This window comes from Callospermophilus lateralis, chromosome 5 (genome assembly GCF_048772815.1).
Source record: "Callospermophilus lateralis isolate mCalLat2 chromosome 5, mCalLat2.hap1, whole genome shotgun sequence".
Classification (NCBI taxonomy): domain Eukaryota; kingdom Metazoa; phylum Chordata; class Mammalia; order Rodentia; family Sciuridae; genus Callospermophilus; species Callospermophilus lateralis.
Genome location: NC_135309.1, coordinates 92,330,266 through 92,474,444, shown reverse-complemented (window position 1 = coordinate 92,474,444; position 144,179 = coordinate 92,330,266).

Here is a 144,179-nt window from a genome sequence, read left to right as displayed (position 1 = left end):
TTCTTTCAAAGGCATTCTTCTTATACAGATAATTTACTTCTAGGACCATTAATTCACTTTCATAATCAGGAAGTAACAAGCAAATCTGACAGATACTTAGTATTTAGATGTTTTCTATTGAAAAATTCCTCTTTATCAAAACTTTCTCCATATTATTCATAATTCATTTTTAATTGAAGTTGATTTTAAAAAGCCTACTAGATGTGGCCTATTAGTAACTAAAGGGAAGCAAGCAAGAATTTCCATACATCTTTGGACATCTCTTCACAAAAAGAGGGTCTGTGAAGATACCTACGTATGAGTGTGAAAGAATGTGAAATGTAGCTTCCACTCCATGCATCCAGGCAAGCTGTTTCCTTTTCTATACTGGATAAAGACAAATGCTCAACAAACTGGATACCTAGAAGGTTGTCTAAGAGTGTTTCTTTTTCTAATTCACATAATGATACATACGGATTATCAGAAGCCTTTGTAGAAAGATCTCCATTTCATTTGTTAAAACAAACCAAAAAATTTACAGCCAGTCTCAAAAGTAAATTTATACTTACTCTGAGACAATGCCTGACCTTTAAATGGCATAAAACTAGGAAATTTTTGAATGTTTTCTATGATACTCAACTTCTGAACGAGTGAGACTCTACTATTTTCCGATTACTGAATGAATTCTCTTAACCAAATTGCTTTATTACTTTGCAACTATTTGGTTTTTTATGACTATTGTAATCCCATTATATTTAAATCCCTTTTCACATTGTCATATATAAATGAATCAACAGCTTACCAAAATCCATAATAGGGCTATTTTTAAAAAGTCACTTACTTTGTTTTTCATGTTAACAAAGATTTAAAAAAATATATTAAGCTAAGGAAATCTCTGTGGGAGAAGAAACTTTCCAGAATGTACCATAATTTTCAAGTGAAGAAGTAAAGAACATAATTTGACCTTATTTCCTTGGTTTATTGATGTGCTAATGCTAATCTTGGACTAGGTCAGGGCTAACCCCAAAGAATAAGCTATTGAGCTTGGTTAATATCTTTGTAGTACTTGTCAATAACAGTGTGTCTGTGGCTCTGGTTTCTAAGTTTTAGTCTCAAATAGTGTTTTCTATAATAAGTACAATTAAACAATAAATATATTCCCAGGCCCCATACAAAATACTTTTTCTTTATTAATTCAATTTCCATTTATTGAACTTCTACGTAAAGGCATTTAAAATTAAAAAAAAAAAGTTTATCGAAAGTTAATTTTACAGATTCACTATTCTCTCCCATCACATGAAGAAATGTTTGCCTCCGTTTAGTAGAAAATACACTTAGTTTCAGCTATATCATTTTGATAATCTCTTACTTTCAATGAGATAGTCAGTCATAGGACATTATTTTTTATATTGAAGACATATTTGATGTTATTAAAACATCTTTTAAAATATGAAAACCTTTTATGTACTTGCTTGCCTCGAGAGTGCAAGTAAGTAAAAAAAAAAAAAAAAAAAATCACAAGAGGTAGATGACGTATGGACTCCAAAGCAGTATTTTACTATAAAAGCATGGAACCCTGCTGGCATATGTAATTTAATGTGCACCATGCCTCCCCTAATTCAATCAGGTCTCTACATCCCTTCTTTTATATTCCAATTGGATTCCATGTGCTAAAGCCATCAAGATTTTCAGGATGAAATGAATGCTTGTATTAATCCTGCAATTTCCATTTAAAACACAGCATCGATTTGATTAATAAGGTTTGATGCTGAATAATTATATGGCGAATATGTAGGCTATAGGAAAACCACAGATGTGACCACCAGCAAAAGCCTTGTGGGAGAAGGGGGTCAAAGGGAAGCAATGGCCATGACTGAGGTGATGAATTCTTAGGCTTTTCTTTTATGCAATTAACAAGCAGGGCTTCTATTAATTTGCCACCCCCAGAGCCTTGACTGGTCAGATGCGTCTTGGTCAAGGGTCACAGGGGCAGAGTCGGGGTCACTATCACAGCAGCCCTGAAACAAAATGGGAAAACTAAAGAAATCCAAATGATATGTCTGAATATACATTCTGTAATATGGAGAGGTTGGGAGGAAGTGCATCTCCCTAATGTTAAGATTGCTGTTTTAGAATAATAAAAATGTTCTCTGCACATTTAATTCAAAGTAATCAATCTAAGGTGCAGTGGTTGAGCATCCAATAAAAGAAAATCAATGTGGTCTCTACAAGGGAAGACAAACAATGCTCACTTTTACTAAAGGGATTATAGGTTAACATTTATTCAGTGTATTGTAATCTGATGTCAAGTGGTATAAAATCAAGCCAACAATCCATTACCACCCCTTACAGGTTAGGTGCTGATCTCATGCAAATTGACTTTTCATAGAACTTATTAAATAATTTCTGTGTTCTAGCTATGAAATATTTTTCTACAGTGGTAAACTTCAGTGAATTTTATTTCATACCTTGAATGAAGGCATATTAAAAAAATATTTGGTTATGATACCAGACCTGAATTTTTTCTTCAAAATTCTTTTATTTCATTATTGCAAATGTTATTATACCAGTTCATGTACTTCTGTAACAGTGATAGATTGTTACGTATTTGGAAATTTTGATAGAATTTATACTTATTTAGAATTTAAGAAAAATAATTCTTGCTCCATCAGTAATATGCATATTCATAATTTTGAGTTTATCTTGAATAGACTCAAGTTTGCATTTTACACTTTAAATATTGTGAAAACTGGATATTTTAAAATGTGATGTCTCATAAATACATTATATGGTTCCACAATCTTGGACTTAATCATTGTTAAAATTATAAATACCATAAGATAAGTAATCTAATTCATTAGTAGCTCCACTATTTGCTTGGGATTTATTGCAATTACCACCACCACTTTACCAAAATGCAGTCATCTTTTGAAGTATTAGAAAAATTTAGTGATCTCTCATTAAACATAATAAAAACAGGCCCATAAAAGCTGTCAAAGTTAGCATTTTTTCTAAAGCAACCATGCTTATTGTTAGAATTGGGGCCACTTTAAAGTGTGAGGAAAATCATTACCACATGTTTGAAAATATTGGTGATATTTTGCAGATTGCATTACTCTACAGCTTGGTGCTACTTCAAAACATTTCAGAATTACTTGGTAGTAGAAAGGGAAATTGAATTTGACACTATTTTTATTATAAAAGCTAAGTTTAGTTTTACCACCCTTGCTTTGATGGGACATTTAGCTTTTATTTGTTCAGTAATAGAAGCTTGCTTATTCTGAATTCAATATAATAAAAATTGTAAAGTTTATTATTTTAAATATTATCAACAAAGTCTAATATATGTATAAAATTGTTTATCATATTATTAAACTACTCAAGTGATAACATTTCTCAAGAATACTGAAATTTATAAAATTTGTAGCTTTCATCATTATCTTTCTTACATATGGTGATTTACCCCCAATATTTAGATCAAAGTAGATGCCTTTACTTATACTGTATAATGAAATAATCAAACAGAAAAAAGTTAAACTGTGTTTGTTATATTATGATAAACATTGCTATGATAAACAATTTCTGTTATTGTTGCTTCATTTTGTATTTGACATAGCAAAAGGAATGTTTCAAAGATTCCAATAATTTATCAGCAAATCCTATGTATTAAACCTGAAATAAAAGTAAAATACTTATAAACCTGGTTCAGGTCAGTAATCCAAAGGTACTTAGATAGGCAGCTATCTTTCCTGTCCGAAAACTGACTTTGATCAAATGTATCTATTTACATGAAGCACTCTGAATTGATCAAAGTGAAAAAACCATCTAAACAATATTAATTTGATATGATCTTGTAACATGGCTTGAACTGGCTAAATGCTTTTGTTCAAATGTAGAATTAGCCCTAAAATATTAAATTCTTGGCATTTATTATTAAGTTGAAAGTCAAATAAAAGACCAGTGAAATTTTTACAAATGTAGGTATTCATATTCAAACTGTGAATCTGAACCTGGATTCTCTCCAAGATGTGGCTCTTATCAGGATTTTTTATGAACCTTTAATTTCTTGTCCCATTTGCATTAATAAAGTAGAAGTGCTTGCTCATTTCTACTATGCATAAACTGCATTTGTGAATCTGCTTCCTTTCTATAGCAAAAATAGGAAAAAAAAATGCTTTAAATAAATAAATAATCAGACACCCCCCACAATGCAAGTGAGCTTTGTGGAATTTTTTTTTAAAGCCTCATTTTTATTTGTAAAAGATTACCTTGCTTTAGGGCATCTAGATAACATGAAATCACTTCTCAACCAGGAACGATGAAGATATGAACTCTAGGCTAACAATAATGGCAAAAATAATTTCAAACTGAAGGCAAAACCACTTCATTTTGTGCACAATGTCTGAATGTCTTCCAATGGACTTTAAGTAAAAAATGGAAAACATTTTAGCAAATATAGGGAAGCACTGAGTATATGGCACTGAGAGGCATTTTTGATGTTTTTGCATTTTTGTGCAGAGAGAGCCATAAAAGGTTGCCAATGGGGTATTGTAAAACCACAGTTAACAGTGAATTTTAGATAGATATAACCAGTTAAAGGTGATTGAATATCAAGGGTTGAGTAGTGCTTATTATACCTGCTGTTGGGAGACTTCAATTCATTATTGTAACAGAATAAAAACAGCATTGCTGCTGTCCAGGACATGCTTGTAGTATTGATTGGGTTTCTCCAAAGTCTTCTCTTAGGATGCAGAGTGCAGTCAAACATGCACAAACATCACTCAGTTCCCCTGATTCTGTCATGTGCTCCTTGTACCTCAAACTAAAGCAGCCTTAAGACACAGGAAAATGCTCCTTTATTTGAAGGCAGACAGGACTCTAAGCCTGACTCCAGGGGCTATGCAGATGTGGTGACCTTTCTTCCAGAGACCAGATTTTACACTCAAATTGTCATTAAAGCTCATTTTTCCCTGGAGGTTCCCAGTCAACTTGTGTGCTCTCTCCATTAGGGTTAAAAGTCAGAGTGGCACCATGCCTACTACGCATACTAAATGAAATGGAACATAAATAAAAAGGGGACATAACCCTCCCTCCTGGATAGATGGCATCATCCACAATCCAGCCAGATGTAGTCAGCCTTGGTCAGAACCACACACATCCAGCATAAAGACTTCAGCCAGAGTTTCATAGGATGCTTTGTCTCAGGAAATGTGACTGTGAAGTAGGATATCACTACTCTCTTAATTTTCATAACCAGTGATAACAACTAACTCATCTGGTGTAAATCTGGAAATCTTACATCTTTTCATACACTCTGTCTATATCTATAAACTTAAGATAATTAGTCTGATAGTGTATGACCAAAAACTAAAAAAAAAAAAAAAAAAAAAAAAAGGAAAACAAAGAGTATATGAAGTACAATGCAAACATGAACTTTTCAGGGCCTTTGAATTATCAGAACTCAGAGTAGCTGTGCACATCATGAGAAGCATCTGATGAAACACTATTTTTCCTTTGCCTACTATGTAGGTTGTCTAGAGGAAAAAATGACCTTAAAGATGCAAGGATTTCTCAACCTCATTTTAATGCTATACCACAAATGAAATTTAAAAAAAATTCTCTATTATTACAAGTGAATCAGCCTAATACTTTAAGAATGGGAGCTGGTTTTTTGACCTATTGATATGCTATGTTTGTCCCATGGTCTTAACCAAAAATTACATTTCCTCAAAGCAGGAGCATTTCTGCTTAATTAAGCACTTCTTGATTTGAAATGCCAATGTAAAGATCTCCATTTTTTCCTTTAAAAGATGAAGGGGCAAGAATAAAAATTGTTCATTAAAATATTTCTTAGGACTTTGAGAAACTTCATTAGAAGGAAACAGAACTAGAGAAGGTATCTAAGTCATATTAGACTTTTGGCTAAACTGCTACAACAGATATAAAACTGAGAGATGCTTCAAGATCTGAATATAAATCTATCCCTAGTGCTTGGATTTGACCTAATCAGTTCAGTATCTATCCACAAATTCCAGGCAATGCTCTTACTTAAATGATATTCTTAGTAAAGATGCTGATCACATTTTATAGTAGTAAGACTTGAATGGCTTATCATAAGACCTGAGTTCTAGTCCTCTCTTTATTACTTATGGTGTGACTTTGAACAACTCACTTGCTTTTTTAAAACTATTTATTTTTCACCTGCAAATTGACAACATATGCTTTGATGGCTTCTCAAAATGTTTTTTGAGTTTAAGATGACCTAATTTTCATGAGTTATTAAAAAACTGTGGAGATAATAGATGATAGATAGATATAGATGGATACATCAATACGTAGAAACTATCTATAGGCCTGATCATTACCTAAAATACAATCTTCCCCACATAAACAAAATTTCTCTTGCTGATTATTAGACTAGTCATGGCTTCCTAAATCCTTTTTGCCTTGTTCTTTGCTCCAAGTTTCCCAGGAGCAGATTATCTTTCATGGTGTCAACAACATCTTTAATTAGATGATTTCCAAGGTTAAGGTCATCCTCTTGGTCCTTTGATCAAAGTCTCACCCTCCATGGGGCTTCTTCTCCACATACCAAGCATGCCACCCTTCACAATTATCTAATGAAGAGATGATCTCATATTATTCCCTTTGAGTAAACATTCTGCTTATCAGGCTTTTGGTTTGTTTTCTTTGTATTAATGATACTATGATCTCTACTCTGCCTCAAACTCTATACTTTTGGCTTGACTTAGGTTTGACCCTTTCCTTTTATTTCACAGTAATAAAACTAAAAATTGCCATTTTTGTAGTAATGTTAATAAAAATTCAGGTATTTAATTTTTTTCACTATATTCCACTAGATTATCAGCCTAAAGCAGAAGGAAAATTTCTTTTTCAAATACTGAGCTTGATATCACAGATGCCACCATGGACTATTCCAACCTTGTTGTCACAGACTATATGCAGTCTTTGTAATTATAGTCAACTTCAAGTTCACTCCAAATTTCCCATGTGCCATCACAAGGTACATGGAAAGGAGCAATTCAGTCCCCTTCTGTTCAAACTATTCTTGTGACTTTTTTCTGCCCTCAGAAAGCAATTGCACAGATTGTTACATGTTCAGTCAACAAATACTACAATTTTATATGTGACTAAGCTTTGTTCACATTCCCGATCTCTCCCACTTTCTCATCTACCCCCCCACCTTTCTACCCTGTATTATTAAAGCAAACTTGTTATCATTCTTAGCCAAAAAAAAAAAAAGAAAAGAAACAACAATTTATTGCCTAAAGTTCTTAGCACACAAATTTCCAATCTTTATCACAAACTAATTTTCCAGATGAGAAAATTTAGACTATAAAAGTTAAATAATTTTATTTATGCTACAAAGCTAGTAAATATCTGAGCTAGAAATTCTTAAATTCTTTACCAGGTCATGCTGACTCTGAAGATCAATATATTACAACTCAGTATGTTGACTTCTTTTACTCCATATTGATTTCCATAACCCCATTTGGGAGGAATTTTTTAAAACTTTGTATTCCATGGATGGCTCTGAAGCTGACCACTGCTTATATTCTTATTCATAATAATCTCTTGTGATCACATTACAGTTTCTAAAAGCACATTTCCATACATAATCACATTTGATGCTCATGAGAAGCCTCAGGGGTGCTGGGCAGGTGCTATAACACACATCTTACCATCATAAAAGCCAAGACCTTAGGTTAAAGGACTCGCTCAAGCTATCACAATTATAAGCAAAAGTAAAACCATGGCTAGACTTCAGGTCTCCTGACTGCACTTCCAGGGCTCCAAAGATGAAAGTATCACATATTATTATGTGCATCCATAATAATAGTTTAAAAGTTATTAGTACAAATTTCATTCCGAAAGTTCAGAAGTTCAAATGTCCAACTTTATTTTGTCATAGCTGAACTGAGTTTCTTCCTGAAAATCCCATTTCTGCTTGAGTATAGAAACCAACCTAGTGCACTTTGAAAAATTCCAAAATTCCTCATGACTCAAACAGCACTCTAGAAGGACAAACCTTCTGATTATTCTTTTTTCTCTGAACTGTTCCCTCAGCTTTTCCCCTTGACCTGGTGTTTGTGTGCTCTCATGACAAGAGATGAGAGCTGTCTTGGGCCCTCTTCTCAACATGAAGCCCCTTGCTGGTGAACACTAACTGAGAGGATACCAACTTCAGGCTTTCTGCTTCCCTAGGCTTCCTCAGGAAAGTAAATCATGGGTTCCTGTTGCTACTGAACCCTAGAAAACTTGTTATTTCTATCAGATAACTTCTTCCAGCAAGATTTGTTCAGTATAAATTGCACTCATTACTTAGTTATTTTAACAAAAGTCAATATAGCATTTATTATTTGTCAGGTGCTAGTCTAAGTACTACTACTATTATTATTATTAAGTCATTTTTAAAGCTGAGGGTATGCACCAATGACAGGCTCAGAAACCTGCCCAGAATCATACAATTAGTAAGTAGCAGAGCTAAAATTTGAACCTCAGCAGTTAATGATAGATGATAAGAGTGAGTTATGTGAAGTATGTTAACCACACCAGAACAATGAGGACCCTAACAAGATGTCATTTATAAAATTTACTCAGATGCTCTTAGACATATAGCCACAAATAGACGCATTGTACTTATCTGAAATATTTGATGTCCATAAAACTAGTCAGTATGGGCATGGCTACATGTACATATCAAGAGATGCAGTTGGTTCTTTCAAAGTTAGAAACCCTGAATTCATCATAATATGTTCTAAAATATAAGAGTGTATTCAAATAATAAATGTTTTCTATTTAGACTCAATATAATCATATAGATGATTATAGTATATATAGGTAGTTCTTAGATGCATTTTACTTATTATTAGAAGCAGAGTTGTTGAAAAGAAGATATAGAATATTTCAGAAAATAGATCCGAAATTTTCATTAAATTAGTTATCTTTAATACCTTAGAAAAATCAGTTTTTATTATTTGTAACATTTTATAAAATTAAGCTTGAAGTTACTGAAGTCATAGATACTCCTCATGATTAAATTCCCCTTCCTGAAACACAAAAAAAATTTTCAAGAAAAAAAGGAAAAGAAAATGCTATGAATATGTTTTTGTTAAGGTCTGTAAACAAGTCAGATTGTCACCTGTTATTTTGCCAGAGAAATGTTAGAGTCTGTAAACAAGTCTGGATGCCGCCTGGCCAAATGCCAGAGGGAGTGGTTTGTGAAGTAACAAAAGCGAGCCATTAAGTGTGAAGATTCCTTATTGGTTGACTGCTGTATCTATTTTATGCTAATTAGATAGGCTGTGTAAAATGTATAAATAGCGCTCTTATTCTACAATAAATGGCTTCCATTCCTGCTGCATCAACGTACACAAGTTATTCATCACCCCCCGCTTATTCTGCTGCAGCCGGACTGCGGCATGTTTTCATAAATAAAATCATCCACCATAATATAATAGGGAATTTCATCCTCTTGCAAAGATAAAGTTATTTCCCACATGAAATAACAAAAGGAAAAAATAGGACAATGGTTTTCAAGATATTGAACATCAGACTAAAATGAGCACTAATTATTGAGAAACAAAAAATAAAAGAAGCAAGCTCTTTGGTTGCACTAGCTCACTACATAGAGAAAGTTTCTGGACAATAGTTCAGGAAGGTGGAGTTTAAGGGAAACTCGACAGCCTCCCTTAGTGAGATGATGGAGTGGAGAATCCAGGGAGATTATGACAGCTAAGGTTCATGGAAAGAGTGGCAGAAAGGAGAGAATTGAATAATAAAAGAATCCTGTAGATCTTCAGGAAGTCCACTTTGAGTATCCACTTGGGTACTGAGCAACACATGCATCAGGTGAAACTACCCAAGACTTTCAGGAGTACAGATAATAATAATGCCAGCACTCTCCCAGGTCTTGCCTGGAAAAACTTCAAAATTCACAGGGCATTGAATAGAGTAGTTCAAAAGGTCTTACCTCAGCAGTTGGGCTCCTTAGACTGAGCATTATTTGATTCCTGCTTAATAAATCATAAAAGCTAGATTCGAAATGATCAAACCATTACAAGTAAATTAACTGCTTTGTAAAATAAGTCATAAGAACGATTTAAAAAATACAAAAATATCCAGTACCCAACAAGTTAAAGTTAATTATGTGTAGCATCTAATCAAAAATACCAGCCATACAAAGAAGCAGGAAAATAAGACACAGGAAGAAGAAAAAAATTCAATCAGTTATAATCCACCCAGATGTTAAAATTAGCAGACAAGGATATTAAAACAATTTATTATAACTGTATCATGTTCACATGTTCAAAAAACCTAAGTATGCTCAAAATCTAAGTAAAAATAAGAAGATTTCAAAAACTAAGTCAAACTTACGGTATTGAAAAAAAATAACAGGAAAAAACAAAGCCTCAGTAATCTATAGGATAACTTCAAGGCACCCAATGTACATATATCTGAAGTTCACAGAGGAACAAATTTTACTAATTGTTGGAAATAATATGTGGGAACTGGAATTTTTATAAACTGTTAGTTAAATCTAAAATCATACAAACATATTCTAAAACAATTTCATAATGTAATGAAAAGTAAAATACATATGTACCATATGATCCAGTCATCCACACCTAAGTATTTTTCTGAGAGAAATGAAAGTATATGTTCACTAAAAGGTTTGCACTCAAATTTTGTAGTTTTATTTGTAACAACCCCATGGAAACAATCCAATGTTCATCGATATACAAATGAAATTATATCAGTGTGAAATACTACTCATACACAAAATGGAATTAAATATTCCTTGATACTACAACATAAATAAACCAAAATAATTATGTAAGTGCAACTAGACAAAAAAAAATACTATATACAATATGATTCCATTTGTAAAAAAATTCTAAGAACTGAGCCAGGTGTGGTGGCCTACACTGGTAATCCCAGCAGCCTGAGGCAGGAGGATTGCAAGTTCAAAACCAGCCTCAGCAAAATCAAGCACTAAGCAACTCAGTGAGATCCTGTCTCTAAATAAAGCACAAAAAAAAAAAAAAAAAAAAAAAAAAGTGGGGGTGGAGTGGCTGGGGATGTGACTCTGTGGTTAAGTGCCCCTGAGTTCAACCCCTGGTTCACCGCCCCACCTCCCAACACTGCCCGCCCAACCCCCAAATATCTAGGACATGTAAACTCATCTACAGCTACAGAAAACAGACCAGCAGTCTTCTGGGGACAGGGTACAGTAGAAGATCAGGAAGGGCTGAGAGGAAGCAATTGCTATGGAAATGTGGAAAAACTTTTAAGGTGATGGAAAGGTTTCTCATCTTGATTATGTGCATAATTATGTCTCATAAGTGTATGCATTCCTGGGAACTCTTTGATTCTTTACCTTAAATGTATTCAGTTTATCATGTATTAATTATCTATTAATAAAGTTTATTTTTAAAACCATGTATATATTTTAAAAACATAAGATAAATTGTTTCAAATAAAAACACTTTTGTAATGATTTTATTGCACACAATGGGACTAATTAAATTTGGTTTTCTCCTTCACCTCTTCTACCTTGTACCTGGGTTTTTCATAATATAAAATCAGATTAATTTAAAGATTTTTTTTTTACAGTGTATACACTTTTTTCCCCATTATATTGGAAGTAAGTTGATTGGAACTTTCACCGTGTTTCTTTTTTAAATGATCAAATATGCCCATGAGTTGCTGACTCTTAATATTTCATGCTTTGAGTTTATATGGCTTAGATATAAAGCTCATGTGTGAGACAATGCAAGAAAGTTTAGAGGTGAAAAGGTTGGGTTATGAAAACCTTAATGTAATCAGTTGATTAATCCACTGATAAGAATTAACTGGGTGATAACCAGGCAGGTAGGGTGTAGCTGGAGGAGGTGGGTCACTGGAGGGCTCTGCCCTTGGGATTTATATTTTGTTCCTGGTGAGTGGAGCTCTCTCTGTTTGTTGGTGCTGTGTTCCCAGCTGTTTTCTTTCCCTTTCATCATTATGTTCTGCCTTACCTGAGGTGATCAATAAACTTGGCCAACTATGGATCGAGAGACCTCTGAAACTATGAGTGCCAAATAAATTTTCCTCCTCTAAAATTCTTCTTTTCAGATCTTTTTGGTCACAGTGGGAAATAAAGACTAACTGAAACAGAGCTTTTCATGAGAAAGAAGTAGCATAAATTTCTATAATTATAATAAATATTAACAGCTGTATCAGAATTTATTAGGAAAATAAATAATTTAATTAACTAATGCTCAAATAAAGAAAAGAAAAAATTCAAAACTTGAATTCAAGTTACAAATTGTGAAATTTCTGAGAGATTTTCGAAGTTTAAATATTCTTTTATGGCAAAATTTTGCTAAAAGGCAGTTTAGAATTTTATGTATCTCAGGACAACAGGTCATGTCAACTGTGAATTCTTAGGTGTGAATTGTCGCAAGGGACTTTCATTCTCTTTACTAGAAGATAATGTTGTTGTTGGCAAATGATCAGTTTCAGAGAACATTTCTAATGGATGACAAAATCATTTCTGTAAAATCAATCACAATCTGTCATATGAGAAGAGACTTCCAATAAGGTTTTTCTTCCTCTCGTCTCTCAAACCAGTTCATTTTTCACATTGCTTCCAGAGTTTCTAAAGGAAAGATCTGATCATCTCATGCTCTATCCTAAAATCCCCATGATTTGCAGTGTCTAAGTTCTTACTTAGAGTACCTATGTCATTATTTTTACTACATTTCCAAGTTTTTGCCACAGTAGACTGGGGTATATAAATGCATATATACTGGCAATGTCCTCTTTTTGTTTTATAAAGATCACTCTTCTGTTGTGTGTGGGCATGGACTGGAGGAGAGTAGGAAGGAATGGGGGAACCCACAGTGTCAATTCTTGTGAGAGACCATGGTGACCTGGTGTTTTATGATGGCACTGTTCTTGCAGGAAACTCTCATGGACAGTTCCCTCTCTTCTATTCCACTTAAAGCCTTCCCAGATGGGATCCAGGGTTCTTCAGCAATGTCACTTTGTACCTTTTTTTCCAATTGCACAAGACAGATTTCTTTTCTCTCCACTATGCTCCTTAAAAATCACTATGTACCTTCTTCTATAATGGTCCATTGTCTCAATTCAGAGTAGTTATTTTTTATTATCCTTTGTTTTCCAGTTTTTCTCAGAATCTCATACAATGATATGTTATGTTGGTCAGGGTTTCCCAAAAACTAAGTAAATAACATATCACAATCAAAAACAGTATTTGAAGAGAGTTTAACCGCAGACTTCTAACAAGGTCTGAACAGTTACAGGAAAAAGGGGTTCTACAACACCCTGGGTTAGACAGCCTTAAGAGGTGGTTACTCACCTAGAACTGAAGGGGTAAGAGAAAGGAGCAACTACTAGGAACTAGCATGAGCTATAGTCACAAGGTCTCATACTAAAGCCTTGGCAGAGGAATTCAGCCTTTGACTGAATTTGACAAGCCATAGCTTCTGGAGGGGAGCATAGGAAAATAAAGACTGGACATCACTTTGTACTGGCCTCTGAAAGAAAGAGACACTGACTGACCTGCACACAGGCATGCCAGAGAAGATGGAGAATGTCTCTGGAGGGCAAATGCAAGGCCTCCAGCAATTAGGTGCATGAAAAAGAACGAGAGATTGACTTCACAGTCGGAAATATGAATGAAAATACATGGAAAGAAAACAAAAAATTGGGAGAGTTTTCATGTGTATGACTATAGCAGGCCAAACTGGTGGCTGAAGATTAACTTCCAAGTCTCTAAAAATCTGTCAGTGCTTCTTAAAGTGTTTTCTTAAGAACACCTGCATCAGAATTGTTTCATGTTGAAACACAGATTTCCAGGCACCATGTCAGGCCTATTGAATCAGAATCTCTGAGGGGGAGGCCCAGAATTTGCGTTATTAACAAGCTCCCTGAGTGATTCTAGCGATATTTTTTTTTATAGAACTACTGATCCAAGAGCCTATTAGAGTCATAAACTTCAGATAGTTGAAGGCAATTTTCTATGATATCATTATGCACTGATTTTAACCTGGATGGTAATTGGTACTCCTTAGTTCAGGTGTTTGTCTTAAAGTGGAGATACATGAGATACACAAAACACTCACTGAAAAAAAGAATCCCCAGGCTGTGAACACCTTGGGGACCAACTGTCACTGAATCAGAAGGAAATCCGCATTGGAGAGGCATATTTCTTTCCTTCTTTTCCTGTGCAGAGAGAATCTCAGGGAGGTCTCAACTCCCCAGCCCTTTGTCATGGACAGGTGGTCTGGAACCAAACTCAGTCATTACTATGCACCCTAATCCCAGAGGTTCCACAGCCCTGAATTAGCCAAGCTAACTCATTTTCAAGAAGCTTAATACTGGTGATACTTCATCAGGTGTTTGCAAATGGCCCTCTAACAAACACATCATCAGAAGCAATGCTGCTGAAAGCAGCACGTGCCAACTTGAGGATGACAGCCCCGTTCCTAACAGAGCAACACCAGGGACTCATTATGAGGTGGTGGGAGATGAGGATGAAAGCATTTCTGGTAGGCCACACGAGGCAGAGCTGGAGCAGTCAGTCTTCCAGCCACAGCTCTGCAAACCAGAATGCTGAGGAAAGATGCAGGCTGGGATTCAGAACGGGTAACTTGGATATCAGAATGTCAGAATCTTTTCCTTCTCCTTTCTGCCATGTAGACAGAAGCAGGAAAAAAAAAAAAAAAAGATAGAGATAGAAATATTTTCTCAATATCAGGAGGAACAGAATCTTGACTATCAAAGAATTAGCTTCATCTGGTGATAACGAAAACCCAGAGAAGAGATATTATAATTCATTAAACATATTTTAGTCAGGGATGACTTGATTTTCTATGTCAGGCAGGTATTCTGAGGAACTGTGAAACTACTGCTTAGAAAAAGTTAAAAACGCTTTGGAAAATAATAGTGTGATTTAATAATATTAATAATAATAATATTATTAATACCATGTACATTTTAAATACTATGTTTCAGGTATGCTAAATGTTTCACATATATTAACTCATATAATTATTTGAACAACAACCCAAAGGCAAGTCAATGGTGTTGTTTTTTATCCAATTTTACTTGTGGACGAATGACAGCTTACCAAAACTGTGACTGAAATTCCAAAGAAACCATAACTTATAAGTGGCCAAGTTGTAATGCTAACTGAATAACTATAAATCTTGTGTTTTGGGTTAAAATAGCCATTCAACACTGTTTGAAATATATTCGCTTTAAGTTTCCAAAGACCACTAAAATTCTAGAAATGTTTACACCATTTTTTAAATAGTATAAATCTTTCAAAGATTTATGTGAAATATTACATATATAAGAGTTAGAGGGTATAATCCAGGTTTGAGAATCTGATTGGGGCTCATATAGTGATTCAGACATTAATTTTCTAGATGACTCTGAATGTCTGAATCATAATTTTTATATCTACAGGAAATACTGTTATAAGGAGTTGACAGAATGTGTATTGAATTTAATGTGTATTGAATTTAATTAATAGAATTCATTAAATGGCAAACACTAGAGTGTACCTATTTGTTAAGTATCTGTGGTATTTATATTCATTAATTGATGACCATTATTATAATGGATAATGTATTATTCCTATGGAATTCAGGAAGCCATTTATTAGAAGTGGACATATTTATTCATATTTACTAATCAGTACACCTGCATATTCTTGTTGGGGGGAAAATGTGGTAGAATTTTAGATGCAAGAAAATCAGTCTTCAATGAATAATTATTTTTCACTTTAAACCCATACTAAATTTTAACACTACATCATACTTTCAATTAAAGAAGGTTTTTATTCCGTAATTATAATTCTTAAACCTGAAGCCACAAATTAAGAGCACAGTGGAGAACTAGTTAAGGAAAAATGACAGTCATGTGAGAGCTGGTGCTTTACAGGCTGCTTAGGTGAAGAGTCAGTGGTAGAGATGAGGGATGTCTGGTACTATGGAAAGTTCTCTTCAGCAGGAACACAGTCCTGCAGAAAAAAACCTGCGTGAAGGTGAATCTCCGGTGAACACTGAAGGCAAGTAAGAAAATTCTTCTTGCCATTCTTTAAAACTTTCTTTTATTCTTTATGCCTCATCATATAACAATGAGAGCTATTATTATCCTCTCATTTATTTACCAAAATGCTTCAATGTGTCAGGTTGTTTTCACCAGATAAACTTTGAAAGTCAGTGAGGTTAACTGAAAGCCGGAGGGTGCCAGTACTCAGGGAGAGGTGGCAATGTTGTTGGACAGATGGCCGGGGACAAACTGGGAGGCACAGAGGATGGGCTGGCAGCTCTGGGTATCCCTTCCTCTTAGCCAAGATTCAGGGAGATCTGGGGGTGTGAAGAGGAGTGATAACCCAGGTGGACAATCTTTCTTAACTAGCACTAATTAGTCTTGGCTGAAACATCCCACTGCCACATAAAAGAACACCACAGATCTCATCGTGTCATTTGTTTGAAGATTTTGGATTAGGTCTGGCCATAACAGAATGCCACAGGCACTTTCCATGCCACTTCTTCATCTCAAAATTTGAAAGATATGAGCATATTATCCATCACCTACGCGTTCATTATTGTCAGCATATTTCTCTCAGCCTAATGTTGATGTTATTGCATTCAAGATAGGTTACATTTCTGCAATTGTAGCTTGGCTATTTAATATTTTTCTTCCTCATTTAAATGTCATCTAAAATAGCAGACTTTGAAGAGTCTTTGGCATACAGTCTGTGAAGCCACAGACGGTCTGGTTTCTCATGCAAACTCTACCACTTACCAGGTATATACCCTGGAGCAGTTCATTTTACTTTCCATGCCTCAGTTTTCTTATATGTGAAATGGGAATAAATAATACCAACTACATAGTACCACTGAGAGAATTAAACAAATTAATATATGGAAAGTGCTGAAATGGTGACTAGCAAATAAATTGAGTCAGTTACTAGCCTGACACATAGTAAATGCTATATAAATGTTAGCTATTGCCGCCTCTAGGAGCTGTCAGAATAAATTCCACATGCTATATTATTACTTCAAAAACAGTACACTGATCTATCGTCCCAGGGAAATTTATTCAAGTTTGCCAGATAAATGTCTAAACACACTTACTCATCAAACCAAACATGAATTTACCCTGTAAGTAGAAGAGAAGCACAGTGAAAACAACCATTTTATTTTTTACAGAAAATTGTTTAAATTTTAGTAACTCCATATAGAATTAAAATTGTTTATAAAAAGCATTTGGCAGACTGATTTTGATCAAGTTCAGAAGTAATGTGAGGACAAAATAAAATGATTATTCAATGAATTATTGGTTCATTAAATAATCAATTACTATGTATCTTGCTCTGCATAGAAATTTGAAGAAGAAAAACAAGACCATTCATACCTTCTTAAAAGTTAAGATCCAGTAAAGAAAAGTCAGATAAATAAATAATTTTTAAATTTATTATTGACTGAGTACCATAATAGAGTCAAGTGTGAAATGATATGGGAACATACAGAAAAAAAAGTGATTTTCATACAGGGAGAGCACTTAGTGACACTTTGAAGCTGGTAATTGTGAGGCAAACATTTATCCCTACCATTAAGTTTGATCACTGATATGTGAGGAGAAAAAAAAATGTCTTGTTCTCATACATAAATGTTTTTTAGGTACACTTGTGCAAAAGGGGGGGGATAATAAAACTGAAAGCTTGTTTCCAAAATATAAAACAGATAAATCCGTTAAATTTTGTATGAGAATATATAAAAAAATATTCACGTATTAATATTAATGCAACATTACAATTAATATTTTGAAAGCTTGGAGAAAAAGTGCTTCAAAACTTGGCCTGCTAACTTTAGGCAGAACTGCGGGTGGGCATATGTGAATGTTTCTTCTTGATTTTCACATCTTCCTGAGCTAGCATGAACCCTCAGGGCTCCAAGTATAATTAGTGCCATGGAAATACACACTTAACAAGAAAGAAAGATAATTCCTGGGAATGATTCCCACAGTTAACAATCACTCAATTTCATTGGTCAAGCAACTCACACCCTTCCTAGTCATGGGCAAATCAAAAGCCAGATAATCTTGTCAGTCTTCTTCAGTATTACCTAGTCATGTTGAAAAACTTGTTTTTCTTTAAACAAAAGTCTGTAAGAATAATAAATTCAAGAACTACAATTCAACTTGGGTAATTATAAGTGATATCTGAGCGGAATAAGGAGAACTGAGAATTGAACCCACAGCCTTGCACAAGCTAGGCAAGCACTCTGCTCCTCAGCTACACCCACCCCAGCCGTTTTTATTTTACTTGACATAGGGTCTTACAATGTTTCTGAGGCTGTCCTTGAACTTGAATCCTCATGCCTCAGCCTCCCTAAGTAGTTGGTATTATAGGTGAGTACCACTGTGCCTGGCTAAGTGAATTTTGATAATACACAAATAAATTTTTTAAAGTTTATTAATCTTGATTATATGCCAAAAATGCAAGTTAAAATTCTTGATAAATGATGAGTTTTACAGTATAATTTTAAGTAATAAACTACCAACAAACATTAATGCTTTTAAAGGCCAAACTATGAGGTCATTGTTTTAGTCAGCTTTTTCACTGCTTTGACTAAAAAACTGACCAGAACAATTGTAGAGGAGGAAAGGTTTAGGAAGAAAGAGAAAACTGATCCATGAACTTGGAAAGTAACTGAATGCAGGTTAGAATTGTTTCATCTCTTCAGCATAAATACTTAGACATCACAGTTGTTTTAGAGCTTACTGATGTCTAAATTCATCTACTGTTAGGTTTCTCTTTTTTGAAAAAGGGCAATCCTTGAACATTCAGAACACAAGAAAAACTCAGAATTTATTCTCAGTGCTGTAAATTTCTCCATATTATTGATACTAGATGAAACTGGAAATTGTTTTAAATGTGTCTTCAGTTACATAATTAAGCCACATTTCCATAAATAGGAAAGTGCTAAGAGCCACAGCCAAGTAATATGATTCATGGCATTTTTGGTTAAGGTGAAGCCAGCTAGCCATTGAGATGATATGATTATGTTAAGATTTATATTCATATGGATATTGAACTCCTGCTGTTCACCTTGGCCTGCTGGGGACTCCTGGAGAGTTCCCATTGGTTGGGGAAGTGCAGTAGGAGGGAATTCCGGGGAGGAGCTTGCTCTGAGGTTCCGGGAGAAGTTGGGGGGGGATGGGGGGGATTGCTGTGTGTGATCTTCCCGGGTATTGGCGGCAGTTTCAAAAAATAAAGTTTGTTCCTGCTTGAATGGCTCGTGATTTTGTGACCAGCCAGACTGCGGCAGGAAAGTTTATGCATCCTTTCAGTTTTAACACCTCATAGGTACTTTGGTCCACCAAATTATGGACTTCTTCCAAATTTCATCATCAATGTCCATTCTTAATTCTGAATTCAGTTTTAATGACAAAGTTCTTTCCATGGTTACTGGTCACTTCCCTCTATATGGCCACACTTGAATCATAGCGGTCTCTGCTAGTCCATCCAAGGAAGCTACTGAGATGAACAACCATATTTTCAGACATTAAACAACTCAATGTTGCACAAACCAGATTAAATTTATAATCACAAGCCATGTGGGAGGGTTCTCACAGACATCAGAAAGTGCAAGGTAAAATAACATGGTCTGTTAATTAAGACTGATAAAGGAAGAATATAAAGGAATCTGAAAAATTTTCTGAGATCTGTGTCTTCATCCAAACAGAACACTATCTATGTAGTTTTATCACATACAGCAGCTCTAAGTTTTCATATTCAGGTGTTTATATTCCAAGATTCTTAATTATTCTTCATATTAGGCATGTTGGAAAGATAGGAACTTAACATTTGTAAAGCAATGCAACATGAAGAATTTTCAAGGGATATAATCAAATAATTTAATACTAAAATCTTGGGTATAAAATGTTTTATCAGTAGAAAATCTTAAAATGGAAAAGATATATAGATGTGTTCAAAATATTTTTCATGCCACCTTATCAATTAATTAAATTTTCCATGAAATTCGTCATTATAATTGCATAGTTAATACCAAAATAGAGTCTTAAAATAAGGTTTAGAATTTATGAAAGAAAATTTATTGAATTATGGAATTGTGGATAGACTCAGTTATGTTAGCATTATCAACACCATAAGTAATAATCAGGAGAAAAAGTGCTGATTATTATTATTAAAGTAAATCACCTTCATATTCTGTCTTCCAATTATAATAGCAATACTTTAATATAATTTGGAAAATTTAGAGAAGTATAAAGAAAGTAATATAACCATTCATCTATACTACAACTACTGATTATAGCCCTTGCTAATATTTTAACATTTTAATCTTTTTTATCTTTATATATTTTGCATGTTCAGAAGTATTTTAAATTGATAATATGGTTCATACATAATGTGGCTTCTTTCTTTTTCACTTAATGTTTATTCTGACCATTTGCCCACATGTTAGTGTCTAAATAATGACAATTTAAATAGTGGTGTAATAGTTCTCCAATAGACTGATTTCCCATTATATATTTAACCATTCTCTCATTATTAGAAGTAGCATAATGAGGTATAGTGCTATCTGAACTTTGATTATTTTCCAGGGGTTCACTCATATAAAGAGAAACCAAAGATCAAAGAATGTGTCTGTTAGATTATTAATGTATGTTGCTAATTTTTTCAACAGAGAGATTGCTGAAGTTGGTTATAGACTCTTCTTTCCAGCACCTCTCTTAGCAGTTTGGTCTCTGCATTGTTCCTTCACCCTACAAGTGATTCCATGACATGTTTCAGTCCCTCAAGAGAACACTCAGTGAAGATTCCCTTCTTTGGGATTGCCTTGAGCCCTCCATACCATATGGAGTTGATTGCTTAGCCTCTCTTCTATCCTTCCCCATTTCTGTACCTTCAAATTCTACAAAGAGCAATGATCTGGACCTATGGCTTTCATATTTCAGACAACTTTAATATTCTCCAAATTCTTCAAATTGCAAAATTCTTAAAGAATGTCACTTCATGAGAAGTAAGACAATATCAGAAAGGGGATGAAAGGGATTATAGGAGTGAATTGTCCTTTCCTGTCCTTGTAACCTAGAGAAAAATGGTAGGCTACAGTTTGCAGATCCAGTTTCACAGCCTTTTAGCAAGTGCTAAGAGGTAGTGCAGCAATGTCTTTACATATATTGAACTGAGGTTTCTCCTTAAATTTTAAGATAATGATAAGGACAACTTTAGGATCACCTTAAATGCACACACAGTATTTATTTATGTATGCATGATACCCCTGTATCTCTACATTTACATATGAATGTATGCAAAATTTGATAGATTTGATTTGATAATTTCAAACTATTTATCATAATATAGAGGAAAGAGAGAAGAAGCCAGAACAGGGAAAGTTACCAAAATTCATATCCATACATTATCCAAAGCAGCATTAAATCTTTAATAGCTGCTAACTTAATTGTGTCTTTCACATATATTAATTAAAATATTCTGAAAATGTATTCCTAGCATCTCTCTGTAACTGCATTCTCACTTCTTGTCTAGGACCTAACTGAACATGTTTTGATTTCTTAGAATCTGTTTCTGATCTCAGTTCTGATGATGTGCGAAACTACCTTGTAAGGATTCTTCTTTGGATGTTGATTAAGATTTTGAAACTGGTATGAGATAAACCATACCAGGAAGCATCATTTACTAAAATTACCTTCAAATTTCAAGTAAATCAGTCCAAATATTTATTTTTAAAATCCCTTCAACTGGGAGAAATATCTCTATGAGGGTCTAATGCCTGTAAGAAAATACCAGTGCAGGGATGTTCTGAAGGTTTGCATCTGACCTTTCTTTGGTTTTAATCACTGAAGTTCTGGACAGCTTAATAAGTTGAAGGTGCTGGGTCACAATCTAACTTAATAAGGCCCACCACAGAGAGTTGGTCACCCCTGATTGCTCCCATAAGTCTTAGGACATCTGGTACTGTCCTTGGGTGAGAAATGTTTTCCATAACTTTCCTCTTGTTCACTACCCTGCATATAAATTGTTTTTATTAACCTGAGGATGATACAGCACTGTATATTTGTAAGAGCCTTTGCCATTTTCAGCTTTATCCTGCAGAAAGGAAGTTGATTGTTTTCTCCAAAATGGAATTAAACACAGTTTATCACCAACGTCGTCTTTTCTATTTTTCTACCCTTATTTAATATGGGTCAAACTAGCCTTCAGTTTGACATGAGATTAAAGAACTAAACATTGTAACAAGACTCTTTGGGACAATTTACAATATGCCATACTTGCAGGACGAAAAGAGCCAGATAAAAACAATAGATCACTTTTAAAGATTCTGACATAGAACAACATATCCAGATGTAAATATCGAGGGTATTCAATTATATATGGAAATATATATAGTTGAATGATTGGCACATTCTTTTTGTTCAAATGATAAACAAATTGATAGAAAATATAGTCTGTTTTATTTCAATAGATTTTACAAAACTAGTGAAAGTCATGTTTCTTCTCTTTGCAATTCCCCAAATGGCAAATAGAGATATGAAAGTTGATCCAAATGGATGAAAATATAGTTTTATAGTATAATGTTAAATCTGTCTCTTCCACCCTAAACTTTGTTATACAGAATGCATATCAGAGCCCATAGGTTAAAGGGAAGAAAATTATGTCTTTATAAAAAAAGCAGACTGAAAGACAACATAACTATTTTTTTTTTAATTAAGAAAAGTATGCAAGGGAAAGTAGCTTATGCTAGAATCCATCTTGTTTTCATAAAAGTCAAAACACTTTCATGTAGAGGTCATCTGCCTTCCCATCATCAACACATCATTTGAACTAAAGCAATGTTTTAACTCTCTGATTCATTGTTGTCTAATCTGAGCTCATACACAAACACTATAGTGTTCAAAAAGTATTACATTTAAAACACCGAAAAGAAAAGGGAAGCATCTGGGTGATACTGGGCAAAGATTAGCTAGTCATTCTATTAGGCACCAGGTGAAGACCAGTTCTGATCAGTCCAGTGGCAGCACAGTTAGAGTGTCAGAAGTTTTGGAAAGAGTAAAAGTAGAATTTCCCTTGTGCCATTCTTAATTTGCATACTGAATATTGAATTAAAAGCTGGCAAATTTTCTTCCTGTTGTATTACATATCACCGATGTAGATCTCTGTATGAAACAATGGCTTTACCATGTCACTTCCACATTACCAAGACTAAACTATTAATCATATGTGTTCTTTCTCTCTTCAATAATACACTCTAAGTCTCTCAATCACTGGTGGCTCTTTGGTTTTTCATTTGGTCTTTTGGTTTAAGTTTTTGCTTTCAGTGCTTAGCCACTGTTTCAGAATTTCCTTCAACTTTACATCGCACCACTTATTTGTAGAGGAAATTTCAAATGACTCCAACTTAATAAACTTAGATTAAGATTTTTAAACGGCTTTTTCTATTCACATCAATCTGACTACTAGATATGTTTACATACAAATCACCAAAATCTACCTCCCGTTCTTCACTTTTTCTCTTATTGACATCCCTCACTAGGCATTACTAAAAAACATTTTACAGTATGTTTATTTTAATATATGTTATTTCTCCTTGATCCTCATGAAGATCCATCTTCTCCATCATATTTTTCCAATCTAATCATTCAACTATCTAATCATTTGCACATCTAACAATTTTATGTTTCATATACATTGTACCTCATATCACCTTAACTATCTTTTGTCAGACTTAACTTTTTGTCAGATTTGAGGATGCCTGGCTTAGATAGTCACAGAATCCCATGGTTTAAATTTGCAACATAATTGTAATGGTTAAGCCTAAAAGAGGCTTGAAGAATTTTTCTTCCATCTCTCACATTTGCAGCTAAGAAAAAAATGCTCAAGGTGACAAAGAAAGAACTAAAACATCTATCACTAGATTTGAAGTTCACAGCTCCAATGGCAACAACTTGCACTTACAATCCATAAGAACTGCTGCAAATTAGTCCTCTGCAAATAGGTAGTCTTAAAAATGTCACTGCTCAGGTCATTACAGAAGATTCCAAACCATGTGGATATTCACACTGCTTCAAGTGTCAGTGTTCACTGTCCTCATCCTTTACCCCTTTATCCTTCCTTTTCCTCAGAAGCTCTTTCTCACTTTTACTACAGGTCTTGATTCTGCTTTTACTGAAAGACCACCTCCTGAGCACATTTTCCCAATCTACTACAATCATTTTAATTCCAATTTCTTCCACTTAAAAGGTTTCTATGATGGGTTTACCTCCCTTAATGTCTCAAAATATTTAACTTTCTCCCTCAGTGCTGAGGCTGACTTTGAACTTCCAATCCTCCTGCCTCAGCCTCCCAAGCTTCTAGGAATGCCCACCATTCCTGGAAAAACCCACAAATATTTCAAGACTCCCTTAGAGTCAGTCACTATAAAAGCACAAAGGATATGCATCAGACACTTCACATGCACCCTCCTTGTTTCTTGTTTCAATGCTCATTGTATGACTGGCTTCATGCTTATGCACCCAAATAGCATTTTCACCATTATTGGGTAGTAGAGGGTAGGGGTGAATCACTACAACCCAATGAGTATAAAGAAATTAATTTTGGTCTTTTCATATATAGTAGTGTTAACAAGAAATGGATTATCAATGTATTAAATATCCACTTAGAGTTTGTTTAAAGCACAGTGTTAGGGCAAATCTTATGAGTAGAGATAACACAGTTGACTTGGTCATTCACTCAAGGTCTCGCTGAGTTAGTACCTCACTAAGCTAATGAGCCTGGCTTTGAACTCACAATTCTCCTGCCTCAGCCTCCTGAGCCACTGGGATTACAGGCATGAACCACTGCACCTGGCTTAAAATAAAATTTTTTTAAATAAACATTAAATTGAAATTTTCACAAAAATTGGAAGTCTGACAAAATAAGTCATAAGCTTGTGTACAAGGGTTAGAAATTGAAGTGTCTTCAGTGGCCAGGTAAATAAGAAAATGAAAAACATGAAATTAGTGGACAACTGGTAGAGTATGATTTAGAAATTTTAGTGAATCTAATTGAGTGTACCTCCCTTAAAAACATTCAAACTCTATTTGTTGTTGCTTTAATTGAGCTCCATGTCTATGAGCCCATTTATGGCTTCTGATACATGGTACCAAGATGTATACAGTTGGTGGTTGATGAAAGTCAGTGATCACCAAACTCACTGAACAGACAACTAAAACGCTCATATTTTCACAATCTATGTCTACCATATGGTTCTTGTTTTTGTGAAATCTGTTTTGTCTCTTTGGCCAGGGAAATCACTGAATTAGGTATGTTCATTCATAAAATGGTTTAATGCATAGTACCTGTCAGGTATTTTCCAGGTGCTGTAATTATGGTAGTGATTAAGCCAATTTTCCTAATGTCATAAAGCTTACATTCTAAGTAACATAATACAGATGAGCATATCTCTATTGTTAAAGGCAACCTGATGAACTAGGTACTGCTTATCCATATTAGCCAAGGGCAAGTCATTTAAAGGGAAGCTAGTCAGTCACAGATAAGACAAAGCGTACATAAACTTGATCATATTCCAATCTTTTATTACTTTTGGAATAGTAATTCTATTCTATTATTCTTTTGTATTTTTATATTTGCTATTAATTCAATAGTATTCTTAAGTCCCTTTTATAAATCCAGTTTTATAAAATTATGAAGAATGAATAGCTTGCAAAAAGTTTAATTAATATGAAATGATTTGTTGCATTTTAATACCATTCAGAGAAAGATGTGAAATCAAAAACTTAAAACAGTTGAGAGGAGAGTTACCTGTTCTCTTTAACATGTGAATTTGACATAATTTTAATACATATTTCCCCTTTCCTTCAGCACTTCTCTGTGCTAGCCTTCTATTTCGTTTCAGTACTTGAAATCTGCTCACAAGGTATAGGTTTAAAATCTCAAGTACAAAATAAAGACAGGTTGTTTAAGATAAGTATTTCATGGCCCCCTGCCATGACAGAATTTTCCTCAAGAAACTGGCAATTTTTCTTTTGAGTCACATCAAACAGTTTCTTCCACTTCTACCCATCCCAGTCTTATCCACTGGGTGGTCAGCATACTCTCTGCTTAAAAACAGCTGGGAGTGGAAAAACCACCCTGTATAACTTTCATTTTGATATAAAAATTACAACTCTCAAGAGACTGAAGGCATTGTAGTCCTGACTTACTGACCTTGACCAACTGTTTTGACTACTCACCCAAATGGACCTACCAATAAGGAATTCAGAAAAGTTCTGGAATGTGTTTTGTGTCCAGGATAAACTCAATCTACAGGGAAGGAACAAGACTGTCCATTTTATTTCCCAAGGTAATGCCTACCACATGGAATGCCTAATGAACACACAACCACAACACAGGTTTTCACTTTTTTCTCTTTCTCATTTTTGGCTGATTTCAGGTGGTCACTCCTTCACCCAAGGTTCTTTGTGGGCAAGCGCTGCACTGCAGAATATTCTGGTAATTAAACAAAGTTAAAATAATTTTCCTTTTGAAGTTGTTAAAACAAGATTACTCAAATTTCAAGGATGAAACCATATAGCTTTGGTTAAAATTGTGCCCCTATTCTTAGACCCAGTTCATTCTTCTCATGCATTTTTGTTTGTTAAAACATTTTATATAGTACTTAGTATCTGAAATATACTAGGTAAAGCACTTCATTTGTTTGTTTGATGTAAAGAATCAAATCCTTTGCTGCCTAGGTCATTCCAAACAACCATATTATCATCATGCTTCTTCCAGGAGATTACTACATTTTTATTTAGGGAAGACAACTTGGATAAATTCAAATGCATAATCTACTTAAAACAGGGTACTATAATCATATATAGGAAAAAAAAAATGCTTGAGTGTTGCCAGAGTTAATAACTCATGTATTTTGTAGGAGCAAGTTTGTTTTTTAGTTTGCTAGAGCAGAACAATTCCTAATGATTTTTCTCTCAAATCCTTCCTGTATATATTCATCTGTTCCTTTTGGGATTTAATTGTAGAGACTGCCTATATTGGCCAAAAAGAAAAATATCTGTGTTCTCTTCAAACCACCTTTCATTTTGCATTTAATCAAAGACCTGACTCCATTTTATCTCAGTTCCACATTACTATTCCTCACACTTCAACTTAAAGGCAACATGCTTACCAAGTAGAAGTATTAAGTGTGCGGGGTGATGGTAAAGGGCGAATTTCATCACAACATCAAGCATAGTATTGGGCAATGCCAAGCACTGTGCCGGGCTGGTGTGCTTGTCTTCCTTATTGAATTGCTTGCCAAGGAAATCCAATCCATGATAAACAGACAAATGTCTGAGATCACTGTGGCTCAGACTCTGATGAAGCAGCTGCCTCCATGCTGTGTTTGTTGTCCTGAGATATTGTAAATACTAATATTTTATAAGCTCTGCTGCAGTTTAGAAATGAATCTCATAAACATAATTCTCTATTTCCAAGTTTTTGGTAACACACAGCCTGAAAGAATCCCATGCTTGGTCACCTTGTGGGTTTGACTCTCAGCTTCAGGAGCTGTGATGAGCAGAGAAAATTTAGGATGTGCAAAGAATCAACTACCCTGTCTTTCAGGAGAACAGAGAAATTTGTGCATAACCAAATATGATCCCAAGTGACTGAACACTACAGAATAGAAAAGAATATGAATATGTAAAAGGTATTATAAATTAAGAGAACCAGGGTGAAAGATAGGTTAAACACACAAACACACACACAGTGTTGATTATTAAAAAGTCACCAGGATTATTTACTTTTTCTCTAGCAGAAACAAAAGAATACTTTTTTTTTTCTTAAAAAGTACCAACTGAGATTTTTCTGCTAAAATACTAAACAAGTGAAGGTGTTCCATACTAATATTCCTTTTATAAATTCTCATCCTTTGTCAAGTTTTGGGATCTGATCTTTATCTATAGCCTCTTTCTCCCTTATGTGTTTATTTCTTTATCCACAGAACAAAACCCCCCTTGCTTTTTCTCCATTCTACATTCTCTTTCTTAACTAATCAAGTCCTTTTGAAGGTGATAACTTTTCTTGCCCAGTCACTGCTTAGGCTTGCTTTGCTAATCAGTATCTATCCACACAATATATTTATCAATCTGCTCATTTTCTAGTAGCATGACAAAAAATAAAGACATTAATTCCCTTTCAGATACCAGTGATGGACCTGGTTAATTTCATGGAATAGCTTAGTGTAAATGCAGACAAATGAACTAAAGACTGAAATAAAATCTATATCTTTAATCACAGCAATCTCAATTAACACAAGACTAAAATAGACACTATGCAAAAGTAATAAAATAAGTGAAAATATTTTGTAAATTCTGTAGCAGTGAACACACATCACTGCGATTGTTTTTCCTTTAGGACACCTCGCTGAGAGTGAGTTAAATAAGATGCCAATTGCCTATTAGAAATGTAGCCCTAATTAGAGTTGAGAAACCCCCCTTTTGTATTAAAGGGCAATAATGATGGAAAGACCTGCTACATGTGGGATCTTTCTTTTCTTTATTCTAAGTCGGTGATGCTATTTGGGTAATAACTGATGAAAGGACTAGGGTGCCAACCAATTTGCAGTTAAGTGGCTAATTAAGACCCAAAGCAAAGCTGCCAGGAGGTTGGGTCTCTTTGCCTTAAAGTGACACATAAAAGCAATTAGACTAGGACTAGATTTGCTAGGACATATTTAAATCTGGACAAAAGTTTGGGCCAGTTATTATTTTATGTTAATATATTCCTCTGTACGACAGCATCAGAGAGAAAGGGGAATCATTTAGGACATAAGAAATAAATTAGAATATTACTTGAATTCACTGAACTTCAGATATGAATAAAAAGCACAACTATAAAATCATTTCTGTGTTTGCAGTCATAATGGGGCTACTATATGTAATTAGATTTCCTGGTCTCGGAGGAAAAAAGGATAGAAGTTCACAAGGCACACTTTCATTCAAGAGGAAAAAATCCTCTTAATTCTTGGGTATGTTGTCACCTGCCTGTCATATCACCTGAGTGTGACACCTATCCCAGAATGCCAAGATTTTCAGAATTGTTAGATTTCAACTTGGGACAATTGAGTGTTACATTTAAATATAGTTTCTCTAATAAAACAGGGGAGAAATCAATTATTTGGAGGTTTTAAAACCTCTGAAGTTGATGAGGAAAAGCAAGAAAATAGAAAATGGAAATTATAACACAAATTATCCATGTACAGTAGAATGGTGGTAGAGAGAGTAGATGACTTTTAAAATCATGGCTCTAGTAGCATCTTAGAGTTGTGGGGAAGCACAGTTCATTTATACCTTGCTCTTGTGATTTATGATGTCACCATTAAACCCCTCGATGGCATTATATCCTTGTAATTTGCAGTTGCCTAGCATTTTTGCCATATACAACTCAATAACTCATTGTGTAGCTATTTCACACACATATAAACACACACATTAGTGTGAATATGTGTGTGCTGAATCTGTATTCAGTGGAAACCATGATTTTTGATGTAATAATAAGTTGGGTTAATAAAAAGCAAGAAATCATGAGCTGGATATGCAGTTACTGTGTCACTAGCTTTGTTATGAAGTGTCATGAGACTCAGCACTGCGTGCTACCGTAAACTAATTTTACAAAGGTTTTGCATATATTCTTTTTAAGAATTTAAGAAGCAAAACTCTTTATAAGGTCCACCAAAAAGCCATTATTACAGGAAACTCATGAGACTGCACAGAGACAAGGAAGGAAAGGTATTCAATTTATCTAAACATTATAGTAATAGGATTATAAAATAATAGGATTAGAACTACTACACCTTCCTGAGGTAAATATATGGATCTCCTTACTGTTCAGGGAATCTGTTTCCTTCCAGGGATTCTGGTCATGGACAGTAATTGTGAGGCCCTAAGTCCAAGAATGAGAAGGTTTGGAACCTTTACTTTGACTATAATACAAGTAGTCATTAGCTAGGGGGTGTGAGGTGATGTTTCAACATGTCTTGTGCTAGCTTTTAAACCAACTTCTGTAATTATTCTCCAAAGGAAATATGAATGCCAGCGACTTTCTGGGGAGTTATTTTTATTTCTATTTGAATATTTTAGCTACAATGCTGGATATGCACTGCTGGATCTCTGAGAGTGCTGTTCTAAAATGCTATATTTATAAAATGACCAAAGAGCACATGCTGCCTGATTAAATTTATCCCAAAATGAGAGGTTTTCTCTCTAATCATCTGCTTGTTGACTAATCTGGGCACATCTCAGGCAGGTTTGGCGGCTGAGATGTAACAGGCAACAGTGATCCAGATCCTACAGGGGTATCCCTTTGTCTTTGCCTTCCTTTGAAACATGGAGATCATGAATGTGGTTGCTCTGAATTTACCATGGCTTAAAGTAGCATTCTCATTGTATGAGACTACTAGTTTGATACGAAAAAAAAGTGGGGTTCTATTTTTAAAGTGGCACAATATATTAGATCACAGAATTGCATAGGTTCCTAGGAAGATATTTTTAAAAATATAGAAAACTTTTTTTCTAAAATGTATTTATAGTGTGCATCAAATGCAATTCTCAAAAATAACTTTTCCTGTGGAGTTTCCCTGCATACCATAGCTCATGTCACATTATAATGTTTTTAGTATCACATGAGTGTCATAGATTAGACTAGACTGTGAGCACCTTGAAAAACAGAATCCTTCACTTGCCTTTTTTTACTCCTGCCAACATTCCACACAACACCAAGCACACTGTAAGTATCCATCAAGTACAGCATAAGAAAGATCAAATGCTACTCTGTGTTTAAGACACTCAATGATAATATATATTTATAACCCTGTTAATTTGCAACAACTTCTGCCATGGGTCTACCTTTCTTTGCATTAGGGTTTTCTTATAAAAATCTAAATTAGGATTTAAGAAAATGTATTGCAAATCTTTCATGAAGTCAGGAAATCAGTAAGAAATATATCCCCAACAGAATAGGTATCTCAAAATTTCTCTTTGGAAGACTTTAATGCCAGCAATTAAAAATTAAATAATAAAAAGCTCAATAAGTAGAGTTTGGTAGTGGGCAGAGAATCATTTGCCTTTGTACAACGTTAGGGCCCATCAAAAACTCTAAGAAGCTTTATTGTTGGCTACATTTTCCTCCATGATTATTTTCTTTTCTATTGAGTAATTTCTTAATGCCTGGAGGGTTAAACATTCTGATGAAAAGAGAGTACTTAGCGTCTGTCTTAGATTCAAAGCTTCAAAGATTTAAAGCTTAGCAGCAATGTTTTTCTTGATCTTGTAACTTTAAAGTGCTACCTGCACAATTAAATGTCTCTCTTTTGATATGGTTATTTTGGTGATATTTTTAAGGTTATATACATATTTTGAAGTCAAGGTGTTTGTGCAATAGTAACTTAAATTTGTAGCACTTTCCACCTCATTTCTCTGTTATTTAATACTGTCTTGAATCATCCTTAATTCCAATCATCTAACATCTTACTGTTTTTGCTTTGGGTAGGAGTAGCTTTGGAAAATGGTATGCTGTTCTTCAATCATAGTGATGTATTACCTGAAAGCCAACACAGTTTTAGCAGTTTGGTATTTCAGAGAAAGTTTCCAGAACTGATACAACTTACAGAGACATGTGTATGTTTGAGTGAGTGAGTGAGTGTGTGTGTGTGTGTGTGTGTGTTTATGGTGTGTCTTAAATCCTAAAATGAAGAAACATCTATTCTGGTAATAGCTGTGTACTTGGACCCATCCACAGTTTGATTGTACATCAGTTATGATGTGTCTCTTTCTAACAGGAAGGATACCGATCTTGATGAATAGCTAAAAGGTAAGATCATTCTTAAAGGTGTGAGTGATTAATAATGGCCATGCATAGATTTTTTTCTAAGAGTGTAAATAAAATATATCATTCACATGAAGGGCAGGCGTTTGGCAGAATGATTCATAGTGCATTCGAAAGCATAAAAAGTCAAAGTTAAGGTCTCTTCTAAACATGTCAAAGAGGAAGCTGGCTTAACCATTGGAAATATTTGAGTGGATATTGGTATAAAAATCATATGCCTTATGACATACTGAGAACTGGTCTATAATTTTAATTACCACCAACTAAACTAAATATTTTCCCTCTTAATAGCGAAAACCCAATAGTATAAAAGGTGTATCTGGATATAAGGTAAAGGTGGCACTTGAACCATAAACATAAATCCAAGCAACATTTGCTATATATTCTTTACGTTCCTATGGGAAGAAACCCTTTAAGCTGTAATATTAGCATTAAGTTCTGACATGGTTAGCATTCACACTGAAGTGTAACAGTGCCTATTAAATTAAAAACTAACACAGTATGACTAGAAAATCTCTTCTTTGAAGACAGAATAACTATGTCTAGTGGTGATATCTAAGTACAACAATATGCAATCTATATGGTTGGCTTTTCTTATTCTGTACCAATGAGTTAGAGCTCAATATATTTTCACAATGCATAAAAAATAAGCTTCATGATGTTATGAAACTACATGTCATACTCCTCTTATGGCCTTGTGCCACACAGGTTGTACATGTCACAGAAGGAAAAGGCCTTGATCCCAAGGTCAGGGTATGATTTGACTTTTTTCCCCACAGTTCCAGGTGAATGGTGGAGCATTGGTTGTGTCTGTCCATCATGAAGCCAAGGTGAAGAGCAGTTGACTGACATCATAAACTGGGTAAAAAAACATGTTGATGACTCTCTGGGACTGAACCCCTATTTTCACTAAAAATCAAGTGTCATCTTTAAGAGTAAAGACTTGAGAGCCATTGGGTTTTTAAATATTTATTGATCAAATGTCCCATAAAAAATTTTATGAATGTTATTTTCTTCATCTGATCACTTTCCTGAGCACATGGGGCACACATTCTAAACATGATAGAAGTCATCACAACATTTTCTGTGCAGTTACCACAGCTTTCTCCCTCTGCTCTTTGACTTCCAGTGTTCCTTGCAAGTTGTGGCAGTGTAAACAGTCTAAGCAAAAAGTTTACTGATGGAAGTAGATCTGGTAAATACACTGGACCTCAGAAACACCGCTTTGGAATGTGAAAAGCAAAAACTATGAAATACCAAAGGAGTATGTCAAAGGTACAACTTCACTACATCGAGGTCTTTTAGTACTTTTGGAAACTAAACTCTCTTTGAGAAAATCTAAGATAATAATTTGGTATATTAACTTAAATATAACAGTTTCTCTCTCTCTCTCTCTCTCTCTCTCTCTCTCTCTCTCTCTCTCTCTCTCCCCCCCCCCCCACCCTTCCTCTTACATACCCTTTTCTCTAAGTATTTCTCTTAAAAATACACATTTTGAGGATTATTCTGCTTCTGGATGAGACAGTGAAGATATGTTTGCACATTATAGTCATGAATCTTGTAAATATCTTCAGGTTTCTGGGGTGGTAAGATTTAAAATTTGTTCATTTCTATAATGCAATATATTTCAAGATTTGGAAATCTTTGAATAAACGAGGAATGGGTTGCTTATAACACATGTTTGAAGAATTCAAAATTTTATCTCTAGAAAAGTGCTCTCATAAGACCCTATCATGTGTTGTACTCTAAGTTTTAACTTCAATATATAGTGCTTCTGTGTAAATAAAAATAAAAACATCAGATGGTTGAGAGAGATTAGGTTTGGGGAGATAATGGTTATATAGGGAGCTAGTAATACATGTATCAAAAGTCTATAATATGTTGCACTCTTCCAAAGTTCCTTTTTAGGATATCTCTATATGTAGATTTAATAGAGACACATTTTCAAATATTAAGTAGAACACAGTAGATAAATAAGATAAATGCCATTTCTATATAATGTTTCCATATAAATCATCATATCATGGTCTATAGAAAATGAAATATACTAATTAGTCATCAATCAGACAAGTGAAGAACTGCTTTGATCCTTTCTCCAATAATTTGGCTTTTTTCTTTTGGCTGTAGCAGAAGATGACAGTGAATAAAGAACTTTCTCCTTCGTCTCACCCACCTTCTCTCCTGCCAGTTGTGAGTGAATCTGGGTGATCAGCTTCTTCATTCCAAGTGGGCAGGGTGATTAGAGATTCTTCTGATTCTCCAGACTTATTGGGATTCTTCCCAAGCTTCCCATTTTCTTGGCAAGATGACAACCAAATGACATATATATTTGCAACATAGGAAGAACCAAAAAACTGAAGTTGTACAACACATGACCATACTCACCTTGTGTTTCCACAAAGGGCACATTCTCTGAAGTCTAACTCTGACTTCATGTCTCATGTGGTGACACAGATATTCTTTCATGTGTTTGTAACTCCCCTTTTTATATTGCTACCACCATCACTACTTTTTTTTTTTCCCTTCTGCTCAACTTTTCAACTCCTCAGGATCTGGCAAGACCCAAGACTGACTTAAACAGAAGACTCTATGCTGAGGTGTTTGACTGTTGAGTCACTAGTGATTTCCCAACCCAGAACACAGTTGTTGTTCTCTAGGTTTTTTTTTCTTTAACTTCCCTTCTTTCCTCATCACCAAAGCACTATTTGCAACTAGCTCTCATTTAAAAGGCAGCCAGTTCCATGTCTTAGTAAATCAATGACTTGCTCAGTGAGTCACCAGTAAAGAGACAAGCTGGCAGAACAATAATATAAGAAAGCGGTTTCTTTCTAAGAGGAAACTGCCAGGATCTAGTCATCAATATAACAGATGGTGCCAAAGTGGGAAACTATTATCTTAAAGTGGGGGTTGTCCCCTCTAATCAGAATATATCGTACTTCAATTTTAATTACTTGTTTCAAAGGCATTTTGTTTGACTTGTTTGACTCAAAATATTCACAATCAGAACAGGTGTTTCAGTGAGAAGAGTGTTTTCAGAAAAATTCAGGAAAGATACCCCCAGATTGACTGGATACAATTTTAATAACACAATCATCCTCAAGTGTGTGCCAACTCCTAATACATTCCCACGACTTATTTATCAACATCACAGAGTTCAGGAGAATTTTCTCCCTTCACTTTCAATTTTTATGTGAAATCACTGGAAAAAAATTGGAAAAGAAAAAAAAAGAAAGGATAACATTTCAGAAAGAAATATAAAAAATCATGAAAAAAAGAAATACTAAGGTACTAAATTCTGCTTCCATTAAATAATTTAGTCCCTTCTACTTCCAAATCAAAAGCTTCCTTTAGACTCATTATCCTCTAATATAGTTTCAGAAAGTTCCAAAGAACCTGTAAGTTATTAAAATTCTAGAACTATTATTCGTTGGAGACAAAATGTAAATAGATACATGTTCAGCATCTGAATATTTCAGAAAATGTCTCCAAAATGTCCCATATGTTCTTCTAGAAAAAGCATCAGTCCTGACAGTGAACCATGAAGTATTCTGGAGGCAAATGGCAGAGTGCCAGTGTCTTAAGGGACAGCATTTTCCACTTTAAATAACAGACAAAATAAAGCTTTAAAATGTTCTTGGTGATGTAGGATTCAGTAAATGTTTCAAAGCTATGTAAAGAAAATCTGTACTTCTTAAGACCAATGCTAAGAAGAAACAGACAAAAATTAAGAATTGTTTTGCCAGCCAGCATAGAGAATCAATTGGTCTCTTTCTGAAAGTCATGAAATTTAATGAATCAATAGGCTGTTAGGAATCAGGCCACACACACTCAAAGTGATTCCTTGTAAGTACTAGATACCAGAGATAACACAAAGCTCTTCAGAAAGTGCTGAGTTCAAGCATGTATTAAAAAGACAAAATTGTGTACTAGCAGGAAATGAAAACAGCTTATTTTTGGCAAGGGTAAACCAATGCTTAATTGAAAGATAAGCAATTCGAAGGTAAATATCAAACTTTATTTTTTCATTTCTCATTTGATTTTTGTTATTTCTAGTTCAGTTACCCTGTCTCTAAAAATGGCAAAATCTCTGTCATAGAATAATTTGGACTTAATTGACATTCCCCAAGGCAAACAAGCTGGAAATATAATAATTCTTTTGAAAGCAAACACCCTTTGATGACTATAAGAATCAAGTGTGATCAGATAATTTTTTTTCTTGGCCATTTTAAAGAGCCTGTCTGTCTTTATGTGGCCTATAACACAAAAATTAAAATATATAAAATGGTTATTTTAAAAAGATACATAATTAGCAGGTCAGCTGGGGCCTAAAAGAAGGTTCTTCCATTATGATGATATATTAAGCTGAACCACTTATTTAAGTCATTTAATTTCTCATTAAGATGTGAAATTTACTCAGCTGAAATCACAAGTAGTTCCCTATGCTTATTTTAAAACTCTTTTAAATGAGGAAACAAAAGGAAAACTTTCAAAAATTTTTATTGCAAGTTTTAAAACAAATTGGTAGAAGAAATTGGTCTGAAAATTAGGGTAATTACTACTAAATTGAGCAGTTTTGTTTTTGGTATTGGGGATTGAACCCAGGGGTGCTTTACCAGTAAGCTATGTAGCCAATTTTTTTTTTTTTTTTTTTTTTTTTTTTTTTTTTTTGTATTTTGAGCAGGGTCTTGCTAAGTTGCTGAGGTTCTCACTAAATTGCTGAGGCTAACCTTGAATTCCTGACTCAGCTTCCCACGACACTGGGATTACAAGTGTTTGCCTCCACACATGGCCTAATTGATTTCTTAAAATTATATTACCACTGTATTTATTCATCAAATATTAGGCCAGGATCATACAATATGTGGTTTTGAATTTGGGGGGGGGGTAATAATATCTATAATAATGATTTCTCTTTGTGGTAAAATTTTAATTATATCTAATAATTTTGGAGAAAAGACTCTTAATATTTAGAATATATAAAATTTCAAATTTAACACTTCTAGTAACAAACTATCAATAAAAGTAATAATAGTGACAATTTTTAAAAAGTTATGCTTTATATAATAGACTGACACAGGAACAAGATCAATACTGTATGTACTCCACTACTTCTGAACATTTAAAAAAAATATGTTTCAATATGTAGCTTGGAGCATGTCACCTGTGGATAATCAGTGACTCCTGAATGTCTAAATCATGGCTCCTACCTTGTAGGGATGTGTATATATTTGTGGAATCATCCTTGGCAACAGTAGCTCTTCACCTAAGGACAACAGTAATTAGATAAAATATATTGGTATAAGCATTCTATTTATCCAGTACCTCCCTTCAAGTTTAAAAAATCTCTTCCAGTCTTTCAAAAACATGTTCACATACTGCTGATATATTAACATAAAGTCCCTAAGACAATGTCATTGTTCCTTGGTGTTTTATGACCTGCCAGATCATCATTAACTCTTACTATTAACTATGCTGAAGACATATTTGTAAGATATATACTAGATCTAATACAATCGGATTCAAACTCTGTCAAAAATTTGACAATTTGCATCACATCTATTTATATATATTTTTTCTTACTCATAAACTCAAGTACAATGTATAAAATATGCCTTCCACTGGGGGAACTGGTTCAAGTTGACCAAAATTTTTCTTTTCAAGGTGTGGATTTCATGAGATCATTGGTACAATACAAAAAAAAAAAAAAAAATGATGATTAAACTGGGACAAACCTCAGGAGCTCCATCAGATATTTTAGTTATTTACCAGAACTCTGAGTTTACATTCATGATATATGGAAGGTTAAAACTCTGTTTCTTTATTGACTGAGGACTCAAAATCACTAGTGTGTGGGTTCATTTGGCAGGAGATACTGTTCTAACCTAAGGGTCAACTGGCACAAAATCCCACCAAGTCCAGCTTTAGAAGTATAAGGTTTCAATCCTGAGGAATCCAGCATTGGTAAATCTGAGAGTTCCTTTGACAGTATTCATAATGTAGTCTATGACTTCTTTGATAAGTTTATCCAGACTCATCCCTACTTTTGAGGGGCCCTGGACAAATATTTTTTCTGGCCCCCATCTGTGTAAATTATCTGATTTAAAATGTATAAAACTCATGGCCCATATGAAGATATTTACAAGAGTGGGTGTAGAAGAGTAATTATGTATTATTTGGTGTTCAGTCAGTGCACATGAAGGTCTTTCTTAGTGTGCAGGCACCATCTATTTGTGTTCAGGTTCAAGAATAATTTCTTCATAATATTTATTGTCTAATGTATATTTTCCTAAATTATGTCATATCTCAAACCACATGAAAAAGGTAACAATGCCATCATCACAATGTTATAATTCTGTAAAACCTGTTTGTATTGAAACATTATAGTTCTTGTTACATCACATCCCTAATACCATTTATTTAATCACAAATTTACTTACAATGTTGCATCAATTAATAGCTTCTAGTGACTCCATTAGAGGTTCTATAACCATAGTGTATTGATAACCACAAAAGCAAGACTTACTCAGACTAGATAAGAAAATGTGAGTTATTTTCTTTCATGTTAATTTTACCATACAGAATTTTATAGCTTAAACATAGAATAACATATCATTCAAAACCATGTTTTCTCTTGAAATCTTTAGCCAAAAATCGTTATATTCCTAGAATTTTCAATGTTGTCCATACTGCTGCCTTCCAGTGGGGGAATTGGTGAGGGCCTCATGAGCTGAACAAGAAGAATGGTCCTGTTCACACCAGGAAAGTCCATTCCTTGACCACCAAGGCTAAAGACTGACCCAACAAATTATGTAACCACATTAACTAGGGAAAAGAGGAGACTTCAATCAGAAGGCCTGATTGACATCACAGAGCAATGGTTGGGAAAGCCTTCAGAGGAGGCTACTTGGCATGTACTGACAGAGTCTAACAAAGGGGTGAAATATCTACTCTAAACAAGAATTCAAGGTCTTCAGCAGAAGGCCCCTGCCACTATGATGCTGGGCACAAGAGGAGTCATGAGGTCTGAACATAGAGAGGTGGGAATTGACTTTGTGGCCCACATACATGGCCCATGACCAAAGACGGAAGTGGAGAATCAGTAGCTCTGAGAATTTATCTCATTCTGTGCCCAAAGTAAGTGAGATTCATCCCAAATGAATATATCAACAATGTTGTGATAACCCAGTGTCATATGATCCTGCAGCAGAAATGCTGTGATCTGGACTTCAGGGTACTTATAGGTCTTAGCCACTAGGAAGGACCTTAAATTTGAGGTAGAAATTATTTAAAAGTGCAGAGCTCATAAGAGGCAGGCCACAAGAAAGTTTTTCTTTGTAAATACTATGTTTTCCTCCTGTTTTTTTTTTTTTTTTTTTTTTTTTTGGTTGTTGTTGTTGTCATTTGTTTGTTTGTTTGCTTTTACAGTGCTGGGATTAGAACCCAGGATCTCACACATGCCAGGCTGGGCTCTTCATACCCTGTCCTCCTAATTTTTTTTAAAGCCCTTAGATACAAATTCTGTCTTCCTATAGCAACAACACATGTCCCTTTCGATAGAATGACTAGTTTTATTTTCAAGTGTATTTCCATAGAGTAGGTTACCTAATAATATTAAAATAGCCTTCCAGAAAGGGATCTGTGTCTTACATTTCTAGTATGCTCTGCAAAAACCGGCCTAGGGCTAGCCACATAACCATCAACAAATACTTCTCTGTTGATAATAGCTATTCACTAAATACACTAAACTGTAGAATGCTATAAAAATAATTGTTAGTGGAAATAAATTCATGGTAAAAGCAGTCATTCTTCATTACAATGATTTCAACCTAAGGAAAATTTACCATATGTCAATCATTTGGCTGTAGTGAAATGCTGGTGGATTCCACAATTCCTAAGACTATCAACTATGCTAAGTCCTGTGTATTACTTCTCTTCTCTTTCCCTGTTGTTACTATTGAGGATGTACATATCCTTGTCCTCCCTTTTTACTAAACCAAATTCAATTCTTCATTTTATATCAAATTTCATGTCATCATTTTTGATGACTAACATCACCCCAAAATGATCTGTTATATAGAATTAGGGTAGCACTCTTTTATATATCTATATGACAGTGGTGTGTGTGTGTGTGTGTGTGTGTGTGTGTGTATGGATATATATATATATATATATCCCAACTCCACCAGAAAATTAAATTATTTTCTTTATACTAATGAGCATACTTCTTATAGAGCATGTAAAAATTTCCAGATAGAGGAGGAGCTGAGAAATATTTTCTAATTTAGACTAAGTTTGATCCCACCATTCTATGCCTGGTCTTCAAAATATTTTTTCTTTCTTTCTTTCCTTCTTCTTTTTTTTTTTTTTTTTTTGGTGCTGGGATTGAACCCAGGGCCTTGTACATGTGAGGCAAGCACTCTACCAACTGAGCTATATCCCTAGCCCTTCAAAATCTTTTGAGAATCCCTGAGGCTTGTTAAAATATAAGTTGTATTGAGGATTAATAGGCATAGATGATTAAGCAATACTACATTTAAGCAACACTGCAGTACTAGATGCAATGGGTTAAGAAATTAAGCTAGTATTGATTTTTCAGGTGATATACAAACAGATCTTTACTTTCTTCCAAACAATTTTTCCCCAGTGTCAGCTAACATCACCCATAATTATCACCACCTACTACTACCATTACCCATGCAACCAAATTATCTTAATTGTTAAATCCTTAAAAGCCAATGCCATACATTATTTGTGTTTTTATCCTCAAGAAAACAAACCATACTGACACTCAACAAATATTTATTAAGAAAATAAAAGAAAATCTACATTGATTTACCTTCTCACACTGATCCAGTTATATCTGATTCAACACATAACAAGGTAATGTAATTTCCATTCCTTCACTGCTTTACCAGAAGTTGTGTGGCAATAATAATTACTTTGCCAAAGTTGTGAACATTGTACAGGAAATCTACTCCATGGTTACAGGGCTTCACAACTCACTTTGATAATTTTTTCTCAAGGGAAACTAAACAGGAGGATATAAGTGACTTCTCTTTTCAATCATCACTAAGGAAAAAACAATGAAATCATGTGTCATCTTCATTTATTAAACTATCACATAAGCCAAAACAGGAACAGAGGACCTTATTCTTTAGAAATTGTTTTAAAAGAAGATGAAAATGTATACTGAAAAACAAGTGAGGGGGAAAAAATAAAATGAAGTTGTGCAATTTACAGTCTGGGCCAAATATCAAGTGATGCAATAAGTCCTCTGCATTGTCAAAGGTATATACTTAGACAATGGTTACAGGAGACTTCAAAAAATTAGATATTGTTATTACATTTCTAAAATTAGAATATCTTGAAAGTAGTATGTATATCTTACTTCTTTGCGTTTCAGATGTATCCACATGTGGAATATAGGTCTTCAAAGCACATTCTGATTATACTAAAATAAAGAGCAGTTGAAATTAGGAGGTATTATTTAGTCCTTATTTCCAGTTGGAAACAAGATAATCTTCCATAACCTCACCATCAGGTGGATTCTGAAAGATAATTATTTTGCATGCTCATTTCAGGTTCTTGATTCCAATGCAGGAGGTTACTACAGGTTTTAGAGCCGATGAGAGCCAAGATACATAAACTTTATTGTTATTGTCGCCCATTTGACAAGATAGTGTCCCAAATGAACGGGCATTGGCCATTCAGATGGAAAACAAAAGCCTGTTTATCAGCTGGTTAATTGCACTCAAATATGAAATAAGATTCCCAGCAGGGTAGCTCCCTCACATTTCTATTTCTCACCTAAATTATAAACTGTCTGTGAACAGAACCATTTCCAGCATCCAAGTGTTTATCATATTGAGACACATCTGCCACAGGTGACTGGTGACCTTTCAACTTTGGTCAGCACCCTGACAGCCAGTGCAGTCATAGGAAAAGGGGAGGGGGGTGCAGACAAGGTTCCTGGCACTGTTATCTTACTTATAGGCATTTGGCTTAACTGTAAAATGAGGAAATAACCAAGTAAAATGAGAACATTGAAAATACTCCTTACATAATGAGGTCAGTGAATGCTTTTATTTCCCATCCAATTTTTTGGATTTGAGAAAGACCGGGTTTCTTGTTGTTGTCATCATTAATTCATTTTATTAGCAAAATATTCATTTTTCAAATTTAACTGCTGGAGGGTCTTATTGCTTGTATAACTGTAAAAATGATACTAGCATTTCACTTAGCATGTTTGACACTTGCTAGATTACTCAAGAATCACCAACAATGCTTACTGTACCAATGCAAAGATAAATTCAAATAGAGGGCTCCATCTATCTTCTAAGAGCTTTTTGTTTTTTAAACAGTAGCTTTATTTCTTTATTTTTATATGGTGCTGAAGATTGAACCCAGAGCTTCCATGTGCTAGGCAAGTGCTCTACCACTGAGCTACAACCCCAGCCCTCCTGAGGGGTTTTTAAACAGGCTGATTGATTAGTAAATGGATAATTAAAAAATGCAAAGGTAGACCCCGCCCTCACAGGCACACCACTGAAGGAATCTTAAACTGATAATAAACTCCCACTAATAAGGATTGTAATTTACTGAATTACCTTAAGTCATGTACTATACTAAGAGTGTTGTTCTGTGCATTCTCTGTTAATGCATGCACCTTCCATCTTGTACACAATCTCAGCACACAGGAAACACAGTCACATTAAGGAAGGCATCCCAGAATGGGTATTGTTTACCTGGTTTTGATTCCTGTGGGCATTAAAATGCTGACTGCATTCAAGTACACAGTTGGCCCAGTCATATGATTTTTATAAATATTAATGCAATCTCTTTGTCCATTCCTATTATCTTTCAGCTACATTTTTCCTGACTATCTACTCTTCCAAAGCATCAGTGGATCCTTCTGCCAGATGAAGCACTATTAAGGCTATTCCCAGTCCCTCAGAAGGTAATCACCTAATTTAGTAAATAAATAGCTGTTCCTCATTCATGATTCTTCTTAATAAGTCCTCAATTTAGTTTTGAAAATCTTCTCCCTCTCCCCATCCATGTGAATTCCATATCTTTCTGTCTCTCTCTCTCCCTCTCTTTCTCTCTCTTTTCTAGAAAGACAAAGGGTAAAATCATTCAAAATCAATATTTTCCTGGCTCAATAGTACAGATTTTAACTGTGGCTTAAATCTACTATTAAGGCTCTCACTTCTAAGACAGGAGGAGGGATTTGAGTGACCCAAAACCAGTCATCACCATGGTGATATCTGGACCACTCTGTTATAGCTACTGGCAAGTTACTGTGTTTCCTATTTCCTAAATTCAGTCCTTTGGGAATGTTTTTAAGACCATCATGTAAAGCCTGGTCTACCAGCTTTAATTCCAGGAGCCCTCCTCCCACCCTGATATTCTTCCAGTAAGTTCCTTTTTCTTTTTATAAACCAGAGTTGGTTTCTGCTGTTTGCAAGGAAGAACCATTATTTATTGGTATATAAAGTATGTAATTAAGAAAGATCACTTTAATTCAAAATAATATTCGTAATATTGGGAGAGGAAACACACAACGATTTCAAAGTGTTTAAAGAAGTGGGAAATGATGATGGTCTCAGCTAACCAGGAAAGGACACTAGAATTTGTGACACTAGAGAAGACAGGAAGAGGATTTCAGTATGTGTGGTAAGATGGAGAGAATGTTCTAGGCAGAGAGAAGGGACAAAATGTACTCAGGGGATAATGAACAGATCAACTTAAATGGAGTGGGGATTACCTCAGTGTTCTTCCTGCCACAAACATTTGCTTAATTTCCTCTATTAGGCACTATGGGAACATGGGGATGGATAAGATCAGGCATCTACCCCTGGGGAGCACAGAGGCTCTTCAAGTAGAGAGGGATACACTTGGAGTGTACAAACAAAAGATTTCTGACCACTCTCCCAAATCCGTACTGTGGGAAAATAGTATCTTCTCTAAAGCAAAATTTTGGTGTTACCAATGTGGTATTTACAGGTGGAAAGGGGAAAAATAATGGTAGATTTAAATACATGTATTTAAAATCGTAATGAGCAGACGTTTGAAACCTTCAAGGGTAGCACTCCATGAAAATTGTGAGAATTTCTAGCTTCAATTGATTCTCACTTTAACACTTTGAGTAAGTGTAAAAGCATTCGTTAAAAAAAATATATAACCTATATGTGAAGGAAAACTTAATTTTACATTGTAATTCCATTATATGCTTCTCTGAAAAAGTCTTTTCTCATACCTCTGCTTCCTTCTGACAGCTTTTAGCCAAAGTTTTTATCATTTGCTCTCTTTAGGGCATAGTATGCAAAGATGATGCCTCTTGGCCATCTTAGTATTAATATAGTTTATATCTTTTTTTCCCCTATCTTGTTGTACTATTGATATTTAAAATTCCTCTAGGTATAAAGAGTAATTTCCTACTTCATAACCAAACTAAGCATTCCTGCCCAAGGAATGTGGGTGACAAATACAGCTTCCCTGTTGGATGCAGTCAAAGAGAAGGACTTGCTTAACCCTTCATCAGTATGCAGTGTAGACTACCCACATGGACTATTGAGGCACAGTCCAAAGGGTACTGATGAGTAATAACCAATCCATCTCACCTCCTTAGATCCTTTGTCAGTGTTTCTGAATTTTTTTTATGTTTGGAATTAGAAAATTATGGCCTTCTGGGTATAACAATTTATTTAATCAGTCTTTTACAGTACACATTTAAATTGATTCCACTTCAATTACCTGGATTATCTGATTACTTATTTTGGATAAATTCCAAGGAATACAATTGCTAGTATATACACATTTTCCAAGTTTTTGACCTGTAGGGCATTTGTTAGTTATTTTTCTTCTGAAAAATGATACCAATTTATAACCAAACTAGCACTGTATAAGATATTGCCACATTGTCTTTTGAATGTAAGTCCTACAGTGTAGGAGGACGAAGAATATGGGTGGGTCATTTTAGTTGTTGCATGAATGTCTAATATGAGTTTCCATTCTCAGTCAAAAAACTGATAAAATAAAGTATAAGTAGTGGGGCTTTCAGATCTCTCTCTGTTTCTCAATACATGTTATGAGATAAAACCTCTCTGAAAATGTAAATGTCAATAAAGAAGCCTAGACTTTCCTAAAATAGAGAAGAGTATCCCTTCCCACCATGAGATTCTTCATTCAGTACTCATATATCTACCTTTGCAAAGAAAAAGTCAAGGGGGATTAGACATTCCTCACCTATGTACTTCTTCATATATCTGCCTTGTCTCATTCTGCTCCTCTCTAACTAGAATATCCCCCCTTTCCCTCATCAACTCCAAGCCTGCCTTTCCTTCAATCTAGAGTACAAACCCGACTTCTGCCATGCTGCCTCCCTGGACCACCTGGCTCATAGTACTTATTCAGTCTACTCCTTGGCCCAGGAGGAGAATGAATACTGGCTAACCTACAATGACTAGTACATGTGGGCTTAATTCAATTTAAGAATGACAATTGATCTGCCAAATTTTTTATTCCTTCTCCTGACCATCTTGTTCTCTGTCACTGGAAAATAAACTATCCGTTTCTTCTATATCTATAGATATAACTAGCTCATAAAATAATTACCTAACTTAGAAAATACATAAACCTCTTCCATTTCAAGGTGTTAGTGATCTACTTAGATTCCTGTGTTTTTAAGATCCGGAATTTTTCCTTGAACTCTCACTAGGAGTTGTCAGGATGTTACTGACCCACAGGTTATTATTTTTCAAATAATTGAAGTTTTCTCAACCGTAGAGTGAGAATCTTGTTAAATACAAATGAAATGCAGAATTACACATCTTTATTTTGCAAGGTTTCTGGTGTGAAGCATTTAGTCTTCCCAACAAGTCTTCCCTGCTTTCTCGCTATCTTCCTACCATACACACACATATATACACCTATATACATTCCACAGATAAACCCTTAGTTTAAAGTAATAACTATTTTTTATTAAAAAAATAATTCATGAAACTACTCAGAAGTAAACTATAATTGTTAGTCATTTGAGAACAACTCCCCTCAACTTTCCTGAGAAATTAAAAATGGTTCTTCAAATGTGTACAGATTATATTTTATTTGTTAAAAGTTGAAATCTTTCTATTTTTCTTAAATCTTTTCCTGAAATTACTGTCCTATATAATTTTCATACCCATGTATTTTCCAATGATCAAAAATGATACTGAATTCTAATCCTGAATTTTGTGTGTGACTACAACTGGAAGATTTATCTCTCCCCACCCCCCACCCTACCCCCCCTCCCCACCACCAGGTTTGGTACTAGGGACTAAATCTGGAGGTATTTTACCACTAAACTACATCCTCAACCTATTTATTTATTGATTTATTTAATTTTGAGACAGACTTGCTAAGTTTCTGAGGCTGGCCTTGAACTTGCAATCATCCTGCCTTAGCCTCATGAGTCACTGGGATTACAGATGAATGTCACTGTTCTTGACTGGAAGACATTTTAAAATTATTTTTTTCCTTGGGGATTTTTCATAAGAACTGTCATAACTAAGGAGAAAAAAATTTACTACAAATAAAGACTATCTGAAAACATTTTCAGATTTCAGGTATAATAATTTCTTCTTGGGCTTCTAAAATAAAATCTCAAGATGTTGCAATGTAAGTTAGATCTAATGTTAAGTGGTGGTGGTGAAGAGAAAAGAAAAATAGAACCTGGCAAACTTGTTTTTCTTTTCATGTAAAACTAAATTTTATATGCAACCAAGAAAAGTTCTCCTATGATCAGTTTGTCAGTCTACAAAGAACTTTCCTAAAGACTGAATTGAACTCTGTAGGAGATAACCCTTTCCTGGGAATACTTTCAGTTTCCAAACTTTAGAAGTAAAATGAATTTTTGCCCATATTTAATAGTGAAATACACAGCATTCTTTTAGGTTCTTCCTTTTAAGAATTTTTTTTTTTAACAACAAAAAAAAAATGTGGCCAGGAAATTTCTTCTTTTTGTTGTTTTATTTCTTTTGCCTTCTCTCTTCATTTTCACATTTCTCTTAGATGTGGAAAGTTCAGAAAGTAACACCTGCTGGGGCAGAGGTAGCATGAAGCTCCACTTCAGCTGTCCCATGAGGGAGTGCTATGCCACTGACCATGATCTCCACACTACTCTACCCTGCCTGCCTACACTTGGCATCACAGGTTGGCCACAGTGACCTGTCCTCATGCCCACCAAGGCAAAACAGAAAAAAACGTGGGATCTGGATAGCTGTGTCTCTTACCCTTCTCAACTGAGAATAGAATCTTTGTCCTTCCACCACAGATGGTCAACAGACGAGTGGGCCAGTAATCTGAGAAGAGGCCAAACTTATTTTAATTACAAATTACTCCATCACTCTATGTTTGTTATCTCCTCTACCTGCATCTCATGTAAAAGACAACTAAATATACGTTATTGAAATAATCATCAAAACCTTTTCTGCTTCACCACTCTCTGTCTTTCTCTGGAAAGCCTGTAAGTTTGTCGGGATTTATAACTGCAAATGCCTGAAGTCAATTTTCAGTTCTAGCAAATGTGGGGTAGAGGCGACTTTAAAACAAGCTGATCAGACATTGGAACAACAAAGACAGGAGGATTAAGGCAGTCAGCAAAGATGAAAGTATAAAGAGATCTTGGGGGAAAATAGCTTGAGAGGAGCCTTTTAAAAATCAAACAGAAAAATTCTCATCAATAGGTTCTTACTCCTTTTAAAAATTTTTAGCAACATGTGCAAGGAGTTTTATATATCAAATCAGATCTCCCATTCTTAAAAGAAAAAAAAATAAAATTGGGATGCAAGGAGGTTGATAACCCTTTAGCAATTTTTACATAGTTATTTAGCATTTTGTCAATAGAAAAACACTTAACAATTTGAGAACATTTTCCAGGAAAAATACACAGAAGTGGAAGGAAATCCTTGTGTCCATGTGGAAACACTTATTGGCTTCTCCCATGTAGAACTTGTCTGGGCATCCACAGAACTTATGACATATTTCCTTGTTATGTATACACTTTTCTTGTCCAACAGTGCCAAAAAGTGATAACTTGGAGAATGAGAATTATACTGACAGTCACCTGTCATTCATTGTCCTTTATTAACTGACAACCTCAGGCATTCAGGCATGGATTTATGGGTCCTCCCCCACTTTCACTTTATTTTTAAAGGGACTGGGGGAGGGGAATAATATCAGAGGATTCAGTCCTGAATAGACTTTTGTTTTGCTCTTTCTTTTACCTCTTGACTGTGTCAAATGCAGTGTGTCTCTCATGCAGTTTCTCTCTTTAGAGAGCCTTGGCTGGGCCAGCTAGTTAGTATTCAGAGACAAGGCAAAGAGGATAAAATTCTTCTCTCCACTTGCTGAGACTGCAAATAAGCAATTAGACTAAAAGCAATGTATTGGAGAAAGAAGGCCATTGCAGACATCATTGTTGACTGGAACCTGCCAATATAACTTTAAAATTGTAAAAACTTCATAGCAGGGAGAAATAGTCACTTAGAGGCACATAAGTTGGTTAAGACACTAAGTCAGTATTTGCTACAGACATTTCTGCTGTGTAATGTACTCTGTGAACTGTAAGATTTTCCATTTAATCTTGTTTACTTATTGTAATGAGAAACAAATGGGTGAAATTAGCAATGGTGATAGAAAATTCAACCTTTTATAGTATTGCATGTTATGAAAACATTTTCTAGATTGGCATGTTACTCTCATTTTAATTTGAGCTCAGTTTAAGGGATTGTAATAGAGGTCTGAAGGTTACAAACGGCTTTATAAGTCTGACCAAGCAGTATCATGTAGCTCGGCTGCATAGTATATGATGGTTTTAAAACAATCTGTATTGTGGTTATCAGTGAGAGTGTCTGAGCTAATTCTTAAGCCTCTTCTTCCTCTCTCCTTCAATACAGAAGTTGTATGCTGAGTTCTAGTGATTATTGCACTTCCTTTCCTTGTGCAAGTGCATTTGCTCTGTTAATAAAACTGGGATTACCTAATTCCATTTTGAGATGGTTCCATCCCCAGTGTGCCTTCCAGATTCGCCAATTGAGGGGAGGTGGCAAGAAGACCTTCTTGATTTTATATCTATCCCTTTTCCTCTTCCCACCCCCATCCTTCCAAATCACGTTTCCTAAAAGTTGAGAAATGCTAGCCTGATGAATTTATTTTTACATATTCTAAGCCAGGAAAAAGAAAAGAATCTGGATTATTGACATTCTTTTACCGGAACTACAGTAGACTAGAGTTAGCAGAAAAAACTGCTAATCATCACAGTTTTCGTGTTGGAAGCAATTTGCCTATAATTAGTAAGTTGATAAATACCAACAAAATGGGTGCTAAAACGAACAACTCTTGTGCTGAGAGACATTTGACTCTACATTACACTTTGCATTTTTATATATGCAGCATTACATTTTGTTACAAAGAGCGACAACTCTAGTGGCAGCTGAAGCACTCTAATCTGTCTTCTGAAGAAAAGCAGACATACATCTTAATATAACAACTGCTTTTATAAAGAATATCTGTTTTTTTCAAGGAGTAAGCAATGCAAGGATAAGAAAAGAAGTTTTTTAAAATTTATTTTATATAAAACAGCAGCAGAAGATGGAAGACTTGTTTTGCTACATAATAAAATGCCACAGCATGTAAGATTAAATGACACCAGTGTCTTTGGATATATTCTTCATTGGTAATACCAAATTCACACTTGTTTGTATATATTTGCATTCTACATTTCATATAAAATGGTTGCTCTACTAAATGTTTCATCTCCATGTAAAATCAAACCCATGGCCTTTTTTGTTCAAATCAAATAAGGAAATGAGAATGATGTCTCACTGAAAAGTGAGACAAATGTTTAATTCAAATAAAGATGATATGAAATACTTTATCTTTGAAATCAAACATGTCTATAAGTTTGGAATGTTCAATACTAGCTTAAAGGTCTAAATCATAAAAGGTGCATTATACATAATAAGCAAAGGAATATGATGGATTTTTTTCAGTGGGATGCTGGGATTCTGGCTCTTTTATACTTACCATGATACCACAGTAAATTATGATCTGAAAGAACAAGAGGTTGTCCCAAGATGCTGCAATCTGTATACGGGGTAAAAATGGGAGTTCATAACCCACTTGAATCAAAGTGTGAAATATGATATGTCAAAAACTATGTAATGTTTTGAACAACCAACAATAAAAATTTAAAAAAAAGAAAGAAGTAATGAGAGCATAAATAATGAAATCTCTGTGTGAATGTGCTTGGGAAAATACTACACTTGTCTAATGCTTTTAAATTGGTGTTTATAGGCATAATTTGAGGAGCATTCTTTTCTACAGCCACTTTACAGGTAACTTGGTTAGCATATGTAAATCAGAGAACTTTCAGTGTCTTCATACTACAGTACTACAGATCATGTGGAATACAGATTGGCTTGTTATCAAATACTATCTAGTATAATTGAAATATACTCTAACATATTTGAATATTATTTTTTCTCTTTCCCTTTAGAAAGTACACCTTTGTACTCCCAAGTACTGAATGTGACAATAAGAAATGATCACAGGCAAAGTAAATGAAAGTTTTTCTTCCCATTTTCAGAACATTTTATAGTAGGTGGTAGAATATTTAAGCCATTTCAAAGTCATGTAAAATATTCCAAATATGTCAGGGGTAGAAAAAGAGGCTGTGATTCATTATTTTTCTACAATAAATCAACATAAAAGAGAACACTTAAAAAGACCGAATGGTTTGTTTTCATTTATAGCTCATATCAATAAATTTATACTATGAGCATTTTGTTTATTTAAGATATAGTATATATTTGATCAGTAGTAGATCTATTTGTGTGTATGTATGTGTTACTGTGAATTAAACCCAGGAGTATTCTACCTCTGAGCTACATTTTAGCTCTTTTTATTTTATTTTGAGACAGATTCTTGCTAACTTGCTCTTTCCCAGGATGGCCTCTAACTTGTGATCCTTCTGAGTAGCTGTGATTAAAGACATGTACTACTGTGCCTGGCTTAAATTGATTATTATGAAATAAAACAGAAATCTCGAAGTATCTGCTGTGATTATTTGTGAGGTCTAAGTCCCATCATTATCATCACATTTATTATTATTATTATTATTATTATTATTATTATTATTCATCCTGGTTAAAACTTTGGGTTTAGTTGATTGGGCCTATGTGCTTTTAATAAAATTTACTTATAAAAGAGGATCAAAACTTCTTTCACACATGTAAATTTTTCATGACATAGTATTTTATCAATAAACCAAGGCAAATATTTTAATCTTAAATTGAATTTTTAACTCCTTTGAAAAGCCTCTTCTCTTTCCTATTTTCCAAGATCAAGAATAATACACTTGTAGAGAATCTGACATTAGAATGAAGCTATGCATCTTGGTCAATTTTGCTGCCATTATATTTTTTGCCAATATTATTTAATTTAGTGTAGGTGCTTTTTTTTTAAGCATATGACTCCATTTTTAAGGGATAATAATATTTTACAAGTACTATATAACCTGTCTCCATGGAATATTTCTTTCTAAAATAAAGTTGAATAAAGTGAGCTGCAAGAGCCTTTTGTGTGCTTGGTTTATTCCCCCCCACCCCGCCCTTTTTTTTTTTCCATTCAAAAACAATGCTGACACATGCATGAAATGACAAATAGCATTAGTGTAATAAAGAAGTTAAACCAAACCCAAAGCACAGTCATATATTAAATTGTTTTAAAATATACTGACCTAAGCACCTCTGTAAGATATTATAAGTAAAATTTGAAGAAGGAAAAAGGTATTTGGTAGTGAGATGAGCTATCCTTTGTACCTTATATAATTGCTAATTTGCTATCATGTTTGCTTGAATTCCTTTTTCAGATACTATTTTCATGTCTTTTTGTCAAAGGAGAGGTTTGAAGCCTTTTTTTAATCCATCTGGGTAACTGATGTGAGCTCAGACCAAGCCTCTCAAGGCTACAGCAATGTGTCCAAGAAGCTTTTGGTAAAACACCTTTTAAACAGCCCCTCATTTCCACTCAGCAGATCAACACATATGTTTTACCAAAAGAAAACTTCTAACATTTCAACATAAGCTTCAAACACCAGAACAGTAACTTCGTGACTATGTTTCATTAAGACCTAGTGTTGACTAACTCTTGCCCACTCCCATACAGAATGAAATCTAGTACAATTGTTGTGTCATCTTCTTTGATAAGTGGTTATTTTCTAGAATTTGTTGATTTATAAGGCTTTTCTAAAAATGGTCAATATTTCTGAAGCAGATGATTTTGAACACACAGTAAGTCTGTACAAAGTAATATGGAGTCAAATGAAGTATTTTTTATTCTTTTACTTCTTCCAAAGAAGTTAAAAGTATATGGTATAGCTTTTCATATCAGCAACCACAAATAGGAAAAGAAATAATTGTAAAAACATACAATAATGGAACCATTTTCTGCACAGATCCAACTATGTGGATCAATTAGCCCCACAGTTACTTTTAATGAGGGTTGTTGTGGAATAAGTGGAAACATCTGTTACCCATGAACCACCACAGTGGCTACACAAGAAAAAGCAGTTCTCTCTTCTATTGATCGGGACTGGTCTTTATGGAATATTCTTATTAGTATGCTTAGAACAACCATGCAAATCTCTAAGCCAAATTAATTATTCTTGGCATGCCCAAGAGACAATCCTATAGTCATTTTTTACCAAAGGCTAGAAGCAGGGGAACCCTTTCTATGTATATATTTTATTATGGTTAGTGATGCCTAATTGTCCTACTGTATGTTGCCCTATTTTACCAGCTACAGTCTGAATTCATTCCATCCTTTCCTTAAAAGTTTGAAACCCCCTAGTGACAGGAATATTAATGTGCCAACACTGTCATATCTATTTCAGCTCATACATATGCAATGTCTTTGTTTTCAAAGATTTATGTCAGACTTTGCTGAAGTGAGGTATTCTACCATTTTAGATAATAGCATGCCAAAGCGATGTTATCAGCCACATTCAGCACTCACTCAGGCAAACGGGAGGAGCATCCATTCCTTCATGGCTTCAACTCATAAAAACTGTTATTTATCCTTATTTGATGAGAAAATCTTTCAGGGGGAAATGGTGTATTTTTAGAAGAAGATTATGGCCATCCTGTGGATTATCTTTTAATTAAGAATGGATGATTTGTGCCCACTCTGCTGTAGCAAACATCTTGCTGCTAATGAAGTTTAAAAAGACTTACTTTATTTAATTACAGCTAATCACCAGGGTAAAATGTGGAATTTTCTTTGATCCTACATGTATTGTGGTAATCCCTGTGGATGATAGCATCTCCTCAAAATGCTTTGAGTTTTTCAGCCGGTCACCTCTTGGCCAAAGTTAGAACCACCTTATGCCAAAGAATGTTTTCATTCCTTCTATAGTTGCCTACCGTAGCATAAAAATTACATGAAATTTTATTTAAAAGCTGAGATGGCCCTTTTTACAGAGAGTGTTGAAATATTGAAATATTTTAATCTTTTTCTTTGTCCAATACCCAGAACTGAGTTCTTTGTTCTGGTTCAGTGGTTCAGTTCACCTGACATTACTGGACAAGCTTGGTGTCCGGCACTCTTCTAGGAAGAGAAATATGGAAAGATCACATTGAGCCCATAGTACACCAACCTTTAAAGATGGATCATGTTTGCTTTCTGCTGTATTAAATCTCTGTGAATAGAAATAGGTAAATATGCTGCAAAACCAAGAATTTTTCTTGTCTTAGATTTAGTTTGTTTTAAAATCACCAGATTATAATTACTTTGTGAGATAAAAGAGGTCTTTCTTTTACATTTTGTCTCATGTCTCATTTTGCAACATGTAAACACCCACTTTCTAGCCTAATTCTTTCCTGAATCTTACAGAAAATTATCTTGAAAATGCATGTTAAGACCATCTTTATTTTAGGTGATATCTATGGGTTTTCATCTTTATAAACAGCAACCTTAATAATTTCCACTAGAAAGTAGAGTGTAATTCTTTGTATGCCTTCTCATATCTACTCTTCCAAACATAAATTACATTTTTTTCTGAAGTAAAAGCCAATCCCAAATTAATTAGTGTGATTTATGTTTTTAATCTCAAAGAGGCCATCCTATTCTTTCAAAAAAAAATTACCTTCTTTCTTTTCCTTATGCTTTGGTTCTGCAATTCTCAGTCCATGTGATCCTGCTGATGTTGACTGGTTGGCAGAAAGACCCCAAGGTCAAGATCCTGCTGGACTTCTCACCTCCTAGAGAATAGAAACTACCATGGGAACCAGAGGGGGCTAATGGCAGCTGAGGCCTGTGTTGGGCAGAAGAGGGCGCCAGCGAGCTGACCTTGTCCACCCCAACAGCTGACAACCATTTAGAGATGGTACCAAACCTGCATTTGAACAGAATAGATGCGATGAGTGTTTGGGGGAGATAAAATTTTCCTGGAAAATGAGTATGTCTAAACTAATTAATCACAGCAAATGAAATATATGGTTTTGTACATCTTTTCGTGATTTTGTATCAGGCAGATTTCAAGATTACAAAATCCAGGTGTCCCCCAAAAATAATTCTCACCCAGGAGGGGAAGTTATGAAAGATAAATTATTCCTTTTGAAACTTTATAAATGATCCACTAAGTTGGTACTTTATCTATAACTTTAACAAAATCATCAAGGTAAAACTATTTGCTTCACATGCCCAAATCTGTTATAAATTATTTAATAAAGTTGAGTTTCTATGAATTCTTTTGGGTTGCCAAGACTTAAGCAGATTTAAAATAGGGTTGTTGTCAAATCAGTGCATGAGTCTTTATTCTCACACTTAGTATTCCACTATGACACAATAATAAAATTTCTTTCCCACCACCTGCATGTCAATGCTTAAGAACATCCCTTCTAGATATATCTCACGCTGCCACACCCATGTAGTATTTTAGGATCCTTTTCCCATAATTCCCTAAGTCCTAGTAGTGAACACTTAGACTTTCAAATGGATGGAGGTTGGAGGAAGTTCTTCTAAAGTACAATTCACATGTCTTTATTTTTAAAAAATAATATTTTAAAGAAGAAGGAGAAGCAAAACAAAATTTGTGGTTAGTTCCTGTAATATGTTAAACATCTGCAGTTTTGTCTCTCCATTGGGATGCGGGGTTGTGCTGAAGTCACATCCTGATAACATCTGCACATTACTGATAGCTTTTGCTTTATTCTTTATGGTCTGCTGATGAGAGATTCTTTAACATCCCTTCAGTCATCAAGACCCCAGTTGGATTTCTTTGCTTGTGACAGCCTTAAAGGTGGTTTCATTTACACTTGCTAAAATGTCACAATATAGGAAGATATTTTCAGTTTGATGTTTCATCCCTTCCTTTTTTTATCCGGATGCTAGTTTTAGCTTTTCAAATGAATGTCGAACTCAAAATAGATTTTCCATGAAATATATTTTGTCTGATTCTTGAAACACCATGTCTGCAGCAGAATACTTTTTTTTTCCAAAAAAGTTTTCAACAGGGAATGGCACCTCTGCTCCTGCTTGCATTTCAACAACAGCTACAATGCCATGAAACGGCTAGCTTGTTCAACATCCAGTAACATAGAATGTTTCTACTATTTTAAAGGTCAGATATTGACAGATCTGAGCTGCTGTTGCTTCCCTAATGACTCCAATTACATCAGATCTGAGCAAATAGTCAATAAACAGGGGCATTAACATATATAGAAAAAAATGTTTATTTTATATTTCTAAGACCATTGGCAGTCTCTTCTATTTCAGGAAGATTTTGAGAGGGCAGGGCTTTTAAAAATTGGGACCATAAAAAGTAGTATAGGAAAATGATGTATACTCCTAGGCTTTCTGAGTGGATTATTTTTATTGCTGAATATATCTTTCTTGATGTAGCCAGGCAGTGGTCAATGTCAATGCATAAGACAACTTTAAAGAGTCCTAAAAACAGTAAATTTCAAAAAGATTAATTGTTTTTTAGGGTTCCTTTTCTTGACCAATTTAGTGAAGATTTTTCTTTATTGCCCTAGAATTCATAATGTTAAATAAAATATTTCACTGAGATTCTTTTTAGAAGTTGAGGCTATAAAACATTTTTCATTTCAAAATATTTGTGAATATTTTTATATTGTACAGATTTCTTATGTAATGGTTAGAAAATATACTTGATAAGATTTCTTTCTTTTCTTTTTTTTAACTTGTTGAGACATGGATTAGTCTATCTTATTGCTCATATTAGTAAACATACCTTGTATACTTGAAACAAATGTGTATTCTGCAATGTTGGGGAAAATGTTCTATAAATAATATTTAGGCCAAATTGATAGCTGTATTAGACAGCTTTTTTGGCAGCTACAGCAAAGGATCTGACTGGAACAACTGTAAAGGAGAAAAGGTTTATTTGAGGGCTCACAGTTTCAGAGGTCTTAGTCCATAGAAGGCAGGCTCCATTCCACAGGGCTCGAGGTTAGTCAGAACATCATAGCAGAAGAGTTTGGCAGAGGAAAGCATCTCACTTGGTGATCAGGAAGAAGAGAGAGGGAGTTCTACTGTTCGGATACAAAATATATACCCCAAAGACAGGTTTCCAAGTCCCACCTCCCGCTTACCACTTCAGTTACGACTCAGCTAATCCCTCAGGGGATTAATGCACTGATTGGGTTAAGACTCTTATAACCCAATCATTTCTCCTCTGAACCTTCTTGCATTGTCTCACATGTGAGCTTTAGGGGGACACCTCATATACAAACTACAATAATAGCACTGTTCAAATTTTCTATATCTTTATTGATTTTTTTAAATGTAGATGTTCTATTCACTACTGAGAGTGGAGATTTTTAATGTTCAACCATGTTTATGGATTTAAAGATATCTTTTTTGCCTCTTATATTTTGTACCTCTTTTAGTAGGTATACACATATTTAAGACCTATCTTCCTATGAATTGATCTTTTACCATTATAAAATGTTCTACATATTTCTGGGTATGCTCCTTGTCTTAAGCTCTATTTATCTGATGTTAATGTAACCACACTAACTAGGAAACAGAGAGGTATCTGTTTGATGTTTTAGTGCTGGCTACATTTATTTGTCAAACATTTAAGTAAGAGTACATCAGCTTACCTGTCACCTTGCATTACCATAAATGTCAACCACAGGGAGAGCTTGTTTTTTCTCATGGGTAAGCCATACTCTTGGAGACAGGAACAACTAGAGAAGGAGAAATTAAACTAAGTGAAAAGGAAAAAAAAAATGAATTAAGGATGTGACACAAAATAAATCAGAAGATAATCTCCATTACTTAGAAAATCCATGTCTGTGATTTATATAAGTGTTTTATGTAAGTATTTTAATATATACTGAAATGTTAAACTCAATTCTGAGCTATGGTAGATTGAGTATTTCTCCCAAAAATTCATGTCAACCCAGAACCTAAGCATGTGACCTTATTTAGAAATTAAAATTTTGAAGGTATAATTAAGTTAAAATTAAGTTATACTGTATTAGTGTGAGCCCTAAACCTAGTGATTTGTGTCCTTATTGAAAGAAGACAGACACATTGAGAAGCACAAAGAAAAGTAGGCCGCAAGAGCAAGAAAGCAGAGATTGAGGTGACACAGCTACAAGACAAGGAATGTCAAGGAATACTGGGAGCCACAGGGAAGATAAGAGCAAGGTCAGGAAAAATTCTTCCCTCAAGCATTTAGAGGAAGCATGGCCTTGCCAACACCTTGGTTTTGGGACATCTACCCTCTAAAACTGAGCAAAAAATAAAGGTTTATTATTTTAAGTTAACCAGTTTGCCCTAATTTGTTATATGGACTCTCTGAAAACTATTAATTTTCTCAATTAACATTCTTTGGTATTAGTCAGGTTCTGCTACTGTAACAAAGTGCCGTAAATTGGTTGGCTCAAAACATGAATTTATTTCTTACAGGAGCTAGAACAGCCAATATCAAGGTACAAGCCAATTTGTTTCCCTGATGAGGGCTTTGTTGCTGGCTTGCAGACTGCAGATTTCTCACTGCGTCCTCGTGTGGAGGAGAGAGAGCTCCAATCTCTTTCCTCTTCTTATAAGGACACTAATTCCATAATTGTGGTCATGTCCTGTTGTTCTCATCTAAACCTAATTACCTTCCAAAGGCGTTAGGGCTTCAACATATAAATTTTGGAGAAGTAATTCAATTAGCAACAACTATCAACAAAATTCTGTTAAGAAAAGGTTCAGAGTTTATAGAGAAAAAAAGGAAGTTCCACATGTCACGTGAACCTGTTTAGGTGAGGATCAGGCTCTTCAGACCTGCCAGGATATGTGCTTTCTATCTAGGACAAACTTACCTGGGAGCCCAGTGTCTATTTTCCCACAACTGAAGATTAAAAGGATTTATATTAAGTACACTTTTATTTATTTGCATAAGATAAGGAATGAGCAAGCTTTGAACAAAGTTCAGATAGAGATAAATGTTAGATATACGAAGATATAGGTAGAGGCAGAGAAAGAGACAGAGAGCTCAGTGTTTTTGTATTATATAATTAAAAATATAATAGCATTTGATTTTACCCCATTCATTACGTTCCCCTCTTCTTGGCTTTGAACTTATACAGAGAGATATCTTTATGGAATTTTACTTAAAAGTACTGTGATATGATGTGTTCATACTCTTACAGTTTGGCCAGTGAAAGATATCACTTTACATATTGGGTGACTCTGATAAATCTAAAGGAAGGTATAAAATTATACTATTAATAGAAATACTAATAAAATGCAAATCAGTTCCAGAGATTTTCATGTTCTTTAGGGAAATTCTCTTGGAGGTGAAACCTTGATATGTGAAACACGAGTTCCCAAATCTCAGAAGGGACCACCATTCTAGAAAATTCTGATTCCTAATAGGTATTTGAGAGATATAGCAGATTTCCAGATATAATTTTTATGTCAATTCTTAATCATACCTAGAATGAACTGGAAGACAAGAGTTGCCTCATTAATGCTACAGTCTGTCGATTTCTGATATGCAGCATTGTATAACCTCCTGAACCAAGAGAAAGTTTCCCCAGTCAATGGCCAAGCTTCCTTTCAAATGAACACTGTGCCACAACACTCATACAATGGGGCACAACAGTTCTGTCTGTCTTAGGTATGCCATCCACATATGTTTTACCTTGTAAGCATTGAATTGATTTCTTGATTTTTCTATTATGTAAATAATTGAGCTGTTGTAACACCAGAAGTTGTAAACAGCCATGACTTGATTTTGAGGTATTTGGCATGCATATTTTCTTAAGGACTCTTCCACTCTGAGAATCTACAGCCTGCATTCACAATTCTGCCAAGACAGTCTAAAAGTAACTGTCTAGAGTTTGGAGGTTAGTGGTCTTGGAAAAAAAAAAAAGCTAAAGGTATTCTGAAAGATAAATTACCTGTTCACTCTTGATTCTGTTATAAGAACACTACATCCTATGCTCTTTTACTGTGTTCTGGGTTCCCTATTTCAATCTAAATACTATTGTCTTTTTTTTCTCTAAGTTACTGTTTTCAAACAAATACTAAGAAGTATCTAATAATGAATTCAGGATAACAGGACTTACTACTCACCTAGCCTGCACAATAATTTTCTTACTAGTCTTTTTTTCTTCTCTGCAGACTATCTCACATGTAGTTTTCATATTACATGTGACATGATTCCTATTCAAAATATTTTTTAAGAAAATAAATACAATAATGTATATTGTCATTGAGGAATCTCAATCTGGAGCTTTGAAGTATTTTTCAACTCTGAATTGCATAAGACATCCTGCCCACACTAAAATTCTGTTTTGAGGATATTTCCTATGATTTTATGCTGTACTTTTTGCTTGGAATTTCTTTTCCCATCCTTTGCAAATCCAAATCCTATACATATCACAAGACACATTTAAAATATCAAATTCTATGTGGATTTTTTTCCTCTTTTTTCCAAGGTAGAAATAATTTCCTCCTATGTTTCCTTTCATCTAGCATTTTATCTGTGTTTCATTTCAGCACTTGTTTTCCACCCTGTATTCAAGAAACTTTTATTTAATGTCTGTGAAGTGTTAAACAAATATTTTAATACTGGGAATATGGAAGAAAAGACAAACACTCTGTTCTAAAAAAATTCAGTTTAGAAAGGACAGTAGCTAATTCACAACTGTAGTAAACCTTAGATGTTCAATACTATGACAGAGGAATACACCTGTGAAAAGAGAAACAAGAAGAGAAATAGGAAAAAAATAAATGGTTGAACATTAGATATGTTTGATGCATAGATACAAAAGGTGTGAAGGGTACATGGAGGGAAGAGACAAGAAATAAGCTACGGAGGTAGAAACTCTCTGACAGGAAGTTTGAAGATCATTCTGTAGAAAACTGAGAACTTTCAAAGAATCCTAAAGTCACTATTACTTTGACAGACGTATGGAAGATTGGTTGAAAAAATTAAATGCTGAGGATTGAGAAACCAAACTAAGGTATTTTGAAGTAATTTTGTACAAAAATGCTAAATCATTAAACTTAGGTAGTGATAGAGTAGTTGGAACTTAGTTCACAGGGACTGCTTAATGACTGGACGCTTCAGTGAAGAAGAGACTCAGATGACCTCCAGTTTTATGTCCTGGTTTGATGGATAGACAGTGATGCCTTCTATTTAAGTAGGTAAAATAACTATATGGTTTATCATCCAAACCAACACAGATTTAAGAGCTAAATAATTTTTTTTAATAATAGAAATTGCTTTTGTTTAAAATTAAGTTCCAGAGCAAGATGTTTTTATTTTATTTGTAGAACTATAAAATAGCTCTATTCAAAAATAGAATTATTTCTAAAAGTCTACCATTTATATTTTAGTTTGTATGATATATCAGATTGTTTGGACATAGCTATGCACTATGAGTACACCATGACCAATTCCAAGTATATTTCTGATTTATGATTTTTTTAATTTGTTAGAAACTACTCCAAATTTGTTTTCTTATGAATATGGCAATACAAAACTATACCCTTGTTTTTTGTTGTTGTTGTTGATGATGATGATGTTTCATTTTTACATCTGCATCTTCATTTGCAGGAAGAATTAAAACGAATTTTAAGGACTTGAAACAAATTATTTTTTGTTTTCTCTAAACCTGAATCATTCAAATTAAACCAACTTAACCACAGAAATGTAGCAAATTAAGGGGAAAGTAGCAGAACAACCCAAGAGGCAATTTTGGGGGCGAAGCAGAGGGTGTATTCAGTCTAATATAACATATGCACAAATGCCCTATGATTCCCCTGCTCAGGTCCCCAGGAGGCAAATACAAGGACCCATTTTAAAAGGTTGTTTTCCTCTAAAATATCTGAGAATGCTTCAACTTAAAGTTTAAGGGTTAAAAACAGAAAAGGAAAACACACACACACACACACACACACACACACACACACACCCATTCTCAGCCAAAACCACCTTCTTTAATCATAGGAATTTCATTTTATAAAATGATTGATAAAAAAATATTGAAAAATTATTTTCTTATCATATATTTGTAAAGATACTAGAATTCAGAAATTTCTTAGAAAACAGACCAGAAACTGCCCTCCAGTTTCCACCCCTGTGACTGAGGATCAGCAGGACTAGAAAGTTTGGGATACTGGAACCACAGGTGAAAAATGGGAGGCCCAACCCAGAAGAAATCAGAAAACGTAGCCCCAAAGGGGCCCATGACAGGTTCAGTGGGGAGGAAGGGAAGATTAAAGATGACAAGAGTAGGACAAAGAACTGAGAAGAAAAGGGCAATTTGCAGCCACGACTGAGTAGTGGTCACTTTTGATAGGAGCCCTTGCCCAGGGGAGAGAGGTGCTGGGAAGAGGGCTGGTAAAGAGCGAGATAGAGGAGTCTCAAAGATTCTCAAAATTCCATCCAAACCCACCAGCCATACAGAATCTTACTGCAGCAGAATGAATCGCTGGTGCAGTACCCCTGGACAGAGGAGGCCACCCTAGAGCCTTGGGGTCAGCCCAGCTGTCCAGCAGAACACAACACACTGGGCTCTAGCCGAGTTTCATTTGTTGGTGATGTGTGGGTGGGTCTGGGGGAAGGAGGGAGAGCGAGGCTTGGATTTTGGTTTGTTCTCTATTAGAAACCATCAATTTTGTTCTTAACTTCATTTCATTTGGAGCTGAGAGGACTAATCTGATGATTTTTCATCTCTTCTTCCTTGTCCTGATTTTGTAAGTCTTCCCCCCCACACACACCCAGGCACATTTAGTAATATTAGCAGAAAGATTTAATTTGGGCAACTTTGATTCTTACAAGAGAAAACAAAGCATGTGAACTAACAGTGAAGTGTTCACCCTATTTGGGGGCTAAACTGCTTGAATCTTTGTAAAATCCAATTTCGTATGTCAAGGAGGAGTCAAGGTCTCTCTGACCACCTTGTCTTCCCCTTTTCTGTACAGCCATGTATCACATGGAGTTGCTTATATCCACTCCTCGTGTACCCCTGCTCCTTTATTTCAAAAACAGTTTGCCTTCATTGTTACCCTTTTTAAAGAATTTACAATTGCATTTCCAAAGGTCATATGTTTTATCCATGATGAAATGTACTTTCAAAAGCTTTACTTGGATTTCATGGGTTGGATGAAAAAAAGAGAGAGAAAGCCACTTTTGGAATTAATTTTCTGTTTGAAGTATCTGATGACATTGACATAAAATTGACATCATTTAGCTGTTTGTAGAGTTTTTCTTCTACTAATTAGTAAAAGATAATAGCTATCACTTCATTTTTATATGCAAAGGAAGTCTGGGAATCAAAATAAGTGAAATTGAGATGAGTAGTCATCTGATCTAAATGAAACATTGTGTTTCAAAGAGTGATATATAAACACACTTGACTACATCTGCAAGTGTTAAATAGTTTTCTTTGGACCCAGTCTCCAAAAAAGATCTATTACGTTTTATAGTACACATTGATGCTGCTGTAGCAGATTTTTCTTCTTCAATTTACATGTGCTCAGTTATGTCCCCTGATAAAGATTTTGTGCAACAAAATCAAAATATCTCGAGATATGGAAAATCAGTAATTGTTCAGTAAACAAATGCTTTTGTTTTCTCAATTTAATTTTTTGCTTAAAAGAGAATGTACTGCAAAATTTAAAAGTATTGTCCCAAATAAAACAACTGAATAGTTATACATTTTTACCATACAATATATACCAAAATCTTCCTAGCAAGAATATTTAAATTTGGAGATGTGACCACTTGCCCCAACACAGGCTCCTGACATTGCCATCCAGCATCCACCAGGGGTCCTTCATCGGAACTGAGTTGATAGAGGTGCCATGCCTTTGAGCCTCCCAAACTATAAGCTAGATAATTTTTTTTTTCAGGAAAAAAAAGAGTATTTAAATTATTCTTTATGTCTTCCAAGTCTGAGTTGCTAGGCCTTTATTAACTGCCTATGTTTCATTTACAACCAACTTATAATTTCCCATGGTTTTGTTTTATTTCACTAATGGGTAACTTTGTGTATCTTCTAGGCCACTGTAAGGACTCTGGGACAACTTGCTAATATGGCAAGGGTCATTGGGAGGATCATGGTAGAATACACATCTAATTGCCACCTGATACCATGTGGAGTTAGCTGCCCTTGGATGAAATGGCAGTTTAGGTACCTTGTGTTTAGAAATGTTTAATTGACTACCACTAGCCATATTACTAACATGCATTAGAGTGAGAACTCTTTTCACCCTACATATATCTTATACATGCCAGAAGTTGAGAGAAAAGAATAGAGTTCTGCCAAATCCATCTATGACTATCTTAATTAGACTGCTAGTAATGCTTCAGTAAAAATGAAATATGGAAAAATTATGAAACCAAAGAGGATGCTGGTTCAACAGGAATGAATTGGAAATATTTCAGGCAAATTGGGACATATAATTGCCCTACTACTAAATCTTACTCCAATGGCCAAACAATTGATTTGAAATCCCAAATCACATATTACTTTCAGACTACATGTGGACTCATACTTTTTTTTAGTATGTGATATTACTGGCAGCTTTCAGTTTATAATTTTCTTTTCCAACTTCTAAGATGCCCTTTTTGAACCTTCTTGTGTATGCTTTCTAATGAGAGGGATTTGTCAACATCCACCATGACCTTTGGATATGTGTTCAAAATATATTTATTTTTACATGCTAAAGAGAGAGAATACAAGAGGCAGTGCAAATTTTGGAGGAAAGATGATTTATTTCTATTTTAAACTGGAATCAGTTTTGAAATGAACTTTGAGAGGTCTAAGAGACATGCATAAGAAATTGATTAAAAGTTGGATATATGGATTCAAGCTCAGAAGAGAGCACTATGCTGAAAATACAAATTTGAGAATCATGAAATTATAATAGGTTATTGAAAGTATGCATGTAAGTAGCATATTTGTAAGGAAAATGAATACAAAGAGAGGAGATTATATATGTAATTGTTTTTTTACAGCAGGATCCATTTTTAGTTTGACATAAACACTTCTTGACTTATTTGCCAAGTTTTCAATGAACATCATCATCAGAATTACTCACTCATGGTCAAGATAGTTAGACTTCTTGTGGGTTGGCATCTTCTCTGAGCCAAAATAACAAGCTAAGAAATCCAGGTGGAAAGTGGTGTCTGAACTCTTGATGCTAGAGCATTCATAATCTCTGCTAAGTGGCCAAAAGAATGCAATGGCAAAGGCAAAAAAAAAAAAATGAGACAAAGAAATTGAAAACTTTTCAGGTTTCCTGCTGCAGACTTTTCCACTCCTTGTTCAGTCCTTACTTTATTTTTCAACTGTTAATCAAGTATCAGTGACTGGGTGGGTAGTCCTGGGTATGATAGAAGTTCCACAGCCCCTTGGAACATACCTTCGTTAGGTTTCATAATACATAAAGTCTCAGCTTACAATGGTTAAACATGCAATGGTTCACTTAAGGTTTTTCTGTTGGAACACATATGTCTTCATTTGACAACATACTTGAAATTTTTATCTTTCATGGGGCTAGTTATATGTAGTGTGATCCTTTTAAATGCTGGGAAGCAGCAGCAAACTTACAGCTTCTAGACAGCCAATGGTCACCAAGGTAAATACTAGACCTCTATATTATGTGATGTTGCTGAATTGATGTGCAGTTAAATTAGGAATATTAAGTGCACTTCCACTTAAAATATTTTCAACTTAGAATTGATTTATCAGAATGTAATCCCATCATAAGTTGGGTAGCATCTATACTTTTCCTTAGAACTTCATTTATTGTTATGGTAAATCCTGCTTAATTCAATATTAATTTTTCCTGATTGATGCAACAAAAAACCCTGGCCTTTACATGGGTAAAATCTGTGTCTTCCATAGAACAAAGCACAGTAGCTTGTACATTAGCACTCATTGATATTCAGTAAATGTTTGTGTAATAACAGTTAACAAATTGATGAAATTATCTATTTTTCAATACTCCTATATTGTCCACTATAACTCTAGTGTTAACCAAAGTTTTAGGCAGTAAAGCATCTTGTGGCAAAAATGTTGTTCCCCCAAATATTTTATCTGAAGTCTAGAGAAATTCCAATCAGAGCCTTTTACCTTCTTTCTCAAGAAGAACAAAATGGTTTAAGTGAGAAAATCTGAAAAGCAAGACTTTCTTGCATGCTCCAAACTAGGCATTTCAAACATGGGGTTCCGCTTGGTTTCCTATGGGAAGGCCACATTCAGCATATTGCTATATTCATGTATTGCTGGCCATCTTTAAGAACGGTTTTGCACAATTTTTTAAATACCATTTACTGAACAATTTTGTCAGCTGCAAACATGTTCTTCTGGGTTTCTGTGTTAGCTTTTTGAACTCAGGGCCTCACACATGCTAGGCAATGTGGATTTACCATAACAATAAATGAAGTTCTAAGGAAGAGTATAGATGCTACTCAACTTATGATGGGATTACATTCTGATAGATCCATTTTATCACTGAGCCACATCCCTAGCCCCCTGTGTTAGCTTTTCATTGTTATAACATACCAGAGATACTCAACTCATAAGAAAAATTTATGTTTTAATAGTATGTTATTAAACATTAAATTTATTAATCATTAATCATTAAAACATGATTCCGTCACTGATTAAAGGGTGGCATTTTGTAATCTTCCACACTCACCCAGGTGAGTGAATCCATGAAGTTCTCAGTGTTGTCATCTATGTTTCCAACCTTCCATTTATGTTGCTCTTTCATCATCTTAATAGTTATTTCTCCCACCTATACAGAAACATCAATTTTGTAAGTTCCTTTCCACTATCTCCCTTCTCTCCATCAAAACTGGAAGGATTCTAATGCAGTATCTGCCATGTACAGGTGTCAACTGATTGATTGACTGATAACTCTTGAGAGTAAATGAGTTTCTGTAAATGCCTAACCACAGTCATCCCTCTGTATTTTTTGTGCCTTTTGTATCTAATTATGGAATAAAAGGCCTATTTCCATTACAGAAATTACAGGCATCTCCAAGAAGAAAGACAAGAATGCTGTAAGGCCTACATGTGAGGTGAAGTCTGCTTGATAATGTTAGGATAATCATACATATATTCAGAAGGAATAGAGAGGCCTTTGAAACTACCTCTTTTTTGTTGTTGTTGTTCTAATTAGTTATACATGACAGTAGAATGTATTTTGATACATTATACGTAAATGGAATATAACTTCTAATTCTTCTGGTTGTACATGATGTAGAATCTCACAAGTCATGTAATCATATATACACATAGGGTAATAATACCTGATTCATTCTATCATCCTTCTACCCCATAACCCCTCCCTCCCTTAACTCTCCTCTGTCTAATCCAAAGTACCTCTATTCTTCCCTAGACCCCACCCTTTTATTGTAATTAACATCTACATATTAGAGAAAACATTCAGCCTTTGGATTTGGGTGATTGGCTTGTTTTGCTTAGCATGTTCTCCAATTCCATCCATTTAGCAACAAATGCCATAATTTCATTCTTCCTTAAAGCTAAATAATATTCTGTTGTATATGTGTCCCATATTTTTTTTTAACCATTCATCTGTTGAAGGGTGCCTAGGTTGTTTCCATACTTTAGCTATTGTGAGTTGAGCTGCTATAAACATTGATGTGGCTGTGTCACTATATGCTAATTTTAAGTCTTTTGGATATATACCAAGGCATAGGACTACTGGGTCAAATGGTGGTTTAATTAAGAGTTTTCTGAGGAATCTCCATACTGCTTTCCATAATGGTTGCACCAATTTGCAGTTCTATCAGCAATGTATGAGTATACGTTCTCCCCCACATCCTTGCTAACATTTATTTTTGCTTATATTCTTACTAAAATCTCAATGACATTCTTCATAAAATTAAAAAAGCAAACATGAAATTCATTTGGAAAAACAAGAGACCCAGAATAACCAAAGCAATATTTAGCAAGAAGAGTGAAGGAGAAGGCACCACAATACCAGACTTTAAACTATACTACAGAGCCATAGTAACAAAAATGGTGTGGTATTGGCACCAAAGCAGACATGTAGACCAATGGTAGAAAATTGAAACTGCCTCTTCATTACCAAGGTAAAATGAGCTCAAAAGGGGTTGTTAAATCCAGGCCATATTCCCAAGAATGTGGAGACATAACTCTTCTAATTAGAGTCCCAGTCAGATTGGGTCTTTGGGGAGTATGTAACAGAACATAAATAAATGCTGGTTTGACTGGATGCATCACCAAGATTCTAGTTACTGAAAAACGAGAAAACAACTCAAGCCAAAAAGGGGGCCTGTTCTGTTGCCTATGCCTTAGAGAATCCTCCTTATTCCTTCCTCCAGCCATGCTGCTTACACTAGGCTAAGAAGACAGGCTATCTGATGTCTGTGTCTATTCTTCTAGATCATGCCAAGAAGACATGCCCATTTAGAGCCTGCGCCCATCTTTTTATAGTTTCCCCCAAATGACCCTGACTGAATAATCATTTCTTTGGTCTATCCTCTCAGTTACTGTCAATATCACCTGTGTGGGCATCACTAGTCCTGAGCCGTAGTTACAAAGTGACAGTTGGAGAAAGATGAGAGATCCACAAAGCTTAAATGTGAACGTGTCGCTATAATATCTATCCATGGGTACACAAAACCAGTCAAGGTGAAAAATAAACTGGGAATGGGAAAAGAAGGGAGGAAGCCAGAAGCTTCCATTTGTGCTTTTTGCCTCATCTTCTTGAAACTCTCCTGATGAGAGAGAAATTGATCCCAAAGCCAAGCTCTCCTTAAACTTTCAGGCAGAAATTAAGAAGCTATATATCACAAGGTTAGAAGGTGCCAAAGGGAAAGAATGAATACAGGACTCCATTACTCTTCTTTTCAGACCTGAAGGATAGATTCTCTTCCCCCTTTCTTTCTAATCATAGAATTCTCAAAAGAATAAGCAGAATTATCAAATGTATATGATTTTCTTGTTTAATTAGTGCTTAATGTTTAGAGAATATTCTGACTTGAGAATGGCAAACCTAAAGAACTTAGGGCCCTGGGGTGAGTAAGGGTTCTGTCATGGCTTCAGGGCACAGGGTTCCCCAGTGGCATTTATTTAATGCCTGTAGTATTTTATTTTATTTATTTTTAATGTAAATTTTTTTTTATTTATATATGACAACAGAATGCATTACAACTCTTATTACCTATAGAGAGCACATTTATATTGAAGAAAAAATAATGTAAGTGAATAGGAAGTACTTCGATTTACTAGTTTGTCATCTCCAGATAAAACTTTTTCTTCTTTAACCTAGAATAAATCTCTATTCTTTGGTATTTCTGGAAATGACACTTCTGTTCCATAAAAGGTATTATTTGACAATATGTATATTAAAATTTGCATAATGTATTATTTGTGTCCTAAGTTTACTATTTTTTTCCTATGAAATCTACCAAAAAAGAATATATATGTAATAAGAAGGTTGACCATAAGTCTATATTTGTAAGATATAATGTTATATATATCCAATAATTAATTTGGCTAAAACACATCCATGCACACAGCTCTACTTTGACAAATATATTTTTTCTTTTTTTCTCACAAATACATTAACATGTTGAAATCATACAAGAAATATTTAATACAAAAGAATGTTTTTTAGCAGGTCAATTATTAAAAAATATAAAATGTACAATTAGTAGATGATGAAAACAAAATTTAAACAACTACATCAAAATGAACCAACAAAATGAGTGTTGCTAATTTCAAATCAGTCACCTTAGAAGGACAGATTTGTTTTTCACTGCTCAGGGTATTTTTGGAAATACTCTTTTGGGACTTTTTGGGTATCTTTGGTGCAGACTCTTTGAAACATTCCTAGTGATGGTGCATCTTCATCAATTGAGGTCAGATTTTATTTTTAGAGAGAGCAAAAAGCCAATCAAAGCCAAGTGTGCTGAATGAGATAAGTGATCAAGCTGAGTCCTTCCACTTCTGATCAAAATCAAAGCATGGTTACAAATCCCAGAGTGCTGTGTTTATGTGGCTTTGTAAGTTTCTACGGGCATTGAAGACAGTTTTAGATAAAAGTTTAAAAAAATTCTCCAAGTTTCATTATAATATGTGATTAACATCCTAAGATAATGACTTTGAATAAAAATTACATTTGGATGTCTAATTTTGAATATACTTTTGTATAAAGTAGAAAAATTTTAAATTTTTTTCTCACATTATCCATCAATATGAATTCTAGGTGAATTAAAATGTCCTTTTTAAATTAAATCAGAAAAATTAGAAGACATGTCAGCTGACTTTGCATAACAACAAAGTGAGAACTTTTAAGGGACATGCTGATATAATTGATAGGTAAAAATAATATATCAGTAGAAAATACATTTAGAAAATTGAAAGATAATATATGGAATAAAGAGATTAGTAAGTCCACACTTTTTCAAAATGATGTGTTTTTTCACATTATAACAGAAACTGAAACCTTAAATTTTTGCACTCAGTGAAAAGAAACATGCACTGTCCTTGTCTATGGGAAAGCTCTGTTCTGGGGCAAATTGACAGTATGTAACAAACGCCTTGCAAATGTGTATTTGACCCAGTAAGCTAATTTATTAGCTTGTATTTGAGGAAAGTATTACAAATGTACACAAAGATTTATATTCAAGTAAGTTCATTCTTTCTATTTAAAGAAAGGGAAATAAGTTGATGCCAAACTGATAGAAGATTAAAATAGTGAATTTTGTTATTTTCATATAATAGAATAATGATATAAAGCTGTATTTAATATATATATATATATATATATATATATATATATACATCAAACAATTATAAAAATATAACTCTTTTACTTCTTTTGACAAACATTTCATCAATTTTTCAGTACTATTAATTCAATATGTACTGCCATAGATTTTAGGCAATATGTGTGTATTACAAATTTCTACTTCTGAAACACCTTTACTCTGGCTATTTTTGAGTTCTCTTCACATCTCCTGGATAAAGTGTTATTGCTATTCATGGGATATTTCTCACCAACAATGACATGTACTCTAGTCCACATTAGAATGAAGGTGCCAAGGAATCTCTTCATCCTTCTGCTTATACAGAGCTGCCTCTCTGTGAGCAGATTTTACTCTGTCCCCTTTTTCTTCTTGAGAGAGGTGGTTTCTATTTTTGAGACACTCAAAGTAAGGAATTTAAAGTTTGTGATTATCACTTTAGAATTGAGACCATTTTTAATAACAATTTAAAATGTGGAGAACAACTTTGCCCCACCTACTGATATCCATTATCTATCAAGAGACCACTTCAACCTATCTTTCTGCAGAACTTTGCACCTTTTCACATGTGTTTTCTTTTAGTTAAAACTAAGAATATGATTTTAATTATTCATTTATTTTTTAGTGCATTAAAGCTTAAGCTCCTTTAACTTATTTCATGTTTGGTCAATGCTTATAGGATTAAATACTTTGAATGAAATAGCAAAACCTGTATTCTGCCTCATAACAGAACATATTTTCTTAGGACTTGTAAAGAAAATCCCCCAAAGAGGACCTTTTAGAAACGTCAGTGTGTCTCAATTAGAAGAAAAAAATTAAAAAGAAAAGCTAGAATCAGGTAATTGAGAGAGGGATTTTATTGAAAAACAGAGCATTGTCCAAAGTTCTATGTTATTTATATTTTTTTTCAAAAATATCATTAAAAATTTCACTACCATATTTATATTGTGGACTCTAAGAGGAAGTAAAATATGTGCCATCTTTGTTTTACTTACTAAAGGTCTAGAAAATTAAAGAATTTATTTTGCATCTTGTTAATATAAATCAGGTTCTATGTAAGCTATAGGTATAGCACAGTTATATTTCTAATTTTGGTGAAAGATGATTTTGGAAGCACACTGTGACCAGTGGATATCGTCCTGGGCTTTAGGATCAGACACAGCTCTGAGCCATGGTCTCACTACCTCCTGCCTGTGTTATCTGGGCAAAAGGGGCCTATTTCCTCTAGGGTGCAAAGGCAGTTTTTAAAGTCCACCAAAAGATAAATGAAATAACATGAAGGCTTTAGTAGAGTTGATATAAAGCAGTAAACTAAATGGTTTTGTCATTATTAATATCGATAATATTAGGTTTGAAGGTTGCTAAATATGACATTGCTCCTTCCTAAATTACCCACTAACTGAAGCATGTTGCCTCTCCAAGATCCATTTCAATTTTGACTTTCCCCTAAGACTTTCTTAACTTTTCTGGCTTTTGCCAATGTCTCTAACAGCTTCACGTGTGATTCTCGTCTCTTATCCCAAGTGAAATTAAAATTGTGTAGTGATCTAGGATCCTGTCTTTTATTATTTCTATTGCTTCTGAATTATATATAATAAACTATACCAGAACTTAGTAGCTGAAAAAAATATCCATCTTTATATCTCACAATACTTGTGAGTCAGGAATTTGGACAGGGTTTGGCCAAATGATTCTTCTGTTCCAGGCCACAGACAAGTAAGAGTTATTTGGGTCATTCAGCTGGTAGAAGAACTGTTTTGGAGAGTCAAAGACAGTTTTACTGACATGGTTGGTGTCTTCACAAGGCCAATGGGAGGACTGAACTGAGCTGGGACTGTCAAAAGGGTAGTGCTTATCTGTAAGTAGGGATATTATCTCTCTGGCCCGGTGGCTTCATGGTAGTTGGGCTTCTTTCCTGGAGAGGTCATATAACTGCATTTACCAGTGTTGTTTTTTTCCTCGTAACTTCCCTCTTCACAGTACAGACCTCCTCATCTTGGTAACTGCCAGCTCAGTCATCAAGTACATTGCCTTATCTGGTTTTGCCTCAGAAGTTGTCCAGCCTCACCATTACCGTTGAGGTAGTCCACCCAAATTCATGAAGATTGGGCATATTTCCATATTTTGATAGGAGAAATATCAAATAATTCGTGGCTATCGTTTTTAAGCTTCCATGTTCCCCTATGACTTATTGGTTTGTCTAAGCCTTATTAGCTTGTTTCAATCTCTCTTATGTTTCTCTTCTACCACATATGTGTGTGAGATCTGAAATTAGATGATGTGATATTTTTCACCAATTATTCTGTATAAGTCACTTCTTTTCTTTGGAGCCAAATTGTCTCTTTAATAATAATAATGTGGTTAAGTTAGATAATGTTTTCAATTTCATACAGCTCTAAAACTAAAACTGCGAACATGAGTGTATTATTCTTATAAAAATAAGAAGAAAGACATAGCATAATATAAAAAAGTATTGATAGTAGAAATATGGAGCATAGATTTTTTTGTCAAGAACTGGCATCTGATAATGGTATAACTTTTAGTGGTAATAATTTTATAGTTAGCTCCCAAGATTGTGGTATGTCTAATAAAATAATGTGTTTTTAAAGAAAATCTTGATGAACTACAAAGAATTGTGTGGAAGGGCTGAGAAATATTTCTCTGTGTTTCTAAGGGAGGCAAGGTGGAAGGAGAAGGTTATACAGGGCTGAAGAGCATCCGTCCTCATTCTAAGCAGACATTTGGAGCCTTTCATGAAAAAATCATCTACACTGGAATATCTCCAGATCTTGAGCTTGCAACCAAGCTGAGCCCATGTAAACAGCATTGCCTTTTCTTACTTTGGGGCTACATCTCTAATCATTGAAAACATGCACATTGTCAGGCAAATGACTGATAATTCAGCCACTGAGCCAGTATAGAGAAGTTATTCATCACTGGGTTCAACCCAAGGTCAAAAACATCAAACCCCAACCATTAAGCAAAATGGTGACAGGCATGGTAGTGAGGACCCAGAGTGAATATATTGCACATGAGAAGCAAGGTCAGGAATAAAGCAGTTCTCAAAGAAAGTTGCCAAGTCAAAGTTAGGAAAGCCAGCCTAGAGTTCAGAGGCCTGAGATGAACCACCCTAGAGTTCAGACACATGAGCAGAACATTCCAGCTGGGTCAGGAGAGAGGCTGTGGAAATCCCCAGCATATAACTGCATTTACCAGGTTTTTTTCTTTCCTCCTAACTTCCCTCTTCATAGTCCAGACCTCCTCATCTAGACAAATGCACTGAAGACATGGAAAGGGATGTGTGTTATCTTTCCTGTTGATGAAGGTGGTTTATTTTGGCCTCCTAGGTTTAGAGTAGGGATGGGGTTCACTTCTTAAAACATGTCTCCTCACCTTCATCTCCACCACAGTTCTAGATACATGATATTTTAACATCCCATTAGAAGGGTGATAAAGGACTCTAATTTAAGGACTCAGATTCTGTTTTAAGAATTTCTTCTTTTGTCCCCAGCAAGGAGAATTTGTTCCTAACTTTTTTTTTTTTTCCAATTTGTTCAGGCTTAACATAAAACATCACTTGCATCAGAGCAACATATAAAACGTACAACTCTGTGCCTGGTGCCTAAGTGTAAATGGCATGATAATGGTTTGGTTGCAGTGTTGTAATGTGTGATAATTTATGAAACTATGAAAGGAGCAGTCAATTTCTGCATCCTATTGTCCATATGGTAAAAGTCAAGAAGGGTCAAGCTCGCCTTGCCTTTGTTGGAAACACCTTTTTGAAGCCCAGTTCTTGGCATGCCACCATGGAGAACCTCTTCTGCAACCGTGTGTCTGGGAAATGCCTGTTCCATTAGGGCTCCTGACCCTATCATGTTACACTTCAGAAGGAGTGACCAGCTTACTTAAAACAAAGGAGCTTTGACCTTTCTCCCCTTCTGAAACCAAAAACAGATGAAGCTAAAGTGACTCATTTCCGGCTCTAAATATGCTCTAAGAAATATGTTTTCAAGAAGAGTGGGACCTCAGGTTTTCCGATTACTTTTTTCTCCCTCTTAACTTTTATTTCGTATTTTTACATATATATCTCATTCCCTTCTTGTCAAGGGCAACATATTTATTACTTATTTTCATGGTGCAGCTCACTAAACTTTTTTTTTTCCCCTTCCAGCTTTCTTACTTTCTTCCTCTTTTTTTATCTGCGTTGTTTATATCCATGACCCTTGATCCTCCAAGTCTTAAAACAGCTTGGCTTTCAGCAGCTAAATCTGACAAGGTCAGCATTTTTCTGTTTATTCTGAGAATACTATTTACCCTCTGGGGTTTTTAAAAGCAATTCTGTAAAACATCACTTGGAAAAAGTTTGTAGCATTCATACAGACTTCCATAAATTCAGAACACCAGAAATGATAACTTTTTGCTCTGATTTTTGAAGTCTAAGACAATGACCATGCCCTGAACATCTGGTGCCCAAACAGCTGCAATTACCAACAGTTTTAAAATAAAATCATTAGATTTTTAAAAGACTAAATTATCTAAACATAATTTATTTTACTTCAGTAGAATGCCAATAGAAATGTTAATAAAAAATCAAATAATTCTTAAGATTGTCCAGAAAATATTTCCATTAGAAATGGCATAATATGTACATTAGATCATTTGTTTTAAGGAAGCAAAAGTGAAGCTACAGAACAATTCTACTTTTGATCAGAAAATAAGCTGAGACAATTGAGGATCATAACTTGTACTTAATGACACAAAAACTGTTTCTGAACTGCTGATACTGACAATATTGTTTGAAAAAAGACTAACACGTTTGTCAAAGGTTCAAAGATAATCCACCAGGCTGGGGTACAGGTTGGCATTAGTGAGAGTTACTGAGCATACCTCTGCTTGGGTGTGAACACACCAGTTTACAAACTTCAGGATCAAACAGAAAACTGCACTCTCTGGATGTGCAGTTTCAGTACAGAATGACTCTTTACAGCAGACAGAATTCCCTCCAATAGGCTCGATGGTAAAGCCCAAGTATGTAACATATTTGAATCCTATTAACAAGTTTATTCATTAGACTATAAGAACAAAACAACAACATTAGCTGTAGCAAATGCACTGCAGTAGCAAACAGCTGTCTTTCTGGTGGTGGATGAGGGTTGAAGAGCGTAGGAAAACATTCAGGGCACTGAAATACACTGTGGAGTCTTCAGGAAGAGAAAGGGCTTTTGAATCCCTGGCTCAGGAGAATCACGGAGCAGGTGGTGCCTGGCAGGCTAAACACTGCTAAGTCTGCATTTATTCCTTTAGCTCTAACTGTACATTAATTCAATAAGATGGTCTAATAAAATAATGTGTTTTCAAAATGCTTAGCTGGCATTTGGGGAGGGGTGAGCATTTTTATTATTTACTGAGGAATGAATCTTGAAGGAATCTGTGACTGAAGCCAGCTCCCGCTGTAGTCCACTCTGGCCTCCAGGGGTCACCCTTCCCTTTAATGACTACACAACAATAGTCTGAGACCCCACCCTGAGGGACTTGAGTTTTTCAGCAATTTCTTGTGCCCAGGAACTTTGAGAATCCCATAGATTGTTTATATGTCCCAGAACCTGTGCCTGCTGACACCTTCCCCTCCCCAGACATCTGTCTGCAGCGTGCTGCTACACCCTCTGCCGGCATCCTCTTGCTGCCAGAGTCTGACTTTCCTAAAGCCATGTTCACTCCACTCTTGCCATTTTGTGCTTAGCGTGGACACCAGTCTGTCTTGGTATTCCCCTTAGCACAGTCAACAGCAGGCTGAAATATTTAACAAACCTCTGCTGCAGGCTTAGGGATGACAGTAAGAACAAAATTATAAGTTCAAATAAAAAAAAGAAATAGAGAATGGGATACTACGCTGCATGACTCCCCCAGAATGCGTACCCTCCATAGGGGTTCCCTGCCAAGCATCTCTTTTTTTACTTGGGCTTGCATGCACACACACACACACACACACACACACACACACACACATTCTTCTTACTTCACGTTGTACTGACTCACTTCTCTCTCATCTGGAATCAAGACCCTCAAATCTTTGTGACCCCTACAGAGGGGAATGTTTATGTTCCTGAAAGGAACATGATGTGATCTGTAAAGAATATAACCCTTTATATTCTCATATGTAGCAGCTTTTCTCTTCTATCTCAAATCTTCTCATTTGCAACGAAATCCATGCACTTTAAAGAGCTGTGCATTTCTTGCTTTGAATCCTAACTTTTCAGACAAATATTGGTGTCTGCCTGACCACCTTATTCCACTGATGAGTCGATGTCTAAAACGAAGTACCCACTGTGATTTGCAAAGTGGTTATAGAACCTTAAGAGCACTCTGAAATATGTGAACACCAAAATCACAAGTACAAAGGGAGAGAGCAAGAACTAGAGTTCTTCTGGGACTTAAACACAGAGGCATTTGGGTGGGAAAATCATTTGGAATACCTTCAAACCACTTTATTAAAATATTTGTTCACATTAATTCAGAGCAATGTTTCATGATGGGAAGACTAAGAAGGAAATGACTGTTCCTGGCAGTTTTAACTTCTGATCAAACTTCAAATACTGCATGCACTTAATCAAAGGTTTTTCTGAAAAGATATTCTTGTGACCATTATTGCCATTTGTTATTCATCCTCACTCCAAGTAGGGGTTCAAAGAATTTCACCTGAAAGAATATATAACTTTCCTTGAAAGTTTTCTTATTAATATCACTATTCCATCTTGTTAATTTATCAATGATAGGCTAATGCCCTTTAGAGACTGGAGTCCTGGGCATTGCCTAGCTAGTCTACTCCTCATTGTGAGTTGGCCAGTCTAATCTCGCTATAATCTGAAGTTATTAGTGTTAACACTATTGAACTCATGTCTCTTCTTTCTGACTTACCCACATGATAGAAAACAAAAAGTACATGTCAGATCACAGGATCTTTCCTCCTTTGAACTCCTGCAAAACACTGTCGAAATGAATACAAAAATGGATTAATCTGGACAGTGGCACTTGCCTGTAATCCTACCAGCTCAGGAGGCTGAAGAAGGAGGACACAAGTTCAAAGCCAGCCTCAACAACTTAACAAGGTCCTAAGCAACTTAGCAAGACCCAGTCTCAAAACTTAAAAAAATATAATAATTTTTAAAAAGGCCTGGAAATGTGGCTCAGTGGTTAAGTGCTTCTGGGTTCAATCTCTGGTACCCAATAAATAAATAAATACAAGTTTGTAGACTTCTCAATCCTGCCACTTCATTAACATGTTTTGCATGTAAACTTCTAATTGGTTTCTTTATACTCACTTTTAAAATGAATATATTCCACTGTGTTAACATTTTATATAAAATGGTCTAGACATGTACATGTACAGCTAAAATTAAATCATCAATAATCACTATCTAAAATAAATTGCATTCCAAAAGCTCTGGCTAATGATTTATCTCTTCTTCATGGAACCGATCTCTATCAGATTGATTTATGTAGCAGCCAATCATGTTTCAGTAAACTGCAGCATGCACATGCATCTTTAAGTGATGATAAGCTGTGACTGTCCATTTATTTGTTACAACACTAGCAACAAAAAAAGAAAGAAGGAAGAAGAAAGTCCCAACCTCTTTAAAAAACAAGGAACAATGACCAAATCCTCCAAGAAATGATAATGGCCAATTCTATATCAATTTTCAAAATAACAGATATCCCAATGATATAGTATCATGCATAGGCAAAAACATATGCAAAAATAGGGAACATTAAAGTGGTGACATATGATACAGAGAATTCTTTGCCTTTGCATGTTTACATTATTTGCTTTGATAGCAAGGTAACTTTTTGCACATTTACATTATTTGCTTTGATAGTAGATGCTTTTGTTAGTTGTTGAGGTGATTGACAACCTCATGCTGTTCTATTTAATTGCCTTTTCTGCAATGCAAGGTTCTGTGTTTAGAAGACGCTGTTTCATAAATAAATCCAGTGTGTGTGTGTGTGTGTGTGTGTGTACCCGCAAACTACAGAGGTTTCATTTCTCAAGCCAATTCTGTAACTATTGAGCTACAGTTGTTGCCATGTTTATCTGTATTTACATTGGGGCTCATTCTCATCTTTCATGTTTTTTTGCCTTTTCTATGTTTAAGGAAAATCATGAATGTCCTTCTGAGAAGGAAAGATTTTTATACAACTTGTCATGTTAGAAGTAAGAGTAGAGGTACTGGACATAGAATAATTTATCAAAATATGTAGTAGGTTCAGACTTTAAAGACCTACATAATGATTCTACCCAAGATTATTTGTAAGATTTAACTTCTAAGGGATTTCCATTCCACCTGAGTTTACATTCTAGTTTTTGCACTTTTTCTGTGAATTATTAAAATAGAAGGTCTCATCTTTCTTCTAGATAAAATATAATGTATAAATATTGCTGTTAAAGGGTGTGTTAACTGATGATTTTAAAAATCTTCTCAATCAGAGTTTGGTCAATATTGTGGTGGATAATATACATAATTCAATATTGTTAAGATCTTTAGCAATTTTTTATATAACCTAAACATTCCATTCAAATAACTCCTGAAACATAAATTATTACTATTATGCCATTATTATGTTTGTCTTCAGGACATATTTTAAGATAGCTGTTACTTTTTCTTGAAAATTTCTTCAACCTTTGATTATTTGTGATTGATCTAGATGATTTTTTACATACTGAATAAAAAAAAATTGTATAAGATTCTACAGCTCAACAGGCAAATATCAATTCCATGGTGACTTTTTTTCCACCCTGTGTTGTAAATATAAGTCAACAGGACAGTGAGTTTAGAGGCAGAGAGAAAGACAAGTGAAGCTCAGACTAATGCTTTCAACAGGCCTGAGAAACAAAAGTTGGATCAAGTGTGATCGTTCACTTGTTAAATGAGGCAGAGTGATATAGAAAAAAAAAAAAATGCTTAAATTTAAATCTTGACAGTACCACTTAGTAACTGTCTAATTGTATAAATCTCAACCATTCTTTCAGTTTCTTAATCTATAAAATGGAAATAAGCAATGTCTACTTTACAGGAAAGAGCCAATGCTGGATGACCTGGAAGGTACAGCAGGAAGAATAAATATTCATCTGTTGGACCCCTCTATTCATATTTCCCCTGGCATTGGAGAAGCCCACTCCTCATCCTGAGGGCAGAGAGCACAGTTTATAGGACAAGATTCCAGGGCAGGGAACAAGGTGGAGAATGGTGGAAAGTCCATTTTTAGAGATTAATACAAAATAGCACCATATATATAAAAGAAATGAATAAAACCATAAGATAAAGAACCTAGAGAGAATTATGTTTGGTAATAAAGTCCGAGCAAGACGCTGGAGGAAGTAACACATAAGTGCTGTATTAAAGGGTGATGAGTCAACCAACTAGAGATAATTGGAGAAAACCTGAGGCTGAAAGAACAGTATTGGCACAGGTCCTAAGGCAGGAAGGAGTTTGTTGCATTTTATAATTTGAAATAAGACTCATGTGGCTTTATAAATCAAGGTAAAGAATTTAGGCCTCATTGGGACTGCAGAGGTACACAAGCAGAAAAGTGATATTTAGAATTATCCTTCTGGGAGCTATGTGAAGAATGAGTTGAACAAGAAAAACAGGCAGAAATAAAGAGAAGAAAAGAAACAAACTAAAAAAGAGAACAATTAAAAACCAAGCATATAATAGATTCACAAGACAAAACCAAATGATTACATACCAAATGAGTCCTATAAACCACAACACTTGTAAGAGTTCAGAGAAAAGACAGTGCCTTTCAACTTGAGTTAGTAATAAAAGTTTTATGGAAGATGGGCTTTAAGCTGAACTTTAAAGGCTGATGTAGAATTATAATGAGTAGAGAGAAAAGGGGAGCCAATTCCAGAATAGGAAGAAATGAGAGTTGGGTAGTTATAAGACTATTTCATAAAGAATGAAGGAAGCTTTTTCTAAAAAGGAGCACAGGGAGATGGGGTCAGAGGAAGAAGGGAGACAAACCTATTTCTAGTCATCAGTGATTTATCTTCCTGCTCGTCTCAATTAATGTTTTAACTCCAAACTAGGTATTTCAATAAATTTGTTGAGATCTTCGGGAACGCTGGACACTGGGTAGATATTTCTGATTTGCCCTCTCAAATTAAACCACATAGCCGAATGATTAACTATGAATCCAACTTACGCAAGACTGGTTGTTCACTAATAATTCCTCAAAGATCTAACACACCTGAGTTCAAATGTGCTTAAAGCAAGACTTGCCAAGCCAGTAACACTCATAAAGTTTATGTTGCCTTCATCACCTACTGTTTTAGACTACCCATACCATTGTTTTTTGTGTGTTTGGTTTTTGGGTGCAGATAACAGAAAGATATTTGTTCTCACTATATTTTTAATCTAAGAAATCTGATATTATTCATAATATAAAATTAGCTGTATTTTTATTGGCTTACAGAGACTAGGAAAAACAAAAGTGGCATTTATACAATTTTGTAAGAAGAATTTTAGTTTTAAAAGAATAGTGACAGTTATTTCTGGAGACATCAGAACTTCAACTTCATTCTACTTGTGCATGCATATTTCATATTGAACAAGTTAGATGGTTTTCACCTAGAAAATGGCATGGAATTCTTAAGTTGTAGAGGTTTTAATTTCAGAGTCCATTTATTCCTCTCTTTAAGCTTAATGTAAAGGATATAGTCTGCAGTGTTCTTAGTTCTACAGATACTTTAAAATATCTTATATATAAGTTTTAAATAATCAATGTTGCAAATATCATATATTTACATTATGGTACTCAGCTCAGAATTTAAGAAATTTGTTCAAGTTCACATGGCAAATAAAGGGCACAACTGAAATTGTAATTGAGCAATGATTGGGGAAAATCACCATCTCACAAACCTTATTTGTACCTCCCTTTGTACCTTCTTCTGAGAGCATCAGAGTCATAAATAAATTCACAGTTGTCTCAATTCCCTTGCAAGGAAGGTGAAAAATTGTGCATGTTAGTATTTCACAAGAAAGCTAATAATGACCAAGTGAAATTCAGATAAAAATAGAGTCCACAGACACCTAGGCCAAGACTCATTCTCCAGAGTGGCTTCACTTAGCTGACTCAATACACTTCTCCTCATAGCTCATAGTGCTGCTGCCTATGAACTGTGATTATTGAATCTGCACTTGTTTCTCTCCATAGACAATAGGAACATGAATGACTAAACATTAATAATACAAACTGATTCATTCCAGAGTTGTCTTGGCTGTCTTTCTAGGCCCATTGAACCCAACACTTTCTTTAGGGCTGTGCTCTATTGCCACATGCTCCATGTATGCCTCCTGATTACGAAACCCATCATCCGTTCCTCTTTGCTTAACACACTTCATCTTACTTTTAGATATTTTTCCACAAAAAAAGCAAAAAGTAAACTTATAAGAATAAATTCCAGTTCCTATATTACTTGTAAGAAAATCAAGAAGTCCTCCAGATTCCTTCTCCAAACTTTCCTCTTATCACTGTGTTAAAGCTGTTCACTTAAACTTGGCTGATTGGATCCTCTTTATTGGGAGTTTGAGTGTTAAGTAGAGTAATACAAGAAGAGAATGAAAGAACAACTGCAGAAGAAAAGACTAAACACGATACTGTAAAGAACCACCTCAGGAATATAGGGATTCAATTAATATCTGTTGAGTTAATTTCCAATAAGAGAAGCACATCAGAAAAAATTGGAAACTGTTTAATGAGTTAGACTTTCTTAACAAGATCTGAAGACATCAAAATGTGGATTATCCGTTAACCACAAGATTCCTATAAAATGAAGTTTCATTCATGTTGAAATTCTACCATTTCTTTTTTTTCTTTTTTCTTTTCTTTTTTTTTTTTTTTTTGCTAAACACTAGACTGAAGACTTTCATCTCATTGTTAAAGTCCATTAATAAGAAGAACAGAAGAGAGTGGAATGTAGAATTAATAGGCAAAGGAAAGAGAAGTAATAAAATGAAGTTTGTCATGCCCCATGGCCTTTTCTGCAATATTTTAGTGCATTCCTTTGATAAGCAAATACCAAGATCACATTGCATTCATAACATTCTGGGAACTTGCACAAATAGAGAATGCTTTCACTTTTTATTTTCCAAAAATTCTAAATATTTCTCTCAGAGGGCTTGTATGTATCATAGTTTGTGGAATTTGGAAATTTCATTATGTTATCAACAATTTTCAAAAATAAAAAATTACATAAAATACAGAAAGCAGTGGGTAAGAATATAAATAAACTGCAGAAGTAATAATAATACAGCATACTTTAATAGAACTTCACTGTTTAAAAGCACCTTAGTGATTGTAGTTTCAATGGTTTATATTATGTGAAAGGAATTACTATGAATGAATTATATAAGTGGTCTTTAAATACCACTCACACATCTAACATTTAGAGTAACAATATTTTAGGGAAAAAATTCACTTTGTTAGAAATACATATTTATGGAACAAATAGTATATACAACGTTTTAAAAAATAACTTACTTAAGGATATATTTCATTTTTCCCAAAATAAATAAATGTTGACTTTTTATACACAAAGGAGGATAAGGATAATGTTGAAATACTACTTTTCATAGTAACATGTGAAGCATCTGGATTTCCTAAATAATTCATGTAATTTTTCCTCTGTTAATACTCATTTGTTTAACTGTGCATAATGAGAGTTAAGAAGTGTCCCATCAGGAGGGGATGGAAGACTGGCAAAACTTGAAAAATTATAAGCTAAACAGAAATGATGTTTATAGTCCCTCTCCCACATAAAAAATCATAAAGTATTTCCTGTTTTGTCCCATTTCTCAGTAGGAACGTACTCTCATGGAGGGAACATGAATAGATTAAAAACTAACTTTTCTCTTCTTTAAGAAAACATAAGCATATCACTTTTGATTTCTTTTAAGTAGTTCAATAAACAATGAGTACTATTTCAAAACTACATGCATTCCATGGGAATCTCTCTCAAAAGAAATAATTTATATGGAATGTCAATATATGAGTTAACAAAGTTATTCATTTTTTGCTATGTAGAGTGCAGTATAAACCATTTCAAACATGTCCCTTTTTATCTGAAATAAAATGGAAACATAAATTATATGTGTCAGAAATGACCTAGAATGATTTTATTTTTCCTGTGAGAAACAAAGGGATATTAAAATACAGGTATTACCAGGAGTTTCTTTAACTTATAAAGGATCTTCTTGACTCTGAGTGTACTGAGATGTCTTATTTTTTTTCCAACTATTTTTAAAGTTATCTTCCATAATAAGAGGGTCCTACACTAAAGACAGGGTGTTGGGACAGGGAGAGGAGGACTACTAGGAGATCTCTCAATCTAGATACTTTTCTTCAAGAACAGAAGAACTTTCATTGAGATGTTTAGGAGATTCAAGCCCAGAAATCAGGGAATGAAATATTAACAGTATAATAACATGCCCCTGATCTTTTAAAGTTAGAGAAGAAATCGTGAAAAATGGTGAAGCACAGCCTCACAGACAGTTCTAAGTAGCTTTGGACCAATGTCCCAAAACTTTGCTGATGTATCTTCTCCAATGAATTATTTTCCTTCAGGGTATTTATTTCCAGCAATTCTTAGTGTAAGACCCCAAAACAAAAGTGTGTTATACATTTACTTCAGGTTCATGTAGGAAGAGAGAAAGAGGCCCTATTATATTTGGAGCTGTATAGGGGAGGATCCCCAGAGAATCTAAACATATTGAGAAGTTGGAGGAAAAAAATATTAAGTGATTTTCATGATCTTCCAAAAGGAATAATAAAGGTAAGAACAAAACAATTTCCAATGGAATAATATCCCTTTGTTAATATTTATTAATATGTGTCTTATTTTGTCTCTCTTTCTAGAAGTCTAGGTTTCACAATGAACAAGAATATATGGACAATAAGTCACTCATAAATTCACACTGGAACTGTGCTTTGCTTTGGTACTGGATGCATTTATATATGGCAGCTTATTTGATATTCATATCAATCTACTACATCTTATTAACCATAAAAAAATTAGACATAGACCTACTAGGCTACAGAACTATTAACTATATAAGCAAAGATTAGAACTTGCTTATAATTCTCTACTTTGCTTTGAGTGGAAGAAATATACCTCTTTTCCTCAGAGTTTGAATAGAGAGCAAGAATGATTCCAAAAGCATAGTTAAATTCAAACTATTTTAATCAATGTGCATTATATAATGAATATTTAGGCACAAATAATTACCAGCTGTCTTGTTGAGATCTGCTTGTGATCCTTCAAACAACCACTGGACATTTATTTTAGTTTCCTTGAAATATAGGATACAGATATTTGTGCAGTGCTTCATGCATCTTGAAAATGTTCTTACACTACTTTAGATCTCCTCTCTCTCCATAACCCATTTAGAAGACAGATGCCAAGACTGCTTTGTTTCTCTCTGTCTTTCTGTCTCTCCTCCCTCTCCCCCAGCAGCCTCCCCACTCTCTTTCTCCCATACACACACACATTTCACTTTGTCCTCTTTTTAATTTCTTCCTTCTAGATATTTGCTGCTCATACTCTACCTTTCCAAAAACCATACTTCCCCTGTGTGTGACTTTCCCTGTTCTCTTATCTTCAGGAATTAGACCCTGGTATTCCCCTTTGAATTCCCTTAACTCTGGGAGCAGGATCCCAGAATTCTGGTAGAAAAAAATTCCCTGTCCTCACTGTGAATTTGTCAGTAAATTTTCTGTACCCTTTCCCTGAATCCTCAGATTATCCTTTTTAATTAATTTTTATTTTTAATTGTATAAATTTATGAGGTAGAGTGTGATGATTTGATACAGGTATAAAAGTATATGATGATCAAGTTAGGGTAGTTAACATCAAATGGTTTTTGTTAAGGGAACAGTAGATCCTTCTTGGGGGCAAAGCACCTGATTAGAAATGGTTCTTCCTTTCCAAAAATCGTTCTTGATTTGTGACTATAAAGTCAGAACTTTCCTCTGGAATGTAAATGACTGACTGATGATGAGGGATTGATTCAAGGGTACCCAATCTGAGCTGGTAGAATCAGCTTCTCTTTATGAGGAACTTGAAACTTCTAATCTAGGCATGTAGACTGAAACATGCCAACATGAGCAAAGATGAAATGAGAATAGCCACAAACTCCCACTTATGAGCTTCCCAGAGCTTTTCTACTTCTTCCCTTCCAGGATCTTGGTTCAGTTCATTCTTGGATTCAATACAAAACTAGGTGTTATTTCAGCAAATCTTCTAGCCAGAGTCAGCTCTTGCTACCATAGAGACCTATTTTCCAAAGGATCTTGACCAGCAATAGTTGGTTAATCAAAAACAAAATGCATTTCAATTGGAAAATCATATAAATGATGGGAAGTACAAACACTTTATTTTTACTTAAAATGTAAAGCTCATACATATTTTCAAATTATTTTTATATCTGCTAATTGGAGTTTCCACTGTTATTCTTATATAAACCATAGCCAAAATTCAATAAGCATGATTTCTAGATTAACCTTCTTTGAAATGCAAAGAGTCTTAAGCCAATTGTAAAACAATCTGCATATAGAGTTCTTCTAAATTGTAAGGATTATTTCTAGACTCCTACTTGTCTTACACACACCTAATTCCTGGGCAATTTTGTTTCAATTATTTGCATTTACTAAGTTTTTCCAAGTATTTCATTTAGTTTAACAACTCTCACAGATGATTCATCAGGAAGCAGACATTACATTAAGTTACTTAGTTATGATACTATAATACATATAAATGCATTTGTAATAATAATAATAATAATAATAATAATAATAATAAAGCTGACTCTTATTTACCATTCAGCTGATAGGAGAAAAAGTGCTTCAGGTTGTGAAGTCCTAAAGTTCAATGACTATCAGAGCATATGGATTCATATGAGAAAGAAGAATCCATTGGTGATTATAGATTGTTGGTAAAGTCTACATGATGTTTTTTCATAAACCCCAAATGTGAATTATATACATATTAGAGGATTAGCAGATATTCAAAATATGTATACACAATTCAAAAAATATGGGATTCTTTCAAAAGAGGCATTGATGCACATGTTACCAAGATAGGAACTCTTAGCAGATAAAATCATCCCCCAACCTCTTGATTGTCTCCAGCTCTGCAAAGAATGGCACTTGCAGAGTCACCCCCTAGTTCAGGATATCTTGTAACCATTTAGTTAGTAACTGTGTCACCTCGAATGACATGAAGAGGTCATCAGTACTGAGTTCCTACTCTGCAAGGCAACTGACATCAAAGCCAAGCCCATTGCCACCAAAGACTGCTGAGATGAGAGTGTCAAGAGGATCAGCAGAGACAGATGCTGAAGAACAGTGGGAAGGGGAGATAAAGCTGTTGATCACAAGCAACAGGGATGCTATGAAGCACCACTAGAGGCAACAAGGAAAGGCCATCATTTTGTGGGCAGCAAAGCAAGTGCACGCTAGCATATAGCAGTCAAAAATGGGGTGACTCACACTAGAGAAATAATTGTATATTTCCTAAGTGTAAACACACAAGAAGCGTTCCTGACAGCAAAAGGATTCCCCACAGTAGCTCCCAGGCTAGGAAAGGACTAAGTCATGCATACTGTGCTGTGGAACTCTCTGCAGGGTTCCATTGATCTTGTGGTCTGTACTCACACACATGGCTTGAAATACCTTCAACTCTGTCATCTGTAAATACCAGCCAAGAGTGCTCCCTCTCCCTCTTGTTAGGAAGAACACTAACAGTGACTGCATAGGCTCTGCAGGTGGGTGCAAGTTGGAGTGGTAATTGAGTATCATCTTTTAAATAACTCCCCCTTCACTTCATGATGTATTTAGATGACTAAAGTGTTAGACTGTTTGGGGATGAAAGGTAGGATTGGGTAATTCAATATGATCAACTCTCTCTCTGTGTGTAACAAAAAAAATTAGTGTATATCTCAAATAACACAGTCACAAATTCAGAGCTTTCTGTTGCTATAACAAAGTACCTGAGGCAATCACCTTAAGAATAGGAAAGGTTTATTTGGGCCCATAGATTTAAAGATTTTAGTCCATGGTTGACTGGCCCTGTTGTTTTGGGCCTGTGGCAGGGCAGCACATCATGACAGTAAGTATGAAGCAGAGCAAAACCATGGGACATGAAGGAGAAAGAGAAAAAGGAGGTTTGGGGATCCCAGAATCCCCTTCAAGAGCATGTCACAATGACAGGAAGCCCTACCACAAGGTCCTACTTCTTCAAGTTTCTACCACTTCCCAATAGTGATAGCTGGTGACCAAGCCTTTAACATATGGACTTTGGGGGACATTCCAGATAGAAATCCATCTCCTTTGAATCCCATTACTTAGTAGTTCTCTTATGTAGTGCTTCTATTACTCATCTTTGAAATACAGTGATTTGTTCAACTATGAAATTATCCAAAATGCAACAGATATTTCTTGAACTTTCATCATGTACCAATCACTGTGCTAGCTATTGGCTTGGTATTATCTTCTTGGTAAACACAGCAGAAAAGATTTCTGCTTTCTTGGAGGCACTGATGACCATTTTAAAAATTAGGTGTCTCAGGCAGAAAGCTGATGTCAATAAACAATATTCTCTTATGTTGAGCTAATGAGTATGTGAATAATTTCTTGTGATATGGGTAATGCAATTGCAAGAATAATTTGATTTGATTTGTGAAATTTTTAAAGTAATGTCTTTTTCCTCCCACCACTATACTTGTTTGCATTCCTTAAATAGTATTTCAAAAGTTTTTTAATCTGATATTTCTACAAACTGTTTTTAGTGTGCTAGATTTTCAGATTTGAGCTATATATTTTAGAAATCTATGGCAAATATTTATTTTATTGTAATATTGATCTTAATTCAGAGGCCCCCTTTTTTTTGTGGTTCAAAGGACATAATTCTGTCCTGCTTCCTTCAGATCAGGTGCTTATGAAATCTGCATTTTATTATTTAAAACTCTCCAGCATTCTTTTGAACATGGTGCTATAGGAGAGACATATAAAGTCACTGTTGAAAAGTCCTGACATCACTTAAGATTCGACTGACCTGAAGCCATAAGTGGCTAATCTGAAGGGCCCCAGAACCCCAAGTTTGAATATCCATTGTAAGCTGAGCATAGCAGAACTCTGCATTCTGGATTTTTGTCTTAATTGGTACATAGGGTGCTGGTTATGATCTCTAGACAAGCTGAAGTCTAGAAAGAGGTGGTGAATATCTTGCAGACAGGCATTAAAATCCACAAGTAGTTGCCCCGTTTGTTCTTCATGAAGGTGTGATCAATCTATCAACGCTTACTGTAATCAAGGATACCAGAATACAGAAACATGTTGATCCTCAAGGAGCCCACATTTCAGTGAGAGGAAACAAATATTACCCAACCAATGTTGATACAAGGTAGAAGCTAAACCCCGCAGCAGAAATATAAAAGCACAGCCTGGAGAAATTGAGGATTTAAGATGGGGGCCGGGGTTGGAGACAACGGAACAAGTCCAGTGTCAGAAGGGAGTGGTAGGTACTGGAGATCTGAGCTCCTTAGTCCGTGATGCCAGAATGAAGGGTTGGGGACTGAAACCACAGAGAGGCAGAAACCAGGCGATGATGTGTTTTGTTGCATGTATGTGTGACAGTAATGAGATGATCCAAGGGCAGTGTGGAGTTCTGCAGCCTGTTCAGCTGCAGCAAACACAAAGTCCAGCATTCCACGCATCTAACCTTTGTCAAGCTGTGTCTGCGGGGATTATTTATTTAGTTTAGATTTGGGACATTATCCTTGTGAGAATCCAGATGCTTTGGTACATTTTATCTTCAGAATTGAACAGAAGAGTCTATCCTTGCCTAGGGTGGCATTTGCTGCTATAAATCATGACATGCTGTGTTTTGGCTGTGGCTGTAAGCTGAAATATGTCTCCTTTTAACTTCTACCCAGTGGTCCTAGTTCTGCCCTTAGGAACTAACACAGATTAAGCTGAATCCGTTTTCTGTGTTGCAGCCCTTGAACTGTCATTACGAGGGCTGCCTTCACTTCAGTTGCTCAGCTCATCAGTTCCTTCAGCTATGGATGCTGATGTGGAGGATTCTCCCCACACTGTCCTGCTTGTCTTCCTCTGCCCATACCCAAATTTATCAGCATCACTCTCCAAATAGAAAACCTCCCAGAATAAGAGGTTCCATACGGCTATGCTTGCTAGAGAGTAGACAAGAACTACTACCTTTCTTATTCTGTGAACTCTATGAAGACAACCTCAAGTTGGTAGCAGTCTTTTAAAGCAACCCTTTATCCTTTGGGTGTCTCTGTAGTTTGTCATGTATAGTTTGTAATGTACCCACATTTGGAGACATTTGTCAAATGAACTTCGTAAATCTATCTGTTCCTGTGCAACTCTCTTACTTAACTTCAAAATCAAACTTAACATTATTTATTGAAGCAGCAGCAAAGATGTCTATCACATTTCATTGGGGAAAGGGAGCATTTATTATTGGCATTATGCAAACAGCCAACATTTATTGAGCTCTAGCTATATGCCAGACAATATGTTAATCTTTTTAATAAATTATATCCTTTAAAAACTAAACTATTAAATTTGTTATAAAAGTAATACAAAGAAATAGCAAGACATAAAATAATACCAAAGGACAATATGAAAAGTAAATCTTATTCTACTATCCTGTGAAAATTCAAATTTCCGTGTTTCAAGTATCCCGCCAAATATTTTTGTGCATATGTATTATACATCATGTTTATATATTTAACATTATTCGTGTGTGTGTGTGTGTGTGTGTGTGTGTGTATGTATGTATGTATAACAGTAGTCTGGTCTTAGATGTTTGAATCTATGTAGTTTTTGATAATTGTTTTTCAATATCACATCTAGAGTCATCTTAACCTGTCAAACTGCATATATATATATATATATATATAGAGAGAGAGAGAGAGAGAGAGAGAGAGAGAGAGAGAGAGATATCATGGAATGGGTGTAACACAATTTAAAGTTCATTTAATTATGAGAACAAGCCTCTGGATTGGGTCTTATTATCTTCATTAACCATATGAACAGCATAAAAAATCACTGCCTTGCCTGATGCCATAAGTTTGAAAAGTAACTCCATAAGGGTTCAAACATGTCTATGTAAACTATTGATAACACTTCTAGAAAAATTACTTGCATTGTGGATTTCACAGTGCCTCATAAGCAGACATTTGTCAGTGCATAACAGATATTTCTGCATATTTTATAATTGGTATGATGAGATTTTTAAAGTGGACCCAGTGTTTTCTTGGGGCCAGAATTATTAAAATAGTTCAGATTGACCTGATCTAGTTAAGTCTCTGGAGTCCATGGACACAGTGATTTGCCAGATTTTATTGCAGAATGAAGTAATGTCCATATTCATGAGCATAGTCAATTTCTATACAATCCCAAATTTTTGTTGCACAGGTGCCCTTTGTTTTTGTTTATTTTTAACAGAAATTGTTACAGCATCCAGAAATATCTCAAGTTATGTATTGAAAATCTGTGTTTTATTTACTAAGGTTTTAATATTTTTATTTACCCTATTTCAGAAAGCCATAGTTGGTCCTATCTCCTGGACTCGTATGCCACCATTGTCTCTTGATAAAAGCTGCTAATTGAATGCAGAAAATATTAAAATATGATTATGAGTCTGCTAAAAGAATAAACATGCCAAGTGTCAACAAAATATTGTAAGTCTGCTGTGTTTCAAACTGAGTCAAAATAGATTGCTTAAATTTGTTCTTTTCAGTGCCTATTTGAGAAAGTGGAAGAGATACACCTGTTATGTTAACACATTCACTGTGCACCAAGGCTGTTCATCTCTACAATAAATAAATTAAGAGTTTGGGTCCTCTTGCAATTCTCAGTTCAATCTGACTGACTCTGGCACATCTCTAATCAAATATATCCACATGATATTGTAAGCTGCTTTATAGTACATTAATAGCTTGTAAAATGAAATTGATGCAGCATGATGGACTATATTCCTGAAGCAGTGACAAATTTATCAATGATAGATGCACTAATGGATATGTTGAATTGCAATAAATATAAATGCAGAATAGCAATTGCAGAGCATTAAAAATGTCATCTGTGAGTTTAGGTATTTATGAGGCTGAGCTGGCTGGAAACACGAGTGGTGCGTTCCTATGAGCCACTGCAACTCTGGGGTTCCAAGGAGAGCGGAGGCCCTTTCATCACACAGGTCAGGCGGCCGGCAAATTGTTGTCACAGCTGTGCCATTGTCAATTAGGCCTCCAATGACTCAGCCTTTGTTTTTCCTGCTCAAACATCTCACCGCACCTTTCCTCTAGGCGTGGGTGCTTCACTCCTACAACCTCCCACCACCTTTCCCCTCGGTGACTCTCCTCACATGTTCCGATTCATCTTCCAGGCATTGATCTAAAACTTAGAGACGTGACATTGGGGGAAGCATCTCAGCCACTTCAAAAGGCACTGCTATTCCTCCTGGGCTATTTTGGCATGTCAAACCCAACAGGCTTAGCAGAAATGCTCCAATGCTACACACTTTCCTCTGATGTGTCTGGTGCACCTGCCCAGCCTTCCTGAACCCTAAAGACTTTGTTTAATGCCAGCCAAATCTGGCAGGACACCAGGGGCAGGGGGCAGTGGAGGACAGAAGCACTCTCATGTTGTTTGTTTCCCCATGCTCAAAGACGAACAGCAGCATCAGAATCCAGTTGCAGGCACATGTGCTAGAGGCAGAAAGGGAATGTACCAAGAAGAGTGTTTATCCTGAGCTAGTGACTGGTTATGCAATACTTTGATTGTGATAACATAGCAAATTAAGAGTTAGCGACATATTTTAGTATGTGTCCATCTCAGTCTCAGGTCTGATAATGATGTGTGCCATAGTCACCCAAGAATGATCTCTCCATTCTGGAGTTTTCATCTACTTCCAGTGTTTTCAGCAATTGGTACATATTTGTTGTCAGCATATTAAGTAATTTACTCAACATGGTTTGGAATTGGATGTCACAATGTGCCCTCCATCAAACTGAGGTTATTTTAGGTTACTGAATTTGCCCAAAAAAAATAAATATTTGGCAATTCAAATTCAGTTAACTAAGAAAACAAGCTGGTTTGCTCGTCATTGACACTGCTTCTCACAAAGCCATGATAGCTCAACTATGTATTAAATTTGGTGACATTCCTTTATCATTGTTATTCAGTAAAAGAAAACACCATCAATAACAAACCAAAGAGAAAAACAATACATCACCAAACAAAATTAACATAACCTGATGGTTTAACTCTATGTGTGACATTCCCAGTCTGAAAACCTGGACATATAAAATAAAATGTAAAGAAGTCTTATAAACCTGACCCTTCAGTGTATTTCTGCTTATTTGTTATCAATTTAAAAATATATAAAAACCATGTCTGCTTTAAAATCAACTTTGACATATGGCTGTTATTTACTAAGACTTGTATGAATTGTTTTGTTTTTAAACAGCTAGGTCCACAAATCAAGGCCAATTTATACAAATTCATAAATGGGAAGACAATTATGAGATAAAAGCAGATAAACCTAGTGAAATTCTACCCACTATTATGAGTCTTCAAATCCAGTTAAACAATTTTCTATTAAGTGCCAGTTATAATCCAAGCAACTTTTAAACTTCTAGTAATGAAAGAGTTGAGTAAATATTCACTGAGAATCTGTAATGTGTCAACGAAAGGATACAAAGGAATAAGCAAGACCTTAAACTCATAGGATCTTATTTGGGGATGGAGTAAGAGAAAAGATAGAATATTACTGTTCTTAAACAATAAAAAATTATTAGACATTAAAGACTATAGTACAATGGAAAGAATCACAGTGGTGTGGAGTCAGGGGAGTGATCAGTATCCCATTTTAGGATGGGCATGAAAAGCTGCTCTGAGAAGGCTGATATTTTAGTTGAAAATCATAAATGACAGAACGAAATTGGTCATCTGAAAATAGAGGAAGAGTATTTCAAGCAGCAAGCAGTTGGTGCCTAAAGCCCTTGTGGCAAAGACAAGTTCCGCAAGTTGGAGGCACAAGAAGAAACCCACTTCCACAAAATCATAGATGGGAAGAGAAAGAGCCACTGAGGTGAGGTTAAAGCCATAAAGGGGACCAAGATTACCTAGAGCTTTTTAATTCAGAGAAGAGTTTGGATCTAACAAAAGAAAGCCACTGGAGAATTTAATCCAGGTTATGACATGATTTTAACTATTCTAAAAAAAAAAAAAAAAACTAAAATTGTTCCACATGCTCCATGCAGAACAGATTGAAGGTAGGCAGGAGAAATCATTTCAGAGACTATTGCCAAAGTGGCTTGGACTGTGGTCATAGTAGTAGAGACAGAAATAAATGGGAGGATTTAAGATATTTTAGAAATGTTTTAAAAGCAGGGTTGCTATCAATTATTGATGAAACTGGTGTAAAGAATGAGAGGAAGAAATTGATAAGAAGGGTTCTTAGATTTGTTTTTGTGTTGGTTACTTATTTGAGTCACTTAGTGGATTCCAATACCATGTAACTAATTAGGTAAGACTTATGTAAGAAACAGGTTTTGGGGGAAATGAGATGCACCAATTTAGTCATGTAAAGTTTGAGATACTATGCAGTGAAGGTCAACTCAGTCTTAGGATGTTCGATCCTTTCACATTCCAAAGAAAGGTCTGACCTGTGACCAGCTTCGTGTAGACAACCTATAGGCTTTTGGACTGTCCTGCCTGGTTAGAGTGCCCTTGTATACATGGAACCTTGGTTAATCCTAGATAATTTATGCTAACAATGTGATTTACAGTTTTTCTTCACTGGGGCCCTCAGTCTGTGTCAGTTTGGTCTCTGGCAAGGCTGGAAACCAAGTAGCAAAGATTACTCTCATAGGAACTTGGTGCCTGTGTGAGTGACCCACAGACAAAAAAAAAAAAAAAAAAAAATCCTAGATATCAAGGCTCAAGTGAGCTTCCCTGGTGGCCAATTCCTTGCATGTGCTGTCACACATCTTTGCTGGGAGCATTAGGTATTGACCATACAACTCCATCATTCAGGACAACTAGAAGCTAGCCATATGATTTCTCCTGGACTTTGTCCTCTGGGCATGTTTTCCTTTGCCTATTTTAACCTGTATCTTTTTGCTGTAATAAACTGTCACAGTGACTATAAGCTTTTCTGAGTTCTATGAGTCCTTCCAGCAAATCATTGAACCTGAGATTAGGCATGGGGACCCCAACACAGATGTTTATTAGGCATCAAAGAGGAAATATTTGAGAGGCTGTTGGCTAAGTTAATTGTGTTATAGGAGGAATTCAAACTGAAGATAATGACTTAGGAGTCATTACCATATAGGTCACAGTCTAAAATACAGGAGAGTCACCTAAGACATGTCTCTAGAAATATTGCCTAGGTAAACTGTTATTTAAAAAACAACTTATTGGATTGAGTCCCTGCTTTTAGAAATTCACATCACTGGAAATAACCCAGGAGGATGCAGCTGTTGATGGACACAGAAATTACTACCTATAAATAGAGAAGATACCCAGAAGGAGAAGCAATCAGATGCAGTGGAAAAAGGTTTCCCAGAGTAGTGGGTCAGCAGCCCAGGACCTTGAAAGATGAGAAGTATTTTCCTCTCTTTTGGAGAACAGCCCACATGCAAACATGAAAAAAGATTTGTGTTAAACTTAATTTTGTGAAACTGTTTTCATATATATATATATATTCTTTATATATATGAATATATACTCATATACATATATTTATATATGTTTATATGTATATTTTTATATATTTATATTTATAAACCTACATTAAAATATATGTATATAAGTATATACATATACATATATAGATAGATACAGATATATATTAGGGATATAGCATTTGAGGAAAAGACATAAAATACTCTGATAAGCAGACAAATGGATTCCCAAAGGTGATAATATCCTAATCACAGATATCTGTGAATATGTTTCCTTGCTTGACAGAGAGAACTTTACACATATGATTAAAGACATAGACCTTGAGGTGAGGGGATCATGAAGGGTTACATAGGTGACCCCATGTAAAAAAGAAGAAAAAGACAAAACACAACAAGGTGTTTTATGAAGATAAGTCAAGCCCTCATTTTCAGGTGCTATATTAACCAAATTTTAAAATTCATAATGTTGCCTTACTAGGAGTTTGAGAACTATTTATTAAGGGTGACTTTATTCCATTTTCTTCTTATTTCTGCCATTCAAATATACAAGTCACAGACCACTGTAGAAGCCACCCCCAGCAATCAAGTCAATCAATCTGCCTTATATGTATTTTACATATTGAATATCTATAGAAAAGTATGCTTAAAATAAATCTCTATTGCTGCTTTAAAGCTGTAAAACAAGTAACCTAAATCATCTCAGTTCTGAACAAATCATTTGAACTCTGGTGTTCTCTTCTAGATAAACATGGTGGTCAATGGAGTCGTAACAGCCATTAAATTTACAAATTAGGACTCTCCTTTATGGTACTTAAATACAAGTTTCACACACAAGATGAAAAAAATATTTTGGTTACTCCCAATGCCCAATGCCTTGTGAAATGATGGAAGTCACAACTTTCCAAATATATTTCACAGAACATTGATACCATGAGATTCTTCAAATCAAAAAAGTTGCTGCAGTCAGATAGATTTGAAAACTCTGCATCTTAAATAATTCCTTTGGAAATTTACAAAGATTTTCTTTATATATGTATAACACAAAGAAGACTTTTTTATTTTAATTTTATATTTTTGTGGTGCTGGGGATTAAACCCAGGGCCTTGGGCATTCGAGGCAAGCACTCTACCAACTGAGCTATATCCCCAGCCCCCAAAGATATTTTTTAAGCCTTGAAATAAAGATGATTATTTATTTATGTTCAAACCAAAATTTCCAAGAATTGTGTGATCACCAAATTTTTAGAAGATCTCGGGGTGGTTGGGTGACATAGTGATAGGACATTCCATGGGACTTGTGGTTCCAGAGAACATATATTCAGAAATGCTTTTTGAAACTGTTTTTGAGAAACAAAATATATTCAAACAATGTTATTATTTGAGTTATGATATTTTTATTCTAATCGTGTTCTATTTCTTTTCAAAACTTAGAATTTCATTAACAATATGGGATATCTTTTTCTCTCCATAAATGGTGTCTCTGTGTCTTTGTATGTGCATGTATGTTTTGCTCTTCTTTTAGTGGCTGTCTATCAGTACCTTGCTTACTGTCGTCTTGTGCTTAATTCTGCTATTTCTTTTAAGCCTGGGGTTTAAAGCCATCATAGCAGTTGACTCTGCTCCAAAGGCCAGTTCTCAGACTTAGGGATACCTAGAAGGATAGACAGCCTTAAGGATTTCCAGAAACATTGACTGCAGAGTTCAGAAACCCAGATCAGAACAGACATGCCAGGATACTGAAAGTATATTCGCTATTTAATGCAGAGGAAGTCCTTAACTCAGTCTCTCTCCTGGGCAGCTTCAATACTTTTGAGCTGGGACATAGGCAGTCTTCTTTCAGCCACGTAATGGAATAAGTTGTCAGAAGTTTCATCAAGGGCATGACGGGTGATACGACCCTCATGTTCTTTGAATACAGGACTGTTCTGCTCTTTGGAAAGAATTTGTAACTTGATGAATTCCTTGTTTGAAATTATGATAAGTAAATCTCTGTTAACTGAGTGATAGCATTGCTGCCTTTATATAACCCTAGATTTTAATGAAGTCATTAAATTCATTTTTAAAAGAAGATAAAGCCAGATATCAACCCTGACCTTGAGTGTCTCATTGATAACCACTTTTCATATAACAAAAAAACATAACTTTGAATGACAATTTTGGTTAATTTTTTCAAAAAAAAAAACCAATAAGTTAACCTTTATATGATTCAGTTCCCTCATATGTAAAATGAGAGAATTTGTTTAGAATGCTGCTAAGGTCCCCTACATTGTTAACATTTATGACTAATAAAAAATTAAATAAATGCAGATTTCTATTGTGTTCATTGCTAGTGATAATAATAATAATAAAGTAATTCTATGTAACATGCACCACAAAATAGTATTGAATATAATTTTGTGCAACTCAGACAATGGAAAGGTGTTTATCTCAGCAATTTTGTAAAGAAGGGCAGCAAGGAAACTGCTATTACAACAAAAAAATAAATAAATAAAATTGGAATTTAAATATATACATAGATAAAATTTTTCACTTGATTTCTCAGTTTGCCAATTTAATTGTTATTCTCTTGATTTGGACTTCTGAATTTTATAAAAATAAGTTCAAATTGATATTTTTATTTTATGCTAGATATTTTCCTTGGTATTTTTTCCTTGCTTCCTATGGAAATAAATGGGATTTTATATTGCTCCTTCATAGTTGTATTCTTGTACAACCTTAGAGAAAGACTTTAAAAAAGCTCCTGTGCTTTTCCTTCCTTGAAAATGTCCCAAAGAAACCCAGAGTTCTGAAGAATGACCTCTTATTTATTTCCAAATGCTGTTAAATTTTCTTCCTAAAAATAAAATAGGCTCTACACAATTTCTCCAATTTCTCCACATAGAATGTACTACAACTCTGTTTAAGGCATTTAAAGTTTAAGTGTCTGCTATGTGCCAAAGATTATGCCAGATCCAAGGACCACCAAGAAGCAATTACTGAATCCATGACATAGATTCATTTATCAAGTAAGTATAGTTTAACTCAAGAAAGCTGGAACACAGTAGATGTTCAATAAATATTGTTGAAAGAAAAAATTTTTTTAAAATTCCTTGGCATCTGTCTGAATAATCACAAAGAATTGAGTATAGAAGGTAATCTAAACACATATTTAGAAAATACCATAATTTTTGTCTAGCTGCCTATCATTCTGGTGTTATGTACATGCATTGTGGTTAAGTTTTGTGTTCTGCTTCTATTTTCATCTAAAACCAGTTCATGTACATTTTTTTATAATGTTAAGTAAATGACAAGAAAATCCATTTAGACAACACAGCTGGTAGAAAAGTTTTGTGCTACAATAAGACCTGTGCAACTAACTGGTGCTGAGTCTTGGTTAAGTGCACTGTGCTGAGGATACAGAACCTCAATGCTGAGACAAGAAAGGTCATATCAACTTGGAAGCAAGAGAAAGCAGAGGCAGTTGAGCTGAAGCTGGCATGAGAATGAGCAATGCAGCAAGGAGGAAAGACTAGTAGTGAGATTCTTTTTCTTTTCTGCTTCTCCACTTACATATAGCAGCAGGAACAGAGACCCCAAGGGATCTCTTCTCACAAGAGAAGGCAGGACAAAATCTGGAAGAATATGCTCTTGCTATACTTAGGGAATATTATTTTTGGAGTGCAAGAAACTCAAGATTAAAGATTCTTGAAGCAGCTCACTATTGGTGGAGAAGGGACAGAGATCAAATCTCAGTCATCTACATTTGCTTATTCAAAAATATGCAAACCACATTAAAATTCCAATTCATATTCAAAATGTTAGCATAATGTGAGCAATTTAAGAAAAGTCTCATAACACAGCTAAATTATTTCCAAAAACACTTTGAATTTATTCATAACAACACTAATAGTATTTGGAGGTTATTAATCTTATTTTCTAATATCATGTCTTTACACCCAGGCTGATATCATTATTCTAAGAATAATTATAATGATAACTTTCAAGCACAAGATTTAACATAACCCCTCTACAAGAAAGAGTGACCAGCAAAGATCCAAAGTTTGTTACCACGACTTTGGTGATATAATAGGACAACTAATTTGGTCAAAAATTTCAATAAACAAATTCATTCTCTATGTTACTATGTTGTTTTCAAAGTTATTTTTAAAATAAAAACCACTATAGCAGAATATCTTATTCCAGGTCAGCAACATAAAAGACAAAAATAAAAGACTTCTTTGTGCATAAAGGAGCAAAAGCTATACTTATTGAGTTTACTTAAGGCCACTCTGCTTGCCTTCCATGGATCCATGTGTTAATGTTGTATCTTTTCATGGCATCAGTACCCAGAGTACAAACACAGAGGTGTAAAGTAAAGGAATCACTTCCCCAATCAGCTCACTAGAACAATCACTCATCTATTAACATTATTATGCCCCTCTATGTGGCAAAAAGTGAACTACATTCTGAGTTAATGAAAAAAGATATAGCCTCCATTTTCAAATAGTTCACAGCTTTTTAAATGGTAATGACAAGCTGGCAGACTAAAATTTGGAGCCAAGAGACTTCTGCACAGTCCTGGGTATGGAGAAGGGTGGGTAATGCTGGGATCATAAACGCCTCTTGGCAGCTTGAGCTAGGCGTTAAAGGTTAAATTTGAATGAAACAGGTGGGGAAGAAGAATAGGTGTTCAAGGCAGAGGAAAAGATATATGCCAGGACTCAGAGACGTGAGAAACTCTAGGCAGAGCAAGAGCCTTGTAATCTACACCAAAAAGTTTTTAGCCAAAGGTAATGGAGAGCCACTTTGGAAACGTAACTGCATCATATTTTATCATTAGAAAGATGACTTTGGTGGCTTGCTTGGGATGCAATAAAGAAATTCCAAACTGGACCCAGGTAAGTACTGATACAAGAATCTAGTCAGGATTGGAAAGGTCTGAATTTCTTCAGACTCATCGTTATTTCCACCCCCACCATCATCACCACCACAAGAAGATAAACATCAAGCATACACCGTCTCATTTTACTCTCACAATAACAATGGTGCCTTTATTATTCTTATTTTATATTTGGGAAAGTAGGTAAGAGACCAGTCTTCAAAAAATGGTAAACCAGAGTTATTATTGAGCTCAGGAGTTTTGGCATTGGTACTTCACTCTTGGCTGTGTCTCCTCACCACTTCAGGTGATTCACTGAATCTGAACAGTGATCCAGAGACTGTTTTGATTAGGGATCTGCCATCTTCTGAACATACATTGTCAGGTATTAGGCAGAGAGCAGACTGCGACAACTTTTACTTATGTGGAAATCTCATAAATAATGTAAGTTTGTACGTGGAAGACCTTATATAGAACTGGAGGACATCATGTTAAGTGAAAGAATCCAGACACAGAGAGACAAATGCCTCATATTCTCACTTATATATGGAAGCTGAAACAGTTGGCCTCACAGAAGAGAGTGAATAACAGTTAAGAAGGCAGAAAGCGTAGAAAGGAATGGGGTACAGGGAAGCTGAATAATGGGTACCAAAATAATGTTAAATAGGAGAAAAATAAGTACCAGTGTTGGCAGCTGCTTAGCCACAGTTCCGAAAATATTGTTTTATATTTTATTAACAACTGGAAAAGAGGAGTTTGAAGGTTCTCAATACAAAGAAATGATGAATGTTCAAGCAAATGGAAATGCTAACTAGCCTGATTTGATCTTTGCACATTGTATACTCCTATCAAAGTAACACACCATACTCCATTTATATGTACAATTAAAAATAAACCGAAGAAATATTTTCCATCCATCCCTGTGTACACACAAAAAAAAGGGATTCAAAAATCCAAAATACATAGTATAAGAAAGTATTCTGTGGCCAATAAGTATTCTCTGATTGAAAAATAAAAACATCAAACTTTACCTAGAAGCCTAATAGATACTTTATCTAAAAAAAAGTCAAAAGTTCCTCTTTTGATTTGCATGCCCTTAAACTACTGCTCCAGACTTTAGCCTAATAATTGTGTGTGAGTGTGTATGTTTTATTAACAACTGGAAATTGTATATGTGTGTGTATGTGTATGTGTGTATATATAGTGTGTGTGTGTATATATATATACACACAAAGTTTTATATATATATATAAAAAAGTTATATATATGTATATATATGGAAGTTATTCTGTTTTGATTAATGCATTATGAAAATAATATTACATTCATATTATGAATTTATATTATTGAAATGTTGGCTACTCAATATTTCATTATTTTGAATAGATGTAAAGGTGGTTAGTTCTCTTTCATAAACATATTTTAATGAACAGTTTCCAGATCCACTCATCCAAGAAAGAACATCATTATTTCTGGCAAGGATCCCAGAGAGCATGTCCATAACTCAAAAAATTAAATATCATTTTGTTTAGGACAAACCATGTTAATACTGCCAAAAATCCTAAATATGCACATGACCCCAAATCAATCTCAGGAACAAGAATGGATATAGCAGGTAACAATCTGTTTTCCAATTTAAAATAGACATAATATTTAGAAATGTATTCATACATCAGTAGAGGAGATAAGACCAACCACAGGTAATACATGCTATTTGCACATCTTTTGTAGAACTTAAATTTGCCCTTTATTGCACAGTGATTCTTTGACCTCTTCTATGTTAAAGAAAAATCCTGTTCCGTGTTTTTTAAAGAACCAAAAAACTAGATTTAATGAGAATCCAAAAGAAGAGTAAATAATTATCATTTCAGTCCTTGTTAATGTAAACAATTTTTTAAATGCTGAAGTACAAATAAAATAAATGTAGTGAAAGTTTTAAATTATGGTAACACAGATATTTCCTATTGTCATCACTTAACTGTGTCAACCTTACATTCATGCCGGCAAAATCAGATTTAAACTTTATATTTTAAGTGACTTTGACGCTAAAGGGTAATAGTGCTGTGTAATGGAGTGCAAGCCCACTGAGAGCAGGAAGCAGAGCCATGGGTCATCCAATGCCTGGTCCAACAGCACCTTCACCTGGCAGTTACTCGCTTGGTGCTAGTCAATGAACAAGTGCACCAAGAACCGGTGAAAATTAAATAGAAGGTAGAATTTAAGCAATATCCTGGTAATTTAGGCGAAGCTGTTCATTTGTAAGAGAGAAAGGAAGCAATATTCAAAAGCCTGGGTTATTAAAATTAATTGTTCCCTCTAATTGAATTCACAGAATAACTTGACTTAGATTTGTGGAATAATTTCTCTCCAATTACAGACACAATAATCTGGTATGGGCACCATGCCAGAGCGTACACTGAGTCACTGTGACATTCAAACTTAGCAGTGTATTGTTTGACTTTGTGTTCATTTCCAACACATAAGATTACTTTTCCCCTTTTAGAAATTGTATTTGCTCATCCCCATTTTTTTCTAAGCAACAAATGAGTTAAACATTATGTCCCTAATTTGATCAAGACAAAGTATAAATATAATTAGGAGGGATAAATTCAAGAGATTCAGTTAATGTGATATATTATCACATTTATTAGTTAGATTTGGTTATTTCACAATGTATATAAACATACTTCAAAACATCATATTGTACATTATAAATACATACAAATTTATAGTCAATTAAAATAAATATAAATAAAATTGATGTTTGCTTTAGTTCTAATTTCTGGCTAGCAGTTATCTTACCAATGTCACAGGTTTAAAAACATTTGCTAAATTAGTACAAGCCATACTTTAAATGCATTTTTTTTACACTTATATAGTTCTCTTTTTTGCCTTAAACTGAAGAAAAAATGCATAATTTTATCTAGTAGTCAAGACAATTGTTCTGTGATATTTTATTCTACCTCATAATCAACATTTTTTTGTCTTAAATAAAGACTAAAATTTATCACCAAACAAAATAAGGAATAATTGTATCCTAAAAAATACAAAATATTACAATATAGAAACACAATTCAGGGAATGTAAACTGAGATCTGTTTGGAATTGCTAAATTAAAGTATCTTTCCTCAAATGACTCTAGGAACTTTCTGAAATGTGTGTCCTTATTATTAACTCTTGTAACTTTCATGGTCATATGGTTTTTAATTATTTCACAGCATGGAATGAACTTAATTCTCTAGAGGCAAATACTCATGAGTTTATCTTGATTACTTTATAACCAGCATGTACTTTGAAGAAAATAGCATATTAGTGGAACATTTCATCTAAATAATATCTCGAGTATTTTCACAAATGCTAAAGATTCAAGTTTCAAATAAATGACATTTTACTTTTTCTCAAGTACTTTTGATCGTCTTCTGCAATTTGACTCAAACTTAACATCCATTTTTTATTGGTGCTCTTAGTCTGAAAAGTTCAATAAATTACTTTATTGTCTTTGAATTATGGAAAATTTTAAGAGTTGTATGCAACAAAGTTTAACTTACCTTAAGAGGAATTTGTTGTCATAAACTCTTCTCAGCACGACCTCACTTCTCTTGTCAAAAGCAATGCAGAGACTACCCTGTCTTCCCTTCCTCTTCCCTGAGTGCCACTGGGTTGATGGTCCCTCTCTGCCTGTGATAAGCGCTGCAGAAGACGCTCAGAGTTTGTCCTCACTCCTGATGCCACACACCTTTTCTTGGCACTTCATTTAGTCCCAGGGGAAAATTCCTGCAGAAATTTCCTTCTCCATAATCTCTTGACAGATGGCTCTGCTGGCAAGATCCTTAACTCTTAGGAGCGTTGTAATAGGCTTTTATTCTCCCGCATTGCCTTCTCACAGGTTCATTTTTAATTGCACATTAGTTGATGCCTCATGTCTTAACAAGCCAGAACATCATTGCCCCTTGTAACATTCCCAGAGAATCTGCTTTTCTGTTCTTTTGATTTCTATAATTTTGCAAAGCTAGTTTTCTTTTAATGTTTCATTATTTTCTTCCACCTATCCAGAGGCATTTAGAATAAAAGGTTTGAGTATTTACTTTAAAGCAGAAACTAAATAAATATTGAATTGTTCAAATATAAATAAAGTGTTTTTATGGATATTGAAAAACAAAATCTTTTAATCACCTTTTTTTTTTTTTTACTTTACATATATTCCTCTGATAATGCCTTTCTTATATTGTTCTCCCCCACCTCTTCTCTCTCTTTCCATCCACTCACCTTTTTATATTTGGGGAGAAATAAACTAGAAATGTACTTTGAAATTAAAGAGTCATTCTTCAGCATTTATCCTGAAGAATTAAAGTCATGAAACTTTAGAGATACCTGCTACATTTATAGCGGCAAAATTCATAATAGCCAAACTATAGAAACAGCTTAGTTGTCCATCAACAGATGAATGGATAAAAAAAATGTGGTCTGTTTACACAATGGAGTTTTACTCAGCCACAAAGAAGAATGAAATTAAGTCATTTGCTGAAAAAAATGAGTGAAACTTGAGAGCATTATATTGAGTGAAAGAAGCCAAACTCATAAATTCGAGGGTTGTATTTTTTTCCTCTCACATGTGAAAAGCAGAGATAAAAAAGGAAAAGAGGGGAGAAAAAGATCTCATGAAAACAGAACAGAGAACAGTAGAGGAAGGACCAAGGGGAGAGAAGAGGGAAGGGAAGGGGGAGGCACTGGCAAATGAAATTGGCCGAATTATGTTGTCTGTACATATGTACAGATATATAATAATGAATCACACCATTGTATGTTATTATAGTGCAGATAAATAAATATATTTTTTTACATTAGAGGGTGTTTTTTCACTTAACAGTGTTACTTAAAATGACAAAAAGAATATTCATTTATTAATTATTTTTATCCTTAAATATGGTGAATATAGGAATGATCCAAAAAGGGATAGAAAACAAAAATGTCTATGAGTTTAAACAAGAACTTTGAGCCAAATGTAAGAGAAAATAAGGGGTGATGAAAACCATGGTTAACTGGAGCATGTCTGCCTGGTTACAAAGGACAGTGGCTGCTCATCTCTTGCCAGTCACTACTTGGTAAGAATTCAGTCCTTTGTTGTAAGATCCCATATATAATAGGAATTCTTATATGTGGATTTTTATCTGGGAAAAAAAAAAAAAACTCAAACTTTTTAAATATTTGAGGAAACTATGGGAGTTAAGCCCAGCTTCTGTGGTGCAGTCTCAGCCTAGGCATTGCCACATAATGATTCTGATGTATAATAAAAATATAATAAAATAATGGCAGTGCAGAAACATTACCTTTCATTAATTGTGAGAAATAAGTTATTTTATTATATGTGGACATGATAACATAGGGCAGTCAAGTAAAACAAAACCTACCCTAACCCTTAATAAAGATCCTAGGGAGGACATTAGTTAAAGTATAGGTAATTGGTGGGGCAAAGTGCAGATCACATGTGAATGAGAAGGAGCAGGTTTACTTAAAAATAACAACAATAATAATATTCATGAGGAAATAGTGAGATATTTTATTTTATCTAAACTTCTTACTATCAACCTTGTACAAATCTATGTACTTGCTTTTTTCCTAATTACCCAATGCATGTTAAATGCAGAAAAGAGATTTTTTAAAATTCCAATAATCTCATCACTCATAAAATGTTAGTCTATAATCCCTGTAATGTGGCTATATATAAACATGCATGTGTATTTATATATATGTATATATATACAATTTTACATGCATACACTTTTGTGTTATATACATATTTATGATTATCTTTCTTCATAAAAATGATATGCTGAAGAGATTATTTGATAGCCTATTTTCCATTCATTTAATACTAAATATATTATCAACATTTCTCCATTTCTTTAAAACATCTTTCATAAAGTTATTTTCAGTGGCTGCATACTATTCCCTTGTTTGGAGATAACAAAATTGATGAGGCTATACCCCTAGTATGGGGTAAACTTTTCTAATTTTTCTAGTTTTTGTTGTTGTTTTTTAAGAATAAACAATAAGAATTGTCCTTAATGAACATCTGTTCACTTGTCTTGGTGCATACCTATTATATCTTATCATGTGAAAATATATTCACATTTCCTTCCCCAAAGGCTGTGCCAGCTTACAATCCTACAACTGGAATAGGTGAACTAATTCTTGCATTCTCAACAATATTGGGCTTAATCATTCTAATTATTTTAGGTGAAAAAACAGTTGTCATGGTATTTTAAAACTTAAAAAATTATATTATTTTCACATTTGCCAGATAAAATTTCACATATACAAGCTAAATAACAATTTTCTTTATTTTTTTTTTTTATCTTGAGTTAATTGCAAGACAGGTTTCTCTACCAGTGCATACATCAGAAACTGGCAGGTAGTGATGGGAGCCATCCAGAGATGTCTGTGGCCTGTCCGCTGAAGGACCTGGACATCTCCTGGAAGTTCTGGATTTCTCCCTCTTTGTGTTCCCTGTATGTGGTATGCCCATAGATCTTCATGCTTTGGTATTTACTAAGGTGAGAAAGTAGAGAAATTTGTCAGCTGTAAAACTGTTTTCAAGATATAGACTTTAAAAATTAGTGACTGATTGTGACATATATGTAACTGGGAAGAGAAATATGAGGCTAAGAGTAGTGTTCATTGAAACCTTCCTCAGCAGAACACGTGGTATCCTGAATAAAAATGTCCTTCCATAAGCACATGCCTGAGAAGGACCTGCTTCAGATGAGCTGCACACATCTTCCATAATTATACTCAGGAGCTAATCTCTCTTCTCTGGCAGATATCAGTCCCCTTCACGAAAAGTGATTTCTCTCAATGGACCCAGAATGCACTAAGTGATAACAGACAAGTAAGCTCCTATACTTCAGCTTCCCATGTGTAAGGTGGGGATAATAATAATTGTAGTACTTGCATCATACTTGCTCTTGTCAAGATTGAATGTAAATCGTTTAAAAGATAGCCTTGGCATAGATAAGATCTATACAGATTTTTGTTACTGTTACCACCACCATCCCCTATATTTCTCTAATTTGAGGATATTGATTATATTATAATAATTTATATATTTTGTTTCTCTCCAAAGATGAATTCCTGGGGATAGAGTTCTGTTTTCCTTCATTTTTTGCATCACGAAATTTAGTGCATTTTCCAGAAAGTATTAGGCCCTGAATATTTCTTTCAGACTATAACAATAACTAAATAGAAGAACAAATAAATACATTTGCAGCTCCATCATCAGACTTAACCTTTTCCTGCCATCATTTCTCTTTCTAGTTTATACTTCTATTTCTCTAACTGGTTATATAGACTTTAATATACATATACTTCATTTAAATTGAAACCAACAAAGCTTTCACAAAAAAAAAATCAATAAAAATATAGTGAACCCCACACATAGATAAGACACTCATTGTTTTAGGGCTGGTTCCCTCACTGAAGGCATGTTTGCTCCAAAGGATCTATTACCATCTTACCTGATACTCTAAGTAGAACAGGCAAAATATTGGTCTTCAGTTTTGTGTGAAAGCTCATGATTCAGCTTCTGGATAAGAAAATTATCAAAATGTGTTCATGAGGGACTAAAGACACTGTTTGTGAAATTCTAAAACCATGTGACCTAAACAATTTACTTGCTGTGCTTCACAGACCCGATGAATTGGCAAAAGCTAAGAAAATTCTGGTGTGTACTAGATTAATTGCAGAGTGACTTAAGTTTTGAGGAAAAAAATCACTTCTTGTTTCCTTCTAGAATCTAAGTGGTAAGGACTACTTGCATCACATAGTACAAGTAGTTCTGACTTACTACATAGGTGTCATTAATGTGAAAAACAGCTTTGTTTCTATGGTTCTAAAAATGACAAATACTGTCTCAACAATAAAGAAAATTCAATAAACAAAGTTTTACACAGTTCAACTCAATCTCAAATTGAAATAAACTTTGAAAATTCTTTCTTCCATTTAAGACAGAGAGAAGAATTTGGTGCCACCACACCCACGTTGCACTAGGCTTTAGTGATACTCAGAATGTGATAGAATGCTAAGTGTATACTATATGGAGCAAAGGCAAAGCAGTTTTTTTAAAAACAATTACTATTTGCCTTTGTATACAAAGCAAAGGAGAAAAAGAAAATGTTAACCAGGTAGACTTTAAACAGAAGTTGAAAGCCTATGGAAACAAATGAATAAGTAGTTTTCAGCAATGCTTTTTTATGCCTCCAAATTATGTCATTCTATGCCTTTTATCACATATTATCAAATGTAATTTGTTTTTATCTTAAACTCTATTAAATTTCAGGTAAAATAATTCTTCTTGTTGGTATTTAACTAGAATTAGAGGATTGTAGATATTTAAAAAACTTGGACTGCATCTGATTCAATTTCCTCCTTTTAATTGATGAAGAAAGAGGGTGAAAACCAAAATTATTAAGCAATTTATCCAAAAATTTCCATCACTAAATGGTACAATCAATATTCAACTACTCAAGTTCAGTGCATCTGAAATGTATATTAAAAGTTTTTTCCATAAACAGAGATAGGCTTTGACTTGAAAAACTCAATTCATAAAGATCTAAACTTGATCTGCACATGGCATTTTTTTTTTAGAAACCACTATAGAAAATCATATACCATCCCAACATCTCTAGGGATCTATCTGCCACACTGTATAAATTATAAAGGGGTAACTGAATTTGAATTGAAAATATATCAAATGAGCACACTTTGATCCAAGACTACCATGCAACCACTTATTAAAGTATTAAAATAATCCCATACTAACTCAAGTTCCCACAGTACACCCTACACCTCTGCTGAGAACTAGGCCTCCCAGTAATTCAGTAATCCAGGTGTTGAATACTGGCCTGACAGACCCAAATCGTTCTCCAAGTGTGGTTTCCATTCTGATTGTCGGTGCTTGTGGTTGTTAAATATGTTAGTATTACCCCCACAACAAATCTGTCTTCTTTATCCTCCATAAATGCTAAACAGCAGAATTTGCCTCCAGTACTCCATCAAAACCCTATTTACCTGAAAATATATTATGCATAATGAATAATTGTCCCATTAATTAATAAAAACTGAATAATTAAGTAGTTAATGGTACCATTGAGAAGTCAATGGAAGTGGTACTCTAAAAAAGCCTATGAAAGCTATTAAAAGATGGGGAGTCAATTCCATTTAGAAATAACATTTAAAATCCAATAGTGCTGGATTTCTGCTGTAAAAAAAAAAAAAAAAAAAAAAAGAAAACATTCTCGTGGGCTCAATTTTGTGCCCCTAATAGTGATATCAACCCAAATTGACCCTGATTCAAACCAAGAGTGCAGGAAACAAGTCAGAGTCATCAAAGGCTAAGCAAAAGTCCTACTCCAGGCTCAAAAATCGTCCCTACACCCTGTAAAAACAGTCCATCAAAATGAAGAAAGAAGTAGTTTAAAAGGCAATCAAAGCCTGTAGTGGAAAGTAGTTGATGAACCCCCACACCCTGAAAAAAAAACAAAAAAAAAAAAAAAGGAAGAAAGATAACAGTTGAACCAAGTCCGTGTTGAAGATTAGACAGAAACAGGAAATTAGAACTCTAACAAAATCTTAACATAAAAGGCAAACAAGCACAGAACAAATAAAATAATGCACAACAGGAAGGGATCTGAACCAACACAAACAACTGCAAAGGGTCTTATTGGCAGACTTTCAGACACAGAATCTGAAGAGGACAGAAACATTTAATTGTTGAGTAATACTCCTTAAATGATGTTTTACCTCAAGAAATCATATCAGTGAAGAATGTGCAATTGGTTGGGCAGCTGCGTCCACCCCTTCTAACCAAAGCCCAGCTGCAGGAAGAAAAGCCAGAAGCACAGAAGAGACAAAGAATAATGAATGAGAGGATGAAATCCAGAAAAAAAAAAGAGGAAAATTAAAATGAGACAGTGAAAAATTAAGCTGCAACTCAGAAAGATAGCCCAGGAAAAAAAAAGAAGAAGAAGAAGAAGCTTTAAATAAACTGTAGTAAATGTAATTTAGAATGTTTTTCAACTCAACTATTGAAAACACGTCTTTCTGAAACTAATTTGTGAGACTGGCAGATCCTTGAAATTCTTGTCCCAGTGGTGGGATGACTGAAAGTTTGCACCATGCGCTGGCCATGTGGGCCCTGGGCTGCCAAGTGCTGTTTTCAAAGAGGGCATAACAGAAAACAGGTGAGTATTCTACCATGTTCCTCTCTGATATCTGACAGAAACAAAGTACAGAATCTCTATGGTGCTCTGATTCAGGAAAAAGGAAAATACATTATTTGTATTCAGGAAAGCATATAGAGAAGTTTAAGATTTTTTAGCAAACAAATGTAGACTATGAGGCGATCCAGCACAGTGGATGGGCTCAGCTATCAGACTTCCTGTGTTTGAAACCCAATCTCTACTCCTGGCTTTGACCTTTAAGGGTGTTCTTTGGAACTTCAGGCTACTTATAGCTAAAATGATAATTCAACTCACGATGGTTCAACTGTGATTTTTTTTTACTATAATGGTGTCTAACTCATAGAATGATTGTGAAGACTAAATGATCTAACCCATGTGAAACCCTTTGTGGAGTGCTTGGCAAGTACTCAGTAATTGATAACTCTCCTTTTCTCCTGTGTCTTGAATGTTCTCTCTGGTACCATTCCAAAAAGGTCTGCTTTGATTTGTTTTATGTTTGTGCTTTGTTGATAACATTTATAATGTGTTTAATAAATCAGCAACTATTATTAATAACCTATGATTCTGTCTACCATCAGTCAATAAATTACTGTATGTTGAGAACTTTTTCTGGGCTCAGATTATAATGGATAATCAAATAGAAAAAAAAAAAAAAAGAGTGGACATTGCCCCAAAGTGATTATTAAGTGAAATAATCTGTGATCAATTCCACAGACATCTTTGTGTTGAATGGGTAGTACAAAAACCTAGATTCAACCAATGTTAAAGTGTAGGTGAATCTTTGAGGACTGGGATAGTCAGAGAAGGCTCTGGGGAAGACATAACACGTGCATGATGGACATAACACGTAAAGGCACTGAGTAATGGGGCATGCTTTCCGTTAAAGCAAATAAAGTTCATAGAATTATGGGTGAATATGGAGTAAAATTGGGACTGGTTTGACTAACATGAAGTTTCTTTGAGGAAAAAAATGATAATGCACTTGTTTCATCAAGGTCTTTAAGAACTAGAGGAGGTTTTACTCGAAATAGTATCAGATATGGATTGTGAAGTGAAATGATAATACCAGTATTGAGTAATGATGGGCCTTTCTGAGGTGTGCAGGCAGATCAAAGTCAAAAGAGTGATATAGGAGGTTTGGAGGATGCTGCAGTTATCTACTATGACATGATGATGTACCAAGTAGGATTTAAAAAGAGATGGGGGTTTCATTTCTGGCAAAACAGGAGTCACTGGAGGGTTTAAGGAGAGTGATAAGACCTGTCTAGTGGCACTGACTGTTCATTTAAGAATAAATTTATAAGATTAGCATGGGCAATAGGGACACATAGTAGGACATTATTTTAAAAGTTCAGGATGAGAGCTGGGGTTGTGGCTCAGCAGTAGAGTGCTCACCTAGCACGTGTGAGGCCCTGAGTTCGATCCTCAGCAACACATAAAAATAAGAAAAATAAAATGAAGGTATTATGTCCAACTACAACTAAAAAGTAAATATTAAAAAAATGTACAGGATGAAATGATAGTGGCTACTGACCTTGCAATAATGGAAGAGGTGAGAAGTATAAATGGTCCCCAATTTAATCATGCTTCTACTTAGAATCCCTTTGATGAAGATGGTGCAAACGTGATAGGTATTCACTAGAAACTGTGCTTCAAAGTTTTAATTTTGATATTTTCCTGGGCTGGAGATATGCAGTCTGAAACTCTTTGAAGATGTTGGATTGGGCAGCAGCAGGGAGTCACAGCTCCCAATCAGCCACAGAATCCTAGCCAATACCTCTGATGAGCTATGATGTTCTGTAGATGAAGTGTCTCAAACACATTTTCAACTCCAGATATGCAGTTGTAATCAGTATGTTGTGAACAGGCTCCTTAGAAGAATATTTGAGTCTGTTGCACCAGACTCTGCCTGGTTTAATCCTCTAAGGTCACAGTCTTGAAATTCTCAATGAGTTTTAAACAAATGATCTCACATTTTTATTTTGCACCAGGCCCCACCAGTTATATGGGCAGTCCTGATTATGAACATAGAGCTGACAGGATTTGAATTTGAGGTATAAGAGAAAAGAGACAAGTCAATGATTACTCCCAGGTGTTTGTCCTGAGCACCTGGAAGACTGAATTTAGTGGGTTGGAAAAGGTTAGAAGGCCCAGAATTATGAAGGAAGTATCAGAAGCTCAATTTGGAATATATAAAGTTTGAGGTGTCTATTAGGCATTCAAGTAGCGATGTGTGGGGTTTAAAGAAGCTTTTTGAATTGGAGATATCATTCTGGAGTACTCAACATTTTGGAGGTATTTGAAGCCACAAAACTGAAAGAGAACATGAACAAGGTATAAGCATGAAAAAGCCTAAGCACTGAGCCCTGAGGGTTTCCAATCTGTAGGCATCAGGCAGTGGGGTAACAGCAAAGGATGCTAAACAGGATCAGACAATATCAAGTCATGACAAAGAATGTGCTGAAAATCAAAAAATGCAAAGGTATCAAGAAAATGCTGATGATAGCTCAAATAAAATGGGATTTGAGCACTGAATTTACAACATGGAGGTCAAAAGTGATAAGGGCTCTTTCCATGGAGGAGTTGGATTCAAAAAGAGGAAGAAAGATGACTTGAAAACTATACACATGAGCAATTCTTTAAGGAACTTCACTTAAAGGAATACAAGAGGAAGGAGTTGTAGCTGCAAAGAACAAAATGAAGGTTGGTACTAGAAGGAGGGTAGGAAAGTTAGAAGATTGGAGGTCACAAAATGTAAGTGTGATTGTAGATTATAAGCATGATCTCAAGTACATGGAATTTGAGATTGTGATGAGCTATTTAAATGGAAATGTCCAGTAGGCATCTAGAAAGATGGGAGTTGATGTCTGAGAAGACAGAATTGAAATTATCCATAGTTTAGATGTTATTCACACAGAGGTGCAATTTGGGGCTGTAAAAATAAATTAGCCTGGAAGAGAAGTGTAGAGAACAATAGCAGATTGAACAAACCAATGTTCTGAGGAAGGTAATAAAACAAAATCAAAAGCACTGTGTTATATTCTCGACCCTAACTCCATTTAGGTAACTGTATTTCCATTTGCAAATTAAAGTAATTATCTGAATAATTAAATAAGCACACAAAACCTTTAGTCCAAATTAGCTAGATATCTTACACAAAAGAGCTTCTATTATATATGAGAAAGTCTATTATTGGGCTCATTTTGTCAGCTTTTCTCGGTCTAAACAGACTGGTTACAGATGATTTACATTCTTTAAAGGAGATTATTTAAGAAATAAAACAAGCTAGGAATTGCTACCTGCTAACTGATATAGAGACCTTCACTTTTTTCTTAGATTTCCTTAGACCTAAAATTGAGATTTTTAGCATAAGATGAAAAATCAAACAAGGCAACATAGTTTGGGCTAAAGTGTCCAATCTGTTAAAATGTATGTAAGTTCCAATGAAGGAAACTGAGCAGCAATGATTGCCTTTCACCAAGGATTCAGCAAACTCCACACAGCTCTCACCTAATGGGCCTTGTAACCTTTAAAATAAAATTAAAGGGGTAATAGCTTTCTGAGCAAAAACTTGCCACACACATGCACACACGAGAGAAAATGAAGGCCGGTCTAACAGCCCTAGAAGTGGAATGAAAACAGGGCCTTGTGCATTGCGAGAAGCAAGTCAATCACGGAAGTCATTGAAAGGACGTGTATGACAGCGATTCACACCTCAGCGGTCGCACACTGCTTAGAGCAAACGGTACAGTTCAGATTTGGGGCGTTGGATGCTCATGTTTTCCTTTGTTTTCAAAGATGATCATGCTGACAATGATTGCTATCTAAGGATCGTAATCTAAGAAGCATTATATAGAAACATAAGAAATGTCACATTGGAACTGACAAACGAGCCTTATTACGGCTCTGACAGTGGCACCAAGGGACATTTTGTGGCAGAGCATGAATGTTACTCTAGTAAACAAAAGAATATTACTACTCTTCACCTCCAAGTTCTCCCCCGACTTTTTGAGGCTTTTCAATAAAGAGCTCCAGAAGCGGACTTGGGAAGCCAGCCAGAATTACAGATGGCATAACCTATTCCCCCTGTGCCTTTGAAGGTAGAAACAACAGCAGCTTCCCCTCCATGCCTGGAGGGAATGGGGACTCTTCACCAGGATATCAGTGGTCTTCTAGGCACAGAGACAACATCTCTGTAATGTTATCATTCAAGCCTAGGTGAATTCAAGTCATTTTTAGATAGCCATTATTTTCCAAACCTGTATTTCTAGTCTCTTTATAGCCAACTTTTTGACCTTTACGTGGGCATCCATAGCATTGGTACCCAGCCTTCCTCAACCAGAATTCCTCAGTTAAGCCACAGAAAATAATGCAAGTAACAAAATGATGAGTTGTGGTTAGGGATGAAGGGGTAAAGCCAAACAGATTAAATCATGGATGTTAGGAACCCAGAAAAGCACTCTTGCCCTGTTTGAGTTGGAGTGATGAAAGCCTGGAACCACTGGTGAGTTCTTTAGTCACACAGAGGGTGTCTGTCTTACAGGAGGGATGGAGACCACTTTAAAACTGAGAGAGCAGAACAAGTGAGAACAAGGCTAGAACCAGAGCAGCAGAGTCAGAGAGACCTGGCAAACATCACTGGAATATTCACATTCGTGGAATTAACTGTTACTCGTGCCAGTGGGTTTTATTTTTTCTAAAACTTCTCTTCATTGGTTTCTATCACTTTCAAATGAAGAGTCCTGAATAATATCATTGAAGTGTGTGGTCTCAGTTAATCGACATATAATAAAAATTTAACCTTTAGAAACTAAAACTATCAGGTTAAAACAAAAGAAAGATGCCAGTTTTCTTCTTATCCTAACTTTTTTCATTAATAATAGTAGCTCCCAATCAATTAATGCAGACTCTTCTAGGAGCTTTACAATAATTCAGCTGTAGAAATCAAAAAGTAAGAATTTCTCTTTTTAAATTTTTTTTGGTTGTTGCTAGACCTTTATTTTATTTATTTATACATGATGCTGAGAATTGAACCCAGTGCTTCACACATGCCAGGCAAGTGTGCTGCTACTGCTGAGCCCCAGCCCCAGCCTCCAAAATAAGTTTTTCATCCATTTTAGCAAACTAAGACTCAAAGAAATTATATAATTTGTATAAAATTAAATTTCTAACAGATGCTAAGAAAAGGTGACATATGGCTCTAGCTTTATCTGAAATCTAGGTTTTTAGTCATTAAATTATATTACTGGGCCAATGAATACCAGAAATAAGTAGGTAAATTTGCCTTTTTTCTGCCACTGGGTCCTTTCACATTATCTGAAATTCTGCAGGTCTCATGAATTCATTTTATCTCAGACCCCTTTACCACTGAATCTGCCCAATACCTATTTAAAAAATTTTAAAAAAAAGGTAACTACTCAATAGATTGAACCAGAAAACAAAACTGAGCCTCACTCCTCACAGTTGTTTGTTGTTTTGTTCTCTGAGAGAGAAAAATTTCAGGTTTTTATTTCTTTTATAAATTTTTTTCTTATATTTTGTTTGATACATAATATTTACTATTGGTACAGGTTTATGAGGTGTATTTTATTTATGTTCATAATGGGCGGTGATCAACTCAGAGAAATTAGCATAGCCACCACCTCAAACTTTCAGCATTTCTTCATAGTGAGGATGTTTAAATTCCTGTCTTCTAACAACTTTGAGATATATAATGCATTATTTCCAGTTGTATTCACCCTGTTGTGCCACAGAACTCCAGGACTTTTTTTCTTCTATTAAACAAATCATTACATCCATTGATCGACTTCTATTTCTCCCTTCTTTCTACTCTCAGTCTCTGGTAACTATTCTGTTCTCAACCCCATGAGATCAAATTTTTATATTCCACTTATAAGTGAGAGCATATGGTGTTTGTCTTTCTGTGCCTGGCTTATTTCACTTAGCATAATGCCCTCCAGGTTCATCCATGTTGCTACTATGACAGAATTCCATGCTTCTATGACTGAAAAGTATTCCATTCTATGTATGTTCCACATATTTTTATCCATTCATCTATTGATGAAAATTTAGTTTAATTTTATATTCTGGTTTTGGTGAATAATGGAACAATATACATGCAAATACAGATGTCTTTCCAAGATGTTGATTTCACTTCATTTGGGTACATAATAGAGGGGTTGCTGGATCATGTAATAGTTCTATCTTTAGTTTTATATTTTTGAGGAATTGCTATACTTTTCTCCATAATGACTGTATTAATTTATATTACCACCAGCTTATTTATAATTTATTTATTTAAGTAAAATTTTTATTTCTTACTGACAAATAGTAACTATATACATGTATAGGGCACACTGGTCTCCTTGTCTCTCAGCCTAATTCCTCCCCATCTAATTCCAACTCTTACCTTCAATGTGTTTCCCAGTATTCAGACCAAACCTTTCTCAAATAGTTCCGAGGCTTACAATGACAGCAGGCTCTGTAACATGCTGGAAACCATGAATGGGCCATGCTCATATCTAATCATCTCCTCTTCATGTCTTAGCTCCAGCCATGCTGAACCCATTTCCTTCACATGTTCTTTTGTATCTCCTACACTGTTGAACATGCTAGAGTGAAATTTTAGGAAAATCCCTTCAACTTGGTATCCTACTGCAGAGAAGCCTTCCCTTCCACTGCCTCTCTTAGAGGTCTTCTCCCAAGCTTTCAGTCATTCCTGCCAGCTCACTAAGTGCCGCAGTCAGGCTGGCTACAGCAAAATAACGGGGGGGGTGACGAACAACTCGAGTACAACTTGTGTACAGCAGGAATGGAAGCCCTTTATTGTAGGACAGGAGCAGTATTTATACATTCCACACAGCTTATCTTAATTAGCATAAAATAGATACAGCAGTCAACCAATAAGGAATCTCCACACTTAATGGCTCTCTGGCATTACTTCACAAACCACTCCCTCTGGCATTTTGCCAGGCGCCATCCAGACTTGTTTACAGACTCTAACATTTCTCTGGCAAAATGCCAGGCCCCATCCTGACTTGTTTACAGACTCTAACAACTAAGCCATGAACACTTTGAAAGCTGGAGATGTGCCTCTTCTTTGTTTTCTAGAACCACTCTATTTGACACACTTGTAATATTTGAAAATAAGATTTTGAAACCATTAAATTAGTATGCTACTAACACTAAGCTATGAGACTTATTTACCTCAAAAGGAGAGGGTGATTTCAATGTCATGGAAAAAAAATATGAGAAAGTCAAGTTTCCATCAGAAGTTACGACAAAGGACAATATTATTTGGGTTTGAAAGAAAAGAAAAAATAAGAGATTAGGACTAAAAACTAATCCTCCTACTCCAGGTCAAAATGGCTGGAGGATTACAGTAATATCTAGACAGAGTGAGGAGAAGGTAACCATAGCAACACTGGAAACCCCAGATACTCTGAAGACACTCCCATGAACATTCAAGACAGGGCCTGTCCTCTCTTCAGTATCCGTTAGGAGTAAGGCACAGGGCAGTGGAGGAGCAGTGGTACAAGAAAACGTCTCAGTAGATGATTCTGAAATGGCAAATTAAATATTTATATTGAAATTGTCATCATTATAGAGCAACAGAACAGACTGAGATTCATATAGCAGCAGAAATATAAAAGATTTTAGGGGAAAAGTGTTTTGTTTTGTAAATAAAATAAGAATGAATACAGAGAGGTAAAACCCTAGAAGCCTTTGCTGCTGAATGAAACAAATTTTAGTTGAAAAATTTTGGTCACCATTTGTGGCCATGAAGTGTTTGAATTCTGGTGTTCAAGCCGACATTTTGGAAAGCATGGTGTAATGGCTGCCAGAAATCCCAGGTATGCTTGCATCATTTTTATACTTACCATTTTCCCACTGAATTACCAAAATAACCAAAAGGAACTGGGAAAAAAACAGTCACATTATGCTGTAAAATACTCATGACATTTTCAAATCTCCCTATCTATTTTAAATGTCCGCTGATCTCAACAAGCATTTCTAGTTTCCTCTCAGTGATGCCAGTTTAAAATTAAGCTAGAATATTTGTTTTAAGTGTTCCAAAATGATTTCCGTAGAATTAGAATGTTTCCTGTTAATATGGAAAATATTTTTCTATCATATTTTCTGCTTGTCTTAAAATGTGTTATCAATTAGAAATAGAAGTTTTAATTAAGGAGACTTGGTATAATAAGCAGAAAATGCTTATTATAAGGCATAAGCAGAAAATGCTTTCCCCCTATTTCAACTTATTATGGAAGAAGTTTTTCATTTACTAATGTAAGATCTAAGTTATTTTACTCAAACATAGACAGTTTTTTAGCCTAAGTCTTACATTAATATCAGCAGTTTTATAAAAAGTTTTTGTACTTTGAAAGCCAACTGGTAACTTAAGAGCTCTCCAGAAAGCTAATGGCCATTTTCTAGTTTTACATTTAAAAAAAAAATGTGCCATCCATAAAGCAAAACAATAAAGCCTATTTGTAACACACTTATTTCCAGTGCTCATTCTTTAGGTATGGCCTGAGGAGGGCATATACAACACCCTCCATTTAAAATATTTTATTATTTATAACTCCCCACCTACGTAATTTAAAGTGTGATAAGAATGTTTTTCTTTATAGAACATTTACTAGCTAAAGAGAATTTGAGCTCAGCACAATTTTCTGTCCACTTAGAAAAAAATATTACGTACTGATAAGCTGGTCATTCTTGACAACCTCAATCCCATTTACCCATAAAGTCAAAAAGTCAAGAGTCCATGTTTAGTCAACAAATATGGTTGAAGTGGGTATGGATACAAGTATCATTGTTTATATTTTTTTAAAAGACTTAAATTTCATTTGTAAAAAACACAATTGCCTGGTAGTTAATGATGGGAACACTGTACCCTCAGATTGCATTATGAATTGAACACTTTATTTTGTTTCAGGAATTAAGAAAAAATTAACAGAACACATAATATTAAAATCATATTTTAAGAGTTTATTTTATACAAAATTGTTTTCAATATATTTTTATTTAGATATTGCTTCTTTTGGTGGTGTATATCTTCATTTTACAATATTGAGTGATTGAATGAGTTGGTTATATAGAACGTTTTGACATATTATTTCAATAAAGAAGATAGAGAACAAAGTTCTACATTTCATCAAGAATTACCCTTGCTTTATTCCTCCAACAATCTCTGAAGTAGTTAATACTCGATCATCACTGATGCAAAAGGAAAAAACAAAAATAAAGAAAATTTAGAGAAATAGAGTGATTTATCCATACTTACACACACACACACAAAGAAGTACCAGGGGCAAAATTTGAATCTAGTTGTATCTAGACCTTTATTGGTGGGAAAAGAAAACATTAAACAATTAAGAAATGCTGACCACATGCCATTCACTAAAAGCTTACAACAGTGCCTGGTATTGAACTTAGCTGGTACTGAACTTAGATACTTACAGTATCTAAATTGATCCTCACAACCACCTTATGAAATGAAACATTATTCTGGTAATTTAATGAGAAAAAACAGACACTTGGAAACATTGAACAATTTATCCAACGTCATACAATTTAACAGCATAAGTGGAAATTTGGACTCACATTTGATTGATTGAGGAGATTGTGCTGCATGAGTCATTTGGTTAAGATTCACAGAGGTCATGCAAGTGGCCTTGAAAGGATATTTTGACTGGAGAGAGACAACAGTAATGTGACTCAAGATCACTTTCTCAGGTGATTACTTTTCACTCCTCACTTCCTAAAAGTATCAAACATCTTTTAAAGTGAGGATGGGCATGGGGGGAATGAGGGGAGGAAGGAAGAAGAAAATTCCCCCTCACTTCCTGATTAGTGGTCCAACCTATTGTCTTGGTCTGGAAGCACAGGCAAATTGTCCAATCACAGCAGAAGTTTTCTTTTCACTACAGTGGAAAGTATTGTCTCACCAATCATTTTTATGCTTCTGCATTATTTCTGTCAGTTCAGTCACCAAACCACCACTCAAAGCAGAAGCTGAAGTTAGGGGAGACTCCAAAGGCAAGGGCCACTTTGCAGTGAAAAAGAGTTTCAAGTGGCAACTTGCCTTCTCTTGCCAACCACAGCTGGGCCCCATGCCAAGAAAGCACTCTTAGATCCTCAGGAAGGCAGCTGAGCCCGAACAAGAGGTTGAAAGCTTTCACTTATCCTATCATTCTGGTTGGCAAGCTTCTACTCTGAGTATAGTCAAGAGGGAAAGCATAATAAGTGCAGCCAAATGTCTGAAATCTTTCGTTGGTTCAGTGCATAGCCATTTTCAGCAGGATGACTTTTATTTTTCCATTTTTAATTGTTTCATTTGTATTGCCCCTTTTCTCATGGCTGTTTCTAAATACCACTTCAAAAAGCTGTTTTGTCCAGAATAGAGACAGTCTCATAGGGATCTCAAGCTAAACATGAAAACTTGTATCTAGTATCTCTGTATTTGTTAGTTTCATTCTATGAAGAGTCCTGCTTAGGTGTGCTGCTGCTATGATATTAGAACCTATGTCCTGAAGACAAACATGGAGTGCAGAATAGAAGTCAGGAACACTTCCTTGTCAGGTGTCTCATGTGAGGACTTATAAACTGCAAACACATCCTGCTACCAGATGGCCCACAGTGGTGACAGTTGTAGTCAAGAAAATTAGGGTTGAAGAATAGTGGCTCCTGAGCAGGTTGGCCAGCTGTGTCATGCTCTCTAACAGGAAAAAGGAGGAAATAACAACTACTCACATTTTATTCACACAGGTATAAGAAAGGATTTGACCATGACTGTAAAGTGCTTTGAGGCATTCTACCAATATATATTTTTGTGTAGATATGTGTGCGTGCGCGCGCGCACACACACACACACACACACACACACACACGCACTGTTTCTCTTGAGTAATACAAGGGAGAATTTCATACAGAGAATGCCAAAGCACATTTCATAGTCTTAATGTGTTGTAGGCCCATATATCTGAACATTTTTACAGGTAAGTTACTTTCTGTCTTATGAAAAATGTCGTTTGGCTGTACTGGGGTCTTCAATATCCATGGTACAAACTGGCAGCTTAGAGCTTTTCATTCAATATCCAGCAGACAAGCAAATCCCAGGGCTGAGCTATTGATCCAGCTGAACTCACAAGCAGTATGTCCTTATTCTTCTGGTTCAGTAGCCTTGGATGTAGTATACAAAATAATTTGCTGCATTCTTCAAAGTGATTTTCCCCTGGGGGAGGAAGAACAGAGTCAGAAGGATGCAAACATATTTCACTGCATTCAACAATAAAAGGAACATTTTTAAATGTTTACTGATATCAAGAAACCTACTTGTTTGATGTTCAGGATTGTCTTTGTTTTATTCTATGACTATTGCCATGAAAAAGCCAAAAGAGTTTAAAACTGTTTTAAAACAATTTTAATCTGCCTACTGTAAATTAACATTTTTACTTTAGGGAGAACAATCTTCAGATTAGTTTTTATGAATGTTTGTTATCACTATTGTTTGTATTATTTTTTTCTTTTTCTAACTTAACTATCAAATCACTCTCAAGATGTGAAATGTAATTTTTCTGATTTATTTGAAAAACAAAGAAGAGGAGAATGGAAAAACAGCATGTGATGACCATGGCAAACCACACTATATCGAGGTTTTTATTCATTATCCCACTCTCTTAGGTACAGTACATAGGTTTCTTTGACATTGTGCTGGGAACTGGGGGATACCAAATAAGAAGAATAAGAAATAACTCTCTAGTTAAAATGATACGTGAGAAATATATTTAACACAAGACATTTAAGTATCAAATTAATAATAAAGACAATCAAATAGAGAGCTTAGAGAAGATAGAATTCATAGAATGGGATAGAAATAACATTCATTATCTGATAAAAATGCAGAGCTAGGATATGTGTGTTTGTGTGTGTGTGTGTGTGTGTGCATGTGCACATGCAAACACATGTAAACACTTGTAAAGACAAAAAGGAAGAAAGAGATGATTCCTTCTGTATTTTTAATATCTCACATCCATATATAAATGGTAAATTGTCAGAAAACAGAACCATTTTTCCATTATCTAAATATTCAGTAATTTTAAGAATCAATTTTTTGATGAGATGAAAATGACAATATTAGTTCAAACAAGAATTTGAGTAAACTCAGAAGCCCAATGTTAAGTATTATTTTAAAGTTTGCTTCTGTGAAACTAATTAATCAACATAGCTTATACCAATAAGAAATGAGAGAAGTGGAACTCATTTTAGACAAAATTAATAATTTGGTTATAATTGCATAATCAATAGCTTCTTTTAAGGTGTATATAGGTAGTACTCAGCATTGAACTAATAAAGAGTTTAGGCACATGAAGAGTGGAAGAATTACTTGCTAAAAATTATCTTGATGATCATATCAACTCAGTATTAATGAATCATTAATATTACTTACCATTTGCACTAATTATTATGTTTAATTTTATTATTATAATATATTTTATTATTGTGAGTAACTGGATGAGTTTTAGGGAACCAAGTTAAACTTATATTCAGTATGTCCATACTTCTTGCTTAGTCTTCTATTGTGTTGATACTATCACAAATTGGTGAAATTTGAAGTTACAGATTATAAAAAGAAAAAATTCCAAGTAGAATTTATCTTCATCACTTTAGGTATACCCATGTGTTTATTAATCAACTAATGTTCTAGTATCTGGAAGCATTACCATGAATGCAACATAGAGAGGTAAATAAATGCATATGTTACATATTATATAGAAGATTGTGAAAAATGAAGCAGAAATATGTAAAAATAGATAAGTGATTCTTTTAAAACTTTCTTAAGCCAGATGCGGTGGTGCATGCCTGAATTCTGAGCAGCTAAGGAGGCAGAGGCAGGAGGATCACAAGTTCAAAGTCAGCCTCAGTAATTTAGCAAAGCCCTAAGCAACTCAGAGAGAGCCTGTCTCAAAAAAAAAAAAAAAAGGCTGGGGATGTGGCTCAGTGGTTAATTGCTCCTGGGGGGTGGAGGAGGGGAGAGGCTTTCAAATTTGAGCAGAAAATTTAGTGAAATAATAGGATTATTTATTTAGGGAGAAGAAATAGCAAGTACAAAGGTCCTGAGTCTGAAATGGATTGCAGTGATTTTAAGGAACAGTAGGAAGGACAATTGGTCTAAAGAAGAATGTGAAATGTGAAGCAGGAGTCATGAAATTTAACATCATCTATGGCCATGTTGAAAGAATGTTATTCTGAGTATAATGGGAATTATCTGTTTCAGCATAGGAAAAGTCTATAGGATGATGTGGTTTTCTAAAGGACCATTCTGGTTGCTTGAGTAGAATTGACAGCAGTGTGCCATGGGTGGGAGAATGGAGAGAGTTAAGAGGACATTACCACAGTCAAGATCAGGGACACTGATTATCCCCTTTAGAGTTACATTGGAGAAAAACTTACCAGGGAGATGATGAGTGTCAAATTCAACCTTGGTCTTCCCTAAGAGGTCACAAAAACAAGCCCAGCCTCACATAAAGTCAGAGCAGGGATTTCATGTTATCTTGACAAAATATTTTCTAAACATGACTGCAGTACCTCCCATCCCACATGTTTCTCAGCCATGGACATTGCCAATTCCCCATCGAGGGGTCAGGTCTGGTTATCTGGCCCCTTGGATCTGGTTCACCAGGCCCTGAGACTGCTTTAACCAATGGAACACACCAGCGCTGAGGTTGTTCCTATCCTCTGTGAGGCCTTGGCTGGTTGGGAAGCTTTTGCTCATAGTGTTTTGGAAAACAGATGCCAGTAAAGATGGGAAACTACCTTTGAGACATCACTATGGGAAGTAAAAAACACATGGAGAGGTTCTAGAATTTCACAGCAATTAAAAGGGGAGAGAGAGAAAGAGAGAGAGAGAGCACAAGCGAGCTAAGCAACACCATGGCATCAGGCATGTGAAGAAAAAAAAAAATATCTTGGATGTGGATTTTCCTGCTTTGGCTGCCCTAGATAATATCATGTGAATCAGAGGCCAACTACCCATCTAAGCCTTTCCTGAATTGCTAATCAACAAATTTATGAGCAAAATAAAAATTTTGTTTTAAGTTACTTTAGGTTTGGAGGTTGTTTTTTTAAGTATCAATAGATAGATGGAACATTATGTATAAATTCGTGTTCCCTTCTGAAAAAGAAGGTCAAAGATTATTTTAGTGGCATCCCAGGAAGATAGCACTGTGAAAACAGGAACAAACAGTAGTCAACAAAAACACCCATCAGTAGATGTAGACCTGCAAAACCTTAAGCTACCGTAATTGTTGGAGAAGGAATGTATATATTTTTTTGCAAAGATTCCAGGGCCAGAATTATTTTCAAAGAGTTCTTTAAACTTTAAAAAGAGATAATTCACCAGGCACAGTGGCACACACCTATAATTCCAGCAACTCCAGAGGCTTAGACAGGAGGATTCAGAGTTCAAAGTCAGTCTCAGCAATTTGTTGAGGCACTAAGTGACTCAGTGAAACCCCATCTCTAAATAAAATACAAAAAAGGTCTGGGGGTGTGGCTCAATGGTTAAATGCCCCTGAGTTCAATCCCCATACCAAAATAAGTAAATTAATTAATTAATTAAATTAAAATAAAAAAGAGGTAATCCCTATATTAGCAAAACTGTTTCAAAGCCCATTGTAATGCTATTTAATTATAAATCCAATAAAAATAGCACAAAGAACAAAACCATGAAATAGGAATATTAAGTGGTTGTATCCGTTTGTATAAAAATTTAATTCTTGGTAGTTGCTGCTTGATTGATGTATTGAAAATGATTCCAAATCTTTATATTGGTTTGTTGGCAATGTCTTCAATGCACTTTTAAAATATAAGTTTAACAAAATTTTCAGTAAATGAAAATAAAAGTAAATAAAAATGTTTAATATCCTTAATATACTAAGACATTTTTCAAATCAATATTCAAAACATTAACACCTGTGTGGGAAAGAAAAGGAAAAAGTAAAAAGTGAGCAAATGATATGTAATAAAATTTAAATAAGCAGAAATATAAATGATAAATTAGCAAATTTGTCTAATAATAGAAGAAATAAAACTTAAATCCGCCATGAAATCCTGTATGAGCATAGTGGATAAACAAATGAATAAACATAAAAAAATCATTACTTGTAGGTATTGGTGAGTAATTAGTAAGGTAGTCACAATCTGGCAACATAGAAATTGTTTCTTTAGAGAGTTTACCTCATAAATGGATGGCCTTTACCAAATCAGGATTCCCTTTATAATAAAGAGAAATTCTCTCCAACCTTATCACTATGCAGAACAAAAATGATTTAATGTGACTTCCATCAGTACTTTAATAAAATAGTTAAAGATTTAAATATTATGGTTCATTTTCCAATAAGACATTCCATCAAATAATTGCTGCTACTTCTCACAAACTCCTTTGAAAAAAATCCAAAATAATTCTATATTTCTTTATCATAACTGGCATCTATGTTCATCATGGTAATTTACAAAATGAAGTCTAATTATGACTTAGGTCACAACCGGGCCTATTTGAGCCTAGGAACCTGAATTTGTAACCAACTTTCAGGAGTTGCTGACATAGTCAAGTTTGAGACTCACCAATCTAGATAAAGCAAATAGAAAAATAAAATCATGACTGACACATATCAGGAGTCATGGGCATGCCTCTGGAACATACAGCTACAAAAAAAAAAAAAAAAAAAGCAAGCACATGAAGTGAGACATTACCACTTAAAGGTCTCTGGAAAATCAGCTAAGAGTCCAAAGTACCCTCTGCCACCCAGAAAATGGACCTTATGTTTAACCTTGGTATCTGACTTCCTGGGCAGCTCTATGCACTGAGGCTGAAGTGAATGTAGTCAGACAACTCCAGGGGTAGAACTAGTCACCAGGCAAATCTAGTAGGGACAGTAAGAAACAGCTGTGCCCTTCCCCTATGGGCAATTCAGTCATGGCTGTCCCTTTATGTGGCACAGACACACTTTGGCTTCAGCCTTTTGCCTTATTCTCTTAGAAGTTACAGTATATCCATTTTTCTAAACCTCTGCTACTTAACTCTATCTTCCTGCCATCCTCTGTGACCATGAATTGCATTTCAATAAAAGATGAGTATATATTTAGTCTCTATGATGCAGAATAAAGAATGTATTCAGACTTTTATTTTTTTATTTTTAAAACACCTCACTATACCCAAGAATCCTTTTCTTGCAGATATAGACAGGTGAATGGAGGATATAGCATCTGACATGATGGTGGGACACTGAGGGCAATAAAGTATAACTGAGTATCTGTCAGCCTGGTTGTGGCTTGTTTGTTCACACATCGGGCTAGTTTCATGAAAGGGAATAATAGAACTGTATTTTTCCATTTGTAGAGCTGTAAAAAGGAAATGACATTTTTATTTGTTATATGAATAGTTTCCAATTGTTTCTCAGTTTCTTCTGTAGCCAATTTTAAAAAGTATTTCTGAAAACTTTAATATATTTTCTTAAGTAACACATTGTGCTTTTATCTACATTTTCAGTTTTTCAATATACAAAGAGGACTTGCAACATCACTTTAGGGTTTCTCTAAAAGCCCAAATGTAAACAAAGAATAAATACAAATGCCAGGAGTCTGTTAAAATTCTACAAATGTGTCCACTACCCACTATGCTTTGCTTGAATTGGGCTCTTTGTGTCCCCGTTTCCCCCAGCCTTGGCCAAGTGCATTCTGTCTCTCACCAGTGCCCTGACGATGATGGTACAATGGTGTGCATTCATTGCAGTGGCATGTACAGAGCTGTGCTTCAAGATTTCTTCATTGTTCCCTTGGTATAACCATTCCTGAGAGTGAGTTGCTCTTGTCCTTAAAGATAGTCATCACTGAAATTTTGACTCTTGCAGTGGCAAAAATATATTTCATCTACAAGATTTCTAATGTAACCTTTTTCTAAACCTTTGCAGCATAGAAATTGTGATTGCGAATAAAACACATTTTAAATAGTACACGAGGAAAAAAAAGAGGATCATATTATTTTTGCCTTTCTTAATACGTTCATAGCTTTGAAAAGTTTGGCTGGTATTTGCTTTTATTATAATTGTTGCGAAGGGGAAATTGAATTCAGAATCTGTATAGAATGATAAAGTAATTCCAAATAGCAGTTGTATCCATATTCATCACTGATCACCAAATGGGACTGCTTATAAATGTACTAGGAGACTATCAGAAAGGCACTGTTGATTTACTTTACATAGATAAACAAGCCACATAAAAAATGAAAGCACAATGCTTTCGGAATTGTAAGTGATTAAACATTAATGACTGTAAGGCTTAGTCAAACACTGAAAGTCTTAAAGTCTTCCACAGTACATCATGTTGAGTGTCAACAGATAAAACAGAATGCCAATATTAGTTGGAATCTTCTTGAAAAGAGTTAAGCTCTGTCAATAGCTATAAATGTACATGTGCCAATATCTAAAAATCTATCAATCTCTACACACTGTTTACAAACTTGATTAGTCTGACCACACCAAAAATATTCTAGTACTACCTGGCCTTGAAAATAAAAAATTCTGAAGTTCACTATTCACTTTATCTTTTTTGTATGTGTGCAATGTGTATGGATTTGGATATTGATATAATCAAGTAATTTTCTACACGAAAAAAGGTAGAAATAGAATAAATAAATTGAATCTTTCCTTCCAATTACTATATCAGTTGCCTGTAGATGTATTTTAGTGACATTATATAAATACTCATTTATCCAGATAACATTAATTTTGGTGTGATAAAGAGAACACAGTGTACTGGACATGCAAGACCTGAATTCTAATCTTCACTCAGCTGTTGATAAGTCATAAGACCTTGTAAAAACTATCACTTAACCTGTTCAGGGCAGTTACTATTGCTTTAAAGTAGGAAAGCTCTTGTCAAATCCTTAGTTAATTTGAAGGGCCCAAGGAGGCAGTACAATCAAAAACATAACTGTAATTGTTGTTCCATTTGAGATAGTATTGAGAAGCTCTGTATAAAACCATGAGAAGTTTGTGACAATAAATGGAACAAAGGGTAAAGTTTATGTGCTTGGTGCTGAAAGTACAGTGAATGATTTTAATTATTAATACCCAATTTTTCTGAGGAACAGCATTGCATCTTTCCGGAAAAATGCATTGATTAGGTGTTATAGGCATAAGATATAGCTGGAAAAATGACTGGGGGGGAAATGAAGCCTCCTCTATTTAGTAGATGAGAAGATCCCTAACCGAGGGTGTAGAAAATCCTCAAGGAAGGCAAAGAGGAGCAGAAATTCAAGTAAACATTTATAATAGAGGAATTAGGAAAGAAGGCCACTTCTCAATAATCTTCAACCTGTCTGTGAAATCTTTTCAAATCACAAAAAGCTATATGTGTGTAGATTTTTGCAGAAACCAGTGGAAGAACTAAATTTCAAGTCCATTTTGGCTAAGGATAGAAAAGAGACACCACATGCCAAGATAAAAGAGGCAGTATTTATTGTCTTATAAAGAAGAAATCTCTAGAAATCCATAAAAGTTGAATTGACTTGACCAATCATAGGATCAGAAATTTAGAGTTCTAGTCAAATATACCAAGATGGTTGAGAGAACAGAAGACTTCAGCCATCCCAGCTGCATGCGGAGTTAAGCATAATGCATGATAAGTGATGAAAAATGCAGTGAGAGATTCATGATATTACATGATATTAAAAGAAGAGTATCACTTTCAGTGGATGCTGAAAGTATAATGACTCTAATAACTAACACCAGAATTTTTCTGAGGAACAGGGATGTATTTTTCTGGGGAGAAAATGCAATGGGAAGATTTCAAAAAGTGGGGAGGAATTTGATATTTTTTTGTTTTATTTCCATTTGGTTTTTTCCCTTGTTTTATCTTAATGTATGAGTAGAATTTTTAAAGATAAAAACTCCAGAATATGTATTCCCCTTAAAATGAATATCCAAATTTCTCTCTAGGAACTTAAAATTCACCCATACACTCCATCCAATTTTTTTCTTTAGTCAGAACATCTTCATTCATTCTGTTATTCAATAAGTCAAAAGAATTTTACTTTGTTCCCACTGTATGATAAGTACAGTGCTGGATACTGAGTATGCAAAAATATTCCCCTCAGATCTTATTCTTCAGTGAGAGGGCTTGCAGTCTTGCTTTCCAATGTATACTGAGCTCAAAGCATTATTTTTAAAAAGCACCCATGGATGAAAATACCCTCTGTCTTATGTTAAATGTTTATAATGAATAGTGAAGGTTTTAATTTAATAGCATTCTCTTAAATACTTCTTGAGCATTCAAAAATGATCACCCTTCAACATAATTAATCTGATACCATTTTCCCACTTTCGTTAGTAAAATACAATTTGAGATAATCCTACAAAACATTAGAAATCTTATTAAATCATTAAGACTTTGGAAAGAGATTGCTTGGACATAAAAGTTTATAGAGGATATTTATAATTTTAATGCCTTGGCTGGTAATACCTATAGTGCAAGAATGTGGCCACCTATGAACTCAAAACTTTGGTCAACTGGTACATAAGAAAATTGGCATTCTATTTTTTTTTGTTGTTGTTGTAAGAGAGTCCCTGCCTTTAAGAAATATATAATCTAATTCAGTGTTTATTAATCCCTCTTGGATCAAGGAATTCTGAGGCAAAGAAGAAAGCTATGGGTCTCTCTATTGAATGGGCCACACAGGAATGTACACAGAGAGAATGTTTCATATAGATAAGTGGATCTTTCCACTCCTATGCTATCTAATCAAGTTCACTATGATTACCAAAAAAAAGTATACTAAGTTCTATTATTTGCAAAATCATGATATTTAGAAGACTTAAAATTTATCACATAATTTAGGATCATGGATCACTTATAGAGATATGATTTTAAAAGATATTTTACTAAAAAACCATGAAAAGAAGAAGATTCTGAGATACCTGAGGGCAAGAACAGTCTTTTTCATTTTGATATCCCTGAGGTCAAATGCAATCCCTGCCATATATATGGTAGGTACAAAATAACCTTTGGTGAAAAAAATAAAGATACTCAATAAAACACCAATTAAATATGCATCCCTACAGGTTTTTTGCCTACTGCTCAATGGGTCTTATAATACTTTAAGGTAAATACTCCCCATTAGATTCATATCCTTCCTTTCCCAGGTGCCTCTGGCAGAGTCTGAATAATCTTCAAATTGCTGCTGTTGGTAGGGCTCAACCCTCTGGCCATCAGACCATGCTCTCTTTTGTTTTAAGATAAAATGTTAGAGCTTAAGTATTGCTGTAAAATGAAATAATATCTTTGGCACTGCATTTAAAATAGCAACCTGCCTAAAGGCAAAATTCTCTTCCCTTCACCACACTGTGAGTGTCTATTTCACATTCAGCATTTGCTCACTGAGCATCCATCTCCAGACACTGGGAGAGAGCATGGTGTGAGCCGAGTGAGCACAGAACCTGAGAGGGACAGGCAATGCAATGAAGATCACAGCTCTGCAGATCTGAAGGAAATCTGGCCCAAAAGCACAGTCGTGAAACATACACTGTGTTGACAATGATGGTGGGGAAGGAAAGCTGAATGATATGTTTTGGTATTTTATAGATAATCTTCACTTTGTCAAAATGTTTCTATTTAAAGAAAGTCACCCATACAGAGGTATGTCAGAGGCAATGCTTATCATATTAGTCTGAAGATTAAAAAAACAATATTTTACTGGTATGTTAGAAATAATTATGGCAAAATATCCTAAGTTCTTCTAAATATTGTGTTTATTTATAATTAAAAGAATATGGGATTTTATCTTAAAATGCACTAAATATCTCCAATGGTTTACATAGTCTCTTTCACTTTGTAGCAACATGGAAAAGGTAATCCTCTGTGAAAGACACCTAGCCCCCTCCTCCACCATTATCACCCCAACAGCAGCAAAATTCATTTTCCAATAAAAGAATGTCTTGTACAGAAAGGTGTGTGTGTGTGTGTGTGTGTGTGTGTAATAGTTTGAGTGATGTTGGGTTGTTATGCATAAGTAATGAAATTTGTTTTTTTTAAGTCCACCAATTATAGTATCTATATAGATAGATCAGATTATTTTATAGGTCAGGTCATTTTGTATGACTCATAGAATAATATAAAATAAACCAAGAAAGAAACCTTAAGCTTGAAATGAGCTTCTGTATAATGATATGTGAGTATAAGCAGATGTTTTGCTCCATTAAACAAGGCCTTAAAAGCCTAAAGTAAGGGTTGACAAACTAGGCAACCAGCAATCTAAATTCAGCCTGTGGTCTGTTTTTGAATGGCCCTCAAACTAAGGATGGTTTTTAAATTTTTAAAGAGTTGTAAAACAAAACAAAGAGGGATATGTGACAGAGACCATACGTGGCCCATAAAATCTAAAATATTGATTATCTGGCCATATGCAGAAATCTTCCGCCAACCCCATGTTTAGATTCTAATGGACTAGTGGCGAGCTTGAATGTGCATTTGGATTAAGTTGGAAATACCACATTATTACATTAGGTGCTTTCCTTCTGATGTAGGCATTTGTATTGAAAACATAAAAATTTTCCTAGAAACTAATCAAATGCTTAAAGTTTTACTTAAATCACATGAAATAGAGTTTGCTCCCTTATGGAAACTTATTTATTAGGAATGAATCTGTTTAGTGATCATTCTAGCAAATTATTTGACATATTTAGAAGAAACCTGGATCTGAAGTACTAAACTGAGACTTACTCAAGACAATGTCAAATTCTTATACCCAACTGTAATATTCTTTCCCATTAATTCTTCTTTAGGAAAAGCCTTATCTCACCATGATTTTTAATATGTAGTTTTATATAAAGACACTTAAATATTTTGAATCTAAGAAATTTTAAATGTTTGGTCAATATAATAAAATCCTTTAATATGCTTCTTTATCTTGTGAACTAACTTCATATAGTTCAGAATTCAAGTTCAATTAATGCAGTGGTGTCATTAGTATTATATAATTCATATTAATATTTAAGTATATGCACAGAAAAGCAACTATTATTATATAGAACCAAAAAATAAGATTGCTCTGTTTAGTATTATTCCCAGATAGGTTTTTACATTGAATATGAAGCAATAAAATAATGTTAACAAAATTATTTTCTTTTTTAAACATCAAATTGTGCCATGATATAATATCAAGGATAAATCTCATATCTTATAATGTGGAATTGTGACTGAACTCTAAATATTAAATAGGATGTAGAGATATAAGTACCATGAGAGAAAATTTAAATAGAATGTGTACTCACAACCATAAGAAAAAGAAGTCATTTTTCTTTAAAGTGCATTAAAAACTATTACAAGAATTAAATAAACAATGAATTTTGATGTCCATTTACTGGAAGAAGAAACTTTTCTTTATTTAAGCCTTTTTTCAATAAATAGACTGTTTTTCTTACTAGCCATAATTTTAGTTTGAGCCTTGTTCTGATATTTGAGATACCTTAAGACATTGTTACAATGCCTAGATCAAACACCTAAATATATTTAATTTTTGAGTTATGTATTAATGCTATTTTAGTAAGGAAAAGATGTGTTGTTGGTTGTTTAAAATAGTTGACAACTCTTCACATTAAACAAGGTAAATTTACAAATAATACCCAAGATCAACTAAAAATAAAGATCAATGACTTGCAGTATGGATTTGAAAGGATATAGGTCAATGTAGAAGCTTCAAGATTTTTTTTCTTCTTTATTTTAAAACGAATGCACATCTTCTGTGGGTAAAACAGCCCAAAGCCTTCTCTTTTAAACCATCTTTTCTCGGAAACAACAAGCCTTTGACATCTGTGACACAGGAGACATGCAGAAGTCATTAAGGGTATCCCGAGGGGGTTCCAACAGTTGCTTCACTTTAGGGTGGGTGTGAGAAGGCTTAAAATTAAATTACTCTAAAATAAAGTTAGAGCACTAAGCAATTTCCTGCTTTCGACTCAGTAGGGTTTCCCGTGAGAAAAGAAAGTGGGCAAAAAGCTCAGACAGACAGACAAACATATTTACCCCTAGGTGGAAGGTACAAATTAAATTAGCCTGCTACAAAAGGGAGATGTTTTCTCCTTCTGTTCAGATGTCATGGTAGTGAGGAAACATAGTCTGGGGCCAAGAAAAATGGCACAAATGCATTCATCTGAGTTACCATTCATCCTGATCCAAGGTCTAAACAGAACACATAAAAGAACAGCACTGTGGAAGGACTTCCTCTCCCTAGTTACCAAGTTGAGATTTGCAAGGGAACATGGGAGCAGGGGGTGGGGATCTTTCCAGAATGTTTCAATGTTGATGGAACTGTCAGAGGATGTTATGGAGTTAATGGCTGAATCTGAAATCACATCAGTGTAATTTGATTCCATATTTCATAGAAAGAGCTGTATTTTATGGTGCACAGTATGGTATGTTTAAAGGTACATTGTGAACTTTCTTTCCTTCTGTAGCTGGAAACCAATATAGGCACTTCCAAAGAGTCAAGTATCTATTATAGTGCCTCATTAATATGCATGTTTTTGGCACTCAGTTTGGTTCAGCTGGTATGCTTTCCAGTATCTCATTCTTTATTTATATGAGACTGGGAGGTGTGACCTATGGAGCCAGTTGGCTGTCATGAATTGGAATATTCATTAAGCCTCATGAATTATGCATTAGCCTGCTTATAATACTGAGATCCACATTTGATCTAGCCAGAACTCTCAACTGCTTCCCATTTGATGGAATGATCCACATTTTGGTCAAACTATGCATGTGTTCTATACACTGCAGAAGGAGTGTGTGTATATTTGCTACCCAGAAAGACCTAGAGATTTGCAACTCACATCTGACTAAGTGAGTTTCCTATTTTTTGCATGTTTGAAAGGCACAGCAGACATGGTTCTCCCCTGGCAAACTAGGTTAGAGTAGCATTCTTCTCTAGCCTGATTACTATTTCCATCCATTACTGCCCTTGCTTATAAAAGTCACCAGTGACTGGTAAGCAGCCTGGATTACAAAAGATATGTAGCTATCTCCTGGTGATCCACACATAAAAGCAAAGCCAAACATAAAGGACATGGAAAATGCTGTTAAGAATTTAGGTTCTCTTATCTAAAACAAGGAAACCCTTTTACTGATAGTCTTATCATTTTTGTTGCCTTTTTATGGATAAGAATATCCAGACTACATAAGATCTAATTTTCAGATTTGCTGATGTTATAAGATTTTATCAAAATTCAGAAACAATTTTTTTATTAATTACTCATGAAATATTTTAATTTTTAAATTAAGTGCATCAATATTAAATTCAGGCCTTGCTGAAATCTATACCTGTAGAAATAGATTTAAAAAGTTGAAAAGATCAACTGGAAAACATTAATGTAATCTCTAATGCACATCAGCAAATTCAAGTGCTAAAGGTATTTCACTTTTTACATTTTACTTCAAGCAGCTCAAGTTAAAATCCCCCCAAAAAATATTTTCCATAAGTAAAACTATGTTTCATAAAGAATTTTTTCAAATACTTGATTACCATCCACTTTAGAAAGTTCCTACCCTTTCTTTCTCAATATAGAACTGCCCTAGAAGGAGCTCTTATTCAGGGAAGTAATTATTATCAGTTAAAGACTAAAACATAATTTAAATTTAGTCCATTCCATTTGCTATATTCTGGCAGAGTGGACTAAAGAATCTATAGCCAGCTCTACGAAAGGTCATGGGTAAGTCCTGGGTAAAATGGCATTGTTTACAGATTTTTTAGTGAAGAGATTAGCTGTCATTTATTTTCACATACCTAACTGAGGAGCTTTAGTGGTTCCCAGCAAGAATGTGTTCTCTTCTCTTTCTTAGCCTGTCACATCCTTGTCAGTTTCAATAAAATTACTTACCTGAATTATGCAAATGAGGCTTTGTTATGTCCAGCTCCCATCATTGTTCATCTCCACTACAGCTGAAAATTCTAGCAGACCCCTTGCTTACACTGTCTGATTCCAGGACTCCTTAGGTCAAGACCTTTCAACCTCAGAGCTTGACTTATGCCACAACCATTTGACAAATCGCCCAGACCCTCACAAAAGCTGGTTGAGCTCCAGAGTGGCTGCTCTCTCTATACACCACTGTTTCTCTGTTTTGACATTTCCTTCTCACTTTTCCTCTCAGTAATTAGACAAAAGGAGAAAAAGACATTTGTGTTTAAAGAATGCTTTCATTTAGGACTGTGATAAATGGCTCCCCTTTCCAAGAAGCTGCAATCCCACTGAAGGACAGAAGGTTCCTTCACAAGGGGCCTGGACAGAGAAGGCCGCCCACCAGAACCTTCCCGGACTTCAGCTTTGCCTCTAAACAGCCTGCAGAGAGTGTCCACTGATCTCTTCTGTGTTTTCAGTAACACTGAAAAATGGGAAAACAAAGCATGAACTTCCATGTTAAAAGTATCATGATTGTAAATATAAGTATGTCGAGTTTATAATTTAAATGCTTCTAAGAATTTTTGGTGTTAAAAAACAAATTTGGAACAAAAGGCATTGTGATTATTCTAAGATTATTTTAATATTATTCAAAATCAACTGCTCAAATATTAAGATTAGAATATATCCTGCTCCCCTGTGAAAGAAGGAATTGACACAACTATCATTTTAGCCACTCATGAAAAATTTGAAATATTTGTGGGAAGTTTGATCATCCTACATTTAAAATAAAATACAATCTATCGTGTTGCAAAAGGGAAATCTGGTATTGTAATGAAAGAAAAAAGTTTTAATAGGGAGTAACTTGTGTCAACCATGTTTTCATAAGCCTCTTTCAGAATACTGAGTTAATGTTTATTGTTCTGTTGGGGAAGAAAGATTGCCAAACAGGTAAACTAATTGAAACAGCATGTGACTCGACTGTTGAGAGTTTCAGTGAGGAATTAGTGTGTTACCATTTTTGCTATGGTTAATCTGTCGTCTTTGCTCATGGTAGTGCATTAATCAGGGCACCACCAAATGATATTCTCAAACCAGACCAATTGCCTCCAATATGATATCATTCTTTAGTTAGTAAACCAATAAATTTGTCTTTAAAGTTTAAAGCATGATACATGATTTTATTCACAAATTAAGGAAGGAAAAGAATAGGAAAATATAAAATTTTTTAAATACCCACTTAAATTGGCATATGCCATTTATCTGATTTATAGAGAACTATATTTATGCTGATTTAAGTTAATCTCATGAAATTATGGAAGTTTAAGTGCTTGCAAGATAGCCTTACTTTTACTTTATATTATTTCTAATAATTATAGCTCCTGCTAATAGAGTTACAATAACATTTATTTTAATAAAAATGAAACTTGCACATGATTTTCAAAAGCCTGTGTTGATTTATGTGGTCCCTTCTTCTCTTTCTTGTGTTTAGTTGTAAGAGTTAAAAGAATATAAATGAATAAACATGTCAGAGTTTCTATCCCCCCAAATCAAAACAAAGCTAAAGGAGGAATCAATTTTATTTGGATTTTTAGTAAAATCTTGGTGAGGGAACAGGGACTTTAGATGTTTCCCATGTAAAAGGCACTAGACCAGGCAGCCTGATATTCTTGAAATAACACACCCCCAGAACTAAACGCCAGGGTGGATTCTGCTTCAGAGATCTTTTCCAGCATATGGGCATGCATTTAGTGGGGAAAGGAAACCATGAGAACCCATTTGGTAAACTTTTAACTGGTATAGTGTATGTTTAGCTGTTAGTTTCCATTTATTATATGAATTGAACAGAACAGGGTGAACCTGCTGATGCATAATTAAAAATGAATATTAGTAAAGCCTCACAACTCCAACATTTAAAGGAGCCATAGTTTATTGTAAAAGGAAGCTAATATGATACCAAAAAAAAAACTATAACTTTAAGCATATCCCTAACTGAAACTGTGTTTTTGTATTAATATATGACTTTGAAGATCTGCGGGACTTCTTTGAGGCTTTGTGAGCTCCAATATGAACACCCTCATGTTTTTTAAAAGTTGATTTTATTTCTTTTTAGTGATCTATCTGCTTCCATATGCATTTTGTCAACAAAAATATCTCTCTGTTATTAAAGCAAAAATGCCTGCTTTCTCTGGTGAATCATAACCAAATGATGCCTTTAGTGGTTTCAGATAATGACAACTGACTCAGTTATTCATATAAGAACTAAAAAAAATTAATATGAGCACCTTTAAAAGATGGTTCTGATTATTTAGAAAAGTCACAGACTAAATTTGCTTATTCACTAACATGCCATTCCCTTAAAAGGCAAAGATATTTCTAAATTTCATATCAAAAGACATTATAAATTTCATATTTCTAAAGCATATCATAACACTCAGTAAATTTTTGTCCCTGTCCATTCACTTATTCTAGCACTTTTTTGTTTACAATACTACACTTTGAACCCTTCAAGTATAAAAAAATTTATTATTCTAGTTTGTTTCTCTCAATTGTTCAGAATTTATTCAATGTTTGATAAATATCTATCAAATGAAGAGACCAAAACAGAGGAATTTAGTCTTAAGGATTTGTTAAGGGACATATTTTGTTTCCAAAAAAGACAAGGGACAAAAAGCAAGAAAAATTACAATAATATGTGTAATAAATCCAACATGTATCATTTTGATTCTACATGGCTTATAGAAAAAAAATTAAATTAATATATACAGACTTTCAGTGTCAGCTTCAATATGTAAAAAATCTTAAAAGTAATCACCTCATCCATTCAACAGGAAAAAATATATAGCCAATATGAAAAATAATCAGACTTTTCAGGAACTGATGTTGTAGGGGAAATTACCACCCTAAACTCTAGAAAAGAGGAACAACCTGAGATACAACAACCGAGATGTGTTTATGCAGAGCAAAAGCTCCTGGGACCATATACTAATTGGATATTTAAAGAATAATTTTTACAAATTTAATTTGGGCTGTAGGAGAATAAGAAACTCCTGGGGACCACAGTCTCAGGAGGGCATCACACTTTCATGGGCTTTACTTCCAGGACATCACCAGGTTCTCAAGTTAAAGATCTGGGAAAGATATCCATATAGGTCTGGCAGGAGCTATGGAAGAGTAACCATTGTCAAATACTCTGAGAGTCTTCTCAGTAACAAAGGCTTGGACCCCTGGTAAAAAGAATTTGCCTGAGTCATATCCCACTTGTAAACATAATATGAATTCATTCACTCCAGGCCTAGTGTCACACACCTGAAATCCCAGAGACTCAGGAAGCTGAGGCTCGAGGATCGCAAGTTCAAAGCCAGACTCAGCAAAAACAAGGCACTAAGCAACTCAGTGAGACCCTGTCTCAAAATAAACAATAGGACTGGGAAATGTGGTTCAGTGGTCAAATACCCCTGAGTTCAATCTCTGTACAAAAGAAGGAGGAGGAGGAGGAGGAGGAGGAGGAGGAGGAGGTGGAGGAGGAGGAGGAGGAGAGAAAAATCATTAGTTCAATTACTCTAGGACATATAGCTTCCTTATTTTACTCAAGGGTTGTGGCTCATTGGTAGAGTGCTTGCCTGGCACGTGTGAGGCACTGGGTTCAATCCTCAGCATCACATAAAAATAAATAAATAAAATAAAATAAAAATATTATGCCCATCTACAACTTAAAAAAAAGATTTTTTTTTTTTTTTAAGAGAGAGCTTCAAGGAAATAGATTAGGAATTCTGTGGTCAATGAGCTCAGAGTGGGGGACAGGTAAGGAAATTAGACCACCAGAAGCACATTCTGAAGGTAGTGTGCTTAATGGACCCAAGAATTAGGTCCACTAAAACACCAATAATTAATTGAAGACAACAGAATTTTTCACCTCCCCCATATTTTATCACCACAGCAACCAGTATGATAACCTTAGATTGCAGTTGAAAACTGCAAGACACAGACTTTCTCTGAGGAAGAGTATAGGGAAATCCAATGTTGAGGGGAGAAAAAAAAATTAATAGAAGAATTTGAATCCTCTGATCTTATAGCTACAGCACATATTAAACACAAACTCATAGTCAGATTTTCTAAATCTTAGTAATGAAGGCAGATTGATCTCAGTTGTCATTACCCAATAAAATATGTCCAGCTTTCTATGTAAATATTAAACATTATGCCAAAATCAAGAAAAAAATACCTAAAGAGAAAAAAGTCAGTCATCTTAACTATATTTAGGAATGGCAAAGATATTGGAATTATCAATCAAGAAATTTAAAATAAGTGGGATTAATTAGGTAAGAGGCTTAATGGGAAAAATAGGTGGTGTAGGAAAATAAATGGATTGTGTAAGTAAATAAATAAATGAAAATTCTAAGTAAGAAAAAATACTAGAAACTAAAAACACAGTAATAGAAGTAAGGCAGGCCTTCAGTTGACTCCTAGGTAGACTAGACACAATGTCAAATAAAGCGTTAGTGACTGTGAAGATAGGTTAATAGAAATTATCAAACTGAAATTTAAAGAGAAAGGGAGATTAAAAAAATATATACAAGATCTGTGGGATAATTTTTAAAAAGCATAACAAATGCATAATTAGAATACCTCTAAATAAGAAAGAAAAAAAGAGCAATAGAAACATTTGAAGTAAATCTTCCAAAATGATAGACCTTAAATCACAGATTAAAACAACAAAAATTTCACTTAATCATATTATATTCAAATATCAGAAAGTGGAAGACAAAACAAATCTGGAAAGAAGTAAAAAAAAAATCTTTTTTTAATGCTAAAACTAGTATAAGAATTACAGTGGACTTCTCACCGAAACCACAGAAGCAAGATGAGAATGGAGTCAAATACTTAAAAGTATTGAAAAAAATTGGCAATCTAGAGTCTAGAACCAGTGAAATTTTCCTTTAAAACTGAATCAGAAATAATGATTTTCTCAGAAAATTCAGAGTTGAAGGAATTCATTGTCAAGACACCTACAGTGCAAGTAAACTTTAATATGCTTCATAGGCAGAAGAAAAATTGTACAGAAATGAAATTTTCTATGTAAAGAAAAGAAGAACAATAGATAAGGAAAAAAAGGTTAAAATATTTTGTTTAAAAATGAAATTATGGCATTTGTTGGTAAATAGATGGAACTATAGAACAATGCTAATTGAAATAAGCTAGACTCAGAAAACCAAGTATTGAATGTTTTCTCTTATTTGTGGAAGCTAGAGAAAAACAAGGGGTGAAAAGGAGGTAGCTGGATGTGGTGGCAAGCACCTTTAATCCCAGTCACTCAGGAAGCTGAGACAGGAGGATCACAAGCCTTGGCAACTTATCCTGGTCCTAAGCAACTTAACAAGACTGTCTCAAAAATTTTTAAAAAATTTAAAAGAGCCACAGATATGACTCAACGATTAATCACTCCTGAGTTCAATCCTTGGTATCAAATAAAATAAAATAAAATAAAATAAAAAATGGAAGTGAAATCCCATGAATATAGAAGGGTATCAATATAATAGAGGAGAACAGAGGTGGGATAGAAAATGGGAGAAAGTGAAGAATGAAATTAACCAAATTATGCTCTGTAGCTATATAAATATTCCAAAATGTGAGTTTCACCTTTTTTTTTTATATAAAGAACCAATTAAAAAAAAGAAAGAAAGAAAAGAAAAAGAACAAATAAGTAGAAGGAAGACCAGTACAGTACAGGAAGGGGAACAGACAAGGAGGGAGGGGAGAAAGAGGAAGTACTGGGGCCTGAAATGAAGCAAATACATGTTTATTCATGCATATATGATTATGTCAAAATGAACCCAATTACATAGAACTATAATATATTAATAAAGCCATTTTACAATTTTAATATTTTTTCTTATTTTAACTTATTTAATTAAGACAAATGCTATTTAATATAATAATAGTAAGAATGTGTTTGTAAACACATGGGTGAATAAAATGAATGACAATAATGTAAGAAAAATTGAAGTATATAACCTCAAAATATATACTGTAATTTAAAAATGAAGATTATCAATTTTCTTATGTATGAAAAATGGAAATGAACAGTTATAAAACAAGGGCAAATTTTAAAAAGTGGTAAAATCAAATGTAATCAACAGAAAATGCCAAAGAAAGGATCTTGCTAGTTACACATGACTATATAATCACTTGCTCATTTTAAATGCCAATACTCTACGTATACCAATTAAAAGACAGAAATTGTCAGAGTGGATAAGAAAACAAGACAGTTAGACAATTTTTTTCTACAAAAAAAAAAAACACACATTTTAAAAGACTTAGATTAGGAGTAAAGGGAGAATAAAAATATACTAACATCAAAATAAATCTGGACTAGCTATATTAATTTCAAAAAATTTAATTTAAAACAAAGAAGATTATTAATGATAAAAATGGGCATTATATAATGATAAAAGAGGCCAATTCTCCTAGAAGACACAACAATCTTTAATATGTAGGTAACTAATGCCAGAGTGTCAAAACACATGAGGCAAAAACTGACAGAACTGTGGAAGAGTAATAGATAAATTCACTACTATGGTTGGAAATATCAATGATTTTTAAGTAATTGATAGACCTAGCAGGTAGAGAATTAGCAAGAATAATGATGACATAAACAGTGTTATCAATCAAGTTGATCTAGTAGTCATTTGTAGAATTCTCCATCTCACAACAACAGAATACATATTCTTCACAAGCATAGGTGGAACTTTAATCTAGATCAGATACACATAAGATCAAAACCATATTTTGAAAAGTTTAAAAGAATAAAAATTATACTAAGTACACCTATAGATCACAAAAGAATTAATCTAATTGGAAATCAATGACATAAAGATAAATGTAAATTCCTATACATCTAGAACTATATAAAACACACCCAAATAACCCAAGGTAAAAGAGTAAATCTCAAAATAAATTTAGAAATATTTTGAAATAAACTAAAACGAAAAAATCAATTGTCAAAATTTGTGGGCAGCACCAAAAGCAATATACTGAGGAAAATTTATAATATTGAATGCATATATTAAAAATAAATAAAACCTAAAATCAATAAACTAAGCTTCCTCTTCAGTGAATTAAATAAAGAAAATTCATTTAAACCCAAACAGAGCAGAAGAGAAGAAATTTAAAATTTAGAGCAGAAATTAGTGGATTTGAAAATAGGAAAATAACAGAGAACAATAAAAATGTCAACTTTTCAAAAGACTAACAAAATTATTATAATTCTAACTAATCCAAAAAAGAAGAAAAAACAAAAGTAAAGTAAATAATCTAGAGATACCAAAGAGTGGTTATTACTACTGGATCCCATGAATAGTGGAAAAAGTAGTAAAGGAATACTATGAAAAACTCTATGCTCATAAATTTGATCTTTTAGATAAAATGAACCAATTTCTTGAAAGATACAAACTACTATAAATTACACAAGGGAAAGTACACAATCTAAATAGACTATATCAATTTTAAAAATTGAATCATAATTAATCCTTCCAAATAAAAAGAAAAGAAAAAAGCCAATCCAACTGGCTCTACCAATGAACTCTACCAAATAATTAAGAACTAGAACAAATTACCCATAATTTCTTCCAGAAATAGAAGCAGAAGGAAAACTTCCTAATTCATTCTGTGATGTCAACACAAGAGAAATTAAAAGTAGTTAGATTGGAAAGGAAAACCATAGATAAACCAAAGATATTACCAAAGAAGAAAGTACACTACAATGTATCTTACAATAAATAAGGTGAAACTAAATAATAAACCCCCACCTAAATAATTTTAAATTTACTTTTTGTTGTAGATGGGCACAATACCTTTATTTTATTAATTTATTTATTTTTATGTAGTACTGATGATACAACCCAATGCTTCACACATGCTAGGCAATTGCTCTACCACTGATCCACAAACCTAGTCCCCCCTACCAAATCTTAATATTATAACTTGTAAGTGTGCTATATTACATGGTAAAACAGACTTCATAGATGTAAATAAGTTTTCAATTTTGAGATGGAAGTTGATCCTGGATTATTCATATGACTTAATGTAATCACAGGTGTTCTTTTAGGAGGGAAGCAGAGAGGGAGGCTTGACTACAGCAGAAGCTTAGGTAACATAGGAAGCAGAGATTGGACTAAAAACAAAGAAATGCATGTAGTCTCTAAACCTGAAAGAGGTGGGATTTGAATTCTTTATAGCTTCTGAAAACAACCATCTCTTTCAAAACCTTCATTTTAGCCTCATAAAACTCATTTCAGATCTCTGACCTCTAATTCTATAAGAAAATACATTTGTGTTGTTTTAAGTTATTAAGTCTGTTGCATTTGTTACAGCCACAATAAAGAATTATATACACAAAGATCCAGAAATTCTCAGCAAGAACAATAGAAAATAAAGTTCAACAATGCATAAAATAATTATAAAAACACCTCCAGTGGAATTTATTCTTAGGTATGCAAGTCTGATTCAACATTCTAAAATCAGTATAATCCACCACTGCAACAGATTAAGAAAAAAATATATGATCACATCAATTAATGTGGAAAAGGAATTTAATATAATCCAATACCTACTCATCACAAAAATTCTCAGAAAACTAGGGACAGAGAGGATGTTCCTCAATTTGATAAAAAAAAAAAAAAAATTACAAAACACCTATACCTAACATAGTAGATAATGGCAAAAGACTGGATGCTTTCCCCTTAAGATCTGGAGCAAGGTAAGGAAGCTCTTTGTCACTAATCCTATTTAACATTATACTGGAGTATAATGAGCTAGTGTGATAAGGCAAGAAAAAGAAATTAAAAGTAGTTGGATTGGAAAGGAAAAAAGCAACTGTCCTTCCTTGTTCATATCTGACATATTGTTTACATGGAAAATCCTAAAGAATCTACAAACACACACCAAAAGGGGGAAAAAAAAAAAACTCTTGGAACTAGTAAGCAAGTATAGTTGAGTCTCAATATATGGGGTCAAACATCAATGGAAATTGCTTTTCAATATAATATCAATAAAACAATTAGAAATGAAATGTTTTAAAATACCCTTTGC